Source organism: Onychostoma macrolepis, chromosome 05 (genome assembly GCF_012432095.1).
Source record: "Onychostoma macrolepis isolate SWU-2019 chromosome 05, ASM1243209v1, whole genome shotgun sequence".
Lineage (NCBI taxonomy): Eukaryota > Metazoa > Chordata > Actinopteri > Cypriniformes > Cyprinidae > Onychostoma > Onychostoma macrolepis.
In genome coordinates this window covers 29,449,028-29,593,206 of record NC_081159.1, presented here as the reverse complement: position 1 = coordinate 29,593,206, position 144,179 = coordinate 29,449,028, and the positions used below count along the sequence as shown (strand labels likewise).

Genomic DNA, 144,179 nt, shown 5'->3' with positions numbered 1-144,179 from the left:
AGAATTTGACGTTGTGTGGACTTTTCCATTATGACGTCTAGGAGACGTTGGGTTTTGGTTGCCATACCTGACGACTAAATGTCAGGTTTTGGTCGCCATACCTGACGACTAAATGTCAGTATTTGACATCAATATGACGTTGGCTTAAGACGTTGGCTTGGCGTTGGATTTTGGTTAGTTAATGCCACAACCTAAAACTAACAAAAGATCAACGTCTAATGATGTTAGAGTTGGACGTTGTGTGGATGTTACCATTATGACTTCTACGAGATGTTGGGTTTTGGTTGCCATACCTGATGACTAAATATCAGTATTTGACGTCAATGTGACGTTGGCTTGAGACGTTGGCTCGACGTTGGATTTAGGTTAGTTAATGCCCCAACCTAAAATTAACTAAAGATCAACGTCTAATGCTGTTAGAGTTTGACATTGAGTGGACGTTACCAGTATGACGTCTAGCAGACATTGGGTTTTGGTTGCCATACCAGACCACAAAATGTCAGTATTTGATGTCAATGTGACGTTGGCTTAAGACGTTGGCTTGACGTTGAATTTTGGTTGGTTAATGCCCCAACCTAAATCTAACTAAATATCAACGTCTAATGATGTTAGAATTTGACGTTGTGTGGACATTTCCATTATGACGTCTAGGAGACGTTGGGTTTTGGTTGCCATACCTGACGACTATATGTCAGGTTTTGGTCGCCATACCTGACGACTAAATGTCAGTATTTGACATCAATATGACATTGGCTTCAGACGTTGGCTTGACGTTGGATTTTGTTTAGTTAATGCCCCAACCTAAACCTAACTAAATATCAACGTCTAATGATGTTAGAATTTGATGTTGTGTGGACGTTACCATTATGACGTCTAGGAGACGTTGGGTTTTGGTTGCCATACCAGACCACAAAATGTCAGTATTTGATGTCAATGTGACGTTGGCTTAAGACGTTGGCTTGACGTTGAATTTTGGTTGGTTAATGCCCCAACCTAAATCTAACTAAATATCAACGTCTAATGATGTTAGAATTTGACGTTGTGTGGACATTTCCATTATGACGTCTAGGAGACGTTGGGTTTTGGTTGCCATACCTGACGACTATATGTCAGGTTTTGGTCGCCATACCTGACGACTAAATGTCAGTATTTGACATCAATATGACGTTGGCTTAAGACGTTGGCTTGGCGTTGGATTTTGGTTAGTTAATGCCACAACCTAAAACTAACAAAAGATCAACGTCTAATGATGTTAGAGTTGGACGTTGTGTGGATGTTACCAATATGACGTCTACGAGATGTTGGGTTTTGGTCGCCATACCTGACGACTAAATGTCAGTATTTGACATCAATATGACATTGGCTTCAGACGTTGGCTTGACGTTGGATTTTGTTTAGTTAATGCCCCAACCTAAACCTAACTAAATATCAACGTCTAATGATGTTAGAATTTGATGTTGTGTGGACGTTACCATTATGACGTCTAGGAGGCGTTGGGTTTTGGTTGCCATACCAGACCACAAAATGTCAGTATTTGACGTCAATGTGACGTTGGCTTAAGACGTTGGATTTTGGTTGGTTAATGCCCCAACCTAAATCTAACTAAATATCAACGTCTAATGATGTTAGAATTTGACGTTGTGTGGACGTTTCCATTATGACGTCTAGGAGGCGTTGGGTTTTGGTTGCCATACCTGACGACTAAATGTCAGGTTTTGGTCGACATACCAGATCACTAAATGTCAGTATTTGACATCAATATGACGTTGGCTTAAGACGTTGGCTTGGCGTTGGATTTTGGTTAGTTAATGCCACAACCTAAAACTAACAAAAGATCAACGTCTAATGATGTTAGAGTTGGACGTTGTGTGGATGTTACCAATATGACGTCTACGAGATGTTGGGTTTTGGTCGCCATACCTGACGACTAAATGTCAGTATTTGACATCAATATGACATTGGCTTCAGACGTTGGCTTGACGTTGGATTTTGTTTAGTTAATGCCCCAACCTAAACCTAACTAAATATCAACGTCTAATGATGTTAGAATTTGATGTTGTGTGGACGTTACCATTATGACGTCTAGGAGACGTTGGGTTTTGGTTGCCATACCAGACCACAAAATGTCAGTATTTGACGTCAATGTGACGTTGGCTTAAGACGTTGGATTTTGGTTGGTTAATGCCCCAACCTAAATCTAACTAAATATCAACGTCTAATGATGTTAGAATTTGACGTTGTGTGGACGTTTCCATTATGACGTCTAGGAGACGTTGGGTTTTGGTTGCCATACCTGACGACTAAATGTCAGGTTTTGGTCGACATACCAGATCACAAAATGTCAGTATTTGACATCAATGTGACGTTGGCTTAAGACGTTGGCTTGACGTTGGATTTTGGTTGGTTAATGCCCCAACCTAAATCTAAATAAAGATCAACGTCTAATGATGTTAGAGTTTGACGTTGAGTGGACGTTACCAGTATGACGTCTAGTAGACATTGGGTTTTGGTTGCCATACCAGACCACAAAATGTCAGTATTTGACGTCAATGCGACGTTGGCTTAAGACGTTGGCTTGACGTTGGATTTTGGTTGGTTAATGCCTCAACCTAAATCTAACTAAATATCAACGTCTAATGATGTTAGAATTTGACATTGTGTGGAGGTTACCATTATGACGTCTAGGAGACGTTGGGTTTTGGTTGCCATACCTGACGACTAAATATCAGTATTTGACGTCAATGTGACGTTGGCTTGAGACGTTGACTCGACGTTGGATTTTGGTTACTTTACAACACAACCTAAAAACAACAAAATATCAACGTCAGCTGACGTCGGTATTGGACGTCACAGTAACGTTGTCATTAGACGTTGGCTTGACATTGAATTTTGGTTACCTGACGTCGCGACCTAAATCTAACCAAATATTAACATCTTATGACGTTGTGTGCCTGATGGGTTAGTTCATTAAAGTTTAAACTGAATTTTGCAGTTGTATTACAGATGTAATGTTTGTCAGCTGGAGCTTTAAAGGGATAGTTCACCCAAAAATGAAAATTTGCTGTTAATTTACTAACCCTTAGGCCATCCAAGATGTAGGTGACTTTTTTTCTTTAAGCCTGTATGTTTAGTCTGTATGACAAATGTTATAAATGGAGATTGTTATTAAATATTGGCTATTATGTGTTGTAAATTGTGTGTTTTTAGTGATTGATAAACACCAGTTAATCATTTTTAATAATTTTGTTAAACTATAAAAATATATGTTTTAGTTCCCATGCAATTTGTTGTGATGCCCAAATAATAAATCTTAGTTGAGGTAACACATAAAACACTTGTAGTAAAGTGTTACATTTTAATTGACATAGCTTGCTGTAGTCTTCTAAATGTTTGACCAATTAAAACATTTTATTTGAATGGACTATAAAACTACTTTTAGAGTGTAGACTGTGTCTGTTCCCTAAATACTGAGGACGAATTACATGCTTACTAAGGGATATAGAATAAAATCAGATTGCGATTTAACCAAATTATAGCAAAGTAAGCTAAATAATGTCACAAAACTCTGGACTATTGATAGTACCCAGAATATCAAAGTCCAGTAAAGGAGGCAGAGATTTTTCGCATTTTACTCTTAAACTCTCAAATAGCCTTCTGATAATGTTTGAGGCTCAGACACACTCTCTCTCTGTTTAACTCTAGATTAAAAATACATCTTTTAGCCAAGCGTTCACATAACAACTCATAACCTTGTACTCTAGTAATAAATGCGTATGATCATCTTATGCCTGAAATAATATGAACAGCATCTATGCTAATTCTTCTCCTTTTGTTTTCCTGTTTCTATCTCTCAGGTTGTCCATCCCAGTGTTACTACAGCTTGGATCCAGCCTCACTTGTGGTGACTTCAGATGATGTCAACACTCATGAAGACCCCAGATGATGGCAACTACAGATGAACATACCAACCCGACAAATGTTATGTATTGTAATCATTGCCTTAAAGCATACGTTGAGTGATTTTCAACCCACTTTGTATTGTTACTATGATGGTAATATATGTGAACGAACAATGTTTAATCTTTCTCTGAGTTCCATGAGATATTCCCATTTATTTGCCGCAGCCAAATAATATTTAGCATTATCCGAGTATTGTTTATTTATATATTACAGACTTCACTCTAAAAAATATTGTGTAGTTCAAACAAAAAAAATCAACGCAACAGTTTGCATCAATATATTTGCGTTATGACAACTTGTAATATCATTACGTTCAGCCAACAAACTATATTGAGTTAGACAAATTACCTTTTACTCTTTAGACAGATGTAAGTAGTAAATAGGGCATGGCTTGTAACAAAAATGATTTATGACCCTTGATTTATGGCTTTTTTGACCTTTGTGACCTTTCCCCCTCCCCCACATAGCGACCCCCCACGTCATGTTGACCTCTTGACCCCTTTAATGCGTTCCAGATGTGTGGAAATCAGAGAAGCGTGAAATTCCTACGTCATCCGGGGATGAGATATGTTGTTTGTACAAGTGTAAAACCATAAATGAGTTGTCAAGTGTTGGTTTGAAGATTTTACGGTGGGGGTTTGCCCATCTGTGGACCACGTGGTGGTTGCATTCCGAGGCCTGGTGTGTTATGGACTCTTTCTCTCTCTCTCTCTATGGGAGATGTATGTAAAAGGATAAGCAGATAAAATTTTATCAGGTCAGTTTTAAGACAGACATATATTCTGATGACTGTATAAAATGTAATTAAATAACACTCCTAATAATGAATTGGGAATGAATTAAAACCTTCTTACATTTTTTCTTCAAGAGAAAAAATATTTCCTCCGCTTGCAAGCATTACCATTCTACAAATGAGAGGTTTACAAAAAATTGTGTTTAGTTTAAGTTGGAAAAAGTTCTCTCACGCTCTTTATCTCTCTATATCTATGGAAAAATATATTGAATTTAAGGGTAAAAGCAGAATAAATAAACAATTTTAACAGGTCAGTTTTAAGACAGACAATAAAGAAATAAACCCTCTTACATTTTTCCAAGAGAAAAACATTTCCTCCTCTCGCAAGGAACCCCATTCTTCAAATGAAAGGTTTACCAAAAAAATTTGTGTTTAGTTGGAAAAAGGCATCTGTCTCCACCCTCACGCTCTTTCTCTCTATCTATGGAAAAAGATATTGAATTTAAGGGTAAAAGCAGAATAAATAAAAAATTTAACAGGTCAGTTTTAAGACAAAGATATATTCTGTTGGTTGTATAAAAATAATTTAAATAAAATAGGCAACATGACTAATAATGAGAAGGGATAAAAAATGTTTAGTTTAACAAATAAAATGATCTTACGTTTTCATGGTATACCAGTCGGCCTCAAATGAACTGATTACACAAATTGTGTTTAGTTTAAACTTTAATTATGCTCTCTGCAGAGTGAGCACGCTCCTGTGTGTATCTGTCTGTCTCTCTCTGTGTGTGTGTGTGTGTGTGTGTGTGTGTGTGTGACGCAGGACCCCCACCGCTCATGCCATTTCTGTCCGCTGCGAGTGAGAATGTTTTGCAAACATTTGATTTATTTATATACTTTAATGTTTCCCTAATACGTCTGAATTCCTTATATTTTAACTTATTTCGCATCAAAAGTTTGTTTAAAAGTTTCTTATATCTTCAAATTGAATGTTTTTAAACTAAAAGATGTAACATTTCAACAGTTTTATAGCAGAGCAATGGCTCTGTGGTTAACGTCGTTGCGACGTGATTAATGTTTAATGTTTGAGATTAATTTTTGAACGGTTTTACACGTCTATGGCTGTCCATATATGCTTTTAAACTTTTAATGGCTTCCAAGTTTTTAATTTTTGTGCTTTTAAACTTTTAATGGCTTCCAAGTTTTTAAAATTTATTTGTGCTATGATGTTGATGCTTTTTAAACTTTTCATGGCTGTTAAGTTTTTTATTTATTTATTTTTAATTGTTCGTTCTTGTAACTCCCAACCGTTGTTTTATTTTGAATTAGCTTAGAACTGACGCACGGCCTAGCGGACAGCGTCGGTCGTTCGCGGAGCGAAAGAACGGCAGTTCGCGCCCTGCTATGGGTTGAAATGAAATGTTTCTTTAACCGTTTTGGCAATGTGTTTTTGTTGGACATTATCTTTAGAGTATATTTAATGTTTGAGATAAATTTTTGAACGGTTTTACACGTCTATGGCTGTCCATATATGCTTTTAAACTTTTAATGGCTTCCAAGTTTTTAATTTTTGAACGGTTTTACACGTCTATGGCTGTCCATATATGCTTTTAAACTTTTAGTGGCTTCCAAGTTTTTAAATTTGTTTGTGCTATGATGTTGATGCTTTTTAAAGTTTTCATGGTTGGTAAGTTTGTATTGGTCGTGTTTGTAACTCCCAACCCTTGTTTATTTCAATCATTTTTTTTCATCAAGCTATGTGGTCTAGGGGTAGCGAGCACGGCTATGGTCAAGTGTGCGCTTAGGCATAAGGGTTCGATTCCAGGCTCAGGTGGGATTGGAAATTTTTCACTTTCATTATTTTGCGTGTTGTTGTTTACTTATAGAATGTCAGTTTAAATCAGACGATGACAGTAAATTTATGGTTTATACCGTTTATAGACAAATCAACACAAATTTTTACACATGTTAACATCATATCATTTTTAAAACTCTTAAATAATATTATCTATTGCTAAATTTAATATTTATAATCGCTTTCATAATTTATGACGAATGTTTGTTTGTTCCGTGTTAGCGTCGCGCTACCATCTGCCGTTGATAGGCGAAATTAGAAGGTAATTATTTAGTGATATAGCGAAATTTTATCGCATAACTTATCATATTTCATAACCATCCTCTCTTCTACTTTTCCTAGGCGCTAGCGGTCTGATTTCAATGGAAGAGCTGTCTTTTGAGCAAATTGATTTATTTGGTAAGAACGTACGTTTATTACTTTTTCTGATATTCATAGACGTTTTATTAATTATGAATGAAATATTATCTTTTATTTGCAGCGCGAGAGACAGTTGATAACGCTGTAAGAGACACAGACGGTGAACACATTCATATTTTACGTCCTATTCTTTATCGTTAATATAATTTAACTAATAATTTATATAACACATCTTTAATTATTTTTGCAGAGCTGCCAGGGCAAGACGCGATTATCGATCTAACTGAGGAGGACGAGGAGGAGGAACATTCACCCGGTCCGAGCAACGCCGATACACAGAAGCGCCCGAGAGAGGCTGACGCGTCACCGGCCGCCCCCGAGAGAAAGAAAAGACAAGTCGCGGTCGTGACTCCGATCAGAACGGTTGAAGAAGCAGCCGACGGTGAGATTACCCTTACACCATCATAGATCCTCTGTTAACTAGACAATATTTTTAGACGATCGACTTTAATATTTGACTCTTTTGTTCTACAGACGGTGTCCGAGAGCGTATGAATAACGTCCAACATTGGACCGATACGCAGCTCAACGATTGGGAGAGAGCCAGTTGGACCAGCGAAGGTAGTGACGAATTACCACCGCGTGGAGGCAGACAAACCCCATTCGCATTTCAAGATCCTGCCGAGGAGACTGAATCGCTGCCGGAGGATCGTCAGAACGGTGTGCAAATTGTTGAAAGAATTGACGCTTTGCGTGAAGAATTGATTAACAGGCAGGACTCATTCTTCAGCGAGGTTCTTAACAGACAGGACGCATTCTTCAACGAACTTCTTAATCGAATGGATGCTCAGGATGCGAGGGCTCACGAGCAACAAGGTATTTTAAATCAGCAGCATCAATCATCAGAGAATCGTTTGCGCAGTTTGCAAACAGGGGTGACTGAAAATTTTGGTGTCGTTCACAACAATTTACTCGAACAATTAAGGGAAAGACGCTTGATCGTGAGTCTTCTCTCTAGCCTTAATGACACTCTACACCGGGATAGACGATGACCCGCAAATGTTTTTTGATGCAGAGTTTTCCTTGTCCTGATTTTCCACAGTGTGTCTTATTAGGTTTGGTTCTCTATTTGTTAACAACATTATATTTTGTATTATTCATTTGATCACCATTGTTGTATCTAAATAAAATAAAAAATGGATGCTGAAAATGTTCATAGTTGTCATTCAGACCAATCTCTCTCAGACCTACTGCAGAATGCCATCGAAATGCACGCAGAGAGGTCTCATAACTTGTGTGATATATTACAACGATTGTTAGATTACTATCCAAATTCTGCAGAAATGCCAGTTAATTATGATCAGACTCAAAATGATTTTGAACGATTAGAATCGGAAATTGAACAATATCTAAACGCTGATGTGTGCAAACTTTTGCAGACCATGATAAACAGCCATAACCAACGGTCACAGGGAAGCGTCGTACAGATCGGCGGTACGTCCGAAGACGCTACAAGTCCATCAGCTCCCCCAACAGGTAATAACGAGACAGAGCGACTGTCAACTTCCCGCGACGCACAGCCATCGACTGACGCTACGCCTAATAACTATGCCCCGTATCCTTCAGACGCAACAGAACCGAGTCAATTGAACGTTGATGCTCTGAGACGACACGGGGGGGATCGCAAACGGGTATCACGTCATACCTAGGCCTCGATTTAACAGCGTGGAATTGCGAAGGACTATGAATCTGCGTGAAATAAGGGCTACGGATTTAGCATCTTATCACATTTTATTACACAAAAAAATTGAGGAAATAGTGTCTTTCGCCAGACGTATCGGCGGTTACTCTAGCGTTATTAATATGACAATGATTGGTGAAAGCCTGAAGATCCCCGTTAACGTCGTTTTAACACCCGGCAATAATTACGACGTTAATCTTTTCACCGAACAAATTGAGAAAATGTTACAGAGTAACGATCAGTTATTGTCCGACGACTCTGTCGAGATCGAAGTCGATGTGGCCATGAACAGACAAGGAGGAGGGGGACAGCGTCGTAAACTCACAGACGTCCCATTACAGCAGGTGATTAAAAGAAAAAAGTCCAGTTTATTCGTACCCCTGAATTCCGCTAATAATTTATGTCTCTCTATCTGTCTCGCACGTTTTCTCGAGCCGCAATTACCCGAGAGCGAATTAGAAAGTCGGGCGACAGTCATCCACAACGACGCAGGTTTTTCGATCCAAGACAAGATCGGTCTTCACGATATAGCGAGGTTTGAAAACCTGCTAGACATCAAAATCGTCGTTTTTTACAGGACGAGTGCAGGCGCGTTAGAAACATTCAAAAATCACGGTGAAATTCATCCTAAAACCGCGTTTCTTTACTTACAAGACGAACATTACTACATGATTCTGAATCTGACATCGTTTATAGGGGCTAGCTACGTATGCCGTTTCTGCTATAAAGGCTACGAGAAAATCCGAGATCACCATTGTAAACACGTCTGCCCCGATTGTCGACGCTTCTGTAATTCGAGCTACTGTTACGACGTGCACAAAAAGACTCCGCCCGGCAAAGAGAAGCCCCCTTGCGACGCCCTAAAATATTGCAAACTATGTAACAGACGGTACGAAATTAAAGGTCCCATCGATCGACACAAATGCTCGCCCCACCGATGCAGCGATTGTGGGGAAGAGCTGCATGACACAGGAGTACATTTCTGTTACATTCAGCCCCAACCGTCCAAGGAACCTAGCAAAAAATATATTTTTTACGACTTCGAAACTCGTTATGAAAACGATAGACACGTCGCTAATTTTGTTTGCGCGATTACTTTTGAAGGCGAACAATTTGTGGCCGAAGGCGTCAAATGCGTGGAACAGTTGATCACCCGATTCAGACAACCCCGATACAAAGGATACTGTTTCATAGCCCATTGCGCCTCCAGATTCGACTCTTTTTTAATTCTCGAGTATTTTTGCAAAGCGGGGATTACTCTCGATATCATCATGCAAGGGTGTAAAATAATTTTCATGTACGACGAAGCTTATGCTCAGCGATACATAGATAGTTACAGCTTCATCCCGATGGCTCTGTCTAAGACACCCGCGGCTCTAAACCTGACCACGATGGAAAAAGGCTACTTTCCCCATTATTTCAATAGACCGGAAAATTAGGACTATGTGGGTCCTTACCCCGACAAAACGTTTTACGGGTATGAAAACATGTCGGATAAAGACCAGGCAAAATTCGATGCGTGGTACAGCACAGTCTCTGGTAAATTCTTCCGTTTCAGGAAGGAACTGTACGCGTACGGCGTGAACGACGTCGTCTTATTACGTGAAGCGTGCATGAAATACAGAGAAGCGTTCATAGACTGTACCGAACTTGATCCGTTCAACTTTACCACCCTCGCGAGCTGTTGTATGGGGGTATTCAAAACGCATTATCTCGACAGAGACACTCTGGCTCTGACGCATAATAACATGTATGTCCGGCAACACAAGACTTACTCTAACGCGTCGATCGAATGGCTCGAGTATGTGAAAAAGACGCGAAACATAGACCTTCATCACGCTCTAAATCATGGGGAAGTGCAGATCGGTCGTTACTTTTAGACGGTTACTACGAGCAGGACGGGGTGAGGTACGGGTTGGAATACAACGGCTGTCTACACCACGGCCACGAATGCCGCTTCGAACCCCATAAAACACACCCCTTGTCAGGCATACCTTTTGGTGTTCTCAGAAGACTGTTTGACGACAAGGTTGAAATTTTGCAAATGCCTCGGCTTGAAAATAGAGACTCTTTGGGAGTGTGAATGGCATAAAATGAAGCGTGCCGACCCGCTGTGATGGAGTTTATGAGTACTTATTCTGCTCCAGAGAGACTGAAGCCTAGAGACGCACTTTTTGGAGGCAGAACTAACGCTTACAAACTCTATCACAAGACGAGTGAAGGGGAGAACATAAGCTATGTCGATTTTACCAGCTTATACCCGTACTGTCAGGCGAGGAAAAGCTATCCGATCGGTCACCCCCAAATCATTTATAATGATTTTGAACCGATTGAAAATTATTACGGACTTATCAAGGCCGTCGTGTACCCCCCTCACAAATTGCTTCACCCTATACTGCCTTACAGATGCGGCGGAAAACTCATGTTCCCCTTATGTCGCACCTGCGCGCACTCCGAAAACCAGACTACGAACTGCAGCCACACGGACGAGGAGAGGGCTCTCTCAGGGTGTTGTGTCAGTATCGAACTTTTAAAAGCTCTTGAGAAAGGGTATGTCGTGGCCAAAATCGATGAAGTTTGGCATTTCCCGCAACAAATGGATAAGCTGTTTTGCGATTACGTAAAAAAGTTTTTGCGTTTGAAACAGCAAGCGTCCGGCTATCCGTCAAACGTGGTCACGGATGTCGACAAAGCGACTTACATACGGGAATATTATGAAAAAGAGGGAATTCGTCTCGACCCTGAAAAAATCAGTCACAACCCCGCTCAGAGGTCTATAAACAAGCTATTGCTTAATAGTTTATGGGGGAGGTTCTCTATGAGAGAGGACTTAGCACAAACCACCCTCGTGAAAGACCCTGAAGATTTCACCAGGATCGTTTTTGGTAAAACCGATACCCTGACATTTTTTACATTCGTCTCGGACGATGTAGCGCTCGTCCAGCGTCGTCCCGCCAAAGACGATGTTCGACAGACTCAAGACATTAACGTGTTTATAGGAGCATTTACGACGGCTCACGCACGACTGGAGTTGTACGACCTGATGGACAAACTCGGCGACCGTGTTTTATACTCGGACACAGACAGCGTCATTTTTGTGTCTAGGGACGGTGACTGGATGCCATCTCTCGGAGATCATTTGGGGGAGCTGACGGATGAAATAGGGGACGGGGACTACATCACCGAGTTCTGTTCCAGCGGCCCTAAATCCTACGGCTATCGTACCGCCAAAGGAAAAACATGCATGAAAGCTAAGAGTATAACTCTGAACGCTAAAAATTCCAGAGCTATCCGCTTAGATTCCCTGATTGGACTGGTTAACAACTATGTGACATCTCGCGATGATACACGTTACATCCTGGCTCGTGCTGAAAATATCGTGAGGGATAAAAAGCATCTCACGCTGCACAAGTCAGTCGACAAAAGGTTCAAGGTGGTGTATAATAAGCGCAGGCTTTTACCCGATTTCAATACTCTTCCTTATGGCTACTGATTAGATGATGCATAGAGGGGTACGGGATGCTTCTGAATTTGACTTTAGACTGCAACACCCTTTCTCATGCGTGATAAGTGGGCCTTCCAATAGTGGGAAAACCTATTTTGTAAAACGTCTGATGGAGAATGGTTTAAATATGATTTCTAAAAAAATTGAAAACATTGTTTATATTTACAATTGTTGGCAACCTCTGTATGATGAACTGCTTAAAATGTACGACATTAAATTTGTTGAAGGAATACCCACGTCTCTGAATGATGATCATTTACTTCCCGTCAACAAAGCTAATCTTCTGATTTTGGACGACATGATGAGCGAAGCCAGCGGGAACGCACAAGTCCAAAAAGTCTTCACACAGTTTGTACACCATCGTAATCTCAGCGCTATTTATATCGTACAGAATTTATTTGCTCAAGGTAAATCGAGCAGAACCATTAGCTTGAACACAAATTATTTAATCTTGTTTAAAAACCCCCGGGACGCTAATCAAGTCATGGTGCTCGGGAGGCAAATGTTTCCGACCAATGCGAAATACTTTATGGAGTGTTATCAAGACGCTACCAGTCAACCTTATGGATACCTCATGATAGACTATAAAGCGAAAACGCCCGAACAGTACCGGCTCAGAACGGGGCTGCTTACCGATCGCCAAGTGGTCTACCTTCAGAAAAAAAGAAAGTGATCATGGCCGCCAAACTCTGTAAATACCTACCTCTGTGAAAGATGTTACATAAAGCGAGGCCTAAACAACGACGTCTTATTTTGCAGTCGTCGTCCGACGAGCTCATTTTAGCACTCTGCGAAGTAGCGCTAAACATCCTTTATGGTACGATTCCGATCAACCGCCAGCAGTACCTAAAACTAATAAGGAGAAAATCGGAAATTAAATTTCTCGCCGATAAGAAAATCGGTATAACCGCCAAGAAACGCGTTTTCAACCAGACCGGTGGATTTCTTCTACCGCTCCTAAGCGTAGCGATACCCTTCATTTCCAGCTTAATAGCGTCTAGACAGGGTTGAACATGGAGTACTCTGAGAAAATGTATCTTGTTCCCCAGAACCAGCTGGATATGCTGAAATCCGGAACCCCTCGCGAGAACATTCAACAGGTTGTAGAGAACGATCTGGACACGGCCATAAGAAATATTTTACTCAGGAGCGATTTAGATCAACGTGAAAAAGTCAAACTTTACTCAAACATACTAACTAGGTTTTTAACTATCGTTAAACAAGGGAATCGTGAGAACGCCGTTTTAACCCTATCGTTACCAAACCCCGATCCCGGCCATAAAGATGTTCCCCCCAATACCTCGGGTGAAGATGACGGGGGTTCGGAAGACGTTGTAGACGAAGTTCTGAAGAACGTGCCAGCGAGAAGCGTAAAAAACAGTCGATACATATTAGACAAAATGTCTAAAGCTAAAGGACTCAGCGCTTGGAACGAATCGGGCGAATTCGTGTTTAAGGGTAAACCTGTGCCAGGATCACACATGCTCGATCTGCTAAAAAATGTTACGGCGCCGCACCAGGTCCGGGATGACCGAAGGCCTCTAGGATGGTCGGAGTTTCTGCAGGCGTTTGCCGAATTAAACATACCATTTTCTACCGTACCGAATAATCATGTTAGACGTACGATTAGTTCTTTAAAAAGCAAGCCTGGAGATATCGTATACACGCCGGAGCCCTCGCGTCCTTCTAAAAAGATGGCCAAAAAGAGAATTTCACGAGCTCTGAGGACCGACGGTCCTACGTTCAAATCACCGACTATCGATCGAAGACCGTGGTTAGAATTTTAGAGATGTAATCTTTATATGTTGTGTATACCTAGCGTTTCAATATTTTTTCAATAAATGTCTGTAAACCGATGTCGGCTTTAAGAGTCTTTATTTACGATCAATCAAATACATTGGATAATTCAATCATGCAACACAGATGAAATACACGTCTGCACACAATGAATACACGAAAACATTTTTTCATTACAAACATTAGATCCAAGTCTTTTCACAAATAGCGACACCATTTTATAATTTTTAATATAATCGTCGCTGTACAAATTCATCACTCGGCTATACTCGTGACCCTTGGCCATGTGATATAGGAAAAACACACAGTGCTAACCGCACATGTCCGAAGTAAAATCCTGGACCCGTTTAGTAGAATATAACACGACGGAGGTATTGGTTATTAAAAAGTTTTTGATGGACGTTGAAAGCGTTCGCTGTCAGGAGCGTGGCGAAGCTATCGAAAAACACCCTGAACCCTCTCGAGTTAAATAAGCGGCGACCCAGTGCTGTCCCGGCAGGTCAGCAGGGTCCGTGTTAACGATAGCCAGCGCCGGTAAGGTCTTTAACGGCCTTTCAGGCAGATGATTGCTCGGAAGAACTCCGAGAAAATGAGTGTTACACGAAATTTTGTCCATGATGGCCGTGAGTTGTATCGTGTTCATTTTTCTGTTCAGTAGTAATCGACCAGGACCTGTCTGCGGTTAGACACCTCGATGATGCTGTCAAACACAGCGTAAACGATGAGATTAATAGTATGCGTCAGCGGTTGTCTGAAGCGTGCTTCGAGTCTGATATTCCCGGACTTGATGAGCGATATGTGTTGACCGCAGTCTTCGTCAGGCATGAGGTTAAAGGCATAAAGCGAATACCCTCTCAGAAAATCATCCCTGTTGATAGAGAGAGCCTGATTTTTAAGATGTCTCCCGGTAGCGGTCGCCAACTGATAAAATTCTCGTACGGCCGCTCCTGCGGCAAAGTTTGGCTGGAGAGGCTTGGCGGGAAATTGCTGTCCGTCTACGTAAACGGCCAGGAACTCCAAATTGTAATGTTTGAACGCAAATGGGTTTTTATCGTAGGACCCGGTGAACGCATCATTATCTACCATTGCCAGAACGATAGATTTTGGCAAGGTCCCCAAAAACAAATTTTCTTGATTTGATACTCGGGAACCTACGGGTAAGGAGAAATTTTTTAGACAGACCCTATCTATGGGATACTTGGCAGTGGTCGAGAGCAAGGCCTGGGCATACGCCAGTCTCACAGACGGTGATACGGACACTTTCTTGACGAAAAGGGACGCCGACACAATATTTAGTTTATAGGCTACGTCCTCCCCTGACATCAGGCAGAATTCATCTTTGCCTCTGATCATTCGTATTTTTATGTCGACGCCGTTTAGCATTAATTTTTCTTGAAAGAAGATGTCGCTGTGAATAGGCGCCAGCAACTCCACAACACCGCTCCCGGTGGTGTAGAGCGATCTCTTGGTCAGACCGGAGTTACGGCCCACAGGATCGGTTTCATCCATGTGACCCGCCGTGTCTTTGAAAAACAGACCGGCTGAGAAAAGCGATTCCAGCGTATCTTTGCTGTAGTTGATAAGACTCTCGATGATACATCGGTAAGGGTAGGTGCTCGAGCTCTGAGATATCAATCGGTCACCAAGACTGACGTCAACTTGTGAAAATATAATAGCCCCCGGGTAGTTGATTAGGGCTACTTTTGCAGGGTCTAAACTCTTTCTCAGAGTCTAAACAGAACTACTAAAACGATTTAAACACGGGGGGTGTCTGAAATATTCGCCGCAACTAATTTCCGAATTTCCTAATGTTTTCATAAACAGAGCCTAAAAGTCTGTGAAAATAAACAGGACAGCGTGTCTAATTAGAAAAAATTTATTTCGGCGCGGCTGCCAGAACCAGACCAGAACTATTATTTAAACAACCTTCTTAAAATAAAACCTAAAATTATGCGATCGGTTCCATCTCTAAAACACGACCAACATTGCTGGTGCAGTCAGGCGAAATATACATAGCCATCATTAAATTCGTATCCTAAAGGGATGATTAGTTGTCATTTTAGATAAATAAATTAAAAAGTTTTGAAGCCCTTCCGAGCCGGGATTAGATGAGCGATCAAAACGATCATCTAATCACGTCGCAACGACGTTAACCACAGAGCCATTGCTTCGCTATAAAACTGCTGAAATGTTACATCTTTTAGTTTAAAAACATTCAATTTGAAGATATAAGAAACTTTTAAACAAACTTTTGATGCGAAATAAGTTAAAATATAAGGACTTCAGACGTATTAGGGAAACATTAAAGTATATAAATAAATCAAATGTTTGCAAAACATTCTCACTCGCAGCGGACAGAAATGGCATGAGCGGTGGGGGTCCTGCGTCACACACACACACACACACACACACACACACAGAGAGAGACAGACAGATACACACAGGAGCGTGCTCACTCTGCAGAGAGCATAATTAAAGTTTAAACTAAACACAATTTGTGTAATCAGTTCATTTGAGGCCGACTGGTATACCATGAAAACGTAAGATCATTTTATTTGTTAAACTAAACATTTTTTATCCCTTCTCATTATTAGTCATGTTGCCTATTTTATTTAAATTATTTTTATACAACCAACAGAATATATCTTTGTCTTAAAACTGACCTGTTAAAATTTTTTATTTATTCTGCTTTTACCCTTAAATTCAATATCTTTTCCATAGATAGAGAGAAAGAGCGTGAGGGTGGAGACAGATGCCTTTTCCAACTAAACACAAATTTTTTGGTAAACCTTTCATTTGAAGAATGGGGTTCCTTGCGAGAGGAGGAAATGTTTTTCTCTTGGAAAAATGTAAGAGGGTTTATTTCTTTATTGTCTGTCTTAAAACTGACCTGTTAAAATTGTTTATTTATTCTGCTTTTACCCTTAAATTCAATATATTTTTCCATAGATATAGAGATAAAGAGCGTGAGAGAACTTTTTCCAACTTAAACTAAACACAATTTTTTGTAAACCTCTCATTTGTAGAATGGTAATGCTTGCAAGCGGAGGAAATATTTTTTCTCTTGAAGAAAAAATGTAAGAAGGTTTTAATTCATTCCCAATTCATTATTAGGAGTGTTATTTAATTACATTTTATACAGTCATCAGAATATATGTCTGTCTTAAAACTGACCTGATAAAATTTTATCTGCTTATCCTTTTACATACATCTCCCATAGAGAGAGAGAGAGAAAGAGTCCATAACACACCAGGCCTCGGAATGCAACCACCACGTGGTCCACAGATGGGCAAACCCCCACCGTAAAATCTTCAAACCAACACTTGACAACTCATTTATGGTTTTACACTTGTACAAACAACATATCTCATCCCCGGATGACGTAGGAATTTCACGCTTCTCTGATTTCCACACATCTGGAACGCATTAAAGGGGTCAAGGGGTCAACATGACGTGGGGGGTCGCTATGTGGGTGGTCGCTATGTGGGGGAGGGGGAAAGGTCACAAAGGTCAAAAAAGCCATAAATCAAGGGTCATAAATCATTTTTGTCACAAGCCATGCCCTATTTACTACTGATGTATTTTTAAGTAGCATAAACTTTATTTTGTAAGTTGAGTACTTGAAAAAATTAAGTTGTTCCAACAATTTTTTTTACATAAATTTTAAAATAAATTCAGTGTTATGTACTTAATTACCATAATTATAAATGCAAGTTTTCAAGTTCACAACCTATAAAAAATTAAGTTGCTTTAATTGTTTAGCTTTTTTTTTCTTTTCTTTTTTCCATTCATTTAGTTGCTTGTAAGAAATTAATTAATTCAACAACAATTTTGTTAGTTAACCTTTTTTTTTATTTTGAACTGCAGTTTCACAATTTTAGTTTTACACTTTGCACAATTTTAATGTGTGCTCCCCACAAATTATAAACAAACTGGCCCTACAGATTTGCCTTTAAAACATTTGTATGCATACTCAGTTATGCCATCACAATGAATAAATTCCAACACAGCAAAGTTATTGGCATTTACATATTTTTTCCACAGTGTCAAACAATCTGTAAAACTTTTTAAAACTATTTCTTCACAGTAAACCCCATTTTTAAAACATCAAAGATTGCTACTGTCACAAACAAGCATATATAAATGCTACTGACGTTCATATATTAACCTGTTTTTCAAGCAGTATGAAATATAACACAAAGATCAGCTTACAGTAGACTTCAAATTACAAAAAAAAAAAAAAGTGAACAAAGTTTCCTCTGGAACAAGTAGAGATTTCAGAAAATACTGTTCATACATTAACCTCAGTTTTTCAAGCAGTATGAAATATAACACAAAGATCAGCCTACAGTAGACTTCAAATAAAAATAAAAAAGTGAACAAGATTTCAGAAAATACTGTTCTTCAGACGCATTACTTTTGCACTGGGTTTCAGTCCATCAAGTTCAAGAAACAACTTCTGAAACACTTCACAGGTATATTTAAGTTCCTTGGGGTAACTCAGATTCAGAGCATATATTATGCCCATCAGCAGAGCACAGCACCTTGAGATATCCATTCCATTCAGGATTTTGATGCCCTCAACCACAATGGTTGCCGTCTTGTGGTTACATCCTGAAGTAGGTTGATCACCGATGATGGCAATTGTCATCACTTGCCTTTCAATGTCTTCCTCAAACTCTTGTGTGTTCTTGTAAAGCAAGAGAAAATATAGATAGCATGTTAGAGCTAATGAATTGGATTATTATTGCTGATTTTTAAGTTAATCTTACTTAATTCAGTTAATCACTGGAAACTTTGTTCTATTTTAACTTTTTTTATTTTAATGACCATGCACCTAGTTACTCAAATGGCCAAAATAGGTTGCATCAATAAGTAATGATCAAAAATATTTTATTATAAAAATAATAGTAAGTTTCATGAAATAATTCAAATGGTTAAGTGAAAAGCAACAGCCATACACATTTTTACAATTCTTTTTCCATACATCTCTTTATTAAACTAAATAAATCATACCATTGTTATGATATCATTGACCTGGGTAGACCCAGTGTTGCCAGTGTACTGCAGTGCAGGAGCACGTTGTTGCCCTGTGTGTTTACACTGTGCCAAGTGAAGATTTCATTTTATATTCAAGATGTTGTAATACTCACAGCAAACTCCTTGAAAAGGTCCTCTTCTGTCTCTCCAAGGTAGACAACAAGGCAGCAGATAGCTACTTCTCTCCGTACTTCAATTGTATTGTGCTATTTAATAAAAATGAAAAAAAGAATAAAGAGAAAGTGCCAACAGTAAATAAATATACTTTAATCTGAACAGGTGAATGACAACAACTTGACATTTTAAACACAAATCTAAATTATTCTAGTGTGATGGTCTAAATAATTTACAATACCTCGAGAAGCATGTCCCTGATCTTTCTGATTCTTTCTGCTTTAGCTCCTCCCTTTGATGAGGCCAGGTCCATCAGTTTTGGGGTACACTTGTCAAGTTTGGCCATAAAGGTGGCTTCAAGACTTACAGTGGTTATTCTTTTGAATTCTTCATTTATCTGTATAAACAGGAATGGTAGAACATTTCATATGTAACATCACATTACATGTAATATGTTCTTATACATTAAATAATACTGTGTTCAGGCCTGCTCTCAGTACTTTTTCAATGCAACATCAATTAATACTATGTTTGCAATGTCTGTGTTGTTTATTTACAAATTAAAAATTAAATAGTGAACTTAGTCAAAGGTGATGAATTTTCTGCAGCCTGTTTAAATAACTTCAAGGTGATTTTCTGATAAAGTTCTGAAACTGTAACAATAGCTGTCTGAAGATGGGGAAAACAATCAAAACTCTTTTCGCTTCCAAAGAGAGAACAAACCTTACCTGTGCAGCATCTGATAACGCAGGCCAGCGCTCCATGACATCCTTGATTTCAGGGGTGTTGTAAATTATTTCTTGTCTGCGAAGAGAGAATGTCTTGCCCATTTTCTCAGCAACAACTTGGAAATTGTTCTTTTTTGTCACTTCATGCAAAAGGTTCACTCTCTCTTGCTCCAAACTCGCACTGCTTTCACCTTGAGGATGAGGAGGCAAGTAATTAACTTCAGCCTTTTTAGGCTTTTTAACATTTTTAGCAGGAGTCTGGTCATCTGCTGGTTTTCGCTTGAGTGAGTTCACCACAGTTTCTGGACAGCCAATTCCTCTAAGTTTTGATCTAAAATTGTTCATCTTGTATTTCAGTCGTTGAATCCAGCCCTAGTAACCATTGAATGACCCTGGTTCTATGAGACAGGGATGTTTTTGGATCAGGGCCTCCGCTACCTGACTTAAGTGGGCACTTGATGGGTATGCAGTGTATTCAAAAATGACTTCAGCTAATTTTCCTAGAATGTCTGGAAGCATTGAAACAAGATCTTTTGTATCAAGACGAGTCCCAGAACACCTGTATTTTTCATTGCCTGACTGAAGCAGTATCTCTGTACTGGAAGAGAAACGGGGAATTGGAAATTCTGAGGGCCAACCCTTTGACCGATAGGTTAGGTTTTCTGAAGTCGATTCTGAAGAAACGGGCAATGTGTCATTGGAGGTCACAGATGAGGACGCATCATTGAAAGGCTGAGAGGGACAATCATTACTTGTGAAGGAGCTGTCTATATCTGTTAAAGTCAAAGTTACAGTCGGGGGTTCCAGGACATACACAACCTTGATTGTGTCTTTGTCTTTGATATCGGAAGTTGAAAGCAGGGTAAAAAAATCATTGCCAAAATCAACATCCTTGTAATGCAAACAGAAATTCACAGAAATCCCATAAGTATCTCGAACAACTGATTCAAGTTCTTCAACTGTTCCGGGGACTCCAGAAGGTAATGTCAGTTTTTGGACATCATGGTCTGAAAGAATCACTCGGAGATGAGCTGGTTGCGGCATTATCTGTAATACACAAAATAACAACAAATGTCAGTAAGAATACAATGCAATGTTCCCCCAGAGTTGTAGAGGCTCTGCTCAATGCAAGGTCATTACACCAAACTATTTTTTTCGTTAGTTTGTTTTTTAAATGAAAATACAAAGTCTGCACAAGCAATAACTGGGGGACCATCCATATAACATACTTTGCTGTTGGACTGTATTTGTTTCTTGCATGTTAATCTTATTGAAAAGTAAGTGTAGGCTATGCTAACAGGCTTAATCCTTGTGAAAAAGTGATAAAGTGGCTTTTTGTTCCAACTATGACTTCTGAATTTGACAAGTCAAGGTTTTGTTGGCAATCTAAGTAACATAAATGTAGCGTTTCAGGGTTACAATGCTCTTTCCACTAAACACATAAGGTGATAAAGGGAACATATCAGACAGCTCTGCAGGCTCTAGCACTTTCACAGTGTCTGTTTTCTCAAGAACATAGCTCCTGAGATGCTCAACTGACCATGCAATCAAGGATTTCAGAATGAATACAAGAGTGCCCTTAACAACAACTATTTGGATCAACTCTCCAAAATCGGTCAGACCACCTGTCGAGCCATTAGCCAAAACCATTCCAATTACATACTTTGTGCCACTGTAAAACACTGTATTGGCTATCTGAATACGTCGTTCATCAGAATTTAGCTTGCAGTGCTTTCTGGATGTTTTCTCTTAGCACAGTAACATCTACAGTAGCCAGATTTGTGGAGTGTAAGATGGGTTTTACAACACTAGAATCATGATGGTTATATGCAATCATCAGCTGATGCTTCATGGAGAGTGAAAGGAGAATATTTCGAAAGGTTTGTGTGTGCCTGACAACACGCTTAAAAAAGCTGTGTTTGGCTTCAAACCGCATAGTCCACAGTAACACTAGTGGACCATAGGCTCTGATCAACTCTGGATAATGTTCCAGGAAATGGTGTTTGGGTATTAGTTTTTCCTCTGGGAAAACCTGGAGCAATCTGTGTTTGTGTTCAGAGATTCTACTGTCCAGGTAGCAAATCGTCTCCTCTGTGTGAACGTGGCTTACAACTAGCTCAACTATGTCTTTGAGCACTAGAAGTACTTCCCATGTTGGATCACCCTCAGGGATTTTTGATCCAATGAGGAGGGGCAGGAATCTCAACAAAGACCAATTCTCATGTGCATTCCCTCCAACACTTTTCTTTGTTGCAAAATTCAGAGGGACTTGCTGTGGAGCATCAGTCTTGTCTGACCATTTGTACGGAAACATTTGAATGGCTTTGTTGAGCTCATCAAGAGTAAAGTATTTATTTTTGATAAATACTTGAAGACAGAGAGCCAGTTCTCGGGGGACTATACCCTCAAACAAATCATGCATCACATCAGGAGGGTATCCTGATAAAACGTTGAAATGCTTTAGATTCTTCGTAAGTGGACAGTGCCTCTTGACTCCATAGACATGAGTCAAGTCTGTATTCTCCTGCACAGCCTGGATATGCATTTCATGCTGTTCTTTAGTTCTGAGAGGAAATGCCCCTGTTCTGACTTCTTCTACCTGAAACTTTGATTTATCACCCTGACAAAATCTGCAAATGTAAGAACCGGAGAAATTTTCAACAAATCCCCCCAAGGAATGTGCCCCAAGATTATCTGCCACGACACAAAACACTGTTCCTTTGACTATTTTGCCTAATGCTGGAACATACAGGCCCTCCTCCTCCAAGCTCACAAGATCCTTGAGCAGTGGCTGAAGTACAGTACTATAACCAAATCTCTTAACATCATCAGCCTTGCAGAGAATTGCTAAGAAGATGGAGGTCAGTGAAGATCTGAGCAGTGCAGGAACATCAGCTAACACCCAGTACACAGCTGTCACTTTGTGTTTCTTTCTTGATGTTCCCAGAGGATTGCATATCTCAAAGTCATCAACATAGAGAATAATAGCAATCGTAGGATCTTCTGCAGAAAACAACTCATTTGTTTTGTAGTAAATGCCATCAGAAAACGCCCTGTACTGAGTTTCACTGTTACTTTGAGCTTCTCTGTTTTTTAAGATTAAATCCCGGATCTCTTTCTGACTCAAAACCTGAAGCAATGACTTCAGAATGGGGACATACTGGAAGCTTCTATTTTCTTCCCTATCCAGTACATACTCCACTGGTTCCACCACATCAAACTGCTCTATATAATAAGACCTTCTCTTGTAGGCAGAAGAAAGGGGACCACTGCTACTCAGGGCAGAGGTAAAAGGATTTGCAACACACAGCTCTGTCACCATGTCTGACACAACAGATTCATCAATCTCACAATTATGTTTCCTCAAGCAGGACTGTAAAATGTGTTTGATGATGGGTCCTGATGCTGAATGAGATATGAAATTTAACTCTTCAACAACCTCATCAATACACCTGTTAGATACATTAAAAGTGCTCTCAAGTTTTAGAAACAACAAAGCCAACATTTTTTCAATGTGGTTTGGCAGAACTCTCACATCATTATCATCATCTTGACCATCATCAGGCAGCTCCCTATCTTGAATTTCCACATCACTGTGTTGATCTGTGTTGGCTGAACTTACAAACCTTTTTATTATGTCTTCCTTGAAGTCCGTCAATGAGTGAGGAGTATGTTTTCGGCTTCTGTGGGAAGCAAATGTACCATAAATATTAGTGCTGAAATTGCAGTTCTGAAATACACAGATGACAGTCTCATGTTTTTTCAAATGCCGACCCAGGTGTTCAAATAATTCTCTTTCTGTGGAGATTGTCTTGGCATTGCAACAAGGGCAAGTAAAAGAGATACTTTCTGCAGATCTGAATCTTTCCTGAGTTCCCTTAGAGTGATGTCTTGATAAATGTGATCTAAGGCTACCCCATGTTCTGAAAGAACAAAAACAGTCTTGATAAAGGCATGGCACTGGTTGCCCACCATGACCATGGTATAGCCTGTAATGTTTTAGCAACGCTATTTGTGTTTTGGTTTCAAATTTACAAATTTTACACCCCAAACCCATTTTTAGATATGGGCCAACTTAAAAAAAATACTGATCAGCCTAGAATGTCATAGTACATTTGCATTAACTGTTCATGCAAATCTCAGCAACCAGTAGATATTCGTAATTGATGCCAGAAGATTCACTAAATGATAATTTAACCGTAATTTACTGTATGCCTTTAAGTGCAGGAAAATAAAATACAAATTTTAGGTTACATAACAACAGTGACCAAAATCCAGAATATCTCTTTCTGCAGATTGTACTAACACAAAAACACACTGTATTAAAAAAGCAAAAAAAAAAAAAAAACTGCCTCTACTATCTTTTTTACAGAAATCAAAAGTCTGTTAATGTTGGTCAAACAGAAAACTGCCTACAATAAAACTTGAATGCTATCTGTGTGAATGACGACAGATTTTTAAAAATGTGGCTGTGCATTAAATTATTTTCCTATTTACAGCACAAATGAAATTCCCTCTCTGGCTGAGCATATTTTTCAATGAAACCGTTTTTTACATTCTTATCCACTGCTATCCTGGTCAAATTACACTGCTAACATCAACTATATTACCAGGTGTAGCTAAACCTCTAGTTAAATGAAGAGAATTTATTTGTAAATGAAATAAAACTCACTCAGATTACTCACCTTGAAATGTTCTTTGTGTCATTCTGGTCATCCTAAAACATGTCTGAACTTGTTCCTTGCTCGTTAAGTGGGGGAGGAGCTTTGAAATCCTGAACTCAAATGGTGTGGAAAAATTAAGTTATCAAGCCAATTTCATTGGGTTGCTACAAAGTAAATATTGTTTTAAACTAATCAACACATATATTTATTTTTAAATTACAAACATTTTTAAATTGACGTAATTATCAACATTATTCTGTCATGACAACTCATTAAAATAATGCTGGCAACTTAAAAGGTTTAATCAAATTAACAATTTAGAATTTTTAATTTACAACAATGTATTAAATTATGTAGTGGTAACAGATCCCTTGAATTATTTTTTACAGTGTTTGTGACAGTATAAAGTGGATTTAAATTCACCAAACTTACCCTTTAATGGTTGTCCCTTTAACTGAACATGACTTTGAACACATAACTTGTATTATCTTAGAGTTATTGACATATAGACATTAATTTGTTGTCAGAAGATGCTCCCCATTGAGTCACAGTCACCTCAGGCTGTTGATAGGATTTTTTTTTTTTGAAACCTTGAAATTTTCTAAAGCTGCTTTGATTGTGAAAAGCAGTGTACCCTTACAACAGTTAACCATGTTTTTACTATGGTAAAACTAGTAATCATAACTGTAGTAATCAGGGTTTTTTAGTTTTTCTCAAACTAATGTTTTGATATCATGGTTCTACAATAGTAATATTTTAGTAATGCTGGAGTAAAACTGTGGTAACCATAGTTTTTGAAACCATGGAGTTTGTAGTTACTATAGGTTTACTACTATGCTGTAGTAAGACCATAGTTATGGTAGTTACTGTGAATTTACTACAACAATCATAGTTAAACCATGGTTAATTTTGTGGTTGACTTTTGTATGGACATATGTGAATTGAATGCTTCTATTTGAAAGTCACATTGGATAAAACAATCTGATACATATACTGTATGCATTTGTATGTTTAATCTGTTCACTGAAAATAAATTTGCAATTGTCATTGTACATTGTTTTTGATCCATTATTGTGTGCAAGGATTTGGTTAGCGTAATCGAACTGATTATGAACCACGGACCGACCGTGGACCGCCATTAAACAGTAATTATAAACCAGCGGCTCGTCAGCGGACCGCTGTCGGAAAAGCGGTGGCTGCCGCTGGTGGTCCGCTGGAATAACGATGAGCAAAACGCCGGTGAACCCGCTGGTCTTATGTTAGCTGGGATATGAATATAAATATGATGAAGACACTCAAAGTGCTTGCTATTTAATTCCTTACGAAAGGCGTATTTATCATCCATTTTTATTTTAATTCAAACATGTATTTTAGATTTTTATAGAAAATATGACAACAATCACATATCTCACACAGAGATCGCACTGTCATAGTTTTTGGGAATATTCATGCACAATTTAAATACAAAATAGCATAAAATCAGATTAAGAAAATAAAACATTTTAGAAGAGAACGCAGCATCCCAGTTGTCTGAACCAATGAGCATTCAGCTGTGTGGTCAGTCGTTTCCCATCATGCTTTTGATCAGCGCAGTTGGTGGAGAGCAACTGCGCGCGACTGCTCAATACAACACAGCCGCCTCGCCGTCGCGAGAGTTTTTTGGCACACGTCAGCATGACATCAGAGCAAGGCGGAAGTAACTTGGACACTTTTCTAACCGGCATGCATCTCGCGCTGATCACCGGTGATCGGTCCTGCGCAGATTTTGCTCATCTCAAACAAGCCTAAGCTGTGTCCGAAATCGCTCACTCATTCACTAATCCCTAGTGTATGGCAGTTGAGTGCACTATATTAGAAAGGAGTGAACGAAATGAAGTGAACGGATTCGGACGGTGACGTGTACACTGCGCGCGAGACTTGGCTGTTGCAAAAACATCTTAGATGTACTTTTATATTTCATGTACCTCATTTTAGAAAATAATATTAATAGTAATAACACTTAAAATGACTATTGTAATCAGCTTTGTGGTTTCATTGATGGTATTCATTTGTTCTGGTCATAAGCATTAATACTATTAAAATATTGTCAACAAAAATAAACTCACATTAGCACATATTAATAATTGTATGTATTTATTGTTTGTAGTATCTTGAAACTCTCCCGTACTCAAATAAGATGGCCGTAGAGCGCCCTCAGGCGACCGTTAATTTGACATCAGAATGAATACATACCAACGAACATTTTTAAAAATCCACCAAATTCATAATTTGTGCAAATTAAACAGCATCTCTTGTTCAAACTCGCTTGCTCCCGCTCGCTCTAACAGCTCGGTTCTCCGCATTGGATTGTGGGAAATAGTGCTTCAGCGAGTGTACATCGGTTGTACATCGGTTGTACACTCGAAATCAGAATGCATTGTGGGTAAAAAGTAGTGAACGAATGTAGGGAATGAAGTCGTTCACTCAGAATTCGGGCAGCACTACAAAATGGCTGACACCCGATATAGTGCACTAGTTGATAGGGAGCGGTTTCGGACACAGCTGTTTCCACGTGTCGGCGGAAATGAAACGCCCCTTTTCACTGATTGGTCATGCAACGATCAAATGGTGCAGTCATCATGTCGTCTTTAGTTTTGTGCAACAGAATAAGAGTCCTAAAGCGTTTATTGCAACTCCTGTGTTCATCTCCCTCTCATTAAACAACCAGACTTACAAATGGTTTGACACAAACCATACTGGGGCAGCGCCTAGACAGGGCTATGGAGTCAATTTAATGCCGCATATATATGCAAAAGAAAATAAAGAATTGCAAAAGAAAATGAAGTATTGCAAGAAGAAAATAAGTTTTGCAAACAAAAATAAAGAATTGTAAAAAGAAAATGAAGTATTGCAAAAAGAAAATAAGTTTTGCAAACAAAAATAAAGAATTGCAAAATATAAATAAAACAGAGCAAAAGCAATGATTTTGCAATACATATTTTCCATGGCCATATCTACTAATTTATTTGCAATGCAGCTTTTATTTTGCGTTTCAGTCATGTTTGAGCTTGCGATACCGTTTTCCCCTTTGCGCGTCTCACTTTGTGGCACTGTTTTGACATGGGGGTGGAGTCAGGGGACGGGGGCGTGTCCAACAGGCCTGGGCATGCCTCCCTGGAAGTGACGTCATCGGCCCGAGACGCAGATCACAGTTGATCCAGGCACCGTCAGTAAGTGTGTACCCTCTTAATGCGATTATAGAGATTTTGGCGATATTGCGATTATGCTTTACCTCATGTAAACGCAATACTTCGATCTAAATAATGCGATTAAGCTCATAATCGCAGCAAGCATAATCGTATTAACATAGGTGGCGTACACCGATTTTAATCGGAATATACAGGCATGTAAACCTTAATCGCAGTATTGCCGCTCTGACCAAAGTGCGCATGCGCTTGTGACATATATGAATAACGTGACACGCACCTGTAATAATACGAAGATTAGAAACGATGGAGGGGAAGAAAGCATCGCATTCTGAGGAAAACGCAAGCTGCCAGCAGTCTCCTTTACCCTCATCCAGAAACGGCGAGTAGAACGCGACGGCAGTTTAGGCAAATATTCCATCATATTTCTATGGCGCCGAAAAAGCGTGGAATACAGCGATACAAAATCATTATGCATTAGACGTAAATAAATTAAAACAGCGACTAGTAACACTGCTCTTTCTGAGTCCATCATTTGTGCTGTCCAGTGGGGTATGTGAATAATGGCAGTAAAAAAATTAACCACAATTCTTAGCGAATAATAAGAATAATGGAAATTGCATGTAAACGGGAGTAAGAGCTTTGCTCTTGACATGTAAACACCATAATGCGATTAAGTCCTTACTCTGATTATTGGAAATAATCGCAATATTCGTGCGCATGTAAACGCAGTCATTGAGCAGAGGCATGCGGATGGATCGTTTCCTTTTATTCACTAGCTTTAAAACATGCATGTTTTCATTTTATTAACAAATGTATGTGTGTATTAGCAGCGTTTGCTCAAGTTAAAGAAGTTGTTAATATGAACATCTGCTGTTTATTTCTCTCAATGTGTGCACACTTTTATAGCATTAAAATGTGTATTGTTTCATTTGGTTAACTAAATGTGCATTAATAGTGCTTGTTTAAAATCTCTTAATCTGTGCACAGTGCTCTTTGTTTACATTAGTTCAGAGTTACTGCTAGTTTTAATGTAAAAGAATGCAATTAACTTCACAAACTATACATCATTAAAAAGGTCTAAGACTCAAGCTTCATATCCATCTCGACTTCGTTTTTCATTTACATAACTCCTGAGCTGCTGCGCAATAAAACTGCTAGGTCGGTCCCGAATTATTGTATAATTATTGTATAAAAAAAACGTAATTCATTATTGTATTATAGATATTCTCATTCAATTTAGGTCTACTGTCCACTTAAACAATATGTCATCAAGTTTCTAATTTTATGTACCTGTACTATTTATGTAAATGCTGCGTAACTTTCATGTGTTTGATGGGCGCGCGCTTTGAACATTCGAGGCGCATTTCAACTGGAGTGGAGGGAGTTTCCATGGATACGGGGCTGCAACTCAGCTGACAAGTAGCAAAAAACAACTCCGTCTCTCACTGTTGTTTTTACTGCTTTCAGGTAAATTTAGTCCCTAAAATTACACAAATAATACATAAAACTGTCCCTGACACTTTCTTACATGTAATTGACACGCTTCTGTCGAATATTTAATTTACAGAAATGGTTCAGTGTCATCGGAAAAAGTCTAGCATCACAACCGTGAGCTAACCAGAGGCTAACTATAAGAGGAGGTAAGCTAGCGATTTGAGCTCTTATTTATGAAAGTTTGGGATTTGAATCACAGATTATATGTAGATGAGTAATTTTTATAGCTTTGTAAATGTTTTGCTGGCAACTTGTTAATGGATGAATTGAAATAAGCTAATTAATTTAACCTAAAAGTATGCACTGTAACGTTACTGTTAATCAACTTAAAGTTACATGAACTAAAATGGGCTGAAGCTAACGTTATTTCAAACACATTTTTATCTTTCATTGTAGACAAATATTGATAAAAATTGTACTGTGATTTTAGGAATGTCAGAAAAATCCCTCGAATGCTGCTGAGAGACCCTTTTTCTGTTAGTAAACAATGTGACGTTTTTCTGTGGGCGGGGCTTAGCTGGAGGCAGAAAGATTCCACTGACCGCTTCACTAACGCTAGCTATGAAGTTTGTTTACCTTGTTTTTTTAACAATGGCTGGAGAAAATCCGATTTTACCTGCATATGCAAGGTCACTCACTGTGCAGGGCCATTATTGTTATTTAAATAAATTAACTTTAACGGACAAAGTCAGATTGGCCGACCCTATGCTCATGGATGGACGAACTGTCAGGATTAATGTTACCTCCGATTGAGTGACTCGTTAGAGAAACCTAACGAGTAGTAAAGAGAAACTCACCTGTGTCTATCTAGTCATGAAGATGTACATTTAAACTTCAGCAGGCTATTTTTACAGCTAAACGTTACGTGAGAGTGAACTGCATGGGCCAAAATACAAAAAGTTAAACATTCAATGTGATGATATATTATTTGAAGATGTATGTATCATGTAATGGCCAAATAGTTATTTTAAAATATATACATCCTGTAAATTATGTAAGTTAAATTTACAATACTTTACATACAGTACATTTAAAGGAAGATGTGAATATTTTCTAGAAATAAAAATTCCAGAAATTAATTTTGAACTTTCTGTATTTGATTATTCTTTCTTACTAAGTTCTTAGAAAGTCCAGCCACTATCAATCACAACAATATATATTACAGATTATTAAGCATATACATCGTCAGTTTGTTGTTTTACACACATGCACACAGACATTATTTCATAGTTGTGAGATGCATAAGAAATCTTTAGACACGTAACAAACCATAATCCATAACAACAAAAGACAATACTTTATTTAACCTTTTCTGATAAGAAGTGTGCGCTGCAAACGCGAGCATTTTTGACGATAGTTTCTGTCAAGTCCGCTCGTTTTATCGCGTTTAACCACAGCTGTCGTCGGTTTTTTTTGTCTGCGAGTGGCAGCAGGTATGCGTTAAAATTTCAAATTGGAGCCTGTACTACATAGATTCTTGCATCCAACATCACAACAAGATGATATTTTAAGCTCCTTGTGTAGCCGAATCTGCGCTCGTTTGAATGGGCCGCCTCCAGTTTTCCGTTTGTTTTGCCTCCAGCTAACGCGGTGACGTAATCGTGACGTCGGCGCAAAAAGGGTCTATTGGAAACATAGGCGATCTGAGAAAGCATATTAAATAACTTCATATGCATTTTTCCCAATATATTTCACCTATATCATCATGCATCTTTAAAACCTAAAAACGTAAATCCTTGTTTCTTAAGATTTTTTGTATTTTCTGTACATTATTCTTTCTCATTTCTGCATTTCACCTCTGCTGTAGTTTATTTCTAATAAACCTAACATTGTATACTACATATTGTTGGCTCTGTGACAGATTGTTTATGTTCCTATATTCTTCCATGCTGATGGCCGTGCAGCAGAGTTGGAGGGGACCTCTTGTCGAAGAACATCTCCAAGACACTATGAGCATCTGACTAGTAAGTAAAACCTCAAACATTCAAAAGTTCATCAGATATAAAAAAAAATATATCAAATAAATATAAAATATTTTTGGAGTCCTGTATGTCTTACAAGGCCGTCTCGTTTAACACTGCATGAGGACACTACAACCAGAGAGGTACAACATAATTCAAAACGAGACACAGATGATAATAAAAAAAGTGCTTATGCAGGTTGCCAGATTAACGACACCAACAGAAATGAGCGCACATGACCATGAATGAAATGAAATACGCTGTGTTTTCCGCCAACTGGCAACCCGGGGTGCCGAAATACAATTGGGTAAACTGGCAGTGGGCGGGTTTCACAAACCATAATAAACACAGACATTCCGGGCCGGAATGCACATTTTCAAAGAAGAATAACTGACTGTAGCATTGTTTTTCAGATAAACAAGTATGATAACTTAGCATGTTTCTTAAATATCTGCAAACATATTATGGTATTTTTATGCTTTAGTAGAGTCAAAATTCTACATACAGCACCTTTAATGCAGCCTACACTAATCCATAATGGTCAGTAAGCTAAAAAAAAAAAGCCTGCACTGACAACAAAAATTAGAAGGTAGTAAATATTTGGGTGGTGTAATATTATAATACAATGTCATTAATCAATATATTAGGATAACCCACGTTATTTAAATTACTAAAATAGCCAATAGACAATAATGAGCAATAATAATTCTCCACACTGCATAGGATGATGCTATGACAAATTCAAACACACAGCTTCACCTAGGCCCAATTAATTTGTTTAGTTATATCATTTATAATTTGAATAATAGAACACCGCCAATAAACTTCGGGTAATCAAAAAAAAATGTTTTATTCATTACATCATATTTTTTTTTATTCAGGAAACAGCCAGACTAGAATTATAGCAACACAGTAGCGAACAATAAACGATATGGCAAGACAAAAATTAAATAATAAAACCAAAGTTTGACCAATTATGAGTAACATTAGGCTAAAATATCTAAATATGATGTCTGGATCACTGTCAGATGAGCCGTCAGATGCTGAGCCGACCCAGGACACATAACTTACCATCAGACTCTCCATCACTCATGGCATTTAGTGTTTCTAATAACCTACCTTCCATAAATCGTCTTCTTTTAGTCATTTTGACATTATTTTTGAAACTGATAACCGCTAAATCGGTGAGTGAAAGGTATTGCCTAGAAATGTACGATGTTAAAACACAAGCGTCAAGAAAATGACAGCGTGAAAATACATGCATTATATAGCGAGTAAATTTGATCCGTGCGGGGCTTATAGGTCTAAAAGCTCAGGTTTTTTTATCTGGTTTTATCTAAATAATTTTTAACAACATTGCATTGTAAATTACATAATTTTAGTAAAAGCCAATGACTGGGAGACTTGAATGTTTTGTTGAAAATCTGTTATGTACATTTGAAAAACAGCCACAGGTCAAATTTACCCTGTGGCGGTTCTAGTGTTAAAACTTAAAATCTTATTTGCACTCTTGAAAACTGTTCACCAAAGACTAAATTTCAGTCCAGCAGAATTTTCTGCACACTTCACCACCAAGATCAAAATGAGCGTTGTGAATGTAAAAGCTTCACATTACATTTATAACAATCATTGTTGATGTTTGAATTGTATTTCAGGGCTGTTTGTGAAGACAGAAAATCAAGAGATGTTGTGACAACCTGGACAGAATTCAGCTCCTGATCCACCTTCCACACCAGACTTCTTACTCGCAAGGACTGCTGTCTACTGGCATATTATGTGTTCTCTTCAGTTAGGTGCATGGAGATATTACCTGATTTTTAGATATAATGAAAACTATATCATATATATGAAGAGTTCAGATGCAAAAGCTTCTAAATGCCATCTGAAATTTTCTTCTAAAATGAGCATTTTTCTCAAGCTCCTATATTTAGAGGCTTTTGCATCTGAACTCTTCATATATATATATATATATATTGCCAAACAATTTCCATGAGTACAAATCTTAATGTTTAAGCATATAATGATATTCTAGGGAATTGTGTGCTTCTAATTTTAAAGCAACAGTTTGGACAGGAGCCTTTTCTATTCTAACATGACGATGCCTCTGTGTATAAGGCAGGGTTAAAAAAAAAAAGATTGATTTAGTCAGTGTGGAAGAACTTGACTGGTCTGCAGAAAGCCAAGTCCTAATCCAAGCTGAACACCTCTGGCGTGACTTTAAATGCAGACTTTGAGCCAAAAACTCTGTACCAAACACCAATTTGATTGGTTGAATAGAGGAGAATGTGATTAGTTGAGAAATTGTACATAGTTAATGATGGATCTTAAATATTTAAATACAATGTGTTGTATGCCTACTAAGACTTGCATATTTGTGCATAATATTTTGACCCTGGATGCTTACAGAAGGATAATCTTTCATTTATGTGCCAGAAACATCATAAACATTCATAATTTTGTTGGTTCATGCTGAACTGGTGTTGATAAATGTACTCTTTATATTAATAAGTCAGTTTATATTGTCGCTGTTTTTAAGTTACATTGTCTGGAGAGTTTTCCAGTTTTTCAATGTCCAAATGTTGTTTGTATTCTATTTATTATGAAGGGGCAAATTATAATCTCGATAATGAAAACATTTACATGTGTGGAGATTTAATTTATTTACATAAAGTTTGAGTAAATGGGAATATATTCTATGAAAGATGTTTAAGTTTATTTAATTGAATATCTCAATGCTTTAAAATATATTTGCATTTATAGAAATCTAATATATTTACATGTACAGAAATGTAATATGTTAACAAATATTAGAAATTAATATATGGACAAATATTGCAAATTAATATATTTACATAGTCTGATATCTAAATGTAGGCTATTTACATATAAAGGAAATAAATATATGTAAATAATTCTGATAAAAATATATTTACATATAGTTAATATATGTGAAAAATATTAAAAGCGGCCAAAATCAAATATTTAAATATATTTTTAATATATATTTCAAAATATATTTACATATATTGTATAAAATATATTTTCTTCTATTTGAATTTAAGATATTTAAATACATCAAAATATATTTATTAAAAATATATTTTGATCTATGTGACTTCTGTATGGGATGGTTTATGTATTTTTGGTCAAACAGACTTGAGCAAGTTTCCAAACTATATTTATAATTATTTAAATATATTGTGTGAATCTTTGCAGTGTGTATGAAATTAGAATGAAAAGCTTTTCCCCTCTGCATTCTGATATATCATTAAACCCTTAATAAAGTGCTTTGTTGTTGAGTGAGAATTTTCTCTGTGAAAGTGTAAATGTACAATATAGATATACTGTATATTTAAATTCTAAGAAAATTATTTTTCCAATTGGCATAATTGTTAAAAAGTTTTTCTTTAGAAAATGAAGCATCTCATCCGTGCACTGCAGATTTATGGACATCTCATTGTTAGAATGTTTTTTTTATTTTATTTTTTTTTCCATTTTCTTATTTATTTATTTTTTATGCCGTCCGATTGCAAATCATGTACAGCAAGTTTTATTAGTTACTGAAAACACGAAATATGCACCGAAAATCATAGTTTACATCTCAGTGTTGACGTTTAAGCTCAATTGCAATATTAACAATTTCCAAAGTGAATGCTTGCTTGGACATTTAACGACGATCGACCGTTGAAAGGTACGCCGGTGAAACCGGGTCACAATATCAACGGCAGAAATGCCGGCTGGGATGGTTGTATCTTTAACAATGAACATAATCATAAACATCATAGTTTGAGATTATCTGCATAGAAAAAAGTTAAATGACAAGGGTAAATATCTTTAAATAATTCATCACAATGCATAAAAACATTGTATTTTGTAATATTGTAATGCATTTATTTATTGTTTGTTTGTTATAGCCTAAGTCTGAGGGATGAAACGAGGGTTCAATTCGAAAAGAAAAAGACGAAAACATAAAGTATATTTAAGCCACTTTTGGAAATTCATTCATATTGTTTATCAGTTCATACCATTATTTATCAAAAGAACTTTACCATAAGTTTAGAAGTTTCAATCGGGTGTCAAGTGCAAACGGCTTCAGCTAAAACGTGTTCATAAAAAGGCAAATAAATATGACCACGTGATATACAAACTGATTAACTAAGCCAATCTGGCAGGTGCTCTTCCCAGTCAAAACGAAGCGCCACGCGACTGCTGATCTATTGGAAATAAAATTAAATGAGATAAAATAAAACAAAACACTTGAGTTCATCGGGATAATTTTTTTTAGAGAATTGGTACTCCCATTTTTGTTGTAGGCTACTCAAAATTTATACACAGTTGACTGTCTTTATGGTGATGTGTCACGTTTCTTTGCTGTGGTAAGTTTTTAGTTGTCCCTAATAATGATAATTTTGCATAGGCCTGTATTTCGAAGACGTTGTATTGCTAAGATTATTTCTGATATCTTTTTGCGTTGCATTTTACCTGTAAATGTAAAAATTTAAATTTATGAAATTTTGCGTTTTTCAGGTTACTACTGTTTGGTTTATGTCCTGTCTCTGTTCCTGATTCCATACCTATTGGTAAGAAAATGCAGTTCTTAAAAGTTCAAGTCGTTTTAATGGTGTTTTTTTTTTTTTTTTTTTTAAATAAACAGTTGCATTACATGAGCAATACAAGGAAAAGATGTGTTTGTTTCTCAGGTATGTTCAGGATAGAGTGCCATGATCGTCATTTCTGGTTGTCTGTCAGCTCAAATTTCCTTGGCCACAAATTTAGGTTTGATGTTCAAGGTATTCAGTTTTTATTAGGATCTCTCTCTCTCTCTGTGTTACAATCGCTTTGTATTGACTGGATGATTTGTTCTTGTCAAAATGTAAGACATCTGCATAACTGATTTGGCCCTGGTCCTGGTCTGAAGCTTGATGTGTGAGTGAATGAAAGTAATCTGTGACAGTTTTGCCATTTGACTTCTGCAATTCATTGTAAAGTCACCACAACACTTAATGACCAACAAATGACACCTCAATAACAGAACAAAACAACTACTTAATCATAATTTTATTGACCTTAATCAAAAGATGAAAGTAGACTGACTTGTGGTGCAAAAAAAAAAAAAAAAATCGGTGTTTAAATGTTCAACATTGCCCTGATTACCCCAATTCATTGTGTATATTTTAGTTGAAATTATGTAATTGTCTTTACTTTTACAGCAGACTCTGAAGTCCATGAGGTTTCTGGTCAGTGGGCAGCAGAGTGTGGCTATATTATGGCTCTTGACTCCTGGGGTGACCTACTGCTGCGTGTTTCCTATCTGGCCTGTCTGGTGGAGAACCAGGTGAGAGACACTCGAGAAAGGTCACCTAAAATGTGTCTCTTCCAAACATTGGTTAACTGTAAAAGGTTTAACACAGCATTAAATGTGACTGTTTTACAGTAAGTGTAATTTTTGCAAGTGAAAACTATGAATTACCATATAATTTGTGGAAAACAGCAAATATTTCCAGAAATCCTTGTGGCATATGATTTATTTTATTTAAATGTTGTTGTTTTTTATTTTGTTATCAGTAATTTTTTGTTTTGTTTTAGTTTATTGCATTATTTTAGTGTTGTGTGTTCCCTTGAAGGTGTTTTGACTTCATGTGTATGTCCCTGTGCACTGTCTATATATGAGTATTGGCCATGTTTTATGGTCATTTGCCTTTTGTTTTACCACCTGTAGTGTCATGGTGGTTATTAGTACATTTAAAAAAATGTGGTTTTGGAAATTCAAGTAAATAGTTTTTTGTTTGTAAAGATTATATCACTTGATGAAATGTACGTTTATAAGTTGTGAAATATACAGGCACCAATATTCCATCACATAATATATGAAGCATTGTTAGCATATTGTTTTTTACAGTGAATTTCCATCAACCACAGCTGCTGTTTTTTTTTTTTTTTTTTTTATTATTAACAGGATATTTTTTAAAGTTACATTGTATGGTAATTGATCAACTTTAGAGCACAACAGTTAGCAGTGTTGATTATTTGTTGTTTTAGAGGGAGACTGAATTTCGGTTGATGGTGTGGTTTATAAATCAGGACTCAAATGAGGAGGAGAAATCCTACCCTTTACTACTCACCTGCCCTCTCCAGGTCCCATGGGCACCTCGGGAGCTTGTCTGTGAGCAGAACTATATGGAGGTGAAACAAATCTTTTATCTTTTGTATTATGAAGTGTAAATTTCCTGATATAAACATTATGTGGAAACACAAGTCCCATGATGCTCCCCACCCCCAGGTGTCTGTGCTGAAACTGCTGCCTCCTGATAATCACATAGGCACAGCATGGGTAACACCAGCTCCTGTGGTAAGAGACTGTGTGTGAATTTTTACTGTTTGGATTTAATGAATCTGAATTATCCACTTCCTGTCATTGCTAGCAGCACCTGTGAACTGAATTAATAGAATTAACTTCAAATAAGTGATCAAAAACTTGGATAAATCCTAAGCCAGACTTGCGCCATTGATTAAACTAGGCTTGCTATGTAACCAGAGGAGAACTGGCTCTTCTCGCGTAGAACGGGGTACTGCCAAGTTTTTTTTTTTTTTTTTTTAATCTGTTACAACAAAAACCTCTGGCTTGCTCACTGAAGGATTAAATCATTATGTGTTGCCTTTTTAGCAGCTCCCTGTTTAACTTAACTGGGTGATATGACCTCAATATTATAAGTCACTTTCAATCACAGTAAGGAACGACATCACATAGTAATGCCACAAATTTTAATTAAAGCCATAACCTATATTTCTCAAAATTGTAGCTTAAATGAGTGCTAATATTATATGGAAAATGTTAAACTCTCATCAGGCTGTTTGACAGCTAGCTACTGTATTTTTCACTTAATACAACTGAATTGTATCTTACATTTAATCATTTAGCAGACGCTTTTATCCAAAGCGACTTACAAATGAGGACAGTGGAAGCAATCAAAACCAACAAAGGAGCAATAAAATGCAAGTGCTATAACAAGTCTCAGTTAGCTCGGTTAGCCCAACGCAGTACACGTATCAAGCTTTTTTTTTTTTTTTTTAATTATTCTATCTGTTTTTTCTTAAATTTTTTATTTAGAGCAAGCTAGTGTTACAGGCCTTTTTTTGCTTTTGTTAATTGTATAATGAATATAAAGAAAAGGGCAAACAAAAAGAATATAGAAGCTAGTGTTAGTTTAAGAAAGAAAAGAAAGCAAGCAGTTTGTAAAGGAATAGAGAGTAAGTCTAAAAGGGGCAATTTTTTTTTTCTTAAAGAATAAAATTAGAATAGAGAGTGCTAGAGTTAGTGTCAAATAAAGATGGAAGAGATGTGTTTTTAGCCAATTCTTGAAGATGGCTAAGGACTCCGTTGCTCTGATTGAGTTGGGCAGGTCATTCCACCAGGAGGGAACATTTAAAATAAAAGTCCGTGAAAGTGATTTTGTGCCTCTTTGGGATAGCACAATAAAGAGATGTTCACTTGCAGAATGCAAGCTTCTAGAGGGCACATAAGTCTGAAGTAATGAATTTAGGTAAAGGGGTGCAGAGCCAGTGGTGGTTTTGTAGGCAATCATTAATGCCTTGAATTTTATGGGAGCAGCTATTGGTAGCCAGTGCAAATTTTAATTTTTATATTACACGCACAAAGAAAACAAGTATATATAGAATGTTAGAAAACGAAAAGAGAGTGCAAGTGATAGAGAGTCTGAAGTGTTTTATCTTTGTTAATGCTTTCTGAGAATTGCTTACTCTTGCTTAGTCGTGTCTAAGCAAGCAAGTGAGTTTGAGCGTTGAGCAATCCAATCATATTTGAATTGATACTTTTTTAGAATTGCTTATTTTAACTTTGAACAAAACTGGCTGATATTTAATACTTTTTATAGAAAAATATTTACCAATAAATATCTCTCAATTGCCTGAACACTCAGACATGTACCTAAATCACTGTGTACCTAAATCACTGCATTATGTGTTGGCAACACTAATTACAGTACAGCTAGATCTAAAATCCGGAGGATCACCATATTGTTCTATTTTAAAGCATTATAGATATAGCATTATGATTTTCTGTAAAGCTACTTTGAAATAATGCATGTTGTTGCTTTACAAATAAATTGATTTGACTATGTTGGGACACTCAAACAGATTGTAGTTCTTTTTGTTTCTGCTGTTGGTGCACATTTTACCTTTAGAGTAAAAACTAAATCAAAATGGACGACAATTTATTTTTATGGAATATTGCCGTGTACTGTAAATGATTTATCAGTGCACATCATTATCTTTTTAATTCATCTGCCCTCAATCTTTACTCAAAATAACTTCTCCACTTTGCTACCACATCTTATCTCTTCTCTGATAACGGTTCACTGGTGTGTGGATAGGACGGTAACCTGTCACTCAAATGCAATCGCAAATGACAATGTCAAGTCAGGTCACCTTTATTTATTTAGCACTTTATACAGTACAGATTGTGTCAAAGCACTTAACAGTATCAAATTGGAAGATAGAGTGTCAGTAATGTATAATGATAAGATTAAACACTCAATTTTCAGTTAAAGGCATTTCATTATTGAATTCAGAGATGTAATTGTCTAGCTCAGTTTAGTTTAAATAGTATCTGTGCAATCAAATCGGCGATAATCGCTAGAAATTAAGTGTCCCCAACTGAGCAAGCCAGAGGCGACAGCGGCAAGGAACCAAAACTCCCTCTGTGACAGAATAGAGAAAAAAAAACCTTGGGAGAAACCAGGCTCAGTCTGGGGTCAGTTCTCCTCTGGCCAGACGAAACCCGCAGTTCAAAAGTTTCTATTTCTATTTTTTTATTTTGTTGCAATTTCTAACAATAATAGTATTATGTAGTTAGGTATTTTATAAAATTTTTAGTTAATTTGTTATATTTTTAGTTTTATTGTATTTAATCGAGGTCATCACTGGGGATATGTCTCTGGGGGTCATCTAGGTGTCCTGGTCTCCGCTGACGATCAGGGCTGTAGACATCATCTCTTGGTGCTGATCCACCATCTGATCGGATACGGACTGAGAAACAGACTAGGAAAGAAACAGACAAATATTAGCGTAGATGCCATTCTACTTGCGATGTAACGAGTACATCGTGTGTTATGGGGAGTGTTCCCGGTTCCGGTTGATCTAATTAATGCAGCCTAATAATCCTTTAACGGATTTGAATAATAGAAGCGTATTAGTGTGTTATGTGTAAGCCAGGCTAAAGAGATGGGTCTTTAATCTAGATTTAAACTGACAGAGTGTGTCTGCCTCCTGAACAGTGTTAGGTAGGTTGTTCCAGAGTTTGGGTGCTAAATAGGAAAAGGATCTGCCGCCCGCAGTCGATTTTGATATTCTAGGTATTATCAAACGGCCAGAGTTTTGAGAACGCAGTGGACGTGGAGGACTATAATGTGATAAGAGCTCGCTCAAGTACTGAGGAGCTAAGCCATTCAGGGCTTCATAAGTAATTAACAAGATTTTAAAATCTATCCGATGTTTGATGGGGAGCCAGTGCAGTGTTGACAGAACCGGGCTAATATGGTCATATTTCCTGGTTCTAGTAAGGACTCTAGCTGCTGCATTTTGGATCAACTGTAGTTTGTTGATCAAGCGTGCCGAACAACCACCCTGCATTTGATGTTGAGAGCATAGGTCGCAATTTAGATATGTTTTTGAGATGAAAAAAACTCAGGAAAACAGGAAAATAGTTTGGAAATAATGCAAGAGGACAATAACAAAGAGCCATTTTTCAGTTAAAGTCAATTCATTGATTCAGTGATGGTCATCATCCAGTTCAGCTCTCTTACAATAGTGTCTGTGCAATCAGTCACGCGTCCCCATCTAAGTAAGCCAAAGGCAACAGTGGCAAAGAACCAAAATTCCATCCGTGACAGAAATGGAGAAAACCCCTTGGGAGAAAGATAAACATTCCAATCAATTCCTGATGGACACCCAGATCTGTCACAATAGATGACAAGATGATCACAACTTTTACAGTGTTGTGTGTGTGTGTGTGTGTTTGTTGAGGGCCATAAGCTATTAATTCATATGATGTTTTCTGGTATTCTTAGGAGTTGGGTGAGGGTCTGAAGGAATGGAGGGTGGTGTTCCGTATACCAGCGCTCAATCAGGAGGGTGGCATGAGGGAGGAGACTGTTCCATTAAAAATGGCACACTTGCTGGGCTACCACATTAACACCACCAGCTCTCGCATCCTCCTACGTTGTGCCTATGGATCCAAAATGGCATACACGCTCCAGGTGGAGAATAAAGCAGAGATTACTAAAACCATCTAGACACTGACTCCAATTAGATGATTTTTCTCCACTTTTTTTTGACACAATGATTATGTTAAGGATGGAAGACACAACATCCATTGCATCCATTTGGAGGATAATTAAACGTTTGAAATCTAAAGCTGATTTTAGAAGACGCATTGTTTTCATTTAGCATGCGTCTCCTAGCAATGAGGTCAATGTTATGCCTAGTGTTTTAAAATCTGTTCTGATTTTAAAAGTTGTGTAGTGTTTTATAGCCTTAAACCAATATACAGGTAATTCACCTTATATTGAATCCTTGACATTGCTTTAATAGATGTAAACTGAAGGATGCTCCACCCAAAAATGACAATCCTGTCATTTACTAACCCTCATGTCATTCCAAAATTTCTTATGTGTAACATAAAAGGAAATATTTTAGAAGATATTATTCAAGATATATATATATTTTTTTTCTCCATATAATGTAATTTAATCAGCTTCTATGCTCTTATGATCCGCATAAGAAAGTCATGCAGGTTTGGATTAACATGAGGGGTGAGTAATTATGCCAGAATCTTTTTCTTTTTGGGTGGACAGTCCTTTAAGTCTGTGCTGATGTTCCCTGGTATCGCAATGGGCTGTTATGAAAAACACATTTTGTCTGGATGGTTTCAGTGGGGTGAGACTGACGTGGAAGTGGTCAGTGCCACCATCTTATACAAGCTTAAATGGACCCTGTTGACAGTGGACATGTCAGTGTCCTGCACCATTGGTATGATACTCTTGCTGACTTCCATTTTTGACTTAATAGGCTAATTATGTAGCTCATAAACTTGTACTTAAACCTAATTATCTTTCATGCAAATGTTCTACTGAGCCCCTAAGTTTTTTTCCAGCTCACCTCCTACTCAAATCCCCTCTTTTAGGTCAGGCTCGAATTGATGATTCTGATATATTGTGGTCTCTCCCACGTGACCTTCCCACTCTGGTCCATCCTCCCTTCATAGAAAAGGGTCTTAAGTTGGGTGTTGGGGGGCGGTACCTGTCTGAGTGTGTTGCCCACCAGCGTGGTTACATGATTCACAACAACAACAGAACTTTGGAGATACGTATTCCTTTTGGAGCTGAAGGAGGAATCATAAAGGTACCCTAGAGATCATCTACACTCATATATCACAATCACATTTTCCACTGTCCACTTTTCTGCTACCAACCATCTTTCTCCTGTTCTTGGTCAGAGTCACGTGATTGATGGACTGTACTCTCAGTCATATTTTGTGGATGTGTTCCTGCTGCGCGAATGGGAGGATACAGCATGGAGTCTGACTCAGCAGCGGACATTCAGAGCACTTTTTATTTATCACCTGCCCCGACCAGTCACACTTATTAATAGTGAGAACACAAACCAAACCAATCCACTTACACATTGTTCTCTAACTGCTACTTTTGTCTTTTATAGCCAGAATTTTGACTATCACCATGAAGTCTGGTCCACTTAGCATTCTGACAAAAAACTGCCTACTACAGAACTATCTGACTATCTGACGTGTCTTTTTGCTACCGTAGAGACTGTGCCTTCACAGAGGGAGTTTTTCATTTCCTTGTGCTGTTTTCCTCATGACGTTTCTTTGGGGAATGTGACTGTAGCAGGTCAGCCAGTACTCTGGGAGGAAATGGAAAGGAATGGAGTTCGTCTCTCTCAAAATCCTTTTCCCAACAACACCTACATGTATCTGTTTCAGATGCCCTTCTCTCATCCACTCATCCCACAAAAGGTGATATACCACAAACACTGGTTTGCCAGTCTTTTTATTGATATTTTTAATAAGGAATGCTTCCCTCCCTCTCTGCTGGTTTAGTATTTGGGAGACAGGTTTAGGAGGTATACTCTTTATGGGGTCTTCTCTTTCATTCTGTTTCCTGATGGAGAGATCTACAACCATTCTGCTACTGTTGAGGCAGAACTGCAGGATGTAGGTATGTAATGGCCCTCTCATATAAAGTAATGAAAAAATAAAAGCAGTAAATTAAAAAAAAAAAAAAAAAAAATGTTAGCCCATCTACTTGGCAAAGGATATTTATGCTATCTCTGCTCTCCATTGTCTTGTTAAGCCAGACAAAATTAGAAAAGAAGTCTTTGATTTAGCCTTTGACACAACTGAGTCGAGTTTGAATTGGCCTTGGGTGTGGGTTTTATAGATAGGGACAAGTGTGGTTCCAATAAGGCAGAATCCAGTTATGATTTTATATATATATATATATATATATATATATATATATATACACATACACACACACACACACACACACAGTGGGTACGGAAAGTATTCAGACCCCCTTAAATTGTTCACTCTTTGTTATATTGCAGCCATTTGCTAAAATCATTTAAGTTAATTTTTTTCCTCAATGTACACACAGCACCCCATATTGACAGAAAACCACAGAATTGCAGATTTATTAAAAAAGAAAAACTGAAATATCACATGGTCCTAAGTATTCAGACCCTTTGCTCAGTATTTAGAAGCACCCTTTTGATCTAATACAGCCATGAGTCTTTTTGGGAAAGATGCAACAAGTTTTTCACACCTGGATTTGGGGATCCTCTGCCATTCCTCCTTGCAGATCTTCTCCAGTTCTGTCAGGTTGGATTGGTAAACGTTGGTGGACAACCATTTTTAGGTTTCTCCAGAGATGCTCAATTGGGTTTAAGTCAGGGCTCTGGCTGGGCCATTCAAGAACAGTCACGGAGTTGTTGTGAAGCCACTCCTTCGTTATTTTAGCTGTGTGCTTAGGGTCATTGTCTTGTTGGAAGGTAAACCTTCGGCCCAGTCTGAGGTCCTGAGCACTCTGAAGAAGGTTTTCGTCCAGGATATCCCTGTACTTGGCCGCATTCATCTTTCCCTCGATTGCAACCAGTCGTCCTGTCCCTGCAGCTGAAAAACACCCCCACAGCATGATGCTACCACCACCATGCTTCACTGTTGGGACTGTATTGGACAGATTCAAGTCAAATCAGTATAATCAAACACAGCTGGACTCAAATGAAGGTGTAGAACCATCTCAAGGATGATCAGAAGAAATGGACAGCACCTGAGTTAAATATGAGTGTCACAGCAAAGGGTCTGAATACCTAAGTAATACCATGTGATATTTCAGTTTTTCTTTTTTAATAAATCTGCAATTCTGTGGTTTTCTGTCAATATGGGGTGCTGTGTGTACATTGAGGAAAAAAATTAACTTAAATGATTTTAGCAAATGGCTGCAATATAACAAAGAGTGAAAAATGTAAGGGGGTCTGAATACTTTCCGTACCTATATATATAAAATACAGTGCCCTGCCCTCCATAAGTATTGGAACAGTAAAGACAATATTGCTCTGTTGGCATTTATGAATATGAGGCAAAACTACAGAATGTCACATTTTATTATTAGCTGTTTTAACACACAAATGTTTTGCCAAATAAAAAGGACAGCACTTTTAGAGTTTATCCCACTCATTGATGTGAGCATAAGTATTGGGACAGATAAACTTAAGGCAGATGTAAAAGATTAAAAGCTATTATTTTGTTGCAGATCCCTTGCGTACAATCACAGCAGTGAGTCTTCGTCTCATAGTCACCATACTCTTGGTCTTATCTTTTGAAATGCTTTTCCAAGCCTTTAATGCAGCCAATTCCAACTGTTGCTTGTTTTGGGGAATTTCTGCCTTTAGTCTCCTCTTCTTCTGGTGACATTCATGTTCAATCGGATTTAAATCTGGAGATTGATTTGGGCAATCTAAGACTTTACATTTTCTTGCCTTGATGAACTCCTTGACTGAACTGGCAGGGTGTTTTGGGTCATTGTCCTCATGCAATATGAAGCACTTCCCAATGAATCTGGTGGCATTTTCTTGAATATTGGTAGGCAAGATGGTTTTTTACACTTCCAAATTCATTCTACTGCTGTCATCATACATGAAGTCATCAGTAAAGTTGAGAGGGCCTGTTCCAGAGGCAGCCATCCATGCCCATGCCATGACACCACCTCCACCATGCTTTACAGATGAGGCTGTATGCTTGGGATCATTGCAGTTCCTTTTTTTTCTCCACATTTTTGCTTTCCCATCACTTAGATAAAGGTTCATCTTGGTCTCATCGGTCCATAAACACAGTTCCAAAACTCTTCTGGCTCACCTTTGTGCTTTTTTGCAACCTCTAATCTTGGCTCTCTATTTTTGGTGCTGGTCAGAGGTTTGTATCTTGCTGTGTAGCACCTGTAATTCTGTGTCAAAGTCTCCTGAGGACAGTAGGTTGTCAGAGCATCACCCCAGCTTTCTGGAAGTTGTTGGTGATTTTACAGACACGTCTTTTAGGATTCATTTTCACAGCTTTTATGATTTGTCTGTCATCAACTACTGTTGTTTTCTCAGCCGATCAGGTTGTTGGTTGCTGGTGTCGCTGGTGGTTTCCAAACTCTTGATTTCTCCATGCCCTTTGTTTCTGCTAGAGCTCTAACTGACTTCCTTTTCTTTTAGCATCCAAATTGCTTGCTTTTCTCTCGAAGTCAGCTCCCTCATCTTCATCCTGGTTTGAGTGTGTCATCATCGAAAGCAAGATTCAGAATGCAGAAGTAATGGATATAACTGATACGACACATTCCCTGCTTTTAATATCTGAAGAATTAATGTAACAGGACACAGCTGATCACTTAGAAAGACCTGTGAGGCAACTGTTCCAATACTTATGCTCACTTCAGATAGAGGGATGAAACTCTAAAAGTGCTGAACTTCTTAGCTGGTAAAACATCTGTGTTGTATCATCCAATAATAAAATGTGACATTCTGTAGTTTTGTCTCATATTCATCTTTTCATCATTTTTACAAAGGTCTTGACTCCACAGTCAACAGAGCAATTTTGTTTTCACCGTTCCATTTTGTGTGTGTGTGTGTGTGTGTGTGTGTGTATGTATGTGTGCATATATATTAGGGGTGTCAACGTTAACGCCTTAACGTATGCGATTAATCAAAAAAATGTAATGCATTAATTTTTTTTTTTTAGCGCAAATTAATCGCTTGATAAGGTTTGACCCCAACTTGCCGTCATTGCAGCGTGGAAGGTTATCTATCATTGTTTGACGAGGGTACAGCGACCCAGTGTTGCCAGGGTAACGCCACAAGTGGGCTATTTTGAAAATACAGTCGCGGGAAAAAATTACAGAGCCGTGGTTTTTTGGGCTACTTTTATAATGTACCGCGACCGCCCAAAGTGTATATAGACAAATAAAAATTAAAATACCGTTAGATCCTTTTACTAATGTGTATTATACTTGGAATGTATCTCTGGCAACGTAAGAAAGGAGAGGCAGTTGTAACCTCAAACAACGTGAGTTTCAGCAGAGCATACATGTCTTTTACACAGCAGAAATAAACATGACAACAGCCACTATAGATTATATTAGATAATAAACACATGATTACGATAGATATGGTCTGTATGTGATTTTGAATGTGTACATCTGAAATGCTAATTTGTGCAGCCATATAAAAGGCTATAAATAGCATATTTTAACAACAGTAAACGACCAAATTCCACATGGGATCGCAAAAGAAAGTTATTACAAACCCTCGATGGTGATTTGAAGTGAGTTCTGAGTGAAAGTGTACTATTAATCTCATAAATTGTCTTATGTAGCATCATGCTAATGTTAACTCTAATGCACCTGCAGAACAGGTCCAATTCTTCTTCATAATGCATTTTGTCATAATACTTCACGTAAGGTCGCAAGAAATGTTTTGTTGTATTTAGAAATACTTTTGATAATAGTTGGGTAAATGTATACTGGGATTGAAGCGATGTGGCTTGGTGAACGTTTTATTGCCAGTATAAAGGCTGATAATGGCTGAATAAAAACAAAAGAATAATAAGGATTATGTCTCATACCTGGCGGAAGTGTGAAAGGTTCTGTTTCCTTACACTAGTTTGTCATGCGTTTCTTTTTCAACACATTTACAGGTAAATCCTAGTATGACTAACGCGATTTAAATTTTTTAATCGATTGACAGCACTATATATATATATATATATATATATATATATTTATTACACACAACCTATATATATATATACTCAAACCACTTCCTACATGTACTGTAGTCTCTGGTTCAGTATTGTGGTCCTCATGACAGTGTTCACATTACCAGTTAATCATGGGAACTATGATCCAATTTGAATTCAGTTGCCCTTCTTGAATAGAGCAATTCTAGAATGCATTTTTCTCTTGTGTTTTTTTTTTTTTTTAAATGTCTCTCAGTCTTGCCGAAGCTTGAAGGAGAGTGTACAGTGCAAGGTGTGCGTACATTGGCTTACTACGGTAATATAGACTCCTCTGAGTGGAGTTTGTATGTAGGAAGGATGAAGCTTGACTGGGAGCTGGTGGAGCTTGGGGGATTCTCTCTGGATCCCCACGAGCTTTACCTTAGCCTGGAAGTTCCACTCTATGCCCCTGGCATGGCCTATGAGGTACAGGAAAGACCCGAGTCATGTAACAATATGGTTGACTTTCCAGTGTTACAATTATTACAGTTCATACTAATGTAATGCTTTCCTCTTTTCTCTAAGGCCTTGGGACTTCAAGGTCTGTTAGTGAATGTGCTGGTGAGTTTAATTCATCTGGAAACTGCAGAAGAACAGACTCATGTGCAGCGCTGTGTGTTCCCTGTGAGAGAGTTATTGGGTAATTTTTACAAATCATAGTATGCTTAATGGACACACTTCATCTATACATACTGTAACTCTATCCAGAAGATTAAAAAACGGCTTGTTCTGAAATGCGATTTGCAAACTATAGCCTATTGAACTTGGCGGCAAACCTGGGACCTGTTGCCGTTGTTGCTTATTTCACATGCAAAGATGCTTGACACTAGCTGGGTTTCCATGCAAAGCTGCAAATTGAACTTATGCGCAAAACTGGAATATTGCATAAAACATTTGCAAATAAGCACTGTTTACATCCAAAGTCAAATAGAACAAAATTGTCACGTTCTTATAAACTGGCAAAATCACTAAGAAAAGTAGGAGAAGCCACTGAATATAATAAGTTTCATAATAAATTACTTGTGCCTCAGAGCAAGCAGACGAAACACAATAAATGCGGTCATTGCTTTTGTGAACGCCTGCTGCTTGGAATGCAGTCGTGTAGTAGCTACATTTACATGAACACTTTTTGCTTCCATCGGAATTAATTCATTGTGATTGTCAAATCCGAACAAAGTGTTTACATGAACGCTAAATAAAGTGATCGGGTTGATGTGAGCGTTTGTATGTCACAAGCTTCTGATCGGATTTAATATTTTGACATGCGCACATGAATTATTCCAAGTTTCCTGCTGTTGTCGCGTATTTACGGTGCCAGGGAGGGCGGTCTTCGGTTCACTTAGTTTTGTCGTGGCCACAAGATATTATTTGTGGGAACGTCGTATTAACTCATGGGAACGTGATATTTTGTCATGGCCACGACATCGTTTTGTGGAGGTAACGACATCCTTCTGTAGTGGCCTCGAGATGCTATGTTGAGGGAACGACATCCATTTCTCGTGGCCACGAGTTTAACCATAGCAACCCGGGATTATCAGGGATTCAAAAATGTATTATTTTGAATTAAGAAATTAATTAATTATTATAGAAATTACATAATTAAATTATATTGACCATAGGCTACCGGTGTAACGGGACCAACGAGACGAGAGGCGTGCGTATCCATTTGCAAGCTTTTATTGAGAAGAGATGTGGTCATAACAGGCAGGGTCGAACAGTGGCAAACAGGTATATCATAGGCAAGGCAAAGAGTCATCCAAAAGAGCCATCTGCTGTGACTCTGGACGAACAGCTGAGGCCTGCTGTGACTCTGGACGAACAGCTGAGGCCTGCTGTGACTCTGGACGAACAGCTGAGACGTGAAGATCAGCTGTGACTTGGCTTGACTCGTGAAGATCAGCTGTGACTTGGCAAGCTGTGACTTGGCTTGACTCTTTAACATCAGCTGTGAATTGACTTGATTCATGTAGATTGACTGTGACTTGACTTGGCTCATGAATGGCAGCAATGACATGACGGGGTGTTGTTGTGGCCGCCATTTTGTGAACGGGCTCTGATGTCGCTGCCATTTCGTGAGCGCACGCTGGTATGTCTGCCATTTCCGTCACAGATGCGGTGTCGCGTTCCCCTTCCGCGACACCCACAGTGAATAGTGAGCCAACAGTCAACAAAGCAAAGTCCAAAAAACAACTCTGTGACGAACGCGGACCTTCGCGTCTAAGCTGAAATCGTAGAGGCTGATTAATGCCATCACAAAAAATCTCAATCAAAATAATGTCCGGTAAATCAGAATAATGAGCGAGGGCTAAAAACTCTCTAATATGGTTCTCCAGTGATCGTGGGCCTTGTTTAAGGGCAAACAATAGTCTTGTTGTGTCCATACCTGACAAATGTTTGTCTGAAAAGCTGCTGGATCCTTGTGTGGCAGAGTATTCTGTAATGGGACCAATGAGACGAGAGGCGTGCGGATCCATTTGCAAGCTTTTATTGAGAAGAGATGTGGTCATAACAGGCAGGGTTGAACAGTGGCAAACAGGTATATCAAAGGCAAGGCAAAGAGTCATCCAAAACGGGCCTGGGTCGTTCGACAGCGAACAGTATCCAAAGGGGCTTGAAGAGAGAGGTAATCTGAAAACGAAGCAAAAGTCCAGGCAGGGTAAAACACAATCCAAAACAGGCAAGGCAAGACTAGGAAAACTATCAAGGGCTCTGTAGAGTAGCTAAGGCTAGTGGAGCGATAATCGCATACAATACTCGGCAGAGGGAAAGAGGAAGTCCATGGTTTATGTAAGGGGTGAAATGGGAATCAGCTGTGTGATCAGACTCAGGTGTAAGCGTGTGATTGGCTGCAGCTGAGTGTAATGAGTGCAATGGATTGTGGGAACTGAAGTTCAGTGTAAGTGTAACGATCTGTGCAGTGTAAGAGTCCATGTGGTGAGCGAGTGACCTCTGGTGGAGGGTTAACGGAAGTTCGTAGACCAGATTCGTGACAACCGGACTGTTGGCAATTGCACGCGATGTAAACAGCATTCAAATTAATTTTATCATGAATAGGCTAAATGTTGTATGAAATAAAATAGTCCTACAAGAAAACATTTTTATCCATCCCACAGTCTTGCAAGCTGTGTGTGTCCATTAACTGATCGTATTTTCCCGTAATATTTGTTTATTATTTTTTATTATTATTATTATTAGCCTATTATATTTTAATATTCGTTTTTTTCCCTTCATTTCGATCTCTTTGCATAACGTTCTGACTGGAATTTATAGCCTATTGGAAATGCAGTTTAAAGGTTGAATTAAACATTTCATTTTTATTTATTTTTTTCTGCGAATTAATAATTGTTAATATTATAGCCTAGTGTTTCGTTGAGGAATGAATCATTCACATAGTTTCATTTGTAAATGAAAACAACACGCTCATTTATCATCACGCACTGGCATAAATTGCCTACAATCAAAGTATTGGCATAGGCTGTCAGGCGTTTACCGTATTTGCAAAATATATGCAAATAGCATAATTATATACATAACGTTAATTAAGTAAAGCGATACACGAATTGAAAGGATATTAATAAAATATTATATTTATATGAAATAAATATAAAAATGTAGCCCTAACAAGTTAATATAACAATAACAACAACAACAACAACAATAATAATAATAACAACAATAATATACAAATATTAAATGAAATGTTTAATGTTAATAAAAATCCATCTCTGATAATCCCGGGTTGCTACACTGTAAAAAGTGATGTTGACTTAACTTAAAAAAAAATTGAGGAAACCCGTTGCCTTAAAATTAAGTATATAATAATTTTTTTAAGTTAAGTGAACTCATCACTTTTTACAGTGTATGGTCACGTAGATTTGTTTACGCATTAAACTCGTGGTCACAAGAATAAATGTCATTCTCTCAACATAACATCTTGAGGCCACGACATATCACGTTCCCACGAGTTAATATGACATTCCCACAAATTCATATCTCGTGGCCACGACAAAACTACACACTGTAAAAAGTCATAAGTTGGCTTAACTTAAAAAAAAAAAAAAAAAAAAAGTTAAGTGAACTTGACAATTCAATTAACTTATTTTTTTTAATGATCATTTACAATGGGCAATGGGTTTCCTCAATTTTTTTTATGTACTTAATCATTTTAAGGCAACGGGTTTCCTCAATTTTTTTTTAAGTCAAGTCAACTTTCACTTTTTACAGTACGTATTGTTTTAAAAAGCACACTTGTCACGTGACGAAAGTGATGCGAGACACTATGATCCAAAAGCGCAACTTTGTCGCAACATTGTCTTTATTGTTGCTGTGTTTTCATTAAGAATAAATGAATAAATGAAACGATGAACCACAAACTAAGCATTTTTTAAGAGGGAAAATACCTTATTTATTTGGGTTAAAAAGGCTATATCCGTCTTATTCATTTTGTTAATAAAAGTTAGATGTTTAATATAGGCCTATGCGAATTTGCCATTGTACTATTTTTTTTTTTTTTTTTTTTTTTTTTTAATCAAACAAAAAAAAACGTATTTATGTTACAACGCATATATGTCTCTCTTCGTTCTGTTAAAGTTTTAGGTTTAATATAAACTTTGTCATTGTAGTAGACTATTGCTGATGATGTGTGTTTATTTCATTAAGAGTAATACTGAATCAACCTTAAGCAATAATTATGTTCCAAGAATAGGGAAGATCTAACGTTAAAGATCAAAATAAGCGCTGCAGATGTGAGAATGCGAGATTGCTGCTGAGGTAAATAGACGCTCTCGATCTTTCTCTGCTGTCTCTTTGCAATGGCTGTAGAAATTGTCGTTAATTCTTGATTTGGGTACGGCACAGACATGTTACAGGTAATCTGATCAAAAAGTCAGATTGGCAACAATGACTTCCTAAGTCAGTTTAAGTTGAAATGACTTTCACAATCAGTTTGATTCAGCTTAATTCATGTTTTACTGTTGCTTATTGTCATTGTAGGCTTAGGCTTCTTTTTTTCTATTAACTTTAATGAATATACAAATTAATAAAATGAGTTTTATTTATTTTTTGTTACAAAATTTTTCAGTTATTTATTTTTAACACCGCACCCCCAACTTTTCTTGGGCTACACGCCAGGGGGTGCTTCAGCACCCCTACTTCCCGCAGTAATGCATAAAACACGAGCATATACAAGTGCATCTCAATAAATTAGAATGTCGTGGAAAAGTTCATTTAATTCAGTAATTCAACTCAAATTGTGAAACTCGTGTAATAAATAAATTCAATGCACACAGATTGAAGTAGTTTAAAGGGGTCATATAATGCCATTTTTGTACAAGCTAATATGATTCTTTAGGGTCTAAATTGAAAGTTTGTAATATACTTTAATTAAAAATTCTCATTAGTATTGTAAGAAAACACTCATTTTACCTGCTCAAAAACAGCTCTGTTTTCAGCACACCGTTTTAGTGCGTGTGTTTTTTAAATGCTAATGAGCTTTGCTCGCCCCGCCCCGCCCCTCTGTTCTGTGGGGCGATTTTGACACAACACACGTGGAGTGTTGCCTTGACAACAGTTGAGGGTATATTTTGAAGAATGGCAGCAGGAGTCTCTGAGGATACTGTGCAACCGTATCAATTCGAACCGGAGTCGGACCCGGAACAGGATGACGGCCCCGAAGAAGTTCGACAATTAAGGCTCGAACGGGACGTTTCTGAATGGTTGGTTAACGTAATGTCACTTTTATCTATTTTTGTGTGTACTGTCAGGTAGAGTAGTGAGATACGAACGCTATGTGTTTACTGATACGTTAGTTCATTGACAGATTGATGCTACAGCTAATGGTCATGAAAAATAAATTCGGTAAATGTAGGCTTGTCAGTGATGCGTAACGTTATCTACATACATCGTGAAGCGTGCTAGCGATTTGCAAAGATTAATATAAAGGTTAATTAAACGTTACACTCACTTCTTCTGGAGGTTCAGCAGGAACACGAATAGTTGGTACCGATTCTTTTTCGAGCAGCTTCTTAGCAAAACCAGCTTTATACTGACCTTCATTTATAAAGCAGTCTGGTGAAAATGATTCGCGCAAACATGAAAACATTGACGTTGCTCGTGGGGAATATTCCCTTCAAAAGCAAAACTCAGCCACTGTGTCTTCAGCGGTTCGGACTTGGGAACATCAAAATGACTGCTGTGTTCATTATTGCACCCGAGAACAGAACACCACAATCGCTTAGACGCCATTCTGCTCATAGACAGCTCCAGCGTATAGAAACAATGACGCGCGGACTATGATTGACAGCTCGCTCACGAGCAAGGGCGGGTCTGTGTTGAAACACTGCTGTCAATCAACCATTGTGGGAGGGGCGTCCGACCGTGTGGCGTCACACGGTCGAACGGCTTGATTTGAGACAGGGTAAAACAAATAAGGAGATTAAAAAAAAAACACTGGATGGATTATCATTTTATGATGGTTGTGTACAGGCACTGCTAACACACATTTCAGTACAATCAACTTATAAAAGTGCATGTACCATTATATGACCCCTTTAAGTCTTTGGTTCTTTTAATTGTGGTGATTTTGGCTCACGTTTAACAAAAACCCTCAACAAAGTAGAATACTTCATAAGACCAATAAAAAAACATTTTTAGTGAATAGTTGGCCTTCTGGAAAGTATGTTAATTTACTGTATATGTACTCAATACTTGGTAGGGGCTCCTTTTGCTTTAATTACTGCTTCAATTCGGTGTGGCATGGAGGTGATTAGTTTGTGGCACTGTTGAGGTGGTATGGAAGCCCAGGTTTCTTTGACAGTGGCCTTCAGTGGCTCATCTGCATCTTTTTTTTGGTCTCTTGTTTCTCATTTTCCTCTTGACAATACCCCATAGATTTTCTATGGGGTTCAGGTCTGGTGAGTTTGCTGGCCAGTCAAGCACACCGACACCATGGTCATTTAACCAACTTTTGGTGCTTTTGGCAGTGTGGGCAGGTGCCAAATCCTGCTGGAAAATGAAATCAGCATCTTCAAAAAGCTGGTCAGCAGAAGGAAGCATGAAGTGCTCAAATTTCTTGGTAAACGGGTGCAGTGACTTTGGTTTTCAAAAAACACAATGGACCAACACCAGCAGGCGACATTGCACCCCAAATCATCACAGACTGTGGAAACTTAACACTGGACTTCAAGCAACTTGGGCTATGAGCTTCTCCACCCTTCCTCCAGACTCTAGGACCTTGGTTTTCCAAATGAAATACAAAACTTGCTCTCATCTGAAAAGAGGACTTTGGACCACTGGGCAACAGTCCAGGTCTTCTCCTTAGTCCAGGTAAGACGCCTCTGACATTGTCTGTGGTTCAGGAGTGGCTTAACGAGGAATGACAACTGTAGCCAAATTCCTTGACACGTCTGTGTGTGGTGGCTCTTGATGCCTTGACCCCAGCCTCAGCCCATTCCTTGTGAAGTTCACCCAAATTCTTGAATCGATTTTGCTTGACAATCCTCATAAGGCTGCGGTTCTCTCGGTTGGTTGTGCATCTTTTTCTTCCACACTTTTTCCTTCCACTCAACTTTCTGTTAACATGCTTGGATACAGCACTCTGTGAACAGCCAGCTTCTTTGGCAATGAATGTTTGTGGCTTACCTTCCTTGTGAAATGATTGTCTTCCGGACAACTGTCAGATCAGCAGTCTTCCCCATGATTGTGTAGCCTAGTGAACCAAACTGAGAGACCATTTTGAAGGCTCAGGAAACCTTTTCAGGGGTTTTGAGTTGATTAGCTGATTGGCATGTCACCATATTCTAATTTGTTGAGAGAGTGAATTGGTGGGTTTTTGTTAAATGTGAGCCAAAATCATCACAATTAAAAGAACCAAAGACTTAAACTACTTCAGTCTGTGTGCATTGAATTTATTTAATACACGACTCACGAGTTTCACAATTTGAGTTGAATTACTGAAATGAACTTTTCCACGACATTCTAATTTGAGATGCACCTGTACACCTATAAATTACTCACATACATGTAGGTAAAGGCCCCGGGGTAAAAGGCGCCTTTGATATTATTTTCATCTAAACCACTAGATGGCACAAAAACATGGCTTAGCACATTCCAAAACATTTGCTTTTCAAGATGCACGTGTATATTTATCTGATCTTTGACGCGATCGCGCGCAGCTGCGCAAAGTTGATTCTTCGCTTACTTGATCATATATATACAGTGGGTACGGAAAGTATTCAGACCCCCTTAAATTTTTCACTTTGTTATATTGCAGCCAGTTGCTAAAATCATTTAAGTTCATTTTTTTTCCTCAATGTACACACAGCACCCCCAGATTGACAGAAAAACACAGAATTGTTGACATTTTTGCAGATTTATTTTAAAAAGAAAAACTGAAATATCACATGGTCCTAAGTATTCAGACCCTTTGCTCAGTATTTAGTAGAAGCACCCTTTTGATCTAATACAGCCATGAGTCTTTTTGGGAAAGATGCAACAAGTTTTTCACACCTGGATTTGGGGATCCTCTGCCATTCCTCCTTGCAGATCCTCTCCAGTTCTGTCAGGTTGGATGGTAAACGTTGGTGGACAGCTATTTTTAGGTTTCTCCAGAGATGCTCAATTGGGTTTAAGTCAGGGCTCTGGCTGGGCCATTCAAGAACAGTCACGGAGTTGTTGTGAAGCCACTCCTTCGATATTTTAGCTGTGTGCTTAGGGTCATTGTCTTGTTGGAAGGTAAACCTTCGGCCCAGTCTGAGGTCCTGAGCACTCTGGAGAAGGTTTTCATCCAGGATATCCCTGTACTTGGCCGCATTCATCTTTCCCTCGATTGCAACCAGTCGTCCTGTCCCTGCAGCTGAAAAACACCCCCACAGCATGATGCTGCCACCACCATGCTTCACTGTTGGGACTGTATTGGACAGGTGATGAGCAGTGCCTGGTTTTCTCCACACACACCGCTTAGAATTGAGGCCAAAAAGTTCTATCTTGGTCTCGTCAGACCAGAGAATCTTATTTCTCACCATCTTGGAGTCCTTCAGGTGTTTTTTAGCAAACTCCATGCGGGCTTTCAGGTGTCTTGCACTGAGGAGAGGCTTCCGTCGGGCCACTCTGCCATAAAGCCCCGACTGGTGGAGGGCTGCAGTGATGGTTGACTTTCTACAACTTTCTCCCATCTCCCGACTGCATCTCTGGAGCTCAGCCACAGTGATCTTTGGGTTCTTCTTTACCTCTCTCACCAAGGCTCTTCTCCTCCGATAGCTCAGTTTGGCCGGACAGCCAGCTCTAGGAAGGGTTCTGTTCGTCCCAAACGTCTTCCATTTAAGGATTATGGAGGCCACTGTGCTCTTAGGAACCTTAAGTGCAGCAGAAATTTTTTTTTGTAATCTTGGCCAGATCTGTGGCTTGCCACAATTGTCTCTGAGCTCTTCAGGCAGTTCCTTTGACCTCATGATTCTCATTTGCTCTGACATGCACTGTGAGCTGTAAGGTCTTATATAGACAGGTGTGTGGCTTTTCTAATCAAGTCCAATCAGTATAATCAAACACAGCTGGACTCCAATGAAGGTGTAGAACCATCTCAAGGATGATCCGAAGAAATGGACAGCACCTGAGCTAAATATATGAGTGTCACAGCAAAGGGTCTGAATACTTAGGACCATGTGATATTTCAGTTTTTCTTTTTTAATAAATCTGCAAAAATGTCAACAATTCTGTGTTTTTCTGTCAATATGGGATGCTGTGTGTACATTGAGGAAAAAAAATGAACTTAAATGGTTTTAGCAAATGGCTGCAATATAACAAAGTGAAAAATTTAAATTTAATTTAATACTTTCCGTACCCACTGTGTGTATATGTGTGTATGTATATGTGTGTGTATATATATATATATATATATATATATATAAATAATATTATTATTATTTTAAATGTTGTAGATTTAAGTAGCAAATGAGTATTGCTAAAATTAATGCATATATTTTGAGACAGGTGGCCTTTGTGATTTTTCAGCTTTGTTTAAGATAATTAAAGCAACAGTTTTAAATGACGAAGAATATGTAAAGGTATGGTATTTGGGGTAAAAAGCGCCCCCGCAGTTGGGGCTAAAGGCGCACAGTAATTAACATGATAGTTAATAGATCGCTGACTTTTCCTTTTGTTGACATGACATGGTTAGATTCAGATGGTAAATATCATATTATGTTGGGTGTCCATATTAGAGATAATCACCATGTTTTGAATGAAACCATCATATTTAAAATCATGCTGTTTATCATATAATAAAATATCATTTGTTGTTACTACTGTAAATATATATTCAATTATTATTGGATCTCCTTCAATAGTTTCATAATCTTTACTTATTAAAATGATTTTGTTTCTGTATTTTAAAATATTTTTTATATTAACATTTTAATGACAGTATATTTATTGAACAAAAAATCATTTTATTTTTCAAAATAAGCAGAAAATAGTACAAACTTTGCTAAAGTGATTTTGAACAAGTATGAACTTACCATACTGGTGGGCCTTTTACCCCGTGTGTGGGGTAAAAGGCCCCCCTTGCTACCTCATACACTATTAAGATTTTTAAACAAAAGCAACTTGAATGAATGATTTATTCCCACACAAAATCTGTTGTTCCATTAATGTTCAATACAACGTGTATATATTTTTTCTGCAATTTATACATTTTGGGCACAATGAACAGCACATTTTTTCTTAAGGGGGCCTTTAGCCCCGTTGTATCCTATACTATTGCAGTCATGGCCAAAGATATTGCCATGCTTGGTAAATATGATCAAAGAAGGCTGTGAAAATTAATCTGCGTTGTTAATCCTATCTTTTATTTATTTTTTTTTAATTCACAAAAATCTAACCTTTCATTGGATAATAAGAATTTTAAAATGGGGGGAAATATAATTATGAAATGTTTTTTCTCTAATACACACTGGCCACAATTAACGGCACCCTTTTATTCAATACTTTTTGAAACCTTCATTTGCCAGTTTAACAGCTCTAAATTTTCTCCTATAATGCCTGATGAGGTTAGAGAATACCTGACAAGAGATCAGAGACCATTCCTTCATCCAGAATCACTCCAGACCCTTTAGATTCCCAGCTCCATGTTGGTGCTTCTTCTCTTCAGTTCACCTCACTCATTTTCTATAGGACTCAGGTCAAAGGACTGGAATGGCCATAGCAGAAGCTTGGTTTTGTGCTCAGTGACCCATTTTTGTGTTTTTGAGGTTTGTGTTTGCATTATTGTACGGTTGGAAGATCCAAACATGGCCCATTATGAGATTTCTAACAGAGTCAGTCACTTATTGATTTTTTTTATCTGTTGGTATTTGATAGAATCCATGTGTCTAAACGAGATGTCCAGGACCTCCAGCAGAAATATAGGCCCACAACATCAAAAATACAGCAGTATATTTCATTGTACACATGTGGTACTTTTTATCCCGGTGTTCACCAAACCCATCTTGAGTGTTTGCTTCTAAAAAGCTTTTTTTATTTATTTATTTTTTTTGGTTTGTTTCATCTGACCATAGAAGCCAGTCCCATTTGAAGTTCCAGTCGGGTCTGATAACTGAATATGCTGGAGTTTGTTTTTGGATGAGCTAGGAGAATTTTTCTTGAAACCCTCCCAAACAACATGTGGTGCTGTTTGACACTTTTTATTTATTTATTTTTTTTTATTTTTTCTGACCCCGAGACTCAGCTATTTTCTGCAGTTCTCCAGCTGTGATCCTTGGAGAGTCTTTAGCCACTCAAACTCTCCTTCTCACCGTGCATTAGGACGATATAGACGCACGTCCTCTTCCAGGCAGTTTCGTAACATTTTATGTTGAGTGGAAATTCTTAATTATTGCCCTGATGGTGGAAATGGGAATTTTCACTGCTCTAGCTCTTTTCTTAAAGCCACTTCACTAATTTGTGAAGCTCAATTATCTTTTGCTGCACATCAGAACTATATTCTTTGGTTTTTCTCATTGTGATGGATGATCAAGGGAATTTGGGCTTTGTTTTCCCTCCCATTTATATTTCTGTGAAACAGGAATCCATGGCTGGATAATTTCAATTTCAATCATTATCACCCTGGAGTGCTCAAAATTGTGAATATGAATGGGAATATACTTCAGAGATATTTTACAGAGATTTTATACTTACAGAGAATTTCTAGGGGTGCCAATCATTATATCCGCTTATTTGAGAAACATTTATTTCATAATGATATCCCCCATTTTAAATTCTTATCCAATGAAAGGTTAGATTTTTGTGAATGCATTGTTAATCCTTTTGATCTATTTAAAACAGATTAATTTTCACAGCCTTTGATCATATTTACCAAGGGTGCAGATATTTTTGGCCATGACTGTATATGAAACACACGTGGGAGGCAATTATACAGAAATACTTTGACGCCAGACTTTCCTCAGGCATTTCACCCTAACATTTCTGATGCTGTGCAACAAGATTGGTCCACTGGTTAGTCAGGTTATGCCAACCTATAGCTCAAAGTCACATGGTTTTTATTTTATTTATTTTTTTTGATGTGCGTGGAGGAACTATTCAGCAAAAGCATTTCCATCTCCAATTATTCGCATGAACTGTTTTTCAAAAACCACCTCAAGCGAATGTATTCACTTTTTTGCAAATTCAAAATTTGGTATTTCCATCACTCATTTATGCAATACATCAAAATATGCATAAAAACAGGGTGATGGAAACATAGCTATTCATATTCGGTGTGTCTGCATAATTTTTTTTAAGTACAAAAATGCAGAAAAGCTAAGGTAATTTTGAGGTCATTGAACACAATTATGACTGTTTATAGTGCAGTAAACATTGGAATGTATATTGGAGGAACTGGTTTCCTCTTTTTGATTTGTTTCTTCTATGTACAGTGTGTCTGCCTGAAGGAAGAATGGTGGTGATGGTCGACACAGCTGGTGTTTCTCCCCCAGTAAACCCCAATCACACAGCTCTATTGGATCCTGCCTGTAGACCATTGGAGACTGATAATTCCAGAGCCATATTCAGTTTCTCCATAGACTCATGTGGCACTTTCGCAACAGTAGGATTTGAATATTTTGTCATCCTCTGTATATAGAGAAATCTTGAGTAGTTCCTAATTTAAGCAAGGGCTAATGGAGGGCTTGTATTAATATAAGCCTTTAGATCTTTTTTCATGAAAGAACTTTTAACTTGACATTTTGAATATACTTGGGTTGTAGTAGCTGTTCATTCAAAATGATGCTTCCTCTATTTATCAATTTTTGGGTTTCAGCTGTTATGTATAATATCAAGATAAACATTTAGCTTTTTGACAATTATTATTATTGTTACTAATAGATATCACCTATTTACAGAAATCGTTCGTAATTTATAAACTTTATCCATAAAAATCTGTTTTACCTGCAGCATGATGGTGATCAGGTGATTTATAGAAATGAGGTGAGAAACATGCCCCCTTTTCCTCCACACCTGAGACCTCTCAGCCAACCTCAACCACATTATAGGTAAAACCCCTTCATAAAAGTAATCATGAACTCATAGTACACAATTTGAGAGATGGATACTGACATCTGCCTAATGTTTGGGAGAAGTCACAGAAAAGACCAGAAGTGCATTGTAGAGAATGTTAAATACATGCTGAACAACTAGACAGGGCTTATGAGAAAGTGTAAACTATGGCCCAGTTTCACAAACAGGGCTTAGCTTAGGCCAGGACTAGGCCTTAGTTAAATTAAGATATTTAAGCAACTTTTACAAAAATGCCTTCGAAGAAAACCTTAAGGTGTGCATCTTGACACAGAACAATGACACTGACATATTTTAAGATATGTCAGAGCAAGATATTTTCAGTTGAGACAGCTCAAACATGCATTTTAGTCGGGGACTAGCTTAAGCCTTGTCTGTGAAACCGGGGGTAAATGTATTTACTTTGGAGCCCTGACTAATTAGGCTAATAAAACGTCATTTTAATCATTTTAATTCTTTATTGAAGATTGAAATTTAGGTATGAGAGAAAAATGCAGTTTAAGTGAAAATGTGTGGCTGATTTATCTATATATCCCTATTTATATTAGTTAGATTTCTGTATTTCTATTGGGTTCAGGGTTCCTCTTGGCTGTGTCCATCCGGAAAATGGAAATCGCACTCTTGCCATCTACCTGCCATCCCATTCTCCCAAACTTCTACCTAGGAAACACACACACAAAACAGCCTTGCACTCACACTCAAGGCATCCTGAGGGCAGTGGTGAGGAACAGATCAGACATTGACAAGATACCAATCTTAACAGGTAAACCGTCTACTGAGATTTATAATTGGGTGTGAGGATTTCATGCTCACGACAGGCAATATTTAGTCGTGAAACGCAGACATCACAGGGCATGTCACGTCTTGGCATCTGCCTCCTTTGCCTTCTACCAAGTGCTAGATGAACTGACACCAAAATACTGTTGTGTGTAATTGACCCCTCGCCGGGAGTTGGACTGACATTTGATCTGAACAAATCATAATGCTGAATCAACAATTTTTGTCTGACAAACAAACCAGACAGGAAAGTAGATTAACATCGGTGGACTTTGAAATTGAAAAATGTTGTAAGATACCTTCTGATGTTCATTCATGTTTATTTCGTGCTATAGTTAAGAGGAAGAGATGATCGGTTTAGTTAAGTTAGTGACCCATACTTGAAATTAGTGCTCTGCATTTAACCCACACACACAAGTGCACACACACAGGCAGCTCCAGCGCCCGGGGAGCAATTAGGGGTTTGGTGCCTTGCTCAAGGGCACCTTAGTCATGGTATCGAAGGTGGAGAGAGTGCTGTTCATTCACAATCCCCACCGGTGCGAGAATCGAACCGGCAACCTTCAGGTTACAAGCCCAAGTCCCTAACCATTAGGCCACGACTACCTGTTTAAATGCTGTTTGAACTGAGGCACTACAGTGATCTGTCAGGACACCGAATAAAGAGCCACAATATGGTATTTATTGTTTGAATTTATTAAATTAAAATATCAAATCAAATTTCAATTCAAAATTTGAAAGCTGAGACTTTGACACCAAAAGTAACCTGCTCTGTCTTGTCTGTTGGTGCATTGTCATTGTACTAGTTCCTCCGCATTGTATCTTTCATGAGAATAAGGCGGGTCAATTGGACACACAACCTTTGCTGTCAGTAACAAAAGAGATGGGAAGTTTTTCCTATTTGAAAGCTGATTAGTCAATTTGTTTTTATCCTAGTTATTTTGCTATACACCATTATTTGGTTAGTTTCGATATCTAAATCTCATGCTGCTTTAGTATTGTGTTGTGGGATATTCTATTGTGCTCTCACAATGTAAAAAAGATTACAGGCTAACAGGCTGTTGAGATTAATATAACTTTACATACACCCATGCTTAAAGCATTAATTTCTTTATTCACTATACTCTTACAGATCAGAAAATGCACTCATTGCCAGTTGGAGGATGACACCCCTAAAGGTAATTGCACATTTAATTCTTTCTCAAAAGTATAAACAATCAATATTTACTAAGGTAAATCTACCCCTTTTTAAAAAAAAAAAATGAATACACCTATTAGTAAACATTGTATTGGGTCACCTGTGAATAGGGTGTTCTACATAGGCATTGATTAATCAAAAGACTTTGCGTTCTGCTTTATTCAACGCGATAGGTCTCAGTAAAGTCAAAGAAGACTGTTTTATCAGCCAACACAGGCATTATCATTAGGATAATTGTGAGGGGGAAAAACTAATTGTTTTGTTTTTTAATAAATGTAGCAATAAAACTTGCCTGCACTGTTTCTATGGAGCTGAAGGCGGAGCCTGACAGCACAATGGAAGGGGCTCGTCCTGTTCGTCACCTCATGACAACAGCAGATCTGTCTAATAAAAATTACTTTTCACAATCCAGCCTTCCTTTTGAACTTTTTAAAAACTTCTTGATGTTCTTCATATTCTAAAGATAATGATACTAATTAGCCCCAGCTTCCTGCTTCAATAGGAAATGAGTGTTTAGTGCAGACAACTTCATAGTTTTTTTGTGTTTGTGAGTGACAGGAAGCTATTGAGGAGTGAGGGCGAATGAGATGGGCAGCAAGTATATAGGAGTCAACTTGGAGTGTTTTGACTTGTTGCTTGTGCGATTTGGTACTTCTCCCTCACGTTCCGCCGTCTCTGGTGATCAGTGGTTACTTCTGATGTATTCTCTGCTGGAAACCAGCCCTTCTTTCCATCAGAGAGACGCATGCCTTCATACCAACCTTGACGAGCAAAATGGAAATTAATTTTAGTTTTGAGAATTCAAAATGAATTAAGTGATTTTATTTTAACTGTACCTTCACTGGTTTTGCGCAGCACATTGATGACATCAGATGGCTCCAAGCTTAGCTCATCTGCCTGTTTTGCTACATATTGACTGGCGCACTGCACTTGAGGACAGTCTGATTGACACACACATATTCACAATATAATTTCAAAAGCTTCCTCTAAGGGTTTTTTTTTTTTTGGTTTTTTAAACAGACCCATTTTTCAGAGTTTGACAGCCACTGGTCACCATTCACTTTCACTGTATAGAAATTTTGAGTCCTTTTGTGTTATATGGAAAAATTTGAAACATTTGGGCATATATAGTATACAATAGCATAAAGGGGAGTAAATGACCAGTGATTTCATTTTTGGGAGAGCATTCCATTTAAAAGACAATGCTACTGCATTATGTGATGTTTCCCACAGTGTCTGTGAAATATTGAATGGAAAGCTCACCCCAGTCCTCATAAATCTTCTCCTCTCCGAGGGCTGCTTTAATCGATGGAAAAGCAGCCATCCACCTATGCATGTCTGACCTGAGGAGAGGGTGTTTAAAAAAAAAAAAGAGAGGTCAGAATGATAAAAATGTAAAATGTCAGTTATTTCTGTCTTTGACTAGTATGAATAAAACTGCTGAGCTACATGCATCTTACTCTGTATTAGCCTTGAGCAAGTGTTCACGGGTGTTCCCCCGATGGTTTTCCAGGAGGGTCAAACAGAAACAGTGATCCAAGTGTGGCCCAAGATTGTTTTCTGTGGCCTGTACCTGAACCAGAGACCGATGCGCATGATCGATCACTACAAAGCGGTCTGGACTGCCACTAAAAGGAGAGGGAGGCAAAAAAGGACACCACATGAGGCAGAAGATTCACTCAACTCACTAGCGTGCCACGTTTTTTTTTTGTTTTTTGGGTTAAATGCCTGAAATAAGGTTTAACACAATCTCAAAAATTTCCACATTTTATTCTAGAACATAAAATACATCAGTAATACCCCACTCATGATTTATGTAAATTATCTGTGCTCTTGCAGATTATTTTAAGTCAAACTTTCCAACTGTAAATGAAGATGTTGATGTCATATGACTATGGGTAGTTCTTTATAGCCTAACATTGGCTTTTTATGTCTGATGGCGGCATTTAGGCTTCAAAATACATAAAATGTGAAGATTATTATGATGAACATAAGGTGTAAGTATTATAACTTTTTTCCCCCCTTCGTTTTGAAGGTTAATCTCAATAACCATATGCCTCTAACCTTTTCTTTGTGGTGAGAATGAGAAGGTCATTGAAGAGAAGCATGTACACAGGGGTACATTTGTTGCGGATGCTGAAGAGAGACCCTCTTTTACATAGCTCTTGTAGTTCTCCCTGTTTTTCTAGACAGCGTGTTTTGGAAACAATTGGAATTGCCTGTACAAATCAAGAAACACAAATAGTCAAAAACATAGAATATATCTGTTTCCATATTGAAATAATATACACTGATCAGCCACAATATTAGCCACTGACAGATGAAGTTTGATTAAATAGTTCACCCAAAAGTGAACATTATAACTTAATGTGTTAATGCAAATAGAACAATGATTTTTTTTAATGGTTATTTTATGCAGCACAAGTTGAGTTGCTATATGGCTCCTATATTGATACTTATTACATTGTCACATTAAACATTTTAAGGTCAGGAGATTATTACTTATATATATACACACACACAATGTTGCTGGAAAGTTTGTGAACCCTTTAGAATTTTCTATATTTCTGCATAAATATGACCCAAAACATAATCAGATTTTCGCAGAAGTCCTGAAAGTAGACAAAGAGAACCCAATCAAACAAATGAGACAAAAATATTTTCTTTGGCATTTATTTATTCAGGAAAATGATCCAATATCACATATCTGTGAGTGGCAAAAGTATGTGAATCTCTTGAATTAGCAGTTAATTTAACGGTGAAATTAGAGCCCATCTGTGCAGAGGTGTTTTCAGTCACTGCAATGACTATCAAATGTAGATGATAATAACATCGAGGCATGCCATGCCTTGCCCCGGAGAAATGACAACGACAAGCCAGCTATCACCATGAAATTGATCAGTAGACAGTACAAAACTGTGCTGTTAAGACAAGGAAGGAAGCTAAAAGGATCTAACGAACACTTAACGAAACGAAACGAAACGCGGACATCGCTAGAAAAGCACGCTTCCTGAAGAAACTGAAAAATTCAAAACACATGGACTACAAACTGCAAAATATTCATCAAACTGAATGGAATGCCAGAGCAAGCAAAAACTTTGGTCATCAAAAACATCGAGGAATTAGACAGGTACCAAAGTTCAACATAAACTGGAGGTATGAACACTTAAAAAAACATTAAACAACTTATGAATATTCACAAGATGGAATGCATATGCAACCATGATTTAGTTTACATCTGGAGATTATGAGATCAAATTATGACTGTTTACGATCAACTGGAACTGAGAACATTTCAATATAGCTACTGATCCTAGTCTACATGACTTGGAAAATTATATAGACCCGGGAAATAACTTATTTTCCAATGTCAATAATGACTGTTGCTACTATACAAACCCGATCTCATGAAAGTGTGCATAAATAGTACGCCAAATAAAAATGAAAACTCGTGGTATTGATACGCAAAAAAATGGACTTTGGCGTGTATATGCTACGCGATGGGTAAGATTAGGGTTGTGGGGTAGATGCGTATCATATCTACGCGAAAACTGCAGATCATATGCACGCCAACAAATTTGGTATCATATGCACGCGAAAACTGCGTTTTATATGCACGCCAAACACGTTCGTATCAAATATACGCCAAAGTCCATTTTTTGCGTATCAATACCACGAGTTTTCCTTTTTATTTGGCGTACTATTTATACGCATTTTCATGAGACCGGGCTGACTATACAGAGGAACAATTTAATCAGTCTGTTAAAATGGAAAGTAAATTGTCATTAATTAATTTTAATAGTAGAAGCATGTATGCTAATTTCAGTAATATTGAGGAATATTTGAAACAATTTACAAATCCATTTACAATGATTGCTGTATCTGAAACATGGATTAATGCTGACAAAGGAATGGATTTTGAATTAGAAGGGTATGAAGTGAATTATATAAATAGAAAGAATAAGAGTGGAGGAGTGACTATGTATGTGGATAAAAACTTGAATTATAAGGTGGTAGAAAGTATGACATCTGTGATTGATAACCTGTTAGAATGTATAATAATTGAAGTATGTCAGGGGGAAAAAAAGAATGCTAACATTAGTTGTAGAGCTCCAGACTCTAGTATGGAAGTATACAAGAAGAATAGAAGGAATGTTTTCAAAAACTAATCAAAAAGTTATTTTTATTTGTGGTGATTTCAATATTAATCTGTTAAATCCAAATAAGCACAAAAGGACTGATGAACTTATTAATGCAATGTATAGTATGGGTCTATACCCAAAAATTACTAGACCCAGTAGAATTACACTTCATTGTGCCACTTTGATTGACAACATATTTACAAATTATATTGAAAATAAAACTGTGGGTGGATTGTTAATCAGTGACATTAGTGATCATCTACCGGTTTTTACAGTTTATGACGACAACTATAAGAGAAATCAGTTAGATGTAAAACAAGATTGTTATGGAGCTGAACTAGGATTGTATTCTAAGGTGGTTTGGATTTCTCTAGCCTTCCTCTTGGTGTGTCGATCAGAACACAGGAGTGGATCAGGCGGTCAACTTCAATCAAAAGGGGTTTATTGAACACTGAAGATATATTGGAGGGTGTATGTGTGTGTGTGTGTGGTTAATTAGTCACAGACGCACACTATAACACACAAAAGGCGATTATTTCTCCCGCTCCCAGGACAAGTCTCTCTCTCGCTTCATTTTGCTGCGTCATGACGGTGATTGAAAGGGGGCACTAAGCCCCGCCTTTCCAACACTGCCGCCCCCAAATTTAGGTGTAAATTTGCTCTGTTGGAAAGTGATTGAGGTTTTCTATTGTCTGTCTTTACTTTCAGGCAACTCATCCTCTTCAGGGATTTCAGGAAGCACAATCAGACGAGCGATAGGTCGGGTATACGTCTTGTCCTTTATCTGGATCTCCACTGTTCTGACATGTCCATCTGCTCCCGGGAAGACTTTTGTTACTCTTCCAATCTGCCACAAGGACCGCGGTAGTTGGGGGTCAACTAACAGGGCTACAGTGCCAGGTTCAAGGTCAGGTGAGGATCTTTGCCACTTGCCTCTTGTCTGCATTGTCGGTAGGTACTGCCTTATGAATGCAGTCCAGAATCTGTCGGCTAATACCTGGGAGTGCCTCCATCTCCGCTTTGTGAGGAGTTCAGACTCTGGAAACACCACTTGGGGTAAGGAACCATCTGGCCGCCCCATCAGCAGGCAATTCGGTGTAACAGCATCCGGATCAGCTAGATCTGCCGAGACGTATCCTAGAGGCTTGGAATTTAGGATGGCTTCGACCTCGATCAAAACTGTCAGAAGTACTTCCTCAGACACGGTTTCTGAGCCTAGAGTGGCACGAAGAGCAGCTTTTATCGACCGGATCTCCCTCTCCCACACGCCGCCAAAGTGTGGAGAAGCTGGAGGATTGAAGTGGAACCTGATCCTTTGTTTGGCTAACAGCTGTTGTAGGTCTGGACTGAGTTTGCTGAAGGCTTCTCGGAGTTCAGTATCTCCACCTCGGAAATTGCCCTGGTCGGAGTACAGTTCTGCTGGCTGGCCACGTCGACCAATGAACCTTCTCAGTGCCATCAGGAAGGCATCACTGTCCATAGAGGATAGCAATTCTATGTGCACCGCCCGAGTGGTGAGACACTTAAATAGGATACCCCACCTTTTCTCAGTCCTGCGTCCCAGTCTTACTATGAAAGGTCCGAAACAGTCCATTCCCGCTGAATAGAATGAAGGCTTAAATAATCTGAGTCTTGGAGGAGGAAGATCAACCATTCGCTGAGTTGCGGGTTTTGACCTCCACTTACAACACTCGAGGCACGACCGTTGATGTTTCTTAATGGCCTCTCTGCCCCTCAGAAGCCACACCCTCCTGCGGAGCTCAGCAAACACTCGCTCAGGTCCCGGGTGATGGAGTCGAGTGTCATAGTCCTTAATAAGCAGTTGGGTGTTTGGATGATGAGGGTCGAGTACGATAGGGTGCATTGTATGTGGGTCAAGGGCTTCTGCTCGCCTCAGTCGTCCTCCGACTCGTATGAGTTGATTTTCCGGGTCAAACTCTGGCGAAAGACATAGTAACCGACTATCTGAGCGAATTGGCTTGTTGGTTTTCAGCAGCCGATAATCTTCAGGGAAACTGTCCATCTGTATCCTTCTCAGAACAACAGTCTCTGCTTCTCCATAGGTGCTAGCTGGAGGAAAATCATCCTGGGCGGCCGCCCCATGCAGTTCCTGTGCGACTGTCTCCACCAAATCTGTCCAGGTACTGTATTTCTTTCCATCGGGAATCAATGGCGTGGTGATAGTTATCCCACAGAATGTTCCTCCTTTAAGTTCAGTGGTGTCTTCGGAGTCAGGAATACGGGAGGTGGGATGAGCGGGCCACTCCTCCTTAGGTTGCAGTAGGAACTCTGGACCCTGAAGCCATCTGTTGGTGCGAATAAGATCTTGCAGGTTCTTGCCACGAGTCAGATCGTCGGCAGGGTTTCCTTCCGACTTTATATAACGCCATTTTGCCTGATTGGTCAACTCCTGAATCTCCGCTACCCGGGTGCCTACAAAGACCTTGTATCGGCAGGACTCAGAATGGAGCCAGTGGAGCACAATGGTGGAGTCAGTCCAGTAGGTGATCTTGTCCAAATTCAGAGTGAGCTCATCTGCAAGCAACTTTGCCAACTGTGCACCTATCAGAGCGGCACAGAGCTCAAGCCTCGGTATTGACTGTTGCTTTCGCGGGGCCACTCTGGACCGCGCTAGAAGAAAGGCAAGGTGAAGTTCCCCTTGGTGACCTTCTGACAGCAGGTAAGCCACAGCCCCATATGCCTTCTCCGAGGCGTCACTGAAGATGTGGATCTCCCGGCGAACATCTGAATGATCCATGTAGGAGGGGTTATAGCATCTGGGGAGTGTTACCTGTGGAAGGTATTTAAGCTCCTCTTCCCAGGCTATCCATGCTTGCCGGAGCTCACAAGGGAGTTGTGGATCATCCCAGTCCCGTGGGTCGCCCAAAGCTGCTGCACGATCACCTTGGCTCGGGTAGTATATGGAAGGATGACTCAAGGGGTCATACTGACTCGCCAGCACCCGGTAAATGCTCCGCATCGTCAAAGCATTGTATATGACAGGTCTATGTTTGAACCCTAGCTGATCTGACTCGCAGTTCCAGCTCAGGCCCAAGGTTGACTCTCGTGGGTCAGCTTTATCTTGAGAGAGCCACAACTCCAGCTTAGTGGACTTGGCTTCAGGAGGTAGGTGACTGACAACTTCCACTACATTACTGGCCCACTGGCGGATGTCGAAACCACCAGAGGATAAGAGGGCACGTAGCTTATCCACTAGCTGCCGTGCTTCTTGGGTAGAAGGTAAACTTTGTAGACAGTTGTCCACATAGAAGCATTTATCCACTGAGAATCTCACATCCTCATCAGGAGTACTGTGCCGAGCCACGTGTTGCTGGAGGCGAAGGTTGCGCAGCAAGGGCTGCACGTAGTCCCAAAGGGAAGGACTTGCCACTCATAAGTATCTGGAGGATCATCTCGCCGCAGGTCACGCCATAGGAAGCGTAAGAGTGGTCTGTCCTCAGGCAATAGCAGGACCTGATGAAACATCCCACGATATCGCCACTTATGGCTACACAATGCTCCCTGAACCGCAGGAGGACACCCAGGAGAGAGGGCTTAAAACTGGACCAGGTAGCAAGGAGTCATTAAGGTTCAGCCCTCATATTCGAAAGAACAGTTGAACACCAGGCGGTTTTCCATTGTGCGTGATCATATGGTGTGGAATATACCATTTCTCTCCATGGCTCCCTGTCCCTCATTTAGCAGTTTGACGGCAGCACCATTCAACTCCAGCTTATTTATCTCAGACTTATACACCTCTGCCTTCTCCGGTGACCGAGCGAGCTGACGCTCCATACCTCTGAGATTAGGCATGACTGCCTCCTTTGGAGCACAAAAGAAGGGGAAATCCTTCCTGCGCAATAAAGGTGTTGCGTAGCGGAAGATTCCGTTGATATCAACCCGCGTAGTCTTGGCCTCCAAGAGATTGATAGCCTCTCGATCCTCCTTAGATCGGGTAGCTTGCTTCTCACAGCGGTATGGCAAGACATCGATCTGCCAGAGCCTTTCGACATCCCTCTTCAGCTGTAGCTCGGAGGGGGTGAGGGACAAGAAGAAGCACCGTTGTGTTGATAACTGATCTCTCAAGAGTCTTACAGGTCCCTGCAATGTCCATCCGAGCCTTGTCTGAATAGCTGCAGGTCCTCCAGAGGGGCCTAGACGAACAGGTGATATGGGGGTAATGAGGTGAGTATTGTCAGCTCCAATTAGCAGCAGTGGGAGTACTCCCTCAAAGGACTGTAGGGGCAGGTTCTTTAGGTGCTGATACTTCTCCAGGATACTCAGAGGGTAGGAATGGTCTGCAAGCCCGAGGCGTTTAGCAGTGAAGGCAGACGAGATTCTGTATAGCTTCTGTGGTTGAGTCACTGGAGAAATCTGTAAGGAGACTGCGGCTCCAGTCACAGTTTGTACATCTTGTCGGATAGTACGCAGGGCTAGGCTCTCTTCAGGACCATAGATTCCGAGTTTAGTTGCTGCAGGAAAGGAGAATTGTCCTCTCGAACCATCGTCCAAGGACGGCATAGGTATCCAGGGTTTTATCCCGTGACGAAGCAGAATTCTAACAACCTTGAGGAGAACTTTCCTACATCCCGTAGGTCTATCCAAATACAGAGTCTCGGTCGCTGAATTAACCAAACAAGAACCTTCAGTCGCAGGTTTGGAGTTGACCTCATGAAGGATCTGCAAATGCCTACCTTTACAGATACTACATGGCTTCTTGAGGGTACACTTGGCTGCTTGGTGTGCCCGCCCACAACGCCAGCAGCGGTGATTCGTCTGAATCCAATCTGTCATTTGCTGTTTATTGAAGGACTTGAAGGTAGGGCATTGACTGAGGTAATGGTCGGTCTTGTCGCAGTACGGACAGAACGCTTTGGCCTGTCCTTGGAGGACCCCTGAACTGGTGAACGAGATCGGAGCTGGTCCAGATGGTGGTTTGGCAGGGCCCTCGTCTAATCCATGGAGTACAGTAGCTGAACGGCCAGCAGGGTTCCCTAGGTACCCTCTCCCCCAGACTGTCTTCTGCTCTACCCTCCGTTTGCGGTCTGAAATCTGGCTCTCGCTGCTCTGACACCAGGCCTCATATTGTAACCATTCCGAGAAGTCCAGGAGGTTATACACCGCCCCGGGACGACAAAACATATGTCTTCTGAACTCAGACCTCATTTCAGGAGGAAGTTTGCCTAACAGCCTCTCCACATGAGAACCGCACCTCAATTCAGCCTGACCTTCATGGCCCAAAGTCTCCAGCATACCGACAAGGGATCTGATTTGCAAGGCAAACTTGTCAAAAGCTGCTGTGTCACCTCGTCGAATGTCAGGAGCATCCATCACTTTCGTTATCCTTCTGAGGGCTAGTTTGTAAGGTTGTCCAAACCTTTCAGTCAGAGCTGCCATGGTATCTCTATAAGGGAAAGGTGAGTTAAGATAGGAGTCAGCTACTAGACGGGCTTCATCTAATCTCAGATGATCCATCAATATCTGATAGCGGAAGAGCTCAGTAGCATCAGGAGGTAGAAGGTTCTCAAGAGCAATCTTCAGTCTGGTGAACTCACTAGGGTCCCCTGTGGTGAAGTCTGGAATGGTCGGAGTAGGTCCGCGATAGGTGCTCTCTCTCTCATCTGGATGCACGGTATAAGCTCTGTGCCTAGGCGTCAGATACCCAGGTCTCTTTCGCTCGTAGCCTTCAGGAGGGTGAGGCTGGTGAGCAGCTTTAACAGGCTCAAACTTCTGCTCTGGATACCAGCTTGGATCATGGGTATAGTTACTGTAGTCAGTAGGTGGCGGAGCTAATCTGCGGAAGTTGGTCGGACAGTGTAATCTGGATAGTTAGCAGGAATGGAATCGGAGTAATGAGGAGGCTGAACTGACCGTGTGACTTCCCGTTTGGCTGGCAGTTCCGTCTGTATGTGGTCTCTCATCACTTGAAGTTCACTGAGCATCTTACCCAGGAAATCCACCAGCACATGCTCTCTCTGCGACTCCTCAGCATTCCTCTCTACCCGTCTGGGCAGAACAGAATGATCTGTATAGCTCACAGTCTGCTTGGGGGTAGATGAAGGAGGAAGTGGCATTGGAAGAGACTCAGAGCACACCAGAGATTGATAAGGCCTGTCTGTGGTGTTGATGACCGTTTGTGGAGATGATTGAACCCCAGTATCTTCCCAAGGCCGGTGAAATGGTGAAAACGGAGCAGGTTGGGTAGAGGGCATGGGAGCTCTAGACTGTGAAGGTATTCTCACCTGCTGGTTTCCATAGGAACGCTCTCCGTCCAAGGCAGCCGGGGACCACTCATCGACCACGTGCCATGAATACTGACTCTCAGGCCTGGTAACTCTGTCATATGGGGAGGGAGAAATCCTGGCCGCATCAGAAGTGCCACTTCTCCATGACTCCTCTGCAGCGTGAGGCATTGTCAGCATACTGACCGGTCTACGACGTGTGGCTGTGAGATCATAGTCCTCAAGATAAACGGGAGGGCGAACATGACGTTTAGGTCTGGCACCTTCAGAATTCACCCCTTCTGGTTGCATATTAGGGATGGTAGATCCTCTGTATCCAAGAGCAATAGCTGAGATCCGGCTCGAAGGACCAATTTTGTTATGGAGCTGAACTAGGATTGTATTCTAAGGTGGTTCGGATTTCTCTAGCCTTCCTCTTGGTGTGTCGATCAGAACACAGGAGTGGATCAGGCGGTCAACTTCAATCAAAAGGGGTTTATTGAACACTGAAGATATATTGGAGGGTGTATGTGTGTGTGTGTGTGGTTAGTCACAGACGCACACTATAACACACAAAAGGCGATTATTTCTCCGCTCCCAGGACAAGTCTCTCTCGCTTCATTTTGCTGCGTCATGACGGTGATTGAAAGGGGGCACTAAGCCCCGCCTTTCCAACACTGCCGCCCCCAAATTTAGGTGTAAATTTGCTCTGTTGGAAAGTGATTGAGGTTTTCTATTGTCTGTCTTTACTTTCAGGCAACTCATCCTCTTCAGGGATTTCAGGAAGCACAATCAGACGAGCGATAGGTCGGGTATACGTCTTGTCCTTTATCTGGATCTCCACTGTTCTGACATGTCCATCTGCTCCCGGGAAGACTTTTGTTACTCTTCCAATCTGCCACAAGGACCGCGGTAGTTGGGGGTCAACTAACAGGGCTACAGTGCCAGGTTCAAGGTCAGGTGAGGATCTTTGCCACTTGCCTCTTGTCTGCATTGTCGGTAGGTACTGCCTTATGAATGCAGTCCAGAATCTGTCGGCTAATACCTGGGAGTGCCTCCATCTCCGCTTTGTGAGGAGTTCAGACTCTGGAAACACCACTTGGGGTAAGGAACCATCTGGCCGCCCCATCAGCAGGCAATTCGGTGTAACAGCATCCGGATCAGCTAGATCTGCTGAGACGTATCCTAGAGGCTTGGAATTTAGGATGGCTTCGACCTCGATCAAAACTGTCAGAAGTACTTCCTCAGACACGGTTTCTGAGCCTAGAGTGGCACGAAGAGCAGCTTTTATCGACCGGATCTCCCTCTCCCACACGCCTCCAAAGTGTGGAGAAGCTGGAGGATTGAAGTGGAACCTGATCCTTTGTTTGGCTAACAGCTGTTGTAGGTCTGGACTGAGTTTGCTGAAGGCTTCTCGGAGTTCAGTATCTCCACCTCGGAAATTCGTGCCCTGGTCGGAGTACAGTTCTGCTGGCTGGCCACGTCGACCAATGAACCTTCTCAGTGCCATCAGGAAGGCATCACTGTCCATAGAGGATAGCAATTCTATGTGCACCGCCCAGTGGTGAGACACTTAAATAGGATACCCCACCTTTTCTCAGTCCTGCGTCCCAGTCTTACTATGAAAGGTCCGAAACAGTCCATTCCCGCTGAATAGAATGAAGGCTTAAATAATCTGAGTCTTGGAGGAGGAAGATCAACCATTCGCTGAGTTGTGGGTTTTGACCTCCACTTACAACACTCGAGGCACGACCGTTGATGTTTCTTAATGGCCTCTCTGCCCCTCAGAAGCCACACCCTCCTGCGGAGCTCAGCAAACACTCGCTCAGGTCCCGGGTGATGGAGTCGAGTGTCATAGTCCTTAATAAGCAGTTGGGTGTTTGGATGATGAGGGTCGAGTACGATAGGGTGCATTGTATGTGGGTCAAGGGCTTCTGCTCGCCTCAGTCGTCCTCCGACTCGTATGAGTTGATTTCCGGGTCAAACTCTGGCGAAAGACATAGTAACCGACTATCTGAGCGAATTGGCTTGTTGGTTTTCAGCAGCCGATAATCTTCAGGGAAACTGTCCATCTGTATCCTTCTCAGAACAACAGTCTCTGCTTCTCCATAGGTGCTAGCTGGAGGAAAATCATCCTGGGCGGCCGCCCCATGCAGTTCCTGTGCGACTGTCTCCACCAAATCTGTCCAGGTACTGTATTTCTTTCCATCGGGAATCAATGGCGTGGTGATAGTTATCCCACAGAATGTTCCTCCTTTAAGTTCAGTGGTGTCTTGGTCAGGAATACGGGAGGTGGGATGAGCGGGCCACTCCTCCTTAGGTTGCAGTAGGAACTCTGGACCCTGAAGCCATCTGTTGGTGCGAATAAGATCTCGCAGGTTCTTGCCACGAGTCAGATCGTCGGCAGGGTTTCCTTCCGACTTTATATAACGCCATTTTGCCTGATTGGTCAACTCCTGAATCTCCGCTACCCGGGTGCCTACAAAGACCTTGTATCGGCAGGACTCAGAATGGAGCCAGTGGAGCACAATGGTGGAGTCAGTCCAGTAGGTGATCTTGTCCAAATTCAGAGTGAGCTCATCTGCAAGCAACTTTGCCAACTGTGCACCTATCAGAGCGGCACAGAGCTCAAGCCTCGGTATTGACTGTTGCTTTCGCGGGGCCACTCTGGACCGCGCTAGAAGAAAGGCAAGGTGAAGTTCCCTTGGTGACCTTCTGACAGCAGGTAAGCCACAGCCCCATATGCCTTCTCCGAGGCGTCACTGAAGATGTGGATCTCCCGGCGAACATCTGAATGATCCATGTAGGAGGGGTTATAGCATCTGGGGAGTGTTACCTGTGGAAGGTATTTAAGCTCCTCTTCCCAGGCTATCCATGCTTGCCGGAGCTCACAAGGGAGTTGTGGATCATCCCAGTCCCGGTGGGTCGCCCAAAGCTGCTGCACGATCACCTTGGCTCGGGTAGTATATGGAAGGATGACTCCAAGGGGGTCATACTGACTCGCCAGCACCCGGTAAATGCTCCGCATCGTCAAAGCATTGTATATGACAGGTCTATGTTTGAACCCTAGCTGATCTGACTCGCAGTTCCAGCTCAGGCCCAAGGTTGACTCTCGTGGGTCAGCTTTATCTTGAGAGAGCCACAACTCCAGCTTAGTGGACTTGGCTTCAGGAGGTAGGTGACTGACAACTTCCACTACATTACTGGCCCACTGGCGGATGTCGAAACCACCAGAGGATAAGAGGGCACGTAGCTTATCCACTAGCTGCCGTGCTTCTTGGGTAGAAGGTAAACTTTGTAGACAGTTGTCCACATAGAAGCATTTATCCACTGAGAATCTCACATCCTCATCAGGAGTACTGTGCCGAGCCACGTGTTGCTGGAGGGCGAAGGTTGCGCAGCAAGGGCTGCACGTAGTCCCAAAGGGAAGGACTTGCCACTCATAAGTATCTGGAGGATCATCTCGCCGCAGGTCACGCCATAGGAAACGTAAGAGTGGTCTGTCCTCAGGCAATAGCAGGACCTGATGAAACATCCCACGTATATCGCCACTTATGGCTACACAATGCTCCCTGAACCGCAGGAGGACACCCAGGAGAGAGGGGCTTAAAACTGGACCAGGTAGCAAGGAGTCATTAAGGTTCAGCCCCTCATATTCGAAAGAACAGTTGAACACCAGGCGGTTTTTCCATTGTGCGTGATCATATGGTGTGGAATATACCATTTCTCTCCATGGCTCCCTGTCCCTCATTTAGCAGTTTGACGGCAGCACCATTCAACTCCAGCTTATTTATCTCAGACTTATACACCTCTGCCTTCTCCGGTGACCGAGCGAGCTGACGCTCCATACCTCTGAGATTAGGCATGACTGCCTCCTTTGGAGCACAAAAGAAGGGGAAATCCTTCCTGCGCAATAAAGGTGTTGCGTAGCGGAAGATTCCGTTGATATCAACCCGCGTAGTCTTGGCCTCCAAGAGATTGATAGCCTCTCGATCCTCCTTAGATCGGGTAGCTTGCTTCTCACAGCGGTATGGCAAGACATCGATCTGCCAGAGCCTTTCGACATCCCTCTTCAGCTGTAGCTCGGAGGGGGTGAGGGACAAGAAGAAGCACCGTTGTGTTGATAACTGATCTCTCAAGAGTCTTACAGGTCCCTGCAATGTCCATCCGAGCCTTGTCTGAATAGCTGCAGGTCCTCCAGAGGGGCCTAGACGAACAGGTGATATGGGGGTAATGAGGTGAGTATTGTCAGCTCCAATTAGCAGCAGTGGGAGTACTCCCTCAAAGGACTGTAGGGGCAGGTTCTTTAGGTGCTGATACTTCTCCAGGATACTCAGAGGGTAGGAATGGTCTGCAAGCCCGAGGCGTTCAGCAGTGAAGGCAGACGAGATTCTGTATAGCTTCTGTGGTTGAGTCACTGGAGAAATCTGGAAGGAGACTGCGGCTCCAGTCACAGTTTGTACATCTTGTCGGATAGTACGCAGGGCTAGGCTCTCTTCAGGACCATAGATTCCGAGTTTAGTTGCTGCAGGAAAGGAGAATTGTCCTCTCGAACCATCGTCAAGGACGGCATAGGTATCCAGGGTTTTATCCCCGTGACGAAGCAGAATTCTAACAACCTTGAGGAGAACTTTCCTACATCCCGTAGGTCTATCCAAATACAGAGTCTCGGTCGCTGAATTAACCAAACAAGAACCTTCAGTCGCAGGTTTGGAGTTGACCTCATGAAGGATCTGCAAATGCCTACCTTTACAGATACTACATGGCTTCTTGAGGGTACACTTGGCTGCTTGGTGTGCCCGCCCACAACGCCAGCAGCGGTGATTCGCTGTCATTTGCTGTTTATTGAAGGACTTGAAGGTAGGGCATTGACTGAGGTAATGGTTGGTCTTGTCGCAGTACGGACAGAACGCTTTGGCCTGTCCTTGGAGGACCCCTGAACTGGTGAACGAGATCGGAGCTGGTCCAGATGGTGGTTTGGCAGGGCCCTCGTCTAATCCATGGAGTACAGTAGCTGAACGGCCAGCAGCGTTCCCTAGGTACCCTCTCCCCCAGACTGTCTTCTGCTCTACCCTCCGTTTGCGGTCTGAAATCTGGCTCTCGCTGCTCTGACACCAGGCCTCATATTGTAACCATTCCGAGAAGTCCAGGAGGTTATACACCGCCCCGGGACGACAAAACATATGTCTTCTGAACTCAGACCTCATTTCAGGAGGAAGTTTGCCTAACAGCCTCTCCACATGAGAACCGCACCTCAATTCAGCCTGACCTTCATGGCCCAAAGTCTCCAGCATACCGACAAGGGATCTGATTTGCAAGGCAAACTTGTCAAAAGCTGCTGTGTCACCTCGTCGAATGTCAGGAGCATCCATCACTTTCGTTATCCTTCTGAGGGCTAGTTTGTAAGGTTGTCCAAACCTTTCAGTCAGAGCTGCCATGGTATCTCTATAAGGGAAAGGTGAGTTAAGATAGGAGTCAGCTACTAGACGGGCTTCATCTAATCTCAGATGATCCATCAATATCTGATAGCGGAAGAGCTCAGTAGCATCAGGAGGTAGAAGGTTCTCAAGAGCAATCTTCAGTCTGGTGAACTCACTAGGGTCCCCTGTGGTGAAGTCTGGAATGGTCGGAGTAGGTCCGCGATAGGTGCTCTCTCTCTCATCTGGATGCACGGTATAAGCTCTGTGCCTAGGCGTCAGATACCCAGGTCTCTTTCGCTCGTAGCCTTCAGGAGGGTGAGGCTGGTGAGCAGCTTTAACAGGCTCAAACTTCTGCTCTGGATACCAGCTTGGATCATGGGTATAGTTACTGTAGTCAGTAGGTGGCGGAGCTAATCTGCGGGAAGTTGGTCGGACAGTGTAATCTGGATAGTTAGCAGGAATGGAATCGGAGTAATGAGGAGGCTGAACTGACCGTGTGACTTCCCGTTTGGCTGGCAGTTCCGTCTGTATGTGGTCTCTCATCACTTGAAGTTCACTGAGCATCTTACCCAGGAAATCCACCAGCACATGCTCTCTCTGCGACTCCTCAGCATTCCTCTCTACCCGTCTGGGCAGAACAGAATGATCTGTATAGCTCACAGTCTGCTTGGGGGTAGATGAAGGAGGAAGTGGCATTGGAAGAGACTCAGAGCACACCAGAGATTGATAAGGCCTGTCTGTGGTGTTGATGACCGTTTGTGGAGATGATTGAACCCCAGTATCTTCCCAAGGCCGGTGAAATGGTGAAAACGGAGCAGGTTGGGTAGAGGGCATGGGAGCTCTAGACTGTGAAGGTATTCTCACCTGCTGGTTTCCATAGGAACGCTCTCCGTCCAAGGCAGCCGGGGACCACTCATCGACCACGTGCCATGAATACTGACTCTCAGGCCTGGTAACTCTGTCATATGGGGAGGGAGAAATCCTGGCCGCATCAGAAGTGCCACTTCTCCATGACTCCTCTGCAGCGTGAGGCATTGTCAGCATACTGACCGGTCTACGACGTGTGGCTGTGAGATCATAGTCCTCAAGATAAACGGGAGGGCGAACATGACGTTTAGGTCTGGCACCTTCAGAATTCACCCCTTCTGGTTGCATATTAGGGATGGTAGATCCTCTGTATCCAAGAGCAATAGCTGAGATCCGGCTCGAAGGACCAATTTTGTTATGGAGCTGAACTAGGATTGTATTCTAAGGTGGTTCGGATTTCTCTAGCCTTCCTCTTGGTGTGTCGATCAGAACACAGGAGTGGATCAGGCGGTCAACTTCAATCAAAAGGGGTTTATTGAACACTGAAGATATATTGGAGGGTGTATGTGTGTGTGTGTGGTTAGTCACAGACGCACACTATAACACACAAAAGGCGATTATTTCTCCCGCTCCCAGGACAAGTCTCTCTCTCGCTTCATTTTGCTGCGTCATGACGGTGATCGAAAGGGGGCACTAAGCCCCGCCTTTCCAACAAAGATTGATGTAAAACAGACGAGTGAGGACAGAGAAATATATGAATGCATTTAAGAGTGACTTATTAGCACAGGATTGGGGAGTCGTATATAAGGAAAATGATGTTGATAATGCATATAATATATTTAAAAAAATATTCATATCATTATATGAAAAAAACTGTCCAATTATACAATATTATAGAAAACAAAAATATATAGATTGATCATGGATCACAAAGGGTTTACAGAATGTCTGTAAAAAGAAGAATACACTCTATAGAGAATTTATAAAACAAAGAACTATAGAGGCATTTAATAAATATAAAAAATATATATATAAAAAAAGATAACTAGTATTCTATGGGTTTGTAGAAAGGAATACTACAGTAAAATATTAAGTAATAACAAAAATAATATTAAAGGAATATGGGGTGTATTAAGTAGTATTATTTAAAAAAGGTACAGGACAACAAAGTTATCCTCAATATTATATTGATAACAACACTACAAAGGATAATATGGATGATGTGGTTAATAGCTTTAACAATTTTTTTGTGAGTGTTGGACCAAAATTGGCGGAAGAAATTCAAGATCCAATGTCATCAGAAGATTGGAATGAAAATTTAATTGAAAGAAATCCCAACTCAATGTTCCTTACAGCGGTGGAAGAAAAAGAAGTAATAAATATTGTAAATAAGTGTAAATATAAAACATCTACTGATTGTAATGACGTTGATATGAAAATGATATGAAAAATCTCTAAACCAGTAACATATATTTGTAGTCTATCATTTCAAACTGGTAAATTTCCAAACAAAATGAAAATAGCTAAAGTGGTTCCGCTGTATAAAACTGGGGATAGACACAACTTCTCAAATTACAGGCCTGTTTCTCTACTTCCACAATTTTCCAAAATTCTAGAAAAATAATTTAATAATAGATTAAACAAATTTTTAGATGGACATAAATTAATTTCTGACAGTCAATATGGATTCAGACCAAACAGTTCCACATCAATGGCATTAACTGATTTGGTTGAAAAAAATTACAAAAGCTAGAAATCATAAGCAGTTTGCAGTTGGAGTTTTCATTGACCTTAAAAAAGCTTTTGATACGATTGTTCATAATTTATTAATTAATAAACTGGAACGGTATGGGATAAGGGGGGTAGTATTGGACTGGGTAAAAACTTATTTAAAAGACAGAAAACAGTTTGTGAAGTTGGGGGAATATTCATCTTTGTGCATTGCTTGTGGCATCCCCCAGAGGTCAGTACTGGGTCCAAAGTTATGTTTGCTTTATATAAATGGTATCTGTAAAGTATAAAAAATAGTAAGGTTAATTTTGTTCGCAGATGATACAAACATTTTATGTTCTGGGGGGGAATTTAAAATAATTATTAGAGACTATTACTTTAGAAATTAGTAAATTAAAAAGGTGGTTTGATATAAATAAATTATCATTAAATGTTAATAAAACTAAATGTATGTTATTTGGAAATAGTAAAAAGAGTACACAAGTTCAGATACAGATAGATGGTGTGGACATAGAAAGGGTAAATGAAAATAAATTTCTTGGGGTGATAGATGATAAATTAAGTTGGAAATCTCACATAAACCATGTACATAATACATTAGAAGTATCTCATTACTGAATAAGGCAAAGCATGTTCTGGACCACAAATCGCTCTACATTCTTTATAGTGAATTATTCTTAACATTACCATACTTAAATTATTGTTCAGAGGTTTGGGGTAATGCATATAAATGCAGATTATTATCATTATCTATGTTTGCAAAAAAGAGCAATACGGATAATTCATAAAATTGGTTATAGAGATCATAAAAATTCATTATTTTTAAAATCAAAGATATTAAAATTCATTGATTTAGTTCATTTTCAAACAGCACAACTAATGTATAAAGCAAAAAAAAACATTTACTCCCTGGCAATATTCAAAAATTGTTTCTTAATGGAGAAGAGAGATATAATCTTAGGAGAGAGTGTAATTTTAAGCATCTTTAAGTTTGTACAACATTAAGAAGCTTTTGTATTTCTGTATGTGGAGTGAAATTGTGGAACAGACTAAGTCTAGTGCTCAAGCAATGCCCAAGTGTGACCCAGTTTAAAAAGCAGTATGATTCTCAGAATGTATATGGAGGAAGAACGGATCTGATTAGGTGTTCATACAGATTATTTAGTCATAGTTTTTATTTAGGTTCTGTTTCGTATATATACTGTAAATATATGTAGGAAAGTCAAAAGAGTGTATTAAGACAAGGATGAGATGACAGAGTTATGAAGTTAATTTGATGAGTATTGTTATTGATTATTATTATCAATGCTGAGTGGGGTAGGATTAAATAAGATTATGCTTCTTCCTACTCCTTTTTGGACATGTATAATTTAGTATTGTGTTGTATTTTTGTTTTGTTTTTACTATATTTATTTACATGTTCAAAATAAACGTTTCAATTCAATTCAAATGTCAGTATGTGACCTGTTTTATTCAAAGAACAGGGACCTGTCAACACTGCACTGGCTCCCTATCAAGCATCGGATAGATTTTAAAATCTTGTTAATTACTTATAAAGCCCTGAATGGTTTAGCTCCTCAGTACTTGAGCGAGCTCTTATTGCATTATAGTCCTCCACGTCCGCTGCGTTCTCAAAACTCCGGCCGTTTGATAATACCTAGAATATCAAAATCGACTGCGGGCGGCAGATCCTTTTCCTATTTAGCACCCAAACTCTGGAACAGTCTACCTAACACTGTTCGGGAGGCAGACACACTCTGTCAGTTTAAATCAAGATTAAAGACCCATCTCTTTAGCCTGGCTTACACATAACACACTAATACGCTTCTATTATTCAAATCCGTTAAAGGATTGTTAGGCTGCATTAATTAGATCAACCGAACCGAACACTCCCCATAACACACAATGTACTCGTTACATCGTAAGTTGAATGGCATCTACGCTAATATTTGTCTGTTTCTTTCCTAGTCTGTTTCTCAGTTCGTATCCGATCAGATGGTGGATCAGCACCAAGAGATGATGTCTACAGCCCTGATCGTCAGCGGAGACCAGGACACCCAGATGACCCCAGAGATATATCCCCAGATATATCAACCAAAAATAACAAAATAACTAAAATATAATAAAATACCTAACTACATAATACTACTATTGTTAGAAATTGCAACAAAATTAAAATAGAAATATAAACTTTTGAACTGCGGGTTTCGTCTGGTCAGAGGAGAACTGGCCCCGACTGAGCCTGGTTTCTCCCAAGGTTTTTTCTCTATTCTGTCACAGAGGAGTTTTGGTTCCTTGCCGCTGTCGCCTCTGGCTTGCTCAGTTGGGGACACTTAATTTCTAGCGATTGTCGCCGATTTGATTGCACAGATACTATTTAAACTAAACTGAGCTAGACAATGACATCTCTGAATTCAATAATGAAATGCCTTTAACTGAAAATTGAGTGTTTAATCTTATCATTATACATTACTGACACTCTATCCTCCAATTTGATACTGTTAAGTGCTTTGACACAATCTGTATTGTAAAAGCGCTATATAAATAAAGGTGACTAAAGGTGACCTATCAAAGTCTGATGTCATGTTTGATCAAGTGAATCATGATGATCATCATCAAGTGAATCATGTCACGAATAAAGGAGATTACTGAAGACCTCGGAGAAAGAGTTGATGTTGCTCATCAGGCTAGAAAAGGTTACAAAACCATCTCTAAAGAGTTTGGACTCCACAAATCCACAGTCAGACAGATTGTGTACAAATGGAGGAAATTCAAGACCACTGTTACCTTCCCAAGAAGTGGTCGACCAACAAAGATCACTCCAAAGCAGAACGTGTAATAGTCTGCGAGGTTGCAAAAGTTCCCAGGGTAACTTCTAAGCAACTAAAGGCCTTTCTCACATTGGCTAATTTTAATGTTCATGAGCCCACCGTCAGGAGAACACTGAGCAACCATGGTGTGCATGGCAGAGTTGCAAGAAGACAGCCACTGTTCTCCAAAAAGAAAATTGCTTGCTAAAGATCATGTGGACAAGCCAGAGGACTATTGGAGAAAGGTTTAATGGATGGATGAAACCAAAATAGAACTTATTGGTTTAAATGAGAAGCCATTATGTTTGGAGAAAAGAACACACTGCATTCCAGATTAAGAATCTTATCCCACATGTGAAACATGGTGGTGGTAGTATCATGGCTTGGGCCTGTTTTGCTGCATCTTGGCCAGGACAGCCTGCCATCATTGATGGAACAATGAATTCTGAATTATACCAGCAAATTCTACAGGAAAACGTCAGGACATCTGTTTAAGAACAGAGTCTCAAGAGAACGCGGGTCATGCAGCAAGACAACAACCACAAGGACACAAGTTATTCTACCAAAGAATGGTTAAAGAAGAACAAAGTTAATGTTTTGGAATGGCTGAGTCAAAGTCCAGACCTTAATCCAATTAAAATGTTGTGGAAGGACCTAAGCAAGCAGGTCATAGGAGGAAACCCACCAACATCACAGAGTTTAAGTGGTTCTGCATTTCAGAGTTTAAGGAATGGGCTAAAACTCCTGCATGTTATTGTGCAGGACTGATCAGCATTTACAAGAAACTTTACCTTAAGTTACTGCAGCAAAAGGGGGTCACATCAGATACTGAAATCAAAGATTCACATACAACCCGAAATCCAGAAATGTTGAAACATTTTTTAAATTGGGATAAAATGAAAACTAAAAGACTTTCAAATCACATGAGCCAATATTATTCACAATGGAACATGGATAACATAACAAATGTTTAAATGGAGAAATTTTACAATTTTATGCACAAAATGAGCTCATTTCAAATTTGATGCCTGCTACAGGTCTCAAAATAGTTGGGACGGGGGCATGTTTACCATGGTGTAGCATTTCCTCTTCTTTTCAAAACAGTTTGAAGACATCTGGGCATTGAGGTTGTGAGTTTCTGGAGTTTTGGTGTTGGAATTTGGTCCCATTCTTGCCTGATATAGGTTTCCAGCTGCTGAAGAGTTTGTGGTCGTCTTTGACGTATTTTTCATTTAATGATTCGCCAAATGTTCTCTATAGGTGAAAGATCTGGATTGCAGGCAGCCCAATTCAGCACCCGGACTCTTCTACTAGGAAGCCATGCTGTTGTAATAGCTGCAGTATGTGGTTTTGCATTGTCCTGCTGAAATACACAAGGCCTTCCCTGAAATAGACATCGTCTTGAGGGGAGCATATGTTGCTCTAAAACCTTTATATACCTTTCAGCATTCATAGTGCCTTCCAAAACATGCAAGCTACCCATACCGTATGCACTTATGCACCCCCATACCATCAGAGATGCTGACTTTTGAACTGAACGCTGATAACACACTGAAAGGTCTCCCTCCTCTTTAGCCCAGAGGACATGGCGTTCGTGATTTCCAACAAGAATGTCAAATTTGGACTCATCTGACCATAGAACACTTTTCCACTTTGAAACAGTCCTCTCTAAGACATCCCTTTTATAGCTATATGTTGATGTCAATTAACTTAATTAGTTGCTAGATGTTCTCCCAGCTGAATCTTTTCAAAATGTCTTGCTTTTTCAGCCCTTTGTTGCCCCGTGCCAAATTTTTTGAGACCTGTAACAGGCATTACATTTGAAATGAGTTCATTATTGGATAAAATTGTAAAATTTCTCTGTTGAAACAGTTATGTTCTCTATGTTCTATTGTGAATAAAATATTGGCTCATGTGATTTGAAAGTCTTTTAGTTTTCATTTCAAATTCAAATTTAAAAAACATCCCAACATTTCCGGAATTCAGGTTGTACTTTTGCCATGCACAGATATGTAACACTGCATCATTTTTCTCAATAAATAAATGACAAAGAAAATATTTTTCTCTCACTTGTTTTATTCGGTTCTCTTTGTCTACTCTCAGGACTTATATGAAAATCTGATGATGTTTTGGGTCATATTTATGCAGAAATATAGAAAATTCTAAAGGGTTCACAAACTTTCAAGCAGCATTGTGTGTATATATCTATTTTTCTGTGGCATTAGGCTATACCTTTGTTAGAAACTCTAATTTAAGAGTATTTTTAATTTGACTGGTTCAGTAATGCATTTACAGACCTTGAGCTTGTCAAACTCCAGCTTGTTAGAGATCTGAATGAGCTCCTCCATCTGTTTCATCTGCCCCACCTGTGTGTTTGCCTGCGTGATTAGCTAAAATGAAAAAAGATGACAAGTAAAAATCAAAGCTGAATATGACAGAATAAACGCAAATGGACATATTTCACATTTATGAATCATATTTGAAAAAGGTGGGGTAGATTTTTGTGTTAGTTGCCCATTTTACAGTTGCTTTAATACAGGGACGTCAATAGGCATTATGTGAAGCTGTTATGAAATCACCAACATGGCACATATGTTCCATTAAAACAACAAAAAAGGCAACTTGAAGTCAAATATACCAGGGCAATACAACTCATATCAGAATGAAGACAAATTTAGGGAATGAAATTTGGGAGGTTGGGGGCAATCTGACAATCTTTTATTATTCTTTTATTCTTTCATTAATATTTGAAAATCTTTTTTCTGCAAAAAATTTAAGTGTATAGTGTGGTGCAACTAACATACAGATCCATGCAGAAAATATCAAATAATGTGACCTTTTATGATAAGAAAATGATAGTTTAGGTTGTAAAAAGTATTTGTAAAACATTTAATGATATTTAAAATATTTTAAAAGGATTTTGAAAATAGTGATTAAGATGTCACTGATTCTTGAGACATGGGACAAAACATTTCCAGCAATTGTAACTGCTATTAGGTTTAAAAAATAAAACATTTTCAATTGTAAATGTTATGAGGGATAAACAATAGAATGTATTTAACACAATGATCCCCTTTAATTGAATTTTATCATTATTATATCAAATCTATGACACTTATTGTCTTCTCACTACATCTGTAACAGTGTGTCCACAGAGAAGGGTTCAGTCATTCATATTCTATAAAATGTATAAAAATGTTTTAATGATGAAAAATAGCTTGTTTTATCAAAAGTAACACTTAATATCTCGTATCAAATGTTTTTCAATGACACGTGTGTTTCATAAGGTTCCAAAGTTGTGTTCCAGATTTTTTTCAACACTGTCAGACATTCATTAAAATGTAAAAAAAACAATCAGGGTATATCAGGGGCAGCTGTCACTCTAATGAACCCTCTTGCCATAAATCACCTCTGCAGAGTACATCAATTGTCAGACAGGCTATGGTAGGTTTTATAGTTTTAGAATATTTTAAATCCTAATGTTAATATTTCCTGTGTCACAACCTTGATATGTCAACAACATCTTCCAATTTCTGAGGAAATTATTTGAAATGTTCAGATCATTTTATTCTCCTGAACCTGAGGTTCTATTAGCATCTAGCATAAACAGAGAAAACTAAATGGCTACTACATGAACTCCCTTTGTTTTGTTTAAGAAATGCCAAATTTGTCAACACCGTCAGATGTCACCACCGTAAGATTTTCTGTATGACATGGCCAATGACAGAGTTGACATTCATCATGAAGTCATCAATCATATTTTTGTGTTTTTCAAGTCATTTTGAATTATATTAAATATAAAATAGTGTTTAATTTTTCTTATAATGTATGAATACTAAATGTACAGCATATAGGCATATTGCTTTTGTGGATTGATAGTCATCACTTCTATAGACTAGAATAAGGGTGGAGGGAACATAAGATTCAGGGAACATACAGTAAGGCTGAGGGAACACAAACTCTGTCAGGTCTATGTCGCCTCCGTCAGAAGAATATTGTGATAATTGACTATGATATTTTATATTTGTTGAGGAATTGTTGGTCACATGTGAAAATGTAATCTGTATGAATGCGTTTTGAAATGTTAAAAACATCTTGACTGCAAAATAATTGATGGCAAGGTAAAAAGCACATTTTGATAAAAAAGAGAAAAGTTGGGAGGTTGCATCAAAGCATAGCTCAGTAGCTTAGTACATACAAGATACAAAAATGTAGTTTCATTTGTCTGAGTACAAGGTTTTATTTTTTCAATTTTGCACCCTGTTTTGTCCCACTACTCAAGAATCAGTGATGCACACACTCCCATGTTTTCATTGTGTATGTGATTTTGTTATACTTGATATTACATCGCAAGTTTTCAAAACCAGATGAACCTAATATGAATACAAAGAGTACATTTTTAAGTGCTTGGTGTGTGTTTTAAACTAGGTTTTTAAAAAGATTTTTCTTTATTTTTATGTCATTGACCCATTGTAAAGTACTTGTGTACTGTTTTACTTGTGCACTTGTTGCCCACAGGAGCTCACAGTTGTGCTGATATTTAATACAAAAGCACAATTGTGAGTGTGATATCGCTTTAAAACAGTTAATACTGAAATTTCAGATAGAAGCAGCTAAAGAAGCAAATTCTAAGTAGCAAAAGCTAAAATGTTTTACTGCTGTTATACTAAACATCAGCACTCTGTCACTCAAACTCAAGGATCAATGCTGATTTTCTTCATTCTACCTTGGAGACTGAAGCCAGGGCCTTGGAAGCTGTTTCCTCCTCTTTAGTGCCCTTTGCAGTCCGCTTTTGTATATTCTACAAAAGGTTGAAATTAATCCAATTACTATTATCTTATCATTTCACATTTACTGGAAAAATTAGAGGAACAAGTATTTTTTGAGAACATTAGCAGTGTGTATCTCACCTGTATAAGGATTTTGATGCGGGTGATTCGTTGGAAAGGCAGAAGCATAAAGGATGTGAAGGGCAGACGTTTACAGAGTGGAGATGACTCTAGCCGCCTCATCACAAGAGAAAAATCTCTGTTACTCTCCCTGCCAGTACCACACATACACATAAGCAACATGCCCAACAACACAGTTTAATTATCACTAATATGCTGTATATATATGTCTGTTTTTGGTCATCCTACTCCAAAAGTAAATGTATTGTAAAAAGCATTTTCAAAATGTTTTACATTAAAATTATTATTTTTATTTTTTTATTTTATTTTTATTTTATTTTTTTTGTAGGTATGGGTAAAAGTCTCACATCAGTCTGCTGTAGGTTTTCTCTTGGTACTGCTGATTTCGGACGTAATCAATAAAGACTGAGAAATGGTTCTCTGAGTGCTCATAAATGATGTCACACACGTCAGATATCACCACACTCTCATCTACTCGCTTCAGCAGATCCCCTATAAACCTGAGAACAACAGAGATGTGCATTCATGCCTGTGGGGTCGTACTTCTTTGGCTGAGAGTAAATAAACGATAACAGAATTGTCATTTCTTTCATGTGTCATGCTCTTGAGCTTGTCTCTCTTTCTCACCTCTCGCTGACCTCATAGACCTGCAAAAGGTTGGAGAAGAGAGCCCTCCTATCATGAATGACCAGAGTCTCACGGAGTTCCCGTGACCCCAGGAAATGATCCTTCAGAACACGCAGGGAGCGCAGGTAGGAGGCCTCAGAGGTGAGCACCTCAAACATGCTCTAAAAGAACACGTAATGTTTCAAATAAAAATGTTATAAAGTTGAATTTGGCAAAGAAAGATGTTAAGTTATTTCTAATAGTGGTAAACTATTACTCTCACCTCTTGTCTCTGTTTTTCAGTGCGAGTGAGTTTATGTAACACTCCACTTTCCTTCACCACTGGTAAATCCTGCCAGAGTGTAATCTCTTCAGGGCCTCTCTTGAATCGGGTGCCAACCACCCCAAGCCCTCCGGGACCCTCAAGACCCAGGGTTTCGCTAACACTCCTGTTGCAATCAGGACTATCAGACTGGATCTGACTGGATTCTTTCAAGACCTTTGCCTGGTAGATCTGATATAGAGGTTCTGAGGATGACACATTGTTTTCGAGAATGCTTAGTTGAACAGCAAAAGATCCAAAGAAATGTTATTGCACCTAATGTTCATTTAATCCTGCTCCAAAATCTACCTTGAAATTCTAAAATAAAACCAGAAATAATTGTTTAACTGTTGTTTTTAGACATCTGAAATTTTCGGTAACAATTTCTATGAAGCCCATATTTATAATACATTATAAGGGTATTCTTAAGGCATTATAATGAATGCATAATACATTATAAAAAACCTTATAATATGTTATATCATCTTATGAATATTCATAAGAACAGTTTTAATGTATTATAGTATTTACTTATTTGTGGTAATAGCTTTTAAGAGTATGGTGATTTATAACACACAGTGAACATGTTGCATCCACTTAAGTTACAATGGATTATATTTCTCATAGTTATAGTGTATTATAAGTCTCATATCTTGCCATCTTTCTTATGCTACTTTACTTAAAGCAATCAAAGATCACTTATAAGTATAATAGTAATAGTAATAGTAATAATATAATAATAATATTTTTTTCTCAAACAGCCATAAGATTACATGAATGTGTAATATGACACATTTGCTTTGAACTATTTTTATTGTAATATCAGATTGATTATTCTGATGGATACCTTTTAGACAGCTGTTGATAAGTAACTCTGCAACTACATGTCAACTAGTCATTAATATTAGTAGTATGTCTGCTAAATATATGCTGACACTTTTTTTTTTTTCATGGTTCCCCAACAGTCAAACTGACTATAAGTATCTTTGCAAGTACGTCAACATTCTACCCACCCTAACCTTAACCTAAGCCTACTATTACCCTAATGAGTGTTAGTTGACATGTAGTTGCAAAGTTGCTTATAGTCAATAGACTAAGGGGACCATCAAAATAAAATGTAACCTAACATATAAACATTGCATTTTTTTAATACCCTTATAATAGCCCCAAAAGCGGGCGGCCGTGCTAGTGCGTGCCAGGGCCAGTCGCGTTTCCACTGTCACTTCCGGGACCTTGATCGTGCCTCGTCGGTGCTTCCTCGGGGCCAACGGCCGGGGTTTTCTGGCCCGACGAAAACCTTGGGCCAAAGCGGGCCAACTGGGACTAGAGGAGTGGTTATGAACAAAGGCGGAGTTTCTCCGCGTCTTGAGAGCGTCAGCGCTGCAGATCATTTCATGAAGTTAACAGCTATAACACCAGCATTAAAGACTTTTAAAATAATTTTAGCTCAAAACTCACTTTCAGACAACAGCGAGTGTTTGAAACAACTTGATCCGATGTGGATTATGATCACCATACAAGGCAGAAATATTTATAAGCGATGCAAAAGACTATGCATGCTAGCCATTAACATTACCATACTAAACATGGTAAATACGACCGCTTGAAGAAATCAGACGTCAGCTTCTCATTCTCTATAACAATTTAGTAACATATTTTATCTGTCATAAGTCTCGTCTCGAGACTTTTACTCTGTGTGTCATAAAAATATATAATGGTTTTTGTTCGGGAGTTCCCTCTGCTACTCAGGTGTATTTTTGATGGAAAAATAAAGAAATTATCATTCTTACATAACGTGATGTATACTGTTACTACAAATAAACAGAAACAGACTCTACTGAATAAGTAGGGTAGGCCTATTTGTCCTCTTTCTTTTGTGAAATAGTGGTTCACATTGCTTTATTTCTGTGTGACTATAATTTTCAATCCTGATAAATTAATTCATTATGATCAATGTATCACTTAATAGGCTATTGTAAAACATCGATGCTTTTGGATTTAAATCTAACAAAACATGCAAACAAACAGCCGCTTTTATCATGTTCGTTTTGTTATCGCGCTAGTTCCAGTGACTTATTTCTGATTAGTTTTCTGATAACTTCTCTTTGTTGATGAAATGATGGGGTTGCGTGACGTTGTTCCAGAGAGGCGTGTAAAGGGCGGGATTTAGTGAAGCACAGCGGAGTTTCTGGCCCGACAGTGGAAACGCATCGTGATTTTGGGATCGGTGCTACAGGTCTGAGACTATTAGCCCCGCCCGGGCCGTTTAAAGCACTGGCTCGCACTGGCCCGACAGTGGAAAAGCGGCTAATGTATTTTAAATATGGGCTTCATAGAAAGTGTTACCAAATTTTCCTCTGTTTGTGTATTATACATTCACTTAATTATCTCACCATAGTCACTGTTTGGCTCCCAGTCACTGGAGATTCTCCGTGGGCTTCCTGTTTTGTCACACAGCCTGTAAGAAACCCACAACAGCTTAACCTGGCCATACATTACTGGGCTCAAGCGAATATCTATCACAGGTAAGGCCTTATGAAAAGACTGCCATTTTTTTAAATGTCATTGGTCAGGTAGGAAAAAAAAACTCTGGATATGTTGGGAGACAAAACAAGGGCATTCTCACCACTTCATATTTTCGTTTTGACCACCCTTTCCGGCTAGAAGTGAGTTAAAAATAAAACCTCTCTTTCAAATCCGTAAAGGTTGGTATGTCAGGTTTTTTATTTCAGGGAAAGAGGATGTGTAAATTAAACTCTAAGCCTACTACTTTAAAGATGTTGAAATACAGTATAAAGGAATCAGAATAAAAAGTTGTGGGGGTCATAAAAGTATGCATTCATTTTACATTTAACTACATTTCAGTAACCACAAAAGTTAGTTTGCAAAGTGCACTAAAAAGACGGTCATGAATAGAAGTCCTTCCTGATCATGTGAGGGGGTAACTGTAACTACAGACTGTCTCACTTCCCATTAGGAAAGATGTATTTGAGCACACATCAACAAAAGATAAGCAGTCATTTCATTACAGATTTTCACACAATATCAAAAACCTTTATTGTTTTCCTTGCAATGTCTTTAAGGTACTCTAAAAATCATTGGATAATTTGAGTACTTTTTAAGAACAACTTTTTGATGCTGTAAACTTACGCTTCCGTGTCAATAGATTCCCAGTCTTCAAAATCTCCATTTTCATAGCTCTTACCTAGAAAACAAACAAAAATCTAGACATATGTGTGTTTCTGAATAAAGTATTTCAAAGCAGATATTTTAAATATATGCTCATAACTGATAGAGTACCTTGATGCCCACAATGATTTTGGTAAGTAGGACATGTTCCTGGATCAACATTATAGGGTAGGGTCAGGACTGGGGCTGAGTTTGGGTTTAGGACAATGTTTATTTGAGACTATATTTATATGACAAGAATGTTGTTTTAGGATCACATTGATCCAAGAAGATGCTTGGCAAAATCTCTGCCATTTGTTTTTTTTTAAAAGAGCATAGTTACAATATAGTCATGCACAATTTATTTTTCTCTCTGATGAAACTGCTTTGTGTGCTGTACTTTAGTAAAAAGCAGTCTTTGGAAAGTCTTCTGCACTCACCTGATGGATTTGGCATAGATATGGGGCGAGACGATTTTCCATTCCCACTGCTGCTGGTGTTTCTGATTGGTGGACCGCCGCCTCGAAGAGAGACTACACATGCTAGCGCTGGGTGGGAAGACCGTTTCTTTGTCTTTTGGTGTGACCGAGGATGTAGAGGAAGGCGTGGAGGAGGTCGAGGGGGGACAGCTGGAGGGGTAACTTTATTGTCATTTGATGGCAAAATATCCAAATATATATGAGCATCGGCATGCTCCAGCTGTGCATACTGTTGGGTATTTTGATACTCAGATGACTGATAAGTCCTTGGTGGTAAAGGGGGTTTTGAATGGCTTTGAAATGACTCATTAGCATATGCAAATCCATTTCCTGCTAATTTGTGAGGGCTGTGGTGAAGCAGAAAGCTTTGGCAATTTATACATGGAGGCAACGCTTGGGGTTTTGAATTGGGAGATGGGCTGTTCGGTGGCCAACTGACTTCATTGCTGGTTAGGTGTAAAACATCCTGATTTCTCTGACCTCTGTTTCGATGTTTGTGATTCTTTTCAATTGCAGTATCCATGTCATTTTTCTCCTCATGTAAAGGCACCCAGACTAGTTTCATACCAGGCCTTTGAAGATGGCAGAGGCAATGACAGTGTTTCTCTTCTGAGTGGGTAGGTGGCGCAGTTGAGCCCTGATGATTCTCTATGGTGCCACTCACATTATTCAACTCGCTGCCATCAGGAGCTGAGGGAAAGAAGGGTAGTCAGGTACATTATTAAGCTTATCAACAGGCTCAGACAGAATCTACTTTTTTTCTCCCCACATTTTATTTTTTGTGCTGGTAAAATGGTATATTGTGTTAAACAGAGCTGAGAGTTCTGCATCCTTTTTGGTAGGTGAGAACATAATCTGATTAACCAAAATATTTAATAACTGACTATGGAAAGGGGCAGGGGTTTGTGATCAGTTGCCTTCTACAATGCTCAAAGCCAGTGGCCCTTAATTGATTTATCTTTAAGACCCACATTTAACATTGGACATCAAGTTGCAACCCAACAAAAATGTTATGTTGTACAAAAGCAAACAAAATTAAAATGTCTCTTGAATTTCAATGGTTTCATGCTCTCAGCAGCAAATTCACTGCACATAACATGTTTATCCTGCTTACAAGTTAATCTGCATTTGGGTCAATGACAAACACATGGTTTCTGAAATAAAGAAAGTAAAATATTTTGAAAATCTAAAAACATTTTTATATGGTTTTAATTTAATGGCTCTAAACCAGGGACGTAGCAGCCATTTTAAAAGTGTGTGTGGGGGGGGGGGGCAGCTGTCAGATGATGTGACCCTCAAAGGCAAAGAAATTATGTACATAATGTACAAAGTAAGTATATTCATGTCCATATAATAAATTCTAAATAGAATACCAATTGGCATTTTAGAGCACCCTAGTTAGCTTACAGGAACCTATTTTGTGACTATCATACTCAAATTTGAAAAATAACTTCAGGACTTGGGACTTGAGATCACTGTGGACATCTATATTTGAGACCACTGTGTGGACATCTATATTTTCTGATGAAATACTTTGGTAACACTTTATTTCGATAGTCCACTTTAGACATTCTACTAAGAGTAAGTAACTTTGCAACTACATGTCAACTAGCAGTCATTAGAGCATTAGTAGACTGTCTGCTTAATATCTTCTAACACTTTATTTTGATGGGTCCACAACATACAACATACTGACTATGAGAAACTACCCTGCTGAGAGTTAGTAGACATGTAGTTGCAAATTAATGAGAATTATTTGATATGTAGTTAACATCAGTGTTGGGCTAGTTACTCAAAGAATGTAATATATTACTCATTATTAGTTACTCCTTTCAAAAGTAATATTGTTACTTTACTTATTACTTTCTGGCAACAGTAATTAGTTACTCTACTAGTTACATTACTTTTTCTTCACACCCCACAGAAGTTGTAACTGTGTATCTTCCAGATAAAATTCTTCTAGAATGTTACTACACAGTAAATTCCCCAGTGTTAAATCAACACCGCTTGGTGTACATATGGGAATATGTACACCAAGCGGTGTTTATTTAACACTGGGAAATTTACTGTGTATGAACATATTTCTGCCTCATCATTTGACCAAAATCCACATTGGATCACAGTCAGAAGTTATTACAAACATTTAATAGTGATTGATAGTGGCATTCAAGTAGAAGTGTTGTATTCATCTCATAAATTGTCATGAGTAGCTTGAAGTAATTTTTCCATTACCCATATGCGATTAAATTTCGTTATGCATTTTATCAAATCACATGAGTTTTTAAGAAACTGTTTAATTTTCCAAGAATATTTTTAATTATATTAATATAATGTACCACATGTTGATCAGAGGGATGTGGGTGGGATGTAATGCCAGAGTAAAGTAAAGCCACAATTTACACAACATTGTTCAGATCATCTTTTTTTCCTGACAAAATCAATATAATGCAATATTTCTATCTGCTGAATGTAAGCTTTTCCATATTCCAAGCTTGCCTGCTGCACTGGGGACATCACATGCATGTGCGAGTCATGAAAATTATGAAAATAAATCTAGGAATTATTTGATTGTTACATTTTAAATCAGCGGGTTTGAGGCATCAAACGTAATTAAGTAACTAAGCCGTTTTATGGAAAGTCACTCTAATATTATTACTGAAATCTTATTAGTAATTAGTTACACTACTAGTTACTGCAAAAAGTAATATTATTACAGTAACTAAATTACTAGTAACTAGTTGCTGCCCAACACTGGTTAACATGTAGTTACAAAGTTACTTATAGTTAGAATGTCTAAAGTGGACTATCGAAATAAAGTACATGAAATAAAGACATTTTATGGACAATATTTCACTTACACTACACTTGAACAATAACTTTAATCTTAATTCTTAACAGTTGGATTTGGGAAAGGATAATTCTACTCCGGTCCGGACGCGAGCAGCACTACGCAACAAAAGCAAAGCGACGTGACCTGACGAGGTTCTTAACGGGTTCTATTGTCTTTTGTCGCGTCGTATGATCGCATCGCTCGCATCCAGTGGAACGTTAGATGCGGCGTTACAGTAGGTTAAATCATAACATGGAAATTTGATCACATACCTCACAGTGTGTATTTTCTGGGGTGCATTTTACCCCAGACCGCCAAAGAGCAAAGAAGTGAATGAATGAAACCGCGAGAGCAACAGGAGATTTGAAGCTCGCAGATGCGCCCAAGAGATGACTCGGCTTGTGATTGACTGAATGTTAGTTCACTCAAATCTAAGTAACAAATCAGAGAACGCGGGTGGAAATATTGGCGGTGGGTCAAAAAAAGTGCGGGGGACAGAATCACCCGTTTCTTACAGTGCGGAGGACGTGTACCCCGTCTGCTACTACACAATCAGACACAATCTTTACCAGTTTAATGATGACTGAAAGACATCAGGCCCGGGATTATCAGACAGTAAAAGGCGAGTGCAGTCATTTACAGTGTTAACACTGCAAAACAAACGCTCTCCTTGCCATCTTCGCGCTCTACCAAATGCTCAGACTTGCCGTACATTCCACGTAGCCATGAGAGGTGTGTCCATGTAGATGAGTGAATAAATCTGCATCTCAAGTGGCGTGTGGCCTTAATTTAACGTCGGTCGGCGTGTGGCGTTATTTTAACGCGTGGTGGCGTCTGCCGTTAACTTATCGCCTGATGGCGCTTATTTAACGCCTGGCTGCGTTATGAAAACGGCGTTTTAATATTGATACGGCGGTGAAAAGCACGCGAATTCTGAACCATTTGGCTTTCCATATGCCACGCCCCTTCTCTAAACCTCCATCATGTGATATCTACATCACATACATTACCGCGGGAAGTAGGGGTGCTGCAGCACCCCCTGGCGTGTAGCCCAAGAAAAGTTGGGGGTGCTGGGGGTGCGGTGTTAAAAAAAAAAAAAAAAAAAATGAAAATTTTGTAACAAAAAATAAATAAAACTAATTTTATTAATTTGTATATTCATTAAAATTAATAGAAAAAAGAAGCCCAAGCCTACAACGACAATAAGCAACAGTAAAACATGAATTAAGTTGAATCAAACTGATTGTGAAGGTCGTTTCAACTTAAACTGACTTAGGAAGTCGTTTGTTGCCATGACTTTTTGATCATATTACCTTTAACATGTCTGTGCAGTACCCAAATCAAAAATTAACGACAATTTCTACAGCCATTGCAAAGAGACAGCAGAGAACGATCGAGAGCATCTACCTCAGCAGCAATCTCGCATTCTCACATCTGCAGCGCTTATTTTGATCTTTAACGTTAGATCTTCCCTATTCTTGGAACAAATTTATTGCTCAAGGTTGATTCAGTATTACTCTTAATGAAATAAATAAATAAATAAATAAATCACACACACAACATCAGCAATTGGCTACTACAATGACAAAGCTTATATTAAACATAAAACTTTAATTAACAGAACGAATAAAGACATCCGCGTTGTAAAAAATAAATAAAAGTTTTTTTTTTTTTTTTGGATTTTCCAATTCAAACGAATGCTTTGGCTCATTATTATTATTAATAATGATAATAATAATAATAATAATAATAATAATAAAGGCTATACAACAAAACCGTACAATGACAAATTCACTTAAACTTTGAACTTTTATCAACAATATTAATAAGGGAAATCTGTTTTACCCGCATTGTACACAAATAAATAAACGGTCTTTGGATTTCCCCTTTCTTTAAAACAATCGTTTGTGGTTCATTATTAGCCTTAATTAAAACACACCAGCCATAAAATAGTACAATGGCAAATTCGCATAGGCCTATATTAAACATCTAACTTTTATTAACAAAATGAATAAGACGGATATAGCCTTTGTAACCCAAATAAATAAGTTATTTTCCCTCTTTTAAAACAAATGCTTAGTTTGTGGTTCATTTGTTTTATTTATTTATTTATTTTTAATGAAAACACAGCAACAATAAAGACATTGTCGCTTTTATTAAACGATGAAATTAAACGTTTATTAACAAAAGTTGCGCTTTTGGTGTCTAGCATCACTTTCGTCACGTGAACGTTTTATTTCACATCACCCCCAGCCCAAAATACGTTCCCGCGGCTATGCATAAACCTACATCAAGTAATATCAAACACAAAGTAAAACAATCACTGAGAACCACTGTTTTCAGCGTCATTTCATATTTATTACACATATTATGTTAGAAACAGATTCCAAAACTTTCACTACCTGATCGACCTACATCCACATCATCTACTGCCAGTTGAAGATTTCTTTCCCCCAGCATCTGTCCACTTTTCCCAAGTCTTGAAAATGAAGATATATCCTCTGTTTGGTCCTTTGCCCTGGGTGGACATGATAATCTAGTTCCAACTACCACAGACCTTCCATCTTGGCTCATATTTTTAGAGCATCTTCTCACTTTACTGTTGTAGTTTACTGCCGTTTGCTTGCCCGTTCCTTCTCCAAAGTTACGCAAAGCATGAGCCACTCTGCTAGAGGAACCAAAGTGGCTTGACTGGTGTGAAACATTAAGGTTTGGTTTTGGTGGAATGGTAGGTTTTCCATTGGATGTGTTACGGACTGACTTATCCATCATTTGATGCTTCAAAATAATTTTCATGTCCAAGTGAGAAAGATTTACACATCATAATCCAGAGACACATGGATGCACTGATATGCAAGTGCAAAACATAGCCACTGATGCAGAACAATCCCTGATTGTGCTGATTTCATAATCAACAATTTTGTGTCTTCTTGGTCAGTGAAGCCTGTGTTGTCACACTCTGTTCTCTTGTCATATCAGTATTTTTAAAAACAAGAAAAGAAGCTCATTTACCTTTTATTGAGCATTCAGAGCTGCCACATACAATATGTAAAGAAATAACCCTCCTGTGTGTTATCCTTTATGAGCAAAGTTGTTATGAGTGTTGTTAATAAATGTCACTAATGGTGGTTACTTCTCCTTTCAGATCTTGTCCTCTGGTCCCTCACATGGCTTAAGAGGGAAGTAGGTCACCACACCAAATGGACTGTTGAATATTCAGTGACATACTGTAGATGCTGGACATAATATAATGCAGTGTTTCTGTGATTAGAAATATTATTTGATTATCTGTATGATCCAAAATCTATTTTGCTAATTTCTATAAGCATTGTAACACAACATTGTAACAACGAGGTTTTTGGATGATGTTACTTGTATTATATTATATTATGTTATGTTATATACATATTGTTGAGTTATACAAAGACTGCTGTGGGAACTGAATACCACAAAAATGCATGAATTCCCATGTCTCGCTTTAGCTTTAAACAACTGAAAACTTCCAGTTCAACATTTCAGCAAGGCAGCTGATTCCAGACTTACCATAAAAGCACAAGACTCTACTTTCCTACATAAAAAATTTTTGTTGATATAGCCAAGTTTAACAAGACTAGCCTACCATACAATCAAATGTATTATAAATCCAAAAAATCAATGTGTTGATAGACGGTAAACAGAATATATTTTAAAATGTCTAGAAAAATATATTTTAACCATAAAAGTAAACAAGGATCTCACTTCCTCTATGACATATAAGCTGATATGTGTTACTTTTTCAGTTCCTTTATTTTCCATTTACTAGATTTAATTCCTCTTTTTATGCTAACATCCTCCATGACCAAAAATTCCCTCATGAAACTGTAAACGTACAAACAATAATTCAGCTATCAGAAATTTTTGTAAAAATCATAATTTTTTTTGAGTTGCTTACTTTTTATCAGTAGTTTTAAGAAAAAAAAATTATCCCAGTACATACATAGGGAGACCTTCTGAGTTACACAATCAGCCTTCACATTAAGCACATAATTCATGTCTTTGTTGTTCACCATGAATCATCCCTGTGCGCCCACCAGTTTATTCATTTATTTTTCTAGTTCACAGTAGAACACATCCCCCTCCTTTTGCTTCCACATAGCTGGGATCCAGATCGTTCGGGAGTTTTCCGTTTTGTCCCCAGACGTTAAGCTCCCCAAACACACCTGTCTCAATCATCTCCTCCTGCCATGGAATTGGTACGTTCCCAGTTGCAAACTCATTGTAGAATTCATTGTCTTTGTTGTCCATCATAACACCTTTGATTGTGCTGAATGCTCCAACATCATCAATGTCTTTGGCATAGACCATCTTAGGATCTGGGACAAAAGGAGGAGGAAGCATACCTGTGCAAAATAAGAAAAGAAAATATTTTTAAATATGTCAAAAATGGTTTAAATTACAATACCTGAAAAAGGGGAGTACCATTGTACTCAGATGATACTTTGATACATATCTTTGTTCTTTATGACCATATTCGGTTACAGGGTTAGGGTTAGAATTGGGGCTTGGTTTAGGTTTAGTAGCATGTAATTATGCATAATTTACTTTTAATAAGTACATGAAACAGAACAAGGACACTGTAAAACAAAGTGTTACCCCATATTCAAAAACCATTATATTTACATATATTTAACTTCACAGAATACTATTTCCAAAAAATAAAATAAAAACAAATTTCAATGCCATGTAAAGTACTGTAGTTTATGATGCATATCCTTCCCTAACTATAACTCTGATGGACCGTACCAGCCTCTAATCTTCCCCAGTTGAGTTGTTTAAAGAAGGACTGGTTCTTCAGGTCAGCACACTCATTGTTCCTGAAGCCAAGTCTCTTCTCTGGATCTTTCTCCATCAGTCCTTCACAGAGGTCTTTAAGCTCTTGGCTGAAGGTTGGGGGGTATGAGACAGGGTCATTCAGGATGCGCCGTGTCACTTCATTGTTGTCCACCTGTGATACAGAAAAAGATCTGAGGTAGTTGAGCAAAGATGAGTAAGGTTGCCTCAAATTGCCGTCATTTGTTTTCTCTCATTGACAATCGATAGCTTCTGCTTTGTCACTGCAAATCACTGTCCATGTAAGCCCCTTAACAGAGAGCAAAAGTGTACACAGGAGTATGTGTACCTGCTCTCCGCGACATCTGAAAGGTCCCTTGGCAGCAACCATTTCATATAGAGTGACCCCAAGAGTAAAGTAGTCTACAGTGTAGTCATACTCTTTCTTCTGTAGCAGTTCTGGAGCCATGAAACCTGTGGAGGAGGTTATACAAAGATCTGTTACTTACATCTAACCAGGACCTTTTGCGATGCTGGCTTTAAAGTAAGTTTTTCTCTTGCTTATTTTCCAGGAACAGGAATAATGGAATCATTACTATTGTCACTAATGACTATAGTTTTATATTTTAAAGCTAAACATATACTGTACACATTTATACATTACATCACTATATACAGTGCTGTGAATTTTCTGATTTGATCCAGGTCTGTTTAGTCCTACAGTCTCCTTACTGCCTCCAGCCCAGTGTTCTGACTGATGCCCCCTGGAAGTGCTGCCATCTCTTAATCACCTATGGTTTCTTCTACACTGCAAACATATTAGTGGTTTTATTAGAGTTTAGGATTTAGTCTTGTTATTTGACTTGTGTCCTGAGCTGTCCGCTTAGATAATTGTCACAAACAAAGGATGTGAATTTTGTGCAAGCCGCTTACAGGCAATTGTCTCTTATACTGATGATCGTATTGTATTTACACTCATGCATTTGGCAGAAGCGGTGTTTATTCAAAGCACCTTGTGGGTCAGTAAGCAGCCATCTAGAAAACCCAAAGCATTGTAATAAAAAAACACTCAGAACATTTTAGCAACCATCCAGAAACTTATTGCATTAGCATAGCATTACAGTAACTTCATGTGTTCCCCAAATTGTAAGTCGCTTTGGATAAAAGCGTCTGCAAAATGACTAAATGTAAATGTAAATGTAAACTTCTCCTAACCATAGTAATTGCATAGCAATGCCCAGGCAACCACCCAGAACAATCCAGCATTGTTGCAGGGATTTCGCATGAACAAGTGACACATTTTCTTAAGAAAATCTAGGAATTGTTCTTAGTAATTTAGATATGTATATTTCCATGTACACAAGCATGTTCCAATATTCACTATAGGTGATATGCAGTGGGTTAAATTACTATTTATATATATATATATATATATATATATATTTTTTTTTTTTTTTTTTTTTTTGTATAAATCAAGTGAAATTTTAGCACTGTGTCAGTGAGTGTATAACAGGATGTTACCTATTTAGCTGATTTTAATAACTTGACCTCAAAGCCATGATGAACTCAACTGTATCTGTGACAGCTGTACTTGAACTTGAACTAATGCTACATATAAAAAACCTTAACATGCTGTAAACTTTGACTTGACTACACAGACACTACTGGATGAGAACTAAACTGAGCTGGGTGATGACATTACAGTTTTCTCCAGAGCTGCTTTATAAATGAAGTGCACTCATTCCTTAATAATTGATGAAATTTACACTGTTATTGAACCAAAGTGAATCAATGATGAACTGATTTCAAATGAATACTGACTCTTTACTATTGTCTTTTTAGAGTTGCTTTACAACAGAATTGAATTCTGTTTACTGAATCACTGAATCATTATTTTTTCTTTTTATCATTGTAAAGCTGCTTTGAAACAATCTGTACTGCATAAAGCACTAGGGGTGACTTGACTTGACAATACAGTACTTAGAAAAAGTAAAAAGTAAATAAAGTTTGGAAAAAAATAAGATTTTTATTTATTATTATTTTTTTTAATGAAGTCTCTTATGCTCACCAATGCTGCATTCATGTGATCAAAATACAAAAAAAAAAAAAAATAGAATTGCACATCACTGTTTTCTACCAGGCCCGGATTGGCTAATCTGTTTTTTTTTTTTTTTTGGCCGCGAGGGCCAGTGTTGTCATGCCACTGGGTTGAACTAGGCTGCCTGCACTCATTGCAGCCCCACTCGTTTTATTTACTTTCTCGCAGCCCATATTATTATTTTCACCAGACCATATCAGTAATAAATGGTAATAAATAAGTTGACCAGATGCAAACAGAACAGACGACCAGAGACAGCATTACTACAACACATCATACAGGGGCGGATCTAGAAAATAATATTTAGGGTGGCAAAGGGGTGGCATGGGGTCTATGAGGGGTGGCAACAAAGATTTTGGGGATTTATTGTCTTGACGTGCACAGTTATGTTCACAAATATTGCATTACCATTAAGTAATCATCTATACTGTTTAAAATGAAAAATAAATAACAACATTTCAATATCCATCATGGCACCAAGTCAATACACAATATGAAAAACTTCAACAGGTTATAAATGTTTCTGAGCTTGTATAATTAAAGAAGACATTCTGTTATTACCAGAGGTGGGAATGTCTGTAATCACCCAGAACACTATCAATAGTCTAGCAACACCCCAGCAACTGCATAGCAAAAGCCTAGCAACCATCCAGAATATCCTAGAAACCAACTAGCAACACTTTAGCAAACATCTAGAACATCTAACTGACCAAACTATTTATTTTTCTTAAATAAGATTTTAAGACAAGCCAGCATAAAATTGTCTTTCAAACTTTTCAATCTAGTTATTACAGGTAGCCTATTCTTAAATGCTTACAAACAATTAAAATACACAGATGACTTTCCTGCCCAGTGAACACTCATGAGATCAATAACACTTAACAAAAAGCTCTTATTAGGATTCAATTATTTTTGCAGCTCAATCATGTCTATTACAGTATACAACATAAATTAAATTACAGATAATAATAATAATTCAGCAATTAACTTTTGGGAACGAATAATTTTCATTTTACTACTGGAAAGTAATCTTGCAGTAGATGAAAAACATTAGAAAAGTTAAAATACCAAAGAATTGTATATGAACTTGGTATGCACCACAATACAGTACAGTACAAAATAAAATAAAATAAAGTAAATTCAGCATCCTCTGCACATTTGGTCAAATTTCATTACAGTGTACAGTACTACAGCAGTTTCCTAGTCTCCTGACACAAGACTATATCTCTAGGCAGTCATTTCTCAGTTCTGCAGACATGCAGTACACATAAAAGATGGTTACAGATCAAATTTGACAGTCACACGTTTGAAGGTGTACAACATGTGCTAGAGTTTACTGTACATATAGAATAGTGAAATTTCCATCATGTACTGGTACTGTACTGTAATTATATTGAATGTGTAAGTATAAAACCCATGTATATTATTCGGTCAGCTCTCTCCGTTGTTAGGATGCAGAGATTCTGATTGGTGTCATCAGTTTTGCTGCCTAATCTCATTGTTAAACTTTTTGAGAAATGTGTCCTTGTTTTGAGAACTGAATTAATGGTTTGGGGAAATGGGCCAACTAAAATCAGTTATATTAAATTAACAAAAGAGAAAACTGCAATACAAGATTCTTATCTAACTCTAGCTTATCTAACGCTATTAGTTTTCGTGATCGGCTCATGTTATTGTTTCGTCCGATATGGCAGAAAGGCCTCTATATCCATGATGAAAGTGGAGCGAGCGGTCAGAGAATCGGATCACCAAACAATTACGGGATGAATCTCAGAACACATCCGGACGGGATTAGATTTCTCAGAGGATTTCTGAATAAACCGAAAAGCAGTATCTGATTCACGAACAAATGGGCTGCGCTTTGTATTTTTGACTCAAAAAGAACCGATTCTTAAGACTCATTTGTTAATGAAGCCGACTACACTGGGCGAGCTGCGTGCGCGTGCAACCATCGCGCGCTGTCATCGCCGCGGCTGAAAAGTAGCACATGAAACACTGCTTACATTTATATTTTATTCTGTGATAATTCTGGGGTGGCAGGTGGGGTGGCACAGCTTTTTCTTAGGGTGGCACTTGCCACCCCGTGCCACCCCGGTAGATCCGCCCCTGACATCATATGCCATTCACCAGTGGGAAAACTTTATAGTACAGTTAGTAAAAGTACTACAATACCAGGAAGGAAGGTTGTTGATGTTTGTCTGCCATTCTCGCTCTGTCTGCACAATATGGGAAGCCAAAAAAAAAAAAAAAAAAGTGGGACGAAACAGCGCGTTATTAAAGAATTCGCGACTCGACAGCGCAGGGAGGACGTGTTTGCTAGCGCCACCGTGACCGAACTGACAGCGCGGTGCAAACTAAAGCCCATCTCACCAGTGCAGCGCGAACATAAGAAGTTCGTGTTTTCCCCTGTATTTTAACAGAATGAAGATCAGTATTAAGTTTTACATTTCTTTTGCTTATTATCTTTCATATTACTTTGAAGAACTGCACACATTGCCTATAATAGCCTATATAATAAGACTTTTAATACATTTGCAATACCATAGTCCTCTTGAGGAGCACACCCAGGTTCTAGTATGTGTTTTTTTTTTATTATTATTTTGTACCTAGTTATTATTGTTGTTGTCGTCAAGTTCTACATTCAGCACAAAATTGCAGTTATGTAGGTTACCATTTTAAATTTGAACGGTATGTGACCCTGGACCACAAAACCACTCATAAGGGTACTTTTTTTTTTAAATTGAGATTTATACATCATCTGAAAGCCGAATAAATAAGCTTTCCATTGATGTATGGTTTGTTATGATAGGACAATATTTGGCCGAGATAAATTCTGGAATCTGATTGTTAAAAAGGCCATTATAGCTTTAAGAATAATGAATCTTCTGATCAAATCTTTCTCTTTTTTTTACCGAGACTGATTGACACACAGGCAGCCAATCAGCATTCGCTGATCCACGTGCAGGCAAACATCCCGCCCACAGCGCTCAGTGTGAAGTGGAGAGCGAGTCCATTGGAGCGCTGATGCTGACGCTAAACTTTGCCGTTGCATGTCATATATAGTTCTACTCATTTCCACGGGTGTTGTGCGTCTATGCAAAAAAACAAACAAAAAAAAAAACACATAAACCCTTGTAATTCACTGAGTTGTTGTGGTGACAAATAAATGGGTTACTCCCATATTTCAACCATCTTTGACCAAGTCTCTTACCCTGTGGCGGGTTTCAAACCTAACCAGCAATTTAATAAATGAGATTTTGCTATTAAAGCTAACTCATTTTTACATGGTCCTTCGAGCCGGATGAGACTTGCTGCTGGCTTATGAGATGTCAACACATGCAGATGATGAGCCAACGGGGCGCGTCAGAAGGAAGACTGCCCTTCCCGCCCGATATGAAGATTATGATCTTACCGGCTTCGTCCTGCCTTCGTTGCATCCAGAACCCGTGTCACCACACACTCAGATACCCTCCAACCTGTCAGACGAGGAATACCAAGAGGAGGGCGCGACGGCATTCAGTCTTCTGCAGATTCCAGGTGAAGAGTATCAAAGTTCAGAAGAGTGGTCTGACACAGACCCAGGCAGATCTGAGAATGCCTTGCTTAAGCAACAAAACAGGAATCTAAGTTTTGCAAACGAGAACATACTTCACACTGTACAGGTGATGCAGAGGGAAAGGGATGCATTGCAGCAGACGAATCAACAGTATGCTCAAGAGCTCTCGCAATTTAAGGGACAGATGCAGCAGCTTCAGATTCAGGTCAGTCAACAGCGACCTGTGGCCCAACCTCAACCTAGCAAACCCATTCCTGCGCCACGCCAAGGTAAAAACATGCAGCTGAGGGAAGTCTTAAGCCTGTGCCTGCATCACGCTTCAGCGGAGACAGCTTCTCAGGTCAGGAACAATCTCCAGCTTCGGCAGCAGTTCCAAGAGACAAAATTTGCTTTCCCTATGATATTCCAAGTGCTCAGCCATTCAGTCAGGGGATCTCAAAGGAGCATGCAGCCTCTACCCCTTATGATTCGGTGTGGCGCCACCAAATGCCCTATAGCTCATCGAGACAAGTGCCTCAATTCGAACCAGAGTCAGTGTACAAAGGCCCTACTCCCACCATACCAGACTTTGTACATCCAAACCCAAGAGAGTTTTCACGTTTGAAGATTGCCTTAGAGAATACACTCCCTGCTAATGCCACAGAGAGGTTTAAGTTTCAGATTCTCACAGACCATCTCAAGCTAGAAGAGGCATTACTCGTCGCTGATTTGTACAGCCATTCACAAAACCTCTTCACAAGAACGATGGCCACCCTGGATCAGCAGTACGGTCAGCCACATCAGCTTGCATTACAGCGAACAGCAGAACTTATGGATGGCCCAAGCATCAGCAGTGGTGACATAAAAGCCTTCAGACTGTTTGCACTTAAAGTTCGTTCTCTCGTTGGCATGCTGGGCCAACTTGGTCAGAAAGGCACCTTCGAATTGCAGTGTGGCTCCCATGTTTCCAGACTGTTGGGGAAATTACCACATGATCTCAGATCAAGTTTTCGTCGGTTTGCACATCCATACCATGTTACGATTCCAACCCTTGTGGATCTCTCTGACTGGTTGGAGTACAAAATTCAAGTACAGAAGGACACATCTAGGTTTGTAACCAGCCAGCGTAGAGGGCCTACTGCATGGACCAGCGAGGTAATCAAAGAACTCAAGCCCTTTAATAAGAATGCAAACATTCTGCTGAACACTGAGAAGGCAACTCTCGACACGCATAGCTCAGCTCCTACCACGAAAACTTTTCCAAAACCCTACTGCCCCTACTGCGATCACACTAAGCACTCCTTAAATAACTGTTCAAATTTCAAGCAACTCAGTACAGAACAGAGGCGTCAGTGGATTAGGGAGAACAACCGGTGTTGGCGCTGCGGCAGGAGCCATCAAGCAACAGAATGCAGTCTGAAAATGCGCTGCAAGCTGTGTAACAATCGACATCTGCTAGTTCTCCACGACACTACAGTGAAAAGTGCTGAGAGCTCACAGACTGTGCTAATTGAAGCTGCTCCTGCTCGAGACACTAATTCCTGTCTCCTAAATACCATGAACGAGATTCTACTCATTCGAAAGCCTCCTGCCAGCCGAAAAGTCCTGCTCAAGATAAGTAAAGTAATACTGCGGAATGGAGAACATCAGATGGCTGCCTACGCCATCCAGGATGACGGGTCAGAAAGAACCATCCTTTTACACCGTGCTGCTCAGCAGCTTGGCCTCAAAGGTAAACCAGAAGACCTACCGCTCCGCACAGTCAGGCAAGAGCTCCAAGTCCTCAGTGGTGCAGCGGTATCATTCGGTATCATTCTCTGTCGCAGCCCAAGAAGGTGTTCCACATTAGAGGTGCGTTTACGGCCCAGCAACTAATCCTGGCTGAACATACCCATCCAGTTAAAGCTCTGAAGGAGAAATATCGGCACCTGAGAGGTTTTCCACTGCGACATCTAGAGACTGTCCTGTCCTGACTGTACTGCTCATTGGTTCTGACTACCCCCATCTCATCACTCCAGTGGAGCCAGTCCGTCTTGGACCACCAGGGGGACCTGCCGCCATTAGGACCCGGCTTGGCTGGACATTGCAGGGGCCTGTGCACACATCTTCAGTGGGAAACCAATGAACAACACTGTTTCTTTACTTCAATTTCATCTCCTGAGGCAGATCTCTTTAAGCACGTTCAAAAGTTATGGCAGATGGATGTGCTACCCTGGCGCAGTGATAAGACCAGCACAAGATCCAAACAAGACCATGAGGCAATCGAGCTCCTTAACGCCAAGACAGTCAGGGTTGAAGTAGATGGTGTAAAGAGATATGCCACTCCTCTACTGCGAGTCAAAAACATGCCACAGCTGAAAGCTCCTAAAGAGGCAGTGATCTCACAGTTGAGAGCTAATGAGAAGCGACTTGGTAAGAATTCAGAACAAGCAGCTGCTTACACAGCAGAAATCCACAAACTGGAACAGGCAAGTTACGCTGTTAAGCTGGATAAGCATGCTGAAGAGGACTCTACCCACTCGTGGTACATCCCACACCATATGGTCCACCACAATGGAAAAAACAGAGTAGTTTTTAATTGCTCCTTCCATTATCAGGGCCAAAATCTGAATGATCTGTTGCTCCCGGGACCAGTTCTGGGACCTTCTCTACTCGCGGTTCTGCTCCGATTCTGGGAACACTCCATTGCAGTCAGCAGTGACATACGTGGGATGTTCCACCAGGTCCGGTTGCTCCCAGAGGACAGACCATTGCTGCATTTTCTCTGGCGAGAACTCAAAATACAAGAACAACTCAGTGTTTTTGAGTGGCAAGTCCTTCCCTTTGGGACCACATGCAATCCCTGTGGCGCAGTGTATGCCCTTCAAAAGCATGTCTCAGATCACAGTGAACCTAGAGAAGATTTCATACATTCTGTCATGAAGTCCTTTTATGTCGATAACTGTCTGCAAAGCACACTACAACAGAAGAAGCCAAAAATTTTGTAGACAAAATCCAGGCCCTATTGGCAGATGGTGGTTTGAATTGAGACAGTGGTCTAGTAACCAGCCGTTAACCATAAGTCACCTGCCCACAGAGTTGAAATCAGCCAGTGCTGAGCTCTGGATCTCTCACGGCAAAACAGACACACAAGAATTAGCCCTGGGACTGATTTGGAACCACTAAACAGACACTATTTCTTACAGATATCGCCCCACAGAGAGTGCTGAGATCACTATGCGTAACATCTACCGAACACTGGCTAGTCAGTATGATCCCCTGGGTTACCTGATTCCATACACCACCAGGGCTAAGCTAATAGTCCGATGCTTGTGGAACAAAAAAAGGGACTGGGATGATCCAAACCTTCCCCCTGATCTCCTACAAACTTGGACAGAGTGGGAGGCAGAGTTACCTTCTCTACCGCACATTGCCTTCCCAAGATCTTACACCAGTCCAGCTAAAGACAAAGAAACAATTCAGCGAGACATACACATCTTTTGTGATGCCTCTGAACGAGCATATGGCTCAGTAGCCTATCTAAGGACAGAAGACCAGCAGGGAGATGTGGAAGTCTCGTTTCTTACGGCAAAATCAAAAGTAGCAGCCAAGAAGCAGCAGTCCATTCCCCGCCTAGAGCTCTGTGCAGCGTTAACTGGCGCTCAACTAGCCAAAGTTGTAAATACTGAGTTAACCTTGCCCATTCGTCACATCACCTTATGGACTGACTCGACCACTGTACTTACCTGACTCAAATCTGAGTCTTGTAGATTCAAGGTCTTTGTCGGCACCCGAGTGACAGAGATCCAAGATATCACTGATCAGCACACATGGAGATTTGTGCCATCTTCCAGTAACCCAGCTGATGACATTACATGGGGACAGACATTGAACAAGCTTGGTCCAAACAGCCACTGGTATCATTCTTAAAAGATTCCCGAGTTTATGGCCTGAAACACCACCTCCTGTGGAGGGAAATGGAGATGAGCTGCGCAAGACGGGTTTAAACACACTTACAAGCTTCACTACCAGCACTTCAGTCTCTAACTTAGATCAGTATAAAACATTCCAAGAGCTGATAGAGTCCACAGCTTCCCACGGGGTGGCCAGGGGCGTAAATTTCATCTGACAGTAGGGGGGGACAATACACGTAAAATTTCTCAAGAGCAATTTTTGAAGGGGACACAAATAATACAGCCAAAATTACACATGTAAGGATAGATGTGTACACAGCATGTGTACATAGCATGGAGACCGTGTTTAAATATGAGTTCATGGTTCACCACGCCGGTCATATTATAATTATTATTTTGCATCATCCATAGTATTTTAGGTTTATTATTATTTTTAGTATTTCTCTTTCGCATTAATTCAACCGCATTAAACCCACTGATCTGCCACTTAACATCATATTGAACGAAACCCAACATGTAGGTCTACAATATTAGCCTACTATCAGTTCACACACAGGCTTATCGCCGTGTTAGTTGTAGTGGGTGACAAGCTACGGTATTAAGCTTGTTAACCTTACAATCGCTCATAGAAAATACATCGGATATCTTTGGAAATTCTTTTGTCATGACTAATTTATTAATGATCCAGCATCATGTGTATTAAAGAGAAAGAATCATTTCACCCTATGTTTAAAGAGAATAAAATAGCCTTGACAGCCTAAGTTACTTACACATAACTAACTGTTACTGAGGAACTTGCTCTCTCCCACCAGACTCATGTGTGTGTATCGGTAAAGAAGGAAAGCAGGCAGTGGACCAAACCACTGTGAGGCAAGGGAGGGGGGGAATCAAAACATTTCTGAACTTAAAACGTTATTTTTTTGCGTTTATTTTGTTTTACTACTCACACAATTATTTTAAGTATATGTCCATTATATTATTTTCAATACACAGAGTCGCTTGTAATGATATTTGTAGGAGGGACAAGCCTCAGATAGGGGGGGGTCCTGTCCCCCCTTCCCCCCCGGGATTTACGCCTATTGGGAGTGGCCACAGGCAGCCTGACAGGTAATGCTTACAAAGATGCTGAAGTCACTCTCCTACAACAATCACAACAGGAATCTTTCCCTTCAGACCTTGAACAGTTAAGGGCTGGTAAACCTCTCGCTCATAACAGTCGCTTAAAAGCATTGGCACCTGAAATTGACAGTGAGACTCAGCTAATTCGAGTTGGAGGTCGCCTACGAAACAGTACCCACCTTGAGCGAGATACTGTACACCCTGTTGTTCTTGATGCCAAGCATCCAATTACACAGCTCATCATACAAAGTTATGATGCCAAACTCCACCACCCAGGGTATGAGAGAGTGTTTGCTGAACTTCGATGCAAGTACTGGATTCTCCGTGGTAGAGAAGCAGTTAAGTGGTTTCAACGAAGCTGTGTGGAGTGCCAAAAATGGAGAAAGAATCCAGATATTCCCAAAATGGCAGACCTACCTCCAGCCAGACTACGTTTTTTCCGCCCTGCGTTCTACTCCACAGGTATGGACTTTTTCGGCCTTTATGCTGTCAAGGTTTGTAGGAGGACTGAAAAGAAATGGGGTATCATTTTTAAATGCTTATCAACTCGAGCAGTGTATATTGATGTCCTACATAACCTTGATGCTGACTCTTTCCTCATGGCCCTCAGACGTTTCACTGCCAGATGCGGAACCCCCTTTGAACTCATATCAGATCAAGGTACCAATTTCAAGGGAGGAGAAAGGGAACTCAGGGAGGCCTTTGCAGCTCTCGCCCCTGAACTTCAGGCACAGCTGGCCAGACAAAAGGTTGAATTCCGTTTTAACCCCCCAAATGCTCCTCACTTTGGAGGTTGCTGGGAACGAGAAATTCGTTCTCTCAAGCAAGCACTGACAGCCACCATTGGAGCTCAATCAGTAATCTTCGAAGTGCAACAAACAGTGTTAGTCGAGATTGAAGGAATTTTAAACTCGAAACCCTTGGGTTATACTTCCTCTGATATTGCAGACCCAGACCCTATCACTCCAAACTCCCTCTTGACGGGGCGGCCAGATTCCTCCCTACCTCCAGTGGTATACCCAGAGTCAGAGATCATAAGCAGGCGGCGGTGGCGTCACAGCCAAGTCCTCGCCAACCACTTCTGGAAGCACTTCTTTAAGTTTTACCTTCCTGGCCTTCAAAATCGTCAGAAGTGGCAAGATGATACGTCAGACAGTCAAGTTGGCACCACAGTGATGATCGTCGACCCACAGTTACCCTGAGCGCTTTGGCCAGTGGGCCGAGTGTCAGAAATCTTCCCTGGGGCTGATGGCAGAGTGAGGACAGCTAATATTAAGGTGGGCGGAAAGACATACACACGCACAGTAGCCCGTATTATACAATTACCTAGCATTCCTGAGTAATGTAACACTGCGCACCATTCTGTAACTTAAAGGGCCTTTCATAATTGTACAGATTCTGTCCCTCAGAATCTGGGGGCAGCTGTTAAAAAGGCCATTATAGCTTTAAGAATAATGAATCTGATCAAATCTTTCTCTTTTTTTTTTTTTTATGGAGACTGATTGACACACAGGCAGCCAATCAGCATTTGCTGATCCACGTGCATGCAAACATCCCGCCCACAGCGCTCAGTGTGAAGTAGAGAGTGAGTCCATCTGAGCGCTGATGCGGACGCTAAACTTTGCCGTTGCATGTCATATATAGTTCTACTCATTTTTACGGGTGTTGTGCATCTATGCAAAAAAAAAAAAAAAACACAAAACACATAAACCCTTGTAATTCACTGAGTTGTTGTGGTGACAAATAAATGGGTTAGCTACTCCCATATTTCAATCATCTTTGACCAAGTCTCTTACCGGACACCCTGTGGCGGGTTTCAAACCTAACCAGCAATTTAATAAATGACATTTTGCTATTAAAGCTAACTAATTTTTACACTGATGGTGCAAAAAAATCTAAATATTAAGAAAATCGCCTTTAAAGTTGTCCAAATGAAGTTCTTAGCAATATATATTACTAATCAAAAATTAAGTTTTGATATATTTACAGTTGGAGATTTACTAAATATCTTCATGGATGATCTTTACTTACAGTAATATCCTAATGATTTTTGGTATAAAAGAAACATGTATCATTTTGACCCATACAATGTATTGTTGGCTATTACTGCAAACATACCCATGCTTTTTGTGGTCCAGGGTCACATATATGGGATTTTATTTTTTGTCTCTAAAGACCAGGGAACTTCCAAGGTAATATTATTTAACTTTAACAATGCAATTTTATATAATGGCTACGTTTGTAAGGATTCTCACACTCCATATTAAATACATTTAATTAATTAAAAAAATAATAATAATTAATTAATTTAAAAAAAAAAAACTCTTTCAAAATTGGGGACAGTGTATGTAAATTCAATATGATGTATTTTGAATTTTGCACTGCATTGTGTTTTACGGTTATCAGAAAACACATGAAAATTAACCATGATTTTATTACACTAACCAGTTAACCATACCCAGACAGCAAGCCAACATTGAATAAACATTGTTTTTCCATCTGAATCATCATTATGGTTGATGTTGAAATTTCAATGCAAAATAAATGTTGAATCACCATTACCATATCGATGAAAACCTGATGTTATTAATGTTGATGGCAACAATATTGGAACAACATTGATCTATAGTTATCTTTATGATTGATTAAGCATTGATATTTGGTTTACCGGGCGATCGCTGAATGTGTTGAAAAGTCATTGATTTATAGTTGACCGGGAAACGACGCTGTTGTTGAAGAGTCATCGGCATATAGTTGACCGGGAAATATGATTGAAAATGCATCGATATATAGTTGACTGGGAAATATGATTGAAAATACATCGATTTTTGGTTGACCGGCAGATCAACACCAACGTACTGCACCGGACACAGCTCATTTCTGGACCTTGGCACAAGCGTACAGGTAAGCTTGCTTAATGTTCGATATGAATGAATTGTACCAAATCAAATACTGTTAGGTTGATCGTTAACATGATGGTTAATGTAGTAACCGACGCAATGCTGCAGTCACTGAAATAGATTTTTGTTTTGTGTCACAAATCTGCCAAAAGTACTTGATCTCTTCTAGGTTATAAAGTTAGCAAAACCTCATTGGTCCAGTCTATTTTTGTGACAGCTAGCTCAAAATACATGTCTGTACCCATTGCTAGTGTCGTGAAATCTATTAACACAGCACCGCTATTTCTTCTGACCGCCGGAGAACACCGGCGGAACCAACGCTAGCATAGTGCTCTACCCACAGCAGCGGCGGGACAGAATTACACAAAAGACATGGTTTACCTTTACATTATTCAATGCAGAACTGTCTCGAGTTGTAACGTTAACTGGAAATGCCGATTAGACCATCTCGTAATAGCCTACAAATCCAAAATATGAATAATCCTCGAGCAGGGCTGCGATGTGCGATACAGTTTTGTAACTCCATTGTGTTTGTTTTCAGAAATGATAACAGTCGTTTTATACTAGTGCTTATGCGATATCACGATTTTTGATGATCTTCTGCACCTTTTCTGAGCGCGGGGAAGCGCTGTTATACAGCACCTGACAACCAGGCCTGGCGTCTTAGCCCCACATACTTCATTTAGAAACAATTAAAATGCCTCGTTAATTTATTAGCCTGTTTTTGCGGTGAGATTTATGCATATTCCTCCATGCACCCAGTATTTAAGCAGAAATTAATGTGCAATTTAGTCAACCAGAAAAATCTTTTGTCTATGGTAACTCTAATCAATACATTTACTATTTAATTAGTTATAAGTATCCAGTTATTTATATTTAATTTGTTGAGTTAACAATTAGTTCTGATTTAATAAAATAATAAACATGATTTTTTTTTTAGAGTCACTTGGCCTCATAAATTGTCCTTATGAAAGATGTCACTGCAAGCTAATCCTTTGCCTCCCTTTAATTCGAATACATCCATGAACATATTGGGCAGTTTTTAAAAGTGCTTTGAATGTAGTCCGTCTTATACAGCCTCAACAAAAATGCGTTTCTACCCAGAAATATAAAATGATTTACCTAACTATGAGATGGCAAGATGAGAGAGGGGGTAAAATCTTTGCGTGGCAGGTGGAGCTGCCACTCGACCAGTCACGGATGTTCCATTCAGACATTATAGCACATGTGACAGAAAATTACGTGATGTGACGTGATATAGGTATCTTGTACTTAAATATAGTGAACGGAGTCCATTATTCATGAATAAAAATTGTTCAGTCTTTAGAAAAACCTTTGCAAGCCCAGTTTAAAAGAACATGTTATCATCTGCTTTGTGGGGAAATACTCAGGGCAGTGGATGATTCTGAATTAAATTGCTGTTTACTGACACTGTGATTTACTTTTTGTCCTTTTTTTCAGATCATTAATCCACATCGTTTTTCAAGTAAGCAAGTCTTTAGTATAATAAGCCTCATCTGAAGTGGCTGCGCTACGCCCCAGACCGAGCGGGAGGAGCTGGAAGACAGACGCAGCAGGAGTTAGCACTTTAAAAGAAAAAAAAAAAAGAAATAATACAATAAAAATGATTGTTTAATTTTTAAAGAATGCGTGGGGTGTCATTTGTGCTAGTCTAGGTTATAGCCTAAAGGTATAGTTTCTATTTTCTATATTTTGCTAGCCCATCCTGGCTGTCGATAAAGCAGGATTATAGCCTAATAATAATGTTTTTAATATTATATTAAAATTACAGACCTTCAGATTAAACCTGTGGTATACTAAAACACCATTGAAGTTTTGTTGATATGCTGGGATTTCAACATTGTTTCAATATCCATTGTAATCGAAATACCATTGAAATTCTGTTGATATAGGTATGATTTAAACGTTGTTTCAATGATAATAGAGGGTGCAACATGATGAAGAATCAACATCAGAGTTCGACGTTGATTCAATGATTTTATCGTTGACAGCGGGATGTTGATTTAACATCGTTTCAATTACTATTTGCTATCTGGGTAGGCTATTTGTAGTTCAACTGTAGTTAAACAAATGACAATCAATCCGTCAAAATCAGCCCATGGTTACTGCACTTTTACTATAATAAAACCATTGTTAATTTCCATATTTTAGTAAGGTAAAATTAATGGATAATGTCCTGGCAGAAAAGTATCAGTAAATTTTACTCTTTTTTTCAGTATAGCCTAATCATATGCTACAGTTACACAAACAGTACCGCCGCTCCCTATACGCAGAGTACGCAGTTTGCGTAGGGCACCAACTCCCAGGGGGGCACCATCCCAGTTGCTCAAAAAAAAAAAAAAAAAAAAGTGACGCGCCATTTCCGCACCCGCGACCGCTCACACCTCATGTTTGCGGCTGAATGCAAATGATCATAATTGATGGATAACTATGCCAGTGAAAAGACATCAGCAATCCGGCGCCAAGAGAAGGAAAAAAAAGATGAAAACGAAGCCCGTGCGTCACTTTCAGGTAGGCTACATTCAAAATCCTGTGAGGTCAATAACGTGTTTTAATGTCGGTAATAATTTCACCACCACCAACGCATCTAACATTCTCTCTGAGTTTCCATGTTCAATTACAAAAGTTAGCCATGGTTTTAACACGAATAAAAAAATAAATAAATAAATACATCATGGTTCTTGTAGCCATGGGAACCGCAAATTAACCATGGTTTTGTTACTTCAAATAATAATATACAAAGAAGTATTAAGACAATATTTTTGTGGTTATAAAAACAAACCTAAGCCAACAACAGCCTTTAAAATGACTTAAAATGCATTGTATAAAAAAAATTGAGGCAACCCTGCTGAAAAAATGAATCACAAATACCATTACAAACATTACAAACCATCAACTTTTAACCATTAAAAAACATTCTGTAGTGTGTTTTGGGACATATTCCATTAGGATTTAGAAGGTGACCAATTACCATAACCAGTAAAACCATCACAAATTTTGTGATGGTATCCATTGTTTTTTTTCTTTTGTTGTAGTTTTTTTTTAATCAACATTACATGTTATTACAAATGCCTGCAAAGGGAACGAAAGGTCTGGTAATTGCTTGACAATTGTAAAGTTACACTTACAGGACGATCAAGTCCTTGTCTAATAGGCTATTGACCCAACATTTGATTCAAATAACCGCTTAATCTCTCATTTTTGGCCACCTTTTTGCTATAGATCAGTGGTTCCCAACTACGCTCCTGGAGGCCCCCCAACACTGCACATTTTGCATCTCTCCTTTGTCTGACACACCCATTTCAGGTCTTGGAGTCTCTACTAATGAGCTGATCATCTGAATCAGGTGTGTTTGATTAAGGAGACATGGAAAACCTTTGAAAAACTTTTGAAGTTTTGGGGGGCCTCCTGTATCGTGGTTGGGAACCACTGCTATATGACATATAGATGAATTGTAATTGTAAATAATACAATTTAATTACAATTTATTTATTTATTTACTTTTATATTTTATTAAAGTTCTATTTCGACCCCTATAGTAGGTATTTTTGTTTACTTCCATAATATTTGAGGGAGGGGGCACAACAATTCAATCCTGCTTAGGGCACCCATTTGGCCAGCAAATGTACACAAATATCCTTAAACGTAAAATTTACTTAAAATATGCTTTGATGAATGAAACCATAAAGCCTTTTAATTCTAAGAGGACAATGGAAGTTTCTGCTTTGAACATGTGGCTACTAGATATAGCCTATATGTGCTTCAGAGTAGCTAAAACAACTGTTAATGTAGTAATATAAAAGATAATAAGCAAAAGAAATGTAATAACTTAATACTGATCTTCATTATGTTAACTCGCAGTGATCACCGGTGATCGGTTCTGCGCATATTTTGCTCATGTAGGTTAGAAAAGTGTCCGAGTTACGTCCGCCTTGCTCTGATGTCATGCTGACGTGTGCCAAAAAAAACTCTCGCGACGGCGAGGCGGCTGTGTCGTATTGAGCAGTCGCTTGCAGTTGCTCTCCACCGACTGCGCTGATCAAAAGCATGATGGGAAGCGACTGACTGATGACACAGCTTAATGCTCATTGGTTCAGACAACCGTGGTGCTGCGTTCTCTTCTAAAAATGTTTTATTTTTTTATCTGATTTCATGCGATTATGTATTTAAATTATGCATGAATGTTCCCAAACACTATGTCAGTGCGATCTGTGTGAGATATGTGATTGTTGTCATATTTCTAGAACAATTTTAAATAGGCTACATATTTGTATTAAAGTAGAAATGGATGATAAATATGCATTTCTTATGGAATTAAATAGCAAGCACTTTGAGTGTCTTGTTCATCATATTTATATTCATATAAAAGCAACAGAACTGAAAGTATAGCTATCATGTTTATCAGCAGCACAGCATATGAGTGAGAATAACGCGATGTCCGTCTTTGATCTCGTTGGTATCTGTTCCACTTCGAGAGGGCAGAACTGTCAGTCTTGACTGCGCTTATTTCACTCCCCCCCTCACTGCAGCCGCCTACTCTGGCCTACATTTCAGGCGAGGCGCATCTCAAACAAGCCTTTTAATACCGCGCTGTTTCGTCCCACTTTTGGGTTGTTTGGCTTCCCATAGGCACTACGTACGTGATCGCGCTGATGACGTATCCTGTCTGCGCGAACTGGGTGCGCAAAGGTATGCAAATACATATGTTGACAGGCAGGTAGGAAAGTCAATCAAAATGCTCTGAAGGAGTGTTTTGATTGGAAGAACATTTATTGGCTCTACGCCTTCCATGAAATATATAAATACACTTAACTTAATTGCTATCGGGATGTGAAGATACTTTCAACCAGTATAACAAAAAAATGTTTCTGAAGACAATCACCTATTACACCTTTAAACTTGGACCTCATTATTGAAAAATATGCATTTTCATTCATTCAAAGCTATATGGTTGCAATAATATTTTAGTTCAAAAATTTAAATGCCATTGTTTAAAAAAAATGCTTGATTGACTAACGTTTCAAAGACCTTCAGTTGTTACACTTTCAAATGTCATGCCATTTGTAATTTCACAGTATTTTCACCTCCTAAATAAAAATGTGAAGTCACAATTTTATAATGGTACAATTTACTCAGACATTTTTTGTATGTCATTACAATTCTTTTTAGAATAATTGTACATAAAGAGGTTAAGCAAAACAATTGTGATTATTTCTAAGGACTTTTTAACTGCAGGCAGACTTAGGCCTTTCATTATGGTACAGTAGAAATATTTGGAACGTCTATTATTCTGTCCTTTAATTTCATAAAGAATAAACACTTATTTTCTACAAGAATAAACACTATTTTCTTAAAGAATAAGATAAATTTCTGAAGTTAATTGGCTATGATGACGTAATTATTTTTTGACTAACCTGACACTTTGCTCAAAAAAAAAAAAAAAAAAGTAATTATTGGAGATATGTGAGCAAAAAATAATAGATAAAAAATGGATAATAGAAAGCGCAAAGGCGGCACTGAAAAGGCCAGTACAAAAAAAAGAAAACAAAAAACAAAATGGGCCAGTCTAACTCCAGGGCTGAAAACGAGTCCCACTCCGGTCCTGTTTTCTACTGTAATACATTTTAAAATGTCATTCATTTCTGAAATGCAAATTAAATGAGCATTTCCTCTTTTTTAAACTCACAACAGGACTTCAAATGTTTAATTATTTTGCTGTTATGGGGGGTCCCTTCATTTTTCTTCCTCAATTTAAACGCTCCATGCAAACAGAGACATTACTTTTGAGTAAATTAACTGAAAAGGCTCTGACCTGGGGTCCCAGCATATCCCTGTGTTTTATCTTTCCCTGGTGGTAATTCAACAGCCAACCCCAGATCAGAGAGACGCACATGTCCTAAAATAATAATAAAAAAAAAAAAAAACATTCAGAAAAAGTGGAGTGTGAAGTGGGGAGGCAAACAGTTAAGCAGTTAAGTGTGTTTCAGTGTGTCTCTCACCTGCATCATCTAAGAGGACATTCTCTGGCTTGAGGTCTCTGTACACAATCCTGTGCTGGTGCAAATGCTCTAGCCCACAGATGATCTGAGCCGTGTAATAACAAGCTCTATTTTCATTAAAGCCTGGATTCTTCTCATCCACATTATACATATGGAATCTAGAAATTCAGAGCAAGGAATGGAGTTTAAGAGTTTGGCCATACTGTCAATAGGGTCTGGCTGCATAATATTTTTATATGAATAGATTTTGACTTTTTTTTTTTTTTTTTTCAGAAGAGGAAAATTAAGTGGCTTTTATCCATCCGAAACTTGCTGACAAATTGCTCAAAAGAGTCCACCCTCAAGTCTCTATGATATTGTGGGCCCAAGATGCATGTATGTCTAAGCTAGCCATTAGCTAGTTATTTTGGGGGTCTTGCATCTTGATCAAATCATCTTTTTACTTATGTGTTCAGTCTAAGAACTTGTATTGAGGTGATGACTGTGTGGATACTGGAACAAATCTAAAATTGGTTTCAAATTGTTTTCCAAGAATATTAAATGCACATGACCTTCTAGCCTTGTGAGCTGAGCCCAGAGAAATCAGGTTGTGACGAAAACAGACAGTACACCTCCAGAATATCATTGCTGCCGCTCAGATTATCTCCACAGATTATGTTGGATTAGGAGGAAAGCTGCTATAATTCTTATAGACACACAGCAAGCATTCTTAATACATGCACACACAATTAATTGCCAATTTTATTTTCAGATTTTTGGACATTTTGGATATTTTTTATTTTTCATATATTTTACGTTGGAAATTCATATATATTATATTCGAAATATTTTATTTTCTGTAAGCTTGTTCTATAAAGTGCCTTCAATGACTAAATTATGATATAGGCAGTAGTATTACCAAAATTCATATTACAAAATAGATATTTTTGCTGGAAATTCAACCTAAAATGTTTATATAAACAATGTTTTATATAATCATGTTATGGTATTTTTTCATCTTGTGCCTTAAATACTTTTTGGGCCATTATAAAACAGGAAATATGTGCGCAATTGCACACAGTTGGTGCACCAAGTTGTATTGTAAATTGCAAGTTACACTGTACCTAGAGGGGCACAACCGCACATTTGCTGAATGCAAAATCAGTGTTGGAATCCCCATATGTTTTTATTTAAAGTATGTTTTATTTATTTGTCTCAAAATAATAATATTTTTTAAATATTTTATATAAATTTAGAGCATTATATGTAAAATTGACTTTATTGTTCATGGAGATAATTCATGGAAAAGTGGTCAGAAGGACTAGAAGTGGCCTATATGTTTTTCTTTTGGATTTATATTTACACATTATAAAATCACTACTATAACGTAAAAAACCCCCACTAAAAACATAAAATTTTCAGCACTTTTTTTGTACTTATGTATCCATTAGCAACTCATCGGAACTACATGAATCACCCAATAAATGAGCGATTTTCAGCAAAAGGTACAGTATAGTTTGCATCCCTGTTAACAATTTCCTCAGTTTCACTCGAATATTACCCGAACACCCATTCACAAACTTTTTTTTCCAATGGACAGTGATAATGAACTGATATTCTGGTTAATCTCTTTGCCTTCTCAAACAACAATGTTAACTGTTGATTAACTTCATGACTTACAGTGAAAAAAGGTTAAGCTTAGGTCAAGCTTACACTCTAAAAAATGCTGGGTTAAATGTTTAACTCAACCTTCTGGGTAGTAACCCAACCGCTGGGTCAAAATAACCCAATTGCTGGGTTTGTCCGTATTTAACCCAGAATTTTTTTTAGAGTGTAGGCCTATCAATCTCTGTTTGTTCACTTTATTTTAATGCATTGTTCTTTTTCCCTTTGTCTTTTTCTGTTCTGCACCCCTTTCCCTCTATTCATTTCAGTCATGTGATTGTGAGTGGTAGCTGTTGATATATACTTACTTGATAATAAAATACATTTTTAACTTGTGTAAAATGTTAAACAAAGTTAAATAAAATGTGTCCTTTCATTATTTTTGACAAATAAGCTTTTGATTATTTATAACATTTTATTAATGGAGATTTTTACAGAATGATTTTGGCAAAATGGCGCCTCCCCTTGTGCAGCGACCTTATGCCCTGTGTATACTGCATACCCCATTTTTGCACCCCTGTGTAAACACACTAGATGTTCAGTGCCTACACTCCCATTAAAATGAACAAAACTGTCACCACAAAACCGGAAACATCTAAATTTGGAAAGTAGACTATATTGCTTGGTGTAAAATAATGCCATGCTGTATCGCTAGACCCAACTCTACCATGGTACACAAATAGTTTAATCAAAGTACCATTTCAATGTTCACAACATATTTTGTAAGTGCAGGCTTACAAAGTTTGGTGAGATTCTAAAATAAAAATCAATAGAAATGGAATGCAGTTTTGAATTCTGCTTCTGTTTATGGCATTTTACACACACACACACACTCGTTTGTACAGGTATCTTTGTGAGGACATTCACTGACACAATGTAATGCCTAACCCTAACCTATACCCAAACTCTAACCTCAACCTAATTATAACCTTGAGTAACACTTTATAGTAACTTTCATTAATAAAACATTAACAAACATTATATAATGCTTAACAGATCATTAGTTAATTGGTGTTCAAATAGCTAGAAGCGTGAGATAATATTCTTGTTAATGTTTACTAATAAACTTTGTTTACTAATGTTTACTAATAAGCATTACCTAATGATTAACAGATCATTATGTCATGTAAATTATGCTTACAAACACCATTAAACTTTCAATTCATACGATGCACAATTCATGCACTTCTTGATAAAACTACAAATAATTTTAACAAATGTTATACAATAATTAAAAGCTTTTGTTAATGTACAACACTGTTACTGCTATTGAGGGTGGGATACGGGTAAGGTTAGGTACAGGTTCGGTGGTATGGGTAAGTTTAAAGGTTGGGTGAGGGAACACAGTTCAGTCTGTTTTGATAAAAACGAAGACTAAATATATGACCTTTACAGACGGTGATTATGAGTTAATGAATAATGTTAAATGGATCCCTGGGTATTAAGACTTGTATGGCTTAATATAACGTAAATGATGTCTCTTACTGAAATATGTAGTAGAAAACCCATTAAAGATTTATTTTTTTTTAAAATCACATCGTTTTATACATATTTTGAACTATGGGGGGTGCCATTATTCTGATGACGTAAAATGGTTGCACTCTGTGAGCTACTATAGCGCTACCTGTTGCTATTTTTACCACATCACAACTCGGAATAGACAACTAGGAAAATAAAATACTGATATGATGACCACAGCTACTGAGAGAGCTTACAGGTGGCGATAGATATAAGTGTGGGTTTAAACCAAATGCTGTACCATCGATTTTTCCCGACAAGGAGTCTAAACGCCCCGGATCTCGAGGGAAATCTGCGCTGAGAAACTCCTCCAGCGGCCGCGCATCATGATTGGCGTCGGCATGTTTACATCCTAACAGATGGCATCTAGTGTTTCTTGTGTCAGCCGTTTGTAAGCTCTTTCAGTAGCTGTGGTCAACTAAAAGAATCAAAGGCATCAGGGCTAAAGTGGAGAGAAAAAAGAAGCGGGTCTTTAGGAAGTTTTATTCGTCCACAGGCATCTTCCCATTCTTTTCTCCTCTTCTTATCGCTAGGAAAGCAAAGAAGTCTTACATCGCTTCTTTTGTTGCCCTTCGACTGAAAATTACAACCAAAAGACACACAATGTGGTATCGTATGAGTATTTTATTTTCTGAGTTGTGTTGCGGTAAAAAGCGCCAGTAGTTCACCGAGTGCAACCATTTGACGTCATCGATGCAGAATGTACTGTGTGCACAAAAAATAATGGCGCCCCCCATAGTCCAAAAACAATGTCGATTTTTAAAAAAAATAACATACATTTCCATGGGTTTTCTACTACATATTTAAATCATTACGTTATATTAAGCTATACATGTCTTAATACCCGGGGATCCCTTTAACATGAATGGTTTTTGAAGTGCTTAAAATTACTAATTAAGCTAATTTGTTTTTGTAAACATTTTTAAATGTAAAAAAAAAAAAAACATCAGGTAATATGTGAACTGAAGTTTAATGACATTTGTTAGCATTCAAAGGTACATTTAAGTTCTTAATCATTGTATAATTTCTGTTAAAATCATTTGTAAATTTTTAAAAAAGTGCATGAGCATATGAAAAGACTAGTGACATTTGTAAGATTTAACTATTGACCCATTAAGCATTCTATAATGATGTTAATGATTTATTAATGAAGCTTTTACTCATTGTAAACCATCTGTCAAATTCATTTGAAGATTTTTTTAAATAATATTTTTAATCATTAGGTAATGTTTAATAAGTACATTAGTGAAGATTAAGAAGCACATTATCTCATATTTCTAGTTATGTAAATACATATAAAAACTAATGAACTGTTAAGCATAATATAATATTTGTTAATGATTTATTAATTAAAGTTATTATAAAGTGTTACCTAACCTTCACCCTAAAACAGCTTTTTAAAGTGGGGCTTGAGAGCCAGACAAAATATTCTCACTTTACTTTCTTAGTCCTAACCACAATGATTTAAAACTCAAACTGGCTCTCAGAAAGATATTGTACAAGTACAGACCGGTACAGACACACACAGGCCGTTTCTCAATACCAAGTACGCAAAGTTCGGACTTCGCAAGTTCGACTCGGGAGTGCTGCGGACTCCGGTAATTCTGCAAATGGAATAGCAGCATACTTGATAACGTCAGTCAGCTCGCCTAAAGCCCAATTTATACTTCTGCGTCGGACCTACGCCGTAAACTGTGTGTCGGTTTTAATTTATACTTCTGCGTCATCATACACATGCGGACCGCTAGTCTGTAGTGTCCACGGGCATGTTGCTTGTGAACCCACAGTACCACGGCAAAAGCCGAAGAAGAAGCGGCTCGTCGGAGAAGCAAAGCCGTGACGGCGGTAAATAAATATCAAATCATTAAATCATTATTTAAAACTACAAAAAGGAGACAACAACGGAACAGGAGAAGATGGCATTCTTTCAATCTCCACAAGGACGTGTACGGCAGATCAACATTGTTTGTCGCGGACAACTAGTATAATGCTGTGTAGTATAATAAATGATAAGACACTTGTTCTTTGCTTTGTTTTATTTTAAATAAGAAGGTGTAACATTAAACTATATAGAGCTTGGCAAACAGACGTCACTGCGCAGTGCATTCTGGGACGTAAACAAGAGAGCGCCGCCATATTGTGAGCAGTGTTGCCAATTTGGGGATTTTGTCGCCAAATTTAGCTACTTTCTCATTGTTGCTGCGACTTGTACTGATTTTTTGCGACAAGGAGCTATTTTAGCTATATTTAAATAAAAATAGCGATTTTGGAGATTTTAATTTTTACTTGGCCACACCTTAGGCCCGTGACCTCTCACGTTTGCTCTCAATCATGCCAATAGGTGCGTTCGACTTTAAGCGGCGCTGCGCAGAATGGTCAGTGACATCAAAGTACCGCGAGAGCGATTTGAATGCATAGGATCCGTCTGCTCTCTTATCGCTCTCGCGGTACTTTGATGTCATACACTGACCATTCTGCGCAGCGCCGCTTAAAGTGGAACGCGCCTAATGAGTCTGCGCAGTGAACACACATCAGTACATCTGCCATTCAGACATGATGACACACACCACCATTTCATTATAAGCATCAAGATGGTGGAGAAAAAATATGATTACATCAGTGCATGAACATCTTGTTTTAACCACAGACACAAAAGTTATGCCACAATTCATGCACAATCATGTCAGCCAGATACTGAGAGACACAGTGCATCATCGTGTCATGTGTGCTGCGATGCAGTATTTTGCACTTACTTTGTAGTAATAGAAAAGAAAAAAGAAAAGAAAGTGACCCATACTTGGAATTTGTGATTCAGAATTTACTGATTCAAATGCGTCCAGTAGAGTTACAAGTAGACCTAAGCATTTCTTAATTTCACTTCAGATTTTTTTTGTTATAGGCCTACTTCATCTTTTGTTATTTTTTATACTGTCATCATTTGTAAAGTAGATATATATTTACTTTCCTTTACCTTTACCAAATTTACCTGTATTTACTTTCTTTTCATATTTGGCGACTTTTTTGAAAAATGGAGACTTTTGAGGGTGGTTCTAGAGATTTTCTGAGGGAGGGGTTTGGCAACACTGATTGTGAGGCCACATCGGGCGAGACTTAAAACAACCACACGAAAAACAATGTTGAAAAGTCGATTAAAAGAACGAAATGTACTATACAGAGACAAACTTCTACCGGACGCAAGAAAACACGGTACCTGGAAAAGATGGCCAACCACCCGCACCTATATTTTTGTCTGATTTAGATAACCGCACCCGATCGTCACATTCAGGGGTCATATACGGTCACGAAAAACCTGGAAAAGTCATGGACTTTTAAAACAACAATTTCCAGGCCTGTAAAGTTTTGGAAAAATAAATAAACCCAGAAAGTTTTGGAAAAGTCATGTTTCACAATTCTATGTACAGTAGAATTATGCTTAATCAGGTCCTGAATTTCGGTGTGGGATTGCGCATATATTCCCACAGCTTTCGACTTTAAAATGAGGGAAATTCCTGCAAAACATTTATTCAATATAGCGTGTAGGTTAGATGAGTAAATAAATTCTCACAACCAGTCATTTGAAAACAGCGTGAGTGATTCAGCTGTACTGCGTCTTCTCTCTTTGACCTTCTCTTCACATCGGCGCATCTGTGATGCTGCACGCTGCGATACAAGACTTTAGCTCGAGTTTCGCTACAGCTGACAGAATCGTCAATTGCCTAATCGGTCATTGTTGCATCGTCACAGAAATGTATTATTTGCACGTCTTTTTAAGTCTTTCGGTACTCATGCGCTCCAGAGGCGCTTTTCTGTGCGCTGCAGTCACATCCAAAGCGCGCGCTGCGAACAAACAAACAAAGCTTGTTGCGCTTAAGTGGACAAATACACACAAAATAACGTCAAAATGGTCGTCCTGTCGAGTATCCTCATAAGCATTTTCGGGTTTGTCTTATGTTGTGAACGCATATGTATAAGTATTGGATCCGTGAAACAGTTGACAGCAGCCTAATAAAGCTGTGCCGTCTGTCATCAATGTTAATCAAACAACAAAAGACAGAGGAAATCCCTCACTGCTCTTGACTAAATAATGTTTTGTTGAATAACTTTAATATGTTGATTTACAGTTTATTCAATTTTTGTATCCTATTTAAAACACATCCATATGACAACTTCCTTGGCGCGTCACAACAAGTGGCCTTACAAAATGGCGATTTTTCCCATCAGCCACCGCGGCGCTAGAGCAGTGACGTCACGCCCCCATCCCCTATTACAGTGCTCATAAGCCCCTTTCGCACCGCTTTAGTTCCAGAACTAAAAGTACAGTATTAAAGTACTGGGACGATTTTGCGCGAACTATTTCCCAATACCATTTAAAGGGTTGCATTCGCACCGACAGTGGGTACTAAGAAGTGACGTAAGCCGGTCGACAGCGACATCATTTGTGCGCGGCGTTCAACAATGAAAACAATTAAAGAAGAACAACGTTAACAACAGGAGGATGGAGGACGCTGTGATCGGAGCTGTGTTTTTGTTGTGTCTTGCAGGGTTCACAATAATGGACATGGAATGTCGACGTAACTTATACGTCAAGCGATTGAAAGATCGGAAAGGAGTTCAAAAGAGCCTTCACTATCACTGTTCTCCATTCTTGCGAAATATAACTTGATGCGATGTTTACACAGTATGTGTTTACACGGCGTTTTAAATCATGGCGGGTGAGGGCGTTTTCATACGCGTTTAGCCGATCAGCGTTCCATAGTTCCTATGGAACTGTTTTAGACCCTACTCTGAGGTAGGAGCTAATTAGTTCCTCCAAACGAAGTTCCGGGAACTAAAACAGTTCCTAGTTCCCGCGGTGCGAACACGCCAAAAAGTGGGTAGTTCCACAAGTAGTTCGGGTACTATGAAAAGGTTCCTGCGGTGCGAAAGGGCCTATAAACGCACATAAAACTCGGAGGGATACGGAGGGAGGGGTTCTAGCGGACCAATCACTGCGCTTGCGGTCCAGGTAGAATTGATGCGCTGTTAATTTGGTAGAGGTGCACGTCAGGTATGGCGTAGGTTACGGCGCAGGCCTGTGTGTCTCTGCGTAGGCTACGGTGTAGGTCCGACGCAGAAGTATAAATTGGGCTTAAGTTATCTACACTGTATTACAATACGACGAAATACGATATTAAACACCACTGCCTCTTTTTGTTTACATGTAATCATATTAATAGCCGCAAAAAATGTAGTTCAGGGAACGCACATATTACAGTGAAACGAAATATATCAAACAGCGTTGCCTCTTTTCTGTTTCATTTAAAATATTAATAGCCACAAAAATGTAAACGCATACACACATTACAATAAAACGAAATGATATCAAACACCACTGCCTATTCATTTTCTTCAAAATATAAGATACAACCCTCTTTTCATTTTCATTTTAAAAATATAAAACATTAATACGTGGTTTAATATGTGCACATATACTCTCACTATGTATAATAAAATGAAATATGACAAGCACAACTCTGCCTTTTTTGTTAAATGACAGTTTTAATGAACAATATAGCCATCATAAAAGTATAAAGTATAAGAGACTTATGTAATAGGAAATAAAGACAAAAGCAAACAATTCAGTCACCTTAACAAAGCGCTGTATTACGATTAATAAATAAATAATTTATGAAACATAACTTTGTGCTCAGCCAAAACGATATGACCTGGAAGAAATAATAGATTCGTGAGACTAAAGATTGTCTGTTAGATTTACCCATAACGAATTTTACCTCATGTTTAACCACTACAGAGACATCAGACCCAGCGGCAAATGTCAGAAGGACTAGCCGCGGTGAGGCTGCTCTCGGCGGATACATGAGCATTGAGCACCCGGTGATCGCGTGGAGCTCGCGTCTCCGAAATCGGCGAAACAAATTTTCAAATAGGCGCTATCTCTATAAATAAACCGTAGATTTGAGTTTTAAACACCTACATTCTCGCCTGAAATACTCTTAGAACGGTATTTCATGACACAATAACAGTAATATTTTGAGGTTTTCCCCTCCGCCATTAACGCTTGCTGATTGGTGCGAAATGCATTCTGGGATACCTGGCTGCCTCAAATTTGCAAAGTCACCTCTGGATGCATCCTTGATAAAGGGGGTGGAGCAAGAACACATCCGGGTATTTGAACTGTACCTGGCTGGATGTGAACTTTAAATTGGAACAGTACTTGGGCGACGACTGATGACGTTTCACAAGAACACAAGTACAGACAAGAACGCATATTGACAAACGGCCACACACACACACACGCACACATATTTATTTAAATAAAGAGATATAAGTAACACCTGAGGTCTCCACCATTCATGATGGTCATGACCAGGCAGAGGTCGTTTTTGGTCTGGAAAGCATAGGCCAGGGTCACAATGAAACGACTGTGCACTTTAGCCAGGATGCGCTTCTCAATAATAGCACCCTACGAGAAACAAAGAAATAAGAAAAATTAAAACAGACAAGGGAAAATGAGGTAAAAGAAAAAGATCTTGAAAATTAGTGGCCACATTTAGTTATGCATGTTGGTAAAAAGTTCTTAAAAAGGGATGGGTACTACCAAAGTCTCTTTAAGGGTATTCTATAGTCTTTGGTACTACTAAATAGAAAGTTGATTTACCATAAGGACTAGAACAGTTGCTATTGCTTCTTCAGACAAAGACCATATGCACAATATCTTACATGATCAGCAAAAACTAAAGTCCTAAAATCATTTCTTTAAGAGGAGTTTGTTGACCACTTACCTTGCTTTTCTCATTTATTCATTAAAAAGCTTATATTTATGCAACTAGGGAGTTTATATACAATCAGACATTTGTTGTTTTTGAGTCTTAGAATGCTTTTGAAATCTGCCAATCATAAGCAAGAAAATTGGTGATGAGAAAGAGATGCATTTCCAAGCAAGAAAGTATAAGCAGTTCTCAGATGAGACTATAAATGTTAGCAAGAGGTTAATTCCATTTACCCTGCTAATGCCTTTATAGGCAAGTAGGTTAGCTCCTCTTGTTTCTCTAGTTTTCACTGCTTTTCTCCTTTCTGTTTTGAGGTAGACATTAGTGCCAAGTTCCAAATGAAATCTATTATTTTCTCTTCTTTTAACCCTTAAGGATTCCTCTTCTTTTTCCTTATCTGTCTTTTTGCTTCTCAGTTGCAGCTGAGCTGCTTTGTGGAGTATCAAGCAGAGCCTGCAAGCCTCTTTGCACTGAGCCAATACACTATGATTAGAGCTGCTTAATACCATGTTCTCAGGTTAATCTAATCTCATGTCTCAATGTGTCTCTTCCCCTTTTTCCAAATTGCTCTTTTACCTACTATGTGGTGAAGAAATGTCACCAAATTCCCAAAAAGTAATTGCTCCACTTAATATGGATATACAGTTTTGGGATATCCATATTAATCGGGACTTGAGGTCTGCTGTATCAAAGCTAAGATTGGACACTGGATCAAACTAAATAAGGTTTGCATCAAGCATAATTTTATCTACTGATAAACTAGCTCTCTCCCTTACATCATAACCTTTACGTTTCTTCAACCTCTTCTTGTTCAGTTTCTTGTTAGCATACATCTTCCCTGTCGCCTTCATTTGGCAAGCATGGACCTCACCAAATCCGCCTTTCCCAAGCACTCTGAAATCCATGAACCAATCTTCAGTAACAGGCTGGCTCTCCAGCCATTTAAACTGTATGTAACGCAGAAAATACATGCTGTCCTTGAAGCCATTGAGAGCTTTAGTTTCCAGGTGGATAAGGAGCTGCTGTTCGCTTTCTTTAAACAGATCTCCTCGAATGTTCTTGTAGTCCTCTTTCACCCTGCTCACAGCTTTGTCCCCCAAGAAGTCACAGAAGTTCTCGGAGGAAGACTCATAGTATTTGTTGACCATCTTTTGTGCTTTCTTAGCTCTGTCATTTTCCTGGGCAACGTTGTAGTCTTGAATATCTTTCCACAAATCTACAGGATTCTTGTGAGCAGGTTCACTTTCAAGGTATTGCTGAAAGAGGCGCTTACCAATCGGTTGGCGTACACACATACTGTCAAAGGAAGAATCCACCGTAGTCTTCATATGTTCACATTGTCTGATGTGTGGCAGGTTGAGCTTGGTGCGGTATTTTTTGTCACGCATAGTTGCTGCGGCAGCGTTGTCTATACTCCCGCGTGCTGACACATAAGCCGAGTTGGCCACCACAGTCTCCAAACCTCCAATATCCATGTCTGAGAAATTCAAAGATAAAGAGAGGAGTTATTCTTCTATATATTGAGCATAAATCTACTGCTTATTAGTAATATATTTTACAATTGTCTTTTATATAGCATTAGCCTTACTGTTTTGAGGTCTTGCCTATTTTCATGGTGGCCTCAGCCTTTATGTCAAGTAAGGATCAACCACAAACTTAACATCCAACAACTGTCTATTGACATGTCAATGGGGTTAAGAGCATGGCTTGTCTTCACAAATGCTTATCTGCTAAACGAGAAGTAATAATCTCCCTTTTATCTACTCAGAAGTTCTATAAAGAAGTGCTACCCTTAAAGGACTGTGCCAGGTTAAATGCAAAAGCAACCTCTATGGCATGCTGCCATTTACCACAGAAAATCATTTGCACTTACAATGGAAGTCTATGGGGCAAGTCTACTTGAGGGTTCAAAAGCAGAAATAAAAAAAGAAGAAGAATGAAGAAATGTTAAGCTCATATTTTTTGTTAAAAAACTGACACGAATAATTCAATAAAAAATGTTTCTAAAGCTGTCTAAACTGATCTTTAGAGGTGGGAATATATTTCTAGGTCTGTTTATCTTGTAGTGTGACCTGCTTCGTTGCTGTCTGCCATTTATTAATACAATGACTCCTCTTAAGCCTTTGTCACAAGCGTACTTCATAATGTCGATGGAAATACTCTGGGATTTTTTCATGGTAATCAACAGCATGCTGTCCATAGCGGCCATAGTATTTAACCCAGAAAATTCCTTCAAGATTCATCTTTTATTTTTCATTGAGACCATGGACAGCTGTATTGCACTGTACTATGTCATAACATTAAAAGGGCCTGCTTCCTGTTCACTTTGGGTGTGGGTAATCATTCTTACAGGATTCATTCTCACAGACAATAGTGCTAAATAATAGGCCTGTTGCTCAGATTGGCTGAGTCTCAAAGACTTTGATACTTTCTCATCCAATTAATGCTCACCTTTAATGTTGTTGCCAAACTTAAAGCTGTGAATGTAGTGCAAGCCTGAACTAGGTCTTTAGCTTAGCCTTTGTCTTATTTGCTAAAATACTACTAAGTCAGGTTAAAGTTATTTTACTCTCCTCTGCATGGTGTGAAATATGTTTTAGTGGACTGTGTGCAACCTGACAAGTTGACTTTTTGTTTATTGATGTTTAATATTTTAAAACAGTATAATCAGTGATATGTAAAAAATTCAGGATTTGCATCATTTTGCCAAGACCTATGCCTAAATGTATCCTATAAAAATCATTCCAATGGATATTCCATTATTTTTATTCTTGGTTAAAACTTTGTACAAAAAGCTGAAAAAAAAGCAAAATGAATGGGCAAATGATTGTGCATTAGAGATACATACAAACTAGGTAGAGACTTAAAATTGAGAATTTAATTATTTTAAAAGAATTAATTAAAAAGTCATATAGTGTGAAAAGTAACTTGACTGTCCCATGCCAGAGGTCCTGACACATTCCTGACTGTTTTTAAACATTAAATTCACACAATGTCATTATTGTGTAATTATTAACTAATACAAATTACCACACATATAATATATCTGTGAATGTCCTGTTGCAAGGACAAGTTCTTTCAAATAGTGACACCCAAAAATAACATTATTAGTAGCATATACTTCTCTGACAGGAAAAATCCCCAATGAATGACAGAAAAAAATGTAGTTTTATATTAATAATAATAATTTTACTTGTATTATCAGTTTATTAATAATTAATACCTAAAATATATTGCATAAACACATGAGCATAGATTTGGGTATTTAGAGACATCTCTCTATAAAAGTTAAGACACTATTGTATAATGTACTATTTTATGCTTCTGTGTCTATTTATATGTATGTTTCTTTGCTATTTATTGTTAAACGCCTTATTTTCATATTTGGTAATGTCAGACATTTTTAATCATTGTGCAAAAGACAAAAGAGAACATATAGAGAACATAAAAAACACTGCAATTTCACTGTGCAAGCAAAAAAAAACACCATGCATATGCATAGGTTGTGATATGTCTCTACTAATATTATGACCAAATCTTGCAGCTACACCTGCACAATATACACACACAAACACAAAATATTACACTACTGTAAATAACTAGTCTTTAATGTCCCTACCTTTATTTTTGTAACTGTCCCTTTTGTAGAATCTCTGTGACAAAGAATTGTGGATTAAAATCTCCAAAAGATGGGCCCGTCGGTCTCAGAACTGCACAGACCAGGTAAAATCCTCCCTCCTTCAGCAAGCATTGTAAAACTCAGATTGCCTGCTGGTACACCTGCCTCCAGAGAACATCATTCAGTGGCTTTCCTCATTCTTCCTCTCCCTCCCCAGTTTCACTCTCACTCTGAAAATAAGTGCGGAGAGTGAGGAGGAGCTTACAGTCTATCTGAAATCCAAACTGATAGTTCATTAGCCTATGTGGATTATGGTCTGTGGATTAGAATGGAAAGAGACTTGTTGCATTCTATTAGCATAAGTCTGCTGTGGGTCAGATCAGTTATCAAAAGGGCACTGCACGAGCAGCAAGCCCCTGCTAATAAGGATGCATTAACTACTGTAACTCCATCTTTATCTGCCATTCAGAATCAAAACTGATGCATGCTATCAGGCCCGTAGCCAGCTAGGTCACAGAGGTTCGGACCTCGGTAAATTTTTCATGTTCAAAAATCTAATTTGTACGGTGCCCGAGAGGGGCCGTCTTCGGTTCACTTAGTTTTGTCGTGGGAATGTGATATTATGTTGTGGCCTCGAGATGCTATGTTGAGGGAACGACATCCATTTCTCGTGGCCACGAGTTTAATGCGTAAACAAACCTACGTGACCATAGCAACTCGGGATGATCAGAGATGGATAAAACATTTTTATAAACATTAAACATTTCATTTAATATTTGTATATTATTATTATTATTAGGTTATATTAACTTGTTAGGGCTATATTTTAATATTTATTTCATATAAATATAATATTTTATTATTTCCCCTTTTAATTCGTGTATCGCTTTACCTAATTAGCGTTATGTATAATTATGCTATTTGCTACCATATATTTTGCAAATACTGTAAATGCCCGACAATTATGCCAATACTTTATGATTGTAGGCTATTTATGCCAGTGCGTGATGATAAATGAGAGTGTTGTGTTTTCATTTATAAATGAAACTACGTGAATGATTCATTCCTCAACAAAACACTAGGCAGTAGGCTATAATATTAACAATTATTAATTCGCAGAAAAAAAAAAAATAAATATATGTTAAATTCAACCTTTAAACTGTCATGAAATTTACCATGAAATTGTCCAGCCATGACATCCTGTTCCACAGGATTATAAATATGAGGAACACAAAGGCCAAATTTCCTTAATCATCCATCACAAGGAGTAAACCCTAAGAATATAGTTCTGATGAGCAGAACAAGATTGTTGAGCATCACAAAATAGAAAGTGGCTGTATAGAGTTAAAGCATTGAAAATCCTCATTTCCACCATCAGGGTAATAAATAAGAGGTTCCAATCAACTAAAGATGTTAAAAATATGCCTGGAAGAGGACTTGTGTCTATATCGTCCTAATGCACGGTTAAGAGGAGAGTTTGAGTGGCTAAAGACTCTCCAAGGATCACAGCTGGAGAATTGTAGAGATTAGCTGAGTCTTGGGGTCAGAAACCACATGTTGTTCGGGAGGGTTTCAAGGAAAATTTTCCTCATTCATCCAAAAACACTCCAGCAAATTCAAATGGCACTGGCTTCTATGGTCAGACGAAACTGAAAAAAGAGCTTTTTGGCAGCAAACCCACCAGATGAGTTTAGTACAAACAGGGATAAAAAAAAAAGTCCACGGTTAAATAATACTGCTGGATCTTTAATGTTGTGGGCCTGTTTTTCTGTCAGAGGTCCTGAACATCTTGTTCAGATGCATGGCATCATGGATTCTATCAAATACCAACAGATAAAAAATCTAAATCTGACTGCCTCTGTTAGAAATCTTATAATGGGCCGTGTTTGGATCACTAGCTTAGCCAGAAATGTTTAAGTGGGTGGGCCTACATAAAACTGGGTGGGCCAAGTGTGTAGCTTATGAAAACTGCATGTCAAATTGCCAACAAAAAATACAGCACCAAGGTTCATTACACAGTACTTATAAAGCAAGCATTAAAATTAGTAATTTGTTATGTTAATGTTCATTTCAAAATGTACTAATAGGACATTATTAAAATTAAAAGTTGTATCAAGTTAACAAGTTGTAAGTTGTTAACGTTTGCCTGAGCTAAGGTTAACGACAAACATTTTGACAAGTGTGAAGAGGGAAAACTAAGAAACGACCTGTAACTGACCATGAAAACAAGCTTTTAATACTTTTAATAAATATATAAAGTAACAGTGAAATAAGACGTTTATTATTATAGTTTAATAAATTACATCCATTTGGAAAATTACCAACTTCTCATTGGGTGGGCCACAGATGAAAGTGAGTGGGCCCGGGCCCACCCAGGCCCACCTGTAGCTACGCTACTGGTTTGGATCTTGCAATAATTGGGTGCCAATTTATTTTCACAGCCGCCTTTGCTCATATTTACCAAGGGTGCCAATATTAGTTGAGGGCACTGTAAGTGTTTAGTGTATATAATGATTTGTATTTGTAGGGGTTATTACAGCACAATTCTTAACCCCACCTCAGACCTCACTCATTTTCAAACCATGGCTACGACCATGCATGCAGTGGCGGTTTTAGGCATGGGCGAACCGGGCGGCATTTTTTTTATGACACGTGGGGCACAAGCACTTAAAAAAAAAAAAAAAAAAAAAATCTGCGCCGCTAAGCGGTTTTCTATTATCTATCATATAACTGTGTGGGGAATTGGCAAATTGGCGCCCCTGCTTGCTGAGAAGGTACCGTGCACAGAAGCTGTGTGAAAAGTGGAAAGGGGAGGGGCGCGCGGGCGCGCAGGCGCGGCTGCGGCCGCGGGGGACAGTTCACCTCTCCCAAATGGAGCGGACAAGGAGGGCTTGTCCGCTCCATTAGTGGGACAAGTGGGCTAAAGTCAGTCACACCTTGACTTTCTTCCAAATAACGCACATTTCATTCATAATATTAAAACACAGGCCTATAATTTGCACGTTTTTGTTTTTTCTGAATTTTGTGAAATGGCTATAAAAATAGGTAATACAAAACGATTATGTGGAGGTGAACTGGTTTAGTCTTGACTTCTGGTCGTGAGTGACAGTGTTGGGGAAATCTGTTGATTGTCGAGTGCCAAATAAACACAGAGTGTTTATTATGTATATAGAGTATATTTATTTAAGTTCTGATAACTTATACTGTTTTGTGCAGAATTGTGTTTTTCAAATGTTCTGTTGAAGGATTTGTGCAATTGAGAAATATAAGCTTGTCTTACACTTATATTTTTATAGTAAAACATGCCTGTTTGCGCAAAATTTTTTGCAAAAAAACCTACAATTTAGAACCGCCACTGCATGCATGCTATGTGTTGTTCTTAATGTATATGTTTGTAGCTTTGTAAACAAATACATATTGTGCCTAGGAATGATTTATTAATAATTTATTATTTTATTACTGATATATATAACATTTTAATTAACTTTTTATGGATGAGTTGGAGCAGATATGAAGAAATTTCATTTCCATTGTGCATGCTTTATGCTTGTAATTACATATATGGGTAATGTTAAATATCATGTTATCATGTTCATATTATATTTTGTAAGAAAGTAAGTTATTTATGTGTTTCTCCATGGTGATTTACAGTAAATGTATTACAGTGACAGTTCCCCTAGAGCAACCTGAGGTTAAGTATACACACACACACACACACACACACACATATTGGGTTTTCATGTTTTGTGGAAATTTTCTATAGACATAATGATTTTTCTAAAAACTATTTTATGCCATAACCCTACCCCTAAACACAACCCTCATACAAAACTTTAACATTTTCATAGGAAAAAAATTTTTATAAGCTCCACAAGGATTATAAGCCAACAAGGTCAAAAATGTCAGGTTTTACTATCCCTGCAAACATGCTCCTGCGGGCCCATGCTGGATTTTTGCGGGCAAAGTGGGCGAGGGCCAGGCCACACCAAACCTAAACGGGCCCATTGCAGGCTTGCTCAGGCGAGGCCCACAGCTTTGGGCTCACCGCAGGCTCTCTGTGAGCAGCCCACACTGAACAGCCCACATTAATCCCATAATGGCCTAGTGTGGGCCAGCCCGTTCGGGCCCAGAGCAACATTTGTACCTTTGGGCCCACGCAAGTTTTGTGAAGGCAGCCCTGTAATGCAACTAGGAGAATACTAACATTGACTGGCCATTCTTTAGTCACTCAATTGAACTGGAATGGCTCAAACCAAAAGACACCTTTTCAGAACCTGTTGTTTCATATAGGGTGATCCTCAAATCTGGCTAACAAGATCCACTTTCCTACAGAGTTTAGTTCTAACGTCTAACCTTAATCAAACACACCTGAGCATGTCTTCAGGATCATTAGAAAATCACAGGTGGGTGAGTTTGATCAAACTTGGAACTAAACTCTGCAGGAAAGTGGGTCTCATGAGTCATATTTGAGGTGTATCAGACATGAGCCTGTTAATAAGAATTTTGTGGGCAGTTTTCTTCCTTACTACTAGGGGTGCTAGGGTGTTTTAGGTTTCCTTAAGTAAAGCCGTAGAGGAACATAAACCTGGGAATGTTTTAATTTGTTCTGACTCAGCTGCAGTCTTAAAGAGTTTGAGATCTTTTAAATCAAGTCGCCAAGATATTCTATTTAGTATCCTACAAATACATTCAAGAATTGTTCTAAATGGTACATCAGTCAGTTTTATATGGGTCCCAGCACACATAGGAATAAGGGGAAATGAAGAAGTGGATAAATTAGCAAAGCAAGCATTACAGAGAGAAACAATAGAGATACAAGTTCCATTAAGTAAATCAGAGATTAAGGTTTTAATCTGGAATAAAGTTAATAAAGAATGGCAAGTTACGTGGAACAATGGGGAAAAGGGTAGATTCCTTTATAGTTTAATAAATAAAGTAAATCAAAGTATAAAGTGTATAGGAAAGTCAAGGAAAGAGGAGGTCATCTTTAACAGAATATTATTAGGGCACTCAAATTTAAATAGCACACTTAAAATAATAGGGAAACATCCAAATGGATTATGTGAACACTGTAATGTTGAAGAAACAATACCTCATGTATTTATTGAATGTAGGAAGTATGAACAAGAAAGAGGAAAAATGATAGAAGAATTAAGGAAAAATGGAATTCAGGTGCTAAATTTTAAGGTTTTAATAAAATGGTCAAGTGAAGTAAATAATAAAGCCTTCTATGATTTTATTAGAGAGACGGGTTTGATAAATAGAATATAAATCTCTGTTCCACACTCCGGAGCAGAAGGAAGCGGTAATGCACCTATTTACGTTGGTTGCCAGCCGCCGTTAAAAACCAAGAAGAAGAAGAAGAAGGGAGTTAGCAATAGCAAGCAGCAGTAGCCAGCATAGCTCACCTGTTGAACTCGCTGTGCTGTGTCCTGGTTGGGAAATGTGTCATTTCAAGCCCAGTCTAAAGTAAGGAGTTGATGTTTTTTGCAGAGATGTTACATGTATGTATGGCCTATGTTTGGATTGATGTTAAGAGTTTAAGACAGTGTATTTGTATGCGTTTTAGGACTCTTTATTGGTGAGGTCACCACATCATGGTCCAGTTTGAATATGGATTTAAAGTCCTTTCCACGTGAGACCATAGTCTGGACTATTTTTGTCTTTCCCTGGTTAGGAAGAGTCTGGTGTTTGAGAGCTGTGGTGTGTTTTCATTACAAGAGGTTGGATTATTCATTTGCTATCAGCCAACTTCAGCTATGGACAGTGTTTGGACATTGATGTACTACAGATAAGACTTTTGCACATACTTGCACATACTTTTCTATTTTGTATTTAATAAATTGATTTGAAATCCCTTTGACTACTGTACATTTTTGACAATACAGACATTAGTTATCCATTTCAGATGTATAGTAACTGTTTTTCCCAAAGACTTAAATTATAGTAGCTGAGAAATATTGATAGTGCAACATATGTATTGTTGTAGATTAATTGTGCGGGCCCTGTGTGGGCCTTGTGAGGTCTTCCTGGGGGCTAAATGAGGGCCAGTGCTAAGGGGCCAACGTTTTGCCAATGAGCAAATTCTCAGGGGCCCTGCACTGGGGGCCCATAGACTAGCCCTAAGTGGGCCCGTAAAGGGCCACCGCAGGCTTGTTTGCAGGGATACTTACTGTTACTTACTAGACTTACTTGATTTACTATACTTGTGGGGACATAACACAGGGTTTACCTGGACCACACACACACCCATGCTTAGTTACCTAAATGAGGACATACTATAGGCTCCTGCTGTTTTATACAGGTAACTATAATACAAATAGTGCAGGATGTGTTACACACAGTTTCCTACTATGAAATACACTTTATGCCCCCATTATTTGTATTGCTCTCTTTTAAAAATCCAAAACTCAGAATCAAAATTGTCACAAAATGTCTCAATGTAGCTTGTGATATTATTTACTTTGTCACACAGAAATTAAAGTACATAAATTGATACTATAATAACGGCAAGAGATGGTTAATTTAGATAAACCCCTGATGTACTGTACACTAACTGTCAAGCCCTCCGTGAGCGATGGTTAACTTTAATTCTATATTTACAGGCTGTTAATTTTCATTATTTTAGGAATCCTGTTAATTTTCTTACAAATGTGTAAATAATCGAGGTGTTTAACTATTACAGTAATTTGCTCTTGAGCTGCCAAAATAGTCCTCAGCCCTGACGTGTAGAATCATGGACTCTTCAAGTGGTGTCCTATGGTATCTAGCGTCAATACATTAGCAGCAGATTGGGCGTCCATGTGATGTAAAAGGAAACAGTATTCATCAGACCAGACGACCTTCTTCAACTGCTCCATGGTCCAGTGTGCCCATTCTAGAAGGAAGATTGTTCAGTTGCTGATACACTCTTAGAAAAGTCTGTAAAAATACAGCCCAATATACTGTGTCAATATGAAGGATCATTCCATATTGATTTCTACAGGTGTTCGACCCATATTTCAAATTACGCATTGCATTTTGCTGTGGTAATATATTGGTAATTTTCTGCCATGTTATTATCCGCTGTTCTGTGTATTTTTATTCTTACAGTGTAGCCTTTGGCTTAGCCAGGTACCAGTTCGGTTAACGCACCTTGGTTTCCAACATTCTTCTCTATTTTCTTTCGTGTTTAACAGAAGAAAGAAGCTCCTATAGGTTTAGAACAAACAATGATCATAGACTTTTTGAGTGAACTATGCATTTAAGATGGGAAAAACATGGTAAAACATACTTGGAATTTGTCTTCTGCATTTATCCCATCCGAATGCACACAAAGCAGTGAACAATTGGGTGCCTTGTTCAAAGGCACCTCAGTTGTGGGTATTGAATGAGGAAGAGAGCTGTTCACTCCCCCCACCTACATTTCCTGCTAGTACTGAGAAACAAGTCCTCTCTAACTGTTAAGCCATGGCTGCCTAACTGGCAGAGATTGGCTTTTAAATGAAAAGACTGCTATCAGATAACACATCCAGGTTCCTAACTTGATGTTCTTAAACATCTTAGACTTGACAGAACATCCATCAAGTCAGTATTCTAGGTTATTGCATGTGAAGGTTTTTGGTACAACAATTGCAATTAAGCAGCAGGAAGTTACTAGTTATCCAGTTTTTAATATCAACTATGCATTCCATTAGTTTTGTAAATTGGTATGTTTTGTCAGGCCTCAAAGAAAAATAGAGCTGAGTACCATCAGTATCATCAGCGAAACACTGAAAACCAACTTATCGTTTCTTAATTGAAAGATTGATCAAACTTTACTCCTACAAAATGCTCAGATAAGTACAGTTTGAACCATGCCACTGTAATTCCACTAATGCAATTGTTTTAACCATAATTTCAAGCCTATTATAAAGAATATTGTGGTTGATACTATCAAAGGCAGCACTAAGGTCAAGTATCAGAGATGCAACCAATATCGGATGATGAGAGCAAGTCATTTGTAACTCTGATGACTGCAGTTTCAGTACTATTAAATGGTCTCTTGACTGGAATCTCTCTTGACAGCAGATGCAATTTCTCTCCATCAAGGAACATAGTTGTAAAGACACCACTTTTTCTAGTATTTTTTGACAGAGATTTGAGTTCGTTCTGTAGTTAACTAATTCTTTAGATTTAAGTTTGGTTTTTATTTAGAGGCTTAACAGTCAGTTAGAAACTTAATAACAGTCACCAGACAGTTTTTGGGATATATCCTAATAATAATAATAATATAATAATGAACTGATCATTTTAATTATTATTAGAATTATTACTTTTAATTCTAATAATTATTATATAGAAAATAATAATTACTACTAATTAAGAAGAGGTTCTACGAATTCTGTAAGCCACGTTTTGATCACTTCCAACTTTATTGCAACAGTTTGTGGAGTGCCCATGGAAGAACTTCATTTCTGCACAAAAGCCCAGACTTGAACCCTACTGAACACATTTGGAATGACAAAAACAATCATCAGTGTCTGACTTAGCTGGTGCTTGTGTCTGAATGGGAGCGATTCACCACGGCCATGTTCCAAAATCTGGTGGAAGCCTATCCCAGCAGAATGGAAGCTGGAAAAACCAACAAAGGGAGGAATTAATGCTGGGAGTTTGAATGAAATCTTTTGCAAGCACATATACTGTATATGTGATGCTCAGAGTACTTTTGCCCATATGGTGTAACACAGAGTAGTCTAACTAGCCACATAACATAAAGTAACCTTCATTTTGGCTTCCACTTCTGTATTTCTATACAAGAATTATTCAGGTCAAGCCAATTTTCAAGTTACCAGGTTAACCCAGTGAATACTTGCAGAGGTACTAGCCGGTAAGACCAGATTTACCACATGTTCTTTAAGAGGTTCAGAGGAGGGAGCTATCTTAATGTGGAGATTGAGAGCATATGGTGCTAAACGACAGACATGAGGTGAGAGACAGGGGAAGATAAAGTGGGATAATTAGGTTAATTGAGGTTTGGCCTGTGACATGGTTTCAAGAAAGAGTTTGGTAAGGAATTGCTATCTGTACTGCAAAACTAAAACAATGACTTCACCGTTTGTGTAGCGCCCCTGGACCTTCCACCAATTTATTGACAATAGCAACAGCTCAAAATCCTAAGAACAAATCTAAACCTTTGGCCAGAGTGAGCAGGGTCTATCTGTGAATGTGTAGGTAGGCTGTAAGAACATTGTTTGGTGTGGAGTGTTTGATGTTTGGCCTTATAATCTGGCTAAAACAGTCCAATAGATCAAATGGACCAACTAAGAACATGCACATAAGCGCCTCCTTCTGGTAAGAAGATAATGGTGCTACTGTATTCTAAACATTTTATTAGGTTTACTTTAAAAACATTGTAGGTTATGTAATACATTATCATTTTTACATTGTCATCTTAATAGGGTAACATATTAAATTCACACAGGGGATAATTTTAAATAATTTCACTACTTAGAGTAAATGTGGTCATGTTGTCATGTAGCCTAAAAAATGTTGATTTATAAAGAAATATTCTAGGTGTTTCTTCATTCTATACTTCGCTAATATAAATGCTTTGAACTAAAAATTTTCTTGGGTATGTTGCTTTCCGGTGTCCTCAAATTCACTTTCAGTGTCATTAGTCTTTTGTAAAATCCCCTTAACAAACAAAAGCCAGTTCCTCAATGAAATCATCTTCCAGGAAGTGACAGATTTTTTGGTTTGAAACAACAGCACAAGCGTATTTAAATAAAAGCAATGGATCTGATTAATTCTGTGATGTTCTATGTATTTAGTAGGTTTGTGTC

General features: G+C 38.8%; 5 protein-coding genes and 1 long non-coding RNA gene across 18 annotated transcripts; 2 read left to right on the top strand and 4 right to left on the bottom strand.

Moving 5' to 3' along the window:
• Window positions 1–14,602: 14,602 nt before the first annotated feature.
• On the bottom strand, window positions 14,603–15,460 carry LOC131540791 (uncharacterized protein F54H12.2-like). The gene has a single exon (XM_058776048.1). It carries the CDS (start codon window positions 15,458–15,460, stop codon window positions 14,603–14,605), a length of 858 nt encoding a protein of 285 aa, XP_058632031.1.
• Window positions 15,461–18,336: 2,876 nt separating this feature from the next.
• On the bottom strand, window positions 18,337–24,152 carry LOC131541211 (uncharacterized). Of its 2 annotated transcripts, XM_058776815.1 has the most exons (5): window positions 23,608–24,152; window positions 23,460–23,516; window positions 19,347–19,502; window positions 19,105–19,197; window positions 18,337–18,641 (listed from the first exon to the last, which is right to left on the bottom strand). In XM_058776815.1, exons 1-5 carry the CDS (start codon window positions 23,812–23,814, stop codon window positions 18,339–18,341), a joined length of 816 nt encoding a protein of 271 aa, XP_058632798.1. In that variant the 5' UTR covers window positions 23,815–24,152; the 3' UTR covers window positions 18,337–18,338. The 2 variants fall into 2 exon arrangements, with proteins under 2 accessions (XP_058632798.1, XP_058632799.1); XM_058776816.1 differs by lacking the exons at window positions 23,460–23,516; window positions 23,608–24,152 and adding an exon at window positions 19,834–19,954.
• Window positions 24,153–27,666: 3,514 nt separating this feature from the next.
• LOC131541150 (uncharacterized) lies at window positions 27,667–33,040 on the top strand. Of its 3 annotated transcripts, XR_009271415.1 has the most exons (5): window positions 27,667–27,706; window positions 29,044–29,152; window positions 29,253–29,325; window positions 31,041–31,143; window positions 32,796–33,040. It is a non-coding gene; the product is annotated as an uncharacterized LOC131541150 (long non-coding RNA). The 3 variants fall into 3 exon arrangements; XR_009271414.1 differs by lacking the exon at window positions 27,667–27,706 and having other exon boundaries at window positions 27,718–29,152; window positions 31,084–31,143; XR_009271413.1 differs by lacking the exon at window positions 27,667–27,706 and having other exon boundaries at window positions 27,718–29,152.
• A 2,264-nt stretch (window positions 33,041–35,304) lies between these two features.
• Window positions 35,305–63,417, top strand: LOC131540469 (uncharacterized). Of its 6 annotated transcripts, none has more exons than XM_058775309.1 (19): window positions 35,305–35,516; window positions 35,668–35,720; window positions 35,841–35,930; window positions 36,354–36,475; window positions 37,222–37,323; window positions 37,421–37,489; window positions 41,226–41,414; window positions 42,090–42,186; window positions 42,341–42,558; window positions 42,653–42,806; window positions 42,981–43,189; window positions 43,274–43,391; window positions 47,706–47,914; window positions 48,014–48,128; window positions 60,394–60,563; window positions 60,911–61,008; window positions 61,608–61,793; window positions 62,940–62,985; window positions 63,285–63,417. In XM_058775309.1, exons 1-17 carry the CDS (start codon window positions 35,488–35,490, stop codon window positions 61,771–61,773), a joined length of 2,208 nt encoding a protein of 735 aa, XP_058631292.1. In that variant the 5' UTR covers window positions 35,305–35,487; the 3' UTR covers window positions 61,774–61,793; window positions 62,940–62,985; window positions 63,285–63,417. The 6 variants fall into 6 exon arrangements, with proteins under 6 accessions (XP_058631292.1, XP_058631290.1, XP_058631291.1 ...); XM_058775307.1 differs by having other exon boundaries at window positions 37,180–37,323; XM_058775308.1 differs by having other exon boundaries at window positions 36,351–36,475.
• Window positions 63,418–63,608: 191 nt separating this feature from the next.
• On the bottom strand, window positions 63,609–99,550 carry arhgef15a (Rho guanine nucleotide exchange factor (GEF) 15). 5 transcript variants are annotated; one of them, XM_058775300.1, is made up of 16 exons: window positions 98,854–99,550; window positions 93,583–94,311; window positions 93,275–93,349; window positions 93,125–93,179; window positions 92,368–92,432; window positions 89,936–90,180; window positions 89,674–89,834; window positions 89,394–89,546; window positions 89,047–89,143; window positions 88,863–88,937; window positions 86,434–86,526; window positions 65,070–65,224; window positions 64,466–64,633; window positions 64,269–64,348; window positions 63,842–63,946; window positions 63,609–63,766 (listed from the first exon to the last, which is right to left on the bottom strand). In XM_058775300.1, the coding sequence occupies exons 1-16, from the start codon at window positions 99,245–99,247 to the stop codon at window positions 63,615–63,617; spliced, it is 2,802 nt and encodes a 933-aa protein (XP_058631283.1). In that variant the 5' UTR covers window positions 99,248–99,550; the 3' UTR covers window positions 63,609–63,614. The 5 variants fall into 5 exon arrangements, with proteins under 5 accessions (XP_058631283.1, XP_058631282.1, XP_058631288.1 ...); XM_058775299.1 differs by having other exon boundaries at window positions 89,047–89,176; window positions 98,854–99,546; XM_058775305.1 differs by lacking the exon at window positions 98,854–99,550 and adding an exon at window positions 97,021–97,179 and having other exon boundaries at window positions 89,047–89,176.
• A 368-nt stretch (window positions 99,551–99,918) lies between these two features.
• Window positions 99,919–134,619, bottom strand: grk1b (G protein-coupled receptor kinase 1 b). Its single transcript, XM_058775312.1, has 8 exons — window positions 134,377–134,619; window positions 131,534–132,234; window positions 130,323–130,450; window positions 120,826–120,983; window positions 120,639–120,722; window positions 101,610–101,734; window positions 101,234–101,435; window positions 99,919–100,830 (listed from the first exon to the last, which is right to left on the bottom strand). Exons 2-8 carry the CDS (start codon window positions 132,230–132,232, stop codon window positions 100,547–100,549), a joined length of 1,680 nt encoding a protein of 559 aa, XP_058631295.1. The 5' UTR covers window positions 132,233–132,234; window positions 134,377–134,619; the 3' UTR covers window positions 99,919–100,546.
• Window positions 134,620–144,179: the final 9,560 nt, after the last annotated feature.

What these genes read in the sequence shown, in the direction of transcription:
- LOC131540791 (XM_058776048.1), bottom strand. Translation starts at nt 15,460, where the DNA reads ATGGATGAAACCGATCCTGTGGGCCGTAACTCCGGTCTGACCAAGAGA.
- LOC131541211 (XM_058776815.1), bottom strand. Translation starts at nt 23,814, where the DNA reads ATGGTCATGGTGGGCAACCAGTGCCATGCCTTTATCAAGACTGTTTTT. An exon ending in AGAATTATTTGAACACCTGG is followed by an intron (nt 23,517 to 23,607) that starts GTCGGCATTTGA and finishes TGCTTCCCACAG; the next exon opens with AAGCCGAAAACATACTCCTC. An exon ending in TCAGGGACATGCTTCTCGAG is followed by an intron (nt 19,198 to 19,346) that starts GTATTGTAAATT and finishes TTTATTAAATAG; the next exon opens with CACAATACAATTGAAGTACG.
- LOC131540469 (XM_058775306.1), top strand. Translation starts at nt 35,488, where the DNA reads ATGGTGATGTGTCACGTTTCTTTGCTGTG. An exon ending in ATCCACTCATCCCACAAAAG is followed by an intron (nt 43,190 to 43,273) that starts GTGATATACCAC and finishes CTGCTGGTTTAG; the next exon opens with TATTTGGGAGACAGGTTTAG. An exon ending in CATGTGGCACTTTCGCAACA is followed by an intron (nt 60,564 to 60,910) that starts GTAGGATTTGAA and finishes TTTTACCTGCAG; the next exon opens with CATGATGGTGATCAGGTGAT.
- arhgef15a (XM_058775299.1), bottom strand. Translation starts at nt 99,247, where the DNA reads ATGAAAATTATTTTGAAGCATCAAATGATGGATAAGTCAGTCCGTAAC. An exon ending in CTGAAAAACAGAGACAAGAG is followed by an intron (nt 89,835 to 89,935) that starts GTGAGAGTAATA and finishes GTGTTCTTTTAG; the next exon opens with AGCATGTTTGAGGTGCTCAC. An exon ending in TTGCTCAAGGCTAATACAGA is followed by an intron (nt 64,349 to 64,465) that starts GTAAGATGCATG and finishes CCCTCTCCTCAG; the next exon opens with GTCAGACATGCATAGGTGGA.
- grk1b (XM_058775312.1), bottom strand. Translation starts at nt 132,232, where the DNA reads ATGGATATTGGAGGTTTGGAGACTGTGGTGGCCAACTCGGCTTATGTG. An exon ending in GGGATATGCTGGGACCCCAG is followed by an intron (nt 101,735 to 120,638) that starts GTCAGAGCCTTT and finishes CCTCCTCCACAG; the next exon opens with GTTTCATGGCTCCAGAACTG. An exon ending in CTGGGGAAGATTAGAGGCTG is followed by an intron (nt 100,831 to 101,233) that starts GTACGGTCCATC and finishes TATTTTGCACAG; the next exon opens with GTATGCTTCCTCCTCCTTTT.